The sequence below is a fragment of the Tribolium castaneum genome, chromosome 4 (genome assembly GCF_031307605.1).
Source record: "Tribolium castaneum strain GA2 chromosome 4, icTriCast1.1, whole genome shotgun sequence".
Lineage (NCBI taxonomy): Eukaryota > Metazoa > Arthropoda > Insecta > Coleoptera > Tenebrionidae > Tribolium > Tribolium castaneum.
Window position 1 is genome coordinate 20,397,801 of NC_087397.1, and position 133,538 is coordinate 20,531,338.

At 31.5% G+C, this 133,538-nt stretch overlaps 3 protein-coding genes, 2 long non-coding RNA genes and 1 other non-coding gene across 11 annotated transcripts in view; 5 read left to right on the top strand and 1 right to left on the bottom strand.

Moving 5' to 3' along the window:
- LOC107398934 (uncharacterized) overlaps nucleotides 1–6,930 on the top strand; it is a 7,649-nt gene extending 719 nt beyond the window's left edge. Inside the window, exon 2 of the mRNA XM_015984518.2 lies at nucleotides 4,732–6,930. Coding sequence (XP_015840004.2) covers nucleotides 4,732–6,895 — 2,164 coding nt within the window. The 3' untranslated portion in view covers nucleotides 6,896–6,930. The remainder of the gene's footprint in view (nucleotides 1–4,731) is intronic.
- A 25,125-nt stretch (nucleotides 6,931–32,055) lies between these two features.
- LOC103313431 (uncharacterized) lies at nucleotides 32,056–37,916 on the top strand. Of its 3 annotated transcripts, none has more exons than XR_010333751.1 (3): nucleotides 32,056–32,186; nucleotides 33,084–34,460; nucleotides 34,520–37,916. It is a non-coding gene; the product is annotated as an uncharacterized LOC103313431 (transcript). The 3 variants fall into 3 exon arrangements; XR_010333752.1 differs by lacking the exon at nucleotides 32,056–32,186 and having other exon boundaries at nucleotides 32,934–33,960; nucleotides 34,011–34,460; XR_010333750.1 differs by lacking the exon at nucleotides 32,056–32,186 and having other exon boundaries at nucleotides 32,921–34,460.
- A 3,374-nt stretch (nucleotides 37,917–41,290) lies between these two features.
- LOC135265893 (uncharacterized) lies at nucleotides 41,291–43,772 on the bottom strand. Of its 2 annotated transcripts, none has more exons than XR_010333753.1 (4): nucleotides 43,231–43,772; nucleotides 42,849–43,181; nucleotides 42,042–42,797; nucleotides 41,291–41,997 (listed from the first exon to the last, which is right to left on the bottom strand). It is a non-coding gene; the product is annotated as an uncharacterized LOC135265893 (long non-coding RNA). The 2 variants fall into 2 exon arrangements; XR_010333754.1 differs by having other exon boundaries at nucleotides 41,291–41,976; nucleotides 43,231–43,766.
- Nucleotides 43,773–52,024: 8,252 nt separating this feature from the next.
- Nucleotides 52,025–81,231, top strand: Brr2 (Brr2 U5 snRNP complex subunit). Its single transcript, XM_965461.4, has 11 exons — nucleotides 52,025–52,286; nucleotides 52,467–52,630; nucleotides 52,689–52,963; nucleotides 56,925–57,169; nucleotides 57,231–57,477; nucleotides 57,537–57,866; nucleotides 63,148–64,247; nucleotides 67,859–70,258; nucleotides 74,456–75,122; nucleotides 77,462–78,162; nucleotides 80,901–81,231. The coding sequence occupies exons 1-11, from the start codon at nucleotides 52,242–52,244 to the stop codon at nucleotides 81,138–81,140; spliced, it is 6,414 nt and encodes a 2,137-aa protein (XP_970554.1). The 5' UTR covers nucleotides 52,025–52,241; the 3' UTR covers nucleotides 81,141–81,231.
- Nucleotides 81,232–91,829: 10,598 nt separating this feature from the next.
- LOC659207 (transferrin) lies at nucleotides 91,830–113,980 on the top strand. Of its 2 annotated transcripts, none has more exons than XM_008201719.3 (12): nucleotides 91,830–91,977; nucleotides 104,422–104,509; nucleotides 104,568–104,695; nucleotides 104,750–105,031; nucleotides 105,673–105,937; nucleotides 105,987–106,183; nucleotides 106,233–106,482; nucleotides 106,531–106,679; nucleotides 112,304–112,501; nucleotides 112,553–112,660; nucleotides 112,714–112,970; nucleotides 113,678–113,980. In XM_008201719.3, exons 1-12 carry the CDS (start codon nucleotides 91,839–91,841, stop codon nucleotides 113,843–113,845), a joined length of 2,229 nt encoding a protein of 742 aa, XP_008199941.1. In that variant the 5' UTR covers nucleotides 91,830–91,838; the 3' UTR covers nucleotides 113,846–113,980. The 2 variants fall into 2 exon arrangements, with proteins under 2 accessions (XP_008199941.1, XP_008199942.1); XM_008201720.3 differs by lacking the exon at nucleotides 91,830–91,977 and adding an exon at nucleotides 98,710–98,868.
- A 7,491-nt stretch (nucleotides 113,981–121,471) lies between these two features.
- LOC135265956 (uncharacterized) lies at nucleotides 121,472–123,872 on the top strand. 2 transcript variants are annotated; one of them, XR_010333853.1, is made up of 3 exons: nucleotides 121,472–122,021; nucleotides 123,237–123,492; nucleotides 123,546–123,872. It is a non-coding gene; the product is annotated as an uncharacterized LOC135265956 (long non-coding RNA). The 2 variants fall into 2 exon arrangements; XR_010333852.1 differs by lacking the exon at nucleotides 121,472–122,021 and having other exon boundaries at nucleotides 123,103–123,492.
- Nucleotides 123,873–133,538: the final 9,666 nt, after the last annotated feature.

Consider the following 133,538-nt stretch of genomic DNA (forward strand, 5'->3'; position numbering starts at 1 on the left):
GGAAGGACAGGGAGCACGACGAGTCGTCAGGAGAAGAGGACGAAAACGAGGAAAGCGTTAAGGGCACCGAGGAAACAAAAGAGAAACAAGAGACGAAGAACGAAGAAAACGAAGTAATGGCCGACACGACCATCCGCCAGGCTCTGGCTACGGCCAAAACCCCGGCAACGCCAAAATTTTTGTCGCCACCTTCCTTCAATCCAGCCACGGTGGATCCAAATACCTTCATACAAACATACAATAGGGTAGCACTGGCGAACGCTTGGGACGACAACTTGAAAATTGCGTACCTTCCGATTTTCCTAGAAAAAGCGGCGTCGGTTTGGTACAATGAGTACACAGGAGAAGCACAAAACGCTACAAAAACGTGGAGGCAATTAGTGGCAGACTTCCTAGAGGAATTCGGACGAGGAAATTCCACGAAAAACGCAAGAATGAGGTTTGAAAGCCGCAAACAGGGAGTGAATGAAGATATAAAATCCTATTATTTCGAGTTATTGTCGCTTCAACAGGAATATGACCCTCAAATGTCGGATGCGACATTCAGGATGTTTTTCGAGGAGGGTTTGCTGCCACAGTTAGCGGAAACATTTTTGATGTTTAGCGACCCAGAGATGAGTAAGAGAGACATCAAAAATCTTGTCTTCAAAATTAGCGAAGTGAAGAAAAAGTCGCTGATCAACAACATTTCAGCGGACAGTGCGTTCGTAACAATGAACGACAGAACGCACCGTCAGCAAACGGAAGCGAACAGGTCACGGACCAGCCACGAGGAAAACCGGAAATGGGAAAATCGGCGACAACAATTCCCAAATACTAGGACCAAGGACGGGAGACCCATCTGTTTTTCTTGTGGTAAACCGGGACATTACGCATCGGTTTGCAGAAATCAAGAAAGAAAGAACTTCGAGAGGAACCCGGCTCCCCAGACGAAAAAATGCTTCGTTTGCGGAAAACCTGGACATTTTGCGGCCGTCTGCCGGAACAGGAAGAAGAACGAAGGTAGAAGCGACGGAAAAAATTATGCGGGAAAAGAGTAAGGACGGCGTCCGACGTGCGTCCGGATGTCGTCCAAGTCGACAGCATTTTCACAACCGGGACGCCGACAAATATATTATTAATAACGGGGTATCATAGAGGTAAGAACGTAGACGTCATAATAGACACGGGGTGTAGTAATAATCTTGTAAGTAGAGAGTTAGTAGAGAATAAGTTATCAGATAAGAATAGATTATTTTTAAGAACGGTAGGGAACCACAAAATTCCCACCTTAGGTAAGACAAATTTTGAACTGCATTTAGGTAATAGGAAATTCGAATTCGAGGCAATCGTAGTTGATAAATTGCCAAGTCCGGTAATTTTAGGAGATGCATTTTTAAAGCGCGAAGAGGTCATCATAAACTACGGGGAAAAAATGATCCATTTCCCGAGAGCAGGAGTGAAGATAAGAACGAAGTCGGAAAATAGGTCAAAGAGTGATGACACAAACACTACCGTACTACAAACGGAGACGAAAAACGCTGACGACATCAAGAAAATCAAAGTGATGACACAGACAGATGTTATTCTCAGACCTGGACGCCCGGTAAGAATTAAATTAGGGACAAGTGCCAAACAGGAAGACGGAAAAGATGGCAAATTCATAAAAAATGAACGATTTTTGGTACCTAGGGGACTGCTGATTGGTTTATTAGAAAAAACCAATAACAATCAACTTGAAACAGTACTCACTTCAAGAGCAAACAACTGCATTCGTGTTTATAAGGGAACAACACTGGGATGGTTACAAGAGGAGGTGGGCGATCTACTTGGCGAAAAATTTTTCTTGTACACGTCGATAAAGAAACACAGCGTGAAACCTGATGACCACAACATAAACAGCTGTTTACCGGAGTCAGATAAAAAGAAAATAAACAAACTATTACAGGAATTCTCGGACATTTTTGCGAACTCAACGTCAGAATTGGGTAAAACAAATTTAGTAGAACACGAAATAGATGTACAAGGAGCCAAACCCATCAAGTGTAAGCCATACAGAGTATCACACATAGAACGCGAAATTATTAACGACCAAATTAACGAAATGTTGGAAAACAAAATAATCGAGCCGAGCACGAGTCCGTGGGGATTTCCAGTGGTACTGACGAAAAAAAAAGACGGAAAAATGAGGTTTTGCGTCGACTATCGGAAGTTAAATGAAGTGACGAAGAAATGCAACTATCCCATTCCCAACATAGACGACGTAATGACCTACATCGGGCACGACAGTCAATACTACTCAACCCTGGACTTAACAAGCGGATATTGGCAGGTAGCCGTCAAAGAAGAGTGTAAAGAGTACACAGCATTTATCGCTCAGGGTCAAGGTCAGTATCAATTTAACGTCATGCCATTCGGTCTTTGTTGCGCACCAGGAACTTTCCAAGCTCTTATGGACAAACTTTTTTCGGATATGAAGTGGAAGGACATCCTAATCTATTTAGATGACATCATCATTTTTTCGAGGACCGTTGAGGAACACATCGAAAAATTAAAAAGGGTATTTCAGAGGCTTCGAGAAGCAGGACTGACGTTAAAACCAAGTAAGTGCCATTATCTGAAAAAGGAAATCGAAATACTAGGGTTTAAAGTGAACGCTGAGGGCATCAGCGTGGATCAGAATAAAATAAACGGCATTGCAAATATGCCGACGCCAAAATCAGTCAAGGAGGTTCAACGATTTTTAGGAATGTGCAACTACTACCGCAAATTTATTAAGAATTTCTCAGCCATTGCTCGCCCACTACATGAAGTAACAAAAAGAAAACTGAAATTCGAATGGAGTAAGGAACAGGAACAGGCGTTCAACATGCTAAAGGAGAAAATGACGACAACACCAGTTCTTCGAAGATTTGACCCGAACAAGGATTGCGAATTAAGAGTGGACGCCAGTCTGCAGGGGCTCGGAGCAGTTTTATTACAGGTGGGAGAAGACCAACAAAGCCACCCTATCGCTTTCGTTAGCCGCAGCCTAACAAAGAACGAGAGGAACTTGGGAATTACAGAATTAGAATGTTTGGGGTGCGTGTGGGCTCTATCATACCTAAGACATTTAGTACACGGTAGACACGTAAAAATTGTCACAGATCATAGCGCAATTCGCTGGTTAAAATCAATCAAAGATCCAACTGGAAAACTAGCAAGATGGGCCATAAAATTATCAGAATTTCAGTACACCGTGGTTCATCGAAGCGGGTCAAAACACAAGGATGCTGATTGCTTGTCAAGGAATCCGGTAGCCGAAGGGAACGAAGCCGATGAGGTCGATTGCGAAGAAATCCCAACTTACCTCGTGGAACCAGACGAGTTGAGACAACTTCAGCTAGAGGACGATGAACTAAAGGAATTAATAACCGCAGTGGAAAACGACAATGACACAAATATCCCAATAGGGACAAGAAGAAGGGCAAAAAATTTTTCTCTTATAGATGGGGTGCTATATAAGAAAAACACTCGCGAAGTCGGAAGAGATCACCTACTCGCAATTCCAAAATCTTTAATAGGGGAAATCTTATATAACCACCACAGTGATCCACTAAGCGGACATTTAGGGACAACTAAAACGTTGGAAAAAATTCGAGAAAGGTACTTCTGGACTGGACAACAAAAAGATGTGGAAAAATTTGTTAGGGGATGTCCGGATTGCCAGTCTCGAAAAGGTGAAGATTTCAAAAAAGGAGCAGGATTGCTACAACCAATTCCTGTGGGGACAATTTGGTCAATGCTTTCGGTAGATCTCTTAGGACCATTTCCCAAATCGCAGTCAGGAAATACAATGGTAATTGTCTGCACAGAATATGTTTCCAGATATGCAATTGCAGGAGCCATCAAGGACGGTTCAGCAAAGAGCGTCTCAAGATTCATATTCGAAAATGTAATTACCATTTATGGAGCACCGCGTTGTTTTTTGAGTGACAGGGGAACAGTGTTTCGGAGCCAAATGGTAACCGAATTATTGAAATTAATGGGCGTGGCGAAGGACTTATACACAACAGCGTACAGACCACAAACAAACGGACTCGTCGAAAAATACAACAAAACATTAGCGGGTATGTTAGCCATTTTTACCGGGACTGACCAGCGAGATTGGGACGAATACGTAAAACCCACAACGTTCGGGTACAATACAAGCGTGCAGGCAACTACGGGGTACCCACCCTATTTAGTATTGTTCGGAAGACTTCCCACATTGCCGACGGAGGCAAATTTATTGGCAATGCAAGTGGAGAACAAGGACATCATTGAAATTCGGGAAAAACTGCTCGCAATTCAAGCGCAAGCGGCGGCAAATATCACCAAACGGCAAGGATACGACAAGGACCGGTACGACTCCTTTCATCGACATGTAGACTTTTCAGTGGGAGAACAAGTAAAGATGTTCGTACCAAGGCGAAAAATAGGAAAAAGTCCCAAATTGATGTGCCGATGGTTTGGGCCGTACACAGTGGTGAAAAAAGTAAGTGATGTCAACTACGAATTGGAGCTTGGTACGAAAAAGAAGCCAAAACGCGAAGTTGTTCACGTCAGTCGGATTTTGAAATATCACGACCCATGGACTTCTCCGACTCAGGGCCCGTGAAAAAAAAAATCTGTGTAATTAATAGTGTGTAAGATAGGTTAAGAAACTAATTAAGGGATAAGGGTAGTTTTAGGAAAATAATGAAATAAAAATTAAAATGTATCTTCTTGCAGATTTTTTATTCTTCCCATGACCATGTCTCTAGCAGAGGAAGTCGAAATCAGTACAGGGGTGTACTGGAAAAAGTTACCAGGGACAATTAATTATGAAGCCACCATTCCCCTTACTTATTCGACGAGCTGGAGGTCAAACATGAAGACAGAAAGTGAAATTAACCCGATCAACTATTGTAGCAGAGGAGAAGGAAAAGTCGGATGTAAAATAATCGATGAGATGGGGAGACTTTCGACCATCTATGAGAGGGAACGTTCAATGTTGGGACAAATGGTGGACAGTCAGGTTAAAGCGGGCCACCAAACAAACAGAAGATTTCAAAGGGCGCTGGACTTCATAGCAAGTTCATTCGAATGGTGTTGCGGGTTTGCGACACAACAAAAATTTAATAAGTTGGCAATGACAGAAGGCGAATTAGCACAACACGTGGAAGAAATCCAACGAGGATTAAGCGAAACCTTGAAAAACATAGGTAAGGAGTCACACGAATTTGCAGCGTACCAAAAAGAAGCAGCGACCGCTTTTGAAAAGGTGGAGAAAAGGATGCACATAATCGAAAAACTGGCAATGGACATGACAAACAACAACAACATTCACATGGAGGAGGACGAAAAATTAATCACAGCGGCGGTCTACAACACCTATCTAAATTTAAAAAGGACCTTGAACAACTTAAGGACGATGGAAGAAAACGAAATTGCGACCGCCTGTAAACAACACTTGATACCTCAGACCATCTTACCACCAGCAATTTTGAGAAAAAACCTACAGAAATTAGCCCTACACATCCAGCAACACGATCAGGAACTGGCCATTCCTATGAGTAACATCTGGACGTTATACACGCTACCGATAAGTGATTGCACGCTGACTGGAGGAAACATAACCATACAGGCACGAATCCCAATTAGAAGAAAAGGTTACACCTGGACTCTGTATGAGTTAATCAGTGTACCTTTCGCCTGGTACAACCACACTTGCAGGATTCAACATGAGAGCACATATGTCGCAATTTCGAACGGGAAGAAAATAGAGACGAGAACAATCTCCGGTGTGAGCCTGCACCACTGTCGACCTTTTGAAAATAAATTGTGTTTCCTACCGAGGTTTTCGGCCGATTCGATTCATGGGCCGACGTGCGTAAGAAAATTAATCTCAGGGGGGTCAATCGAAGAATTAGGAAGCCATTGTCCTATGACATGCTACAGATCACAAGCACTGACTATCACAGAGATCGAAGACGAAATATTTATCATGACTCATATTGACGAAAAAGCCAGTATTCGCTGTGACGCACATGAAACCACAATCGGACCTACAAGCGACAAAATTCAACCGGGAGCAAGAAAAATTCACGTGCCCTGTCATTGCACACTTATTTCAAGGGAAGAAGTCTTAATTGAAAAAAGATACCCATGCATAGAGCAGGAAGTGAAGGAAGTATCCGTAGTCCACGTGATACCGGCAATATGGTCCTCGCTTGGTTCACTAGTATTAGGTGAATTTAGGCAGAAGGACCAATTAAGATTTACGAACGTAAGCCAATGTCTCAACTTGAACTGGACTCTCACCGTTCCCCATCTCAATCTGACATCAACAGCAAATCGAGTGGAAGAGATACGAGAACAGCTGAATAATCATAACATCGACCATGAGTTCAGCGCCACATACGCTTTGCACGGTGATACGATTTTACTGATTTGGAACACGGTCCTGTCAGTGTTCGTGGCATACTTGGTGTTAAAAAGGAATCCAGGAGGGATAATAATCGCTCCCACTCCAGGAGTGCACGCTTGGGGTGAGGAGAGCCAATTGGGTCACCAAGTGGTTCTCGTGCTCATGCACATAGCATTATTAACCTTTCTTATTTATGTATTAGCAAAAATTATTAAGTTGTGCTGCAGGAAAAGAAATTCAAAAGAAGCAAACTCTCGGCAAGGGTCAAAAATTCGAGAAGAAGAAGGTAGCGCGAGTTCGGAGGAAAATGAAGTACTTTCTCCAAGGCCAAGAGTGAACCACAGGGAAAAGAGTCGGTCGGAGGGACGACTCGAACTGGATGAAGCAAGCCTGCTGTCTTTGGCGAGAGGTCAAAAGACCAGAGTGACTTTGGAGCCACTCCCAACTAGGAGTGAAGTAATGATTCACAACGTAAGTGAAATCTAAAGAGAAAAAAAAAAACAAACACAAAATTAAGGGAGTCATGGGACATAGAGAAAGACAAACAAAAGGGGGAATAGATTTTATAAGGGTACCTAGCTAGTATTATGGGGTTACAAAAAAAAAAAGGAAGAAATTTTTGGAAAAAAAAAAAGCGAGAAATAGTTCATGGTCGGACTGTTGATAATAATATCTGGGTCACAGTCACGGCTAAGGATGAAAGAAGATACCTGACAAGGTCGAACTAACTCGACTTAGTTCGGACTTGTCAGCAAAATAGTAATAATATGTAGTATCTAGGTCAAGAATCATGTAATGTAGTAGAGTCAGTGACTCTGATAGATGTAAATAGGTTAAGGATTGTTTGTAATTGTTTTTTTTTCTTCTGCCCAACGCCCACGAGAAGAGCCTCACAAACCAAAGACAGAGCGGTCGGACAGGGAGAGCTGAAGGAGAGGCAGGTGGCCGTAGAACCGGGTGGATAGGAGAAAACGTCAGTCAAAAACTCAAAATAACATGAAGTGGAGGACTTCCTAAACCAAGCTACAAGCTGGAAGTCCCGACTCTGTGACGTATTGCCGTCGTACCCATTGGGAACAAACAAAGGCGTAGAAACAGTTACTGACTGTAACCTGAAAGGGTCGACACCGTAGAGGACGAGCCCCAAGTCATCATCAGGTCGTTCGTGAAGTACGCCCCAAAGAGATGGACCACCCACCACACATGAGGAACCCTGGTTCACCTACGCTGATCTGAAAGCCTTCCTGGTCCATTCTGGGAAGAAAGAAGACCCCTTCCAAAACATCAGGTGGCATAAGGGATGTTTCTTGAGAAGTGAGGATAACGTGGTTGTGGGTTGTTGGCAGAACTTAGAATTGTAACTGTTAGGTTAGAATAGGAAATAAATTGTCGAGACGACAATCTTGAAGGGCCGGGCATATGTCACCAACGGGAAGTTGAGCTTCCTCTTAGGTCGAACACCCTAGCGAGGTTGCAAGCTATTGCTGATATCGGAATTTGCGAATTCCGATGAGCAATAGCTAAGTCAGCCTTCCGGTAGTTCGAACTACGGGGTCGCCGTAGAGAAACGTAGAATTCATTCATTCGTTGATAGTCAGTGGAAAGTGACAAAGGGTGACATATGGTCGGTGCCATGAAGAGCTTTATAGCGACTAGAATGTAAGTAAATCTTTACATCACATTAGTGTTAGTTTGGTAGTTAAATATAGACTCTTATGAAAGAAAACTTCCGTTTTGATTATTGTCCCCTGTCCACCCCGTCACACACGTGACAATATAAACAATAATAATAATAGTAATAATAATAATAGTAGTAAATAATAATAATAATAATACTTATAATAATGAATTTCTTTCTAAATTAAAGCTTAGTTTTTCTAAGCAAAAATGAAGCTTATTTTGTGTTATCTGAGCTTTTTCTCATTTCTATGCAAGAGATCATCTGTGATCTGTGTTTTTAGGCAAGAAATTGTCTGAAATTAATAACTCATTTTAAAACTGGTATAAAAACATTTACTATACAAAAGTTATAATCGTTTTTTAATAATAATAATATTAATAATAATAATAATAATAATAATAATAGTAATAATAATAATAAAAATAATAGTAATAATAATAATAATAATAATAATAAAAATAATAATAATAGTAGTAATAAAAGTAAGCTTAGTTTTCTAAGCAAAAATGAAGCTTATTTTGTGTTATATGAGCGTTTTCTCATTTCTATGCAAGAGATCATCTGTGATCTGTGTTTTTAGGCAAGAAATTGTCTAAAATTAATAACTCATTTTAAAACTGGTATAAAAACATTTACTCTACAAAAGTTATAATCGGTTTTTAATAATAATAATATTAATAATAATAATAATAATAATAATAATAATAATAATAATAATAATAATAATAGTAATAATCATAAAAATAATAGTAATAATAATAATAATAAAAATAATAATAATAGTAGCAATAAAAGTAAGCTTAGTTTTCTAAGCAAAAATGAAGCTTATTTTGTGTTATATGAGCGTTTTCTCATTTCTATGCAAGAGATCATCTGTGATCTGTGTTTTTAGGCAAGAAATTGTCTAAAATTAATAACTCATTTTAAAACTGGTATAAAAACATTTACTATACAAAAGTTATAATCGGTTTTTAATAATAATAATATTAATAATAATAATAATAATAATAATAATAATAATAATAATAGTAATAATAATAATAATAAAAATAATAATAATAGTAGTAATAAAAGTGAGCTTAGTTTTCTAAGCAAAAATGAAGCTTATTTTGTGTTATATGAGCGTTTTCTCATTTCTATGCAAGAGATCATCTGTGATCTGTGTTTTAGGCAAGAAATTGTCTAAAATTAATAACTCATTTTAAAACTGGTATAAAAACATTTACTATACAAAAATTATAATCGGTTTTTAATAATAATAATATTAATAATAATAATAATAATAATAATAATAATAATAATAATAGTAATAATAGTAACAGTTTTTTGGTTTCTTGCTTATATCTCGAAAACAGTTACTCCTATCAATTTTTATCTTTTTACTAAAATTAAAGCTGATAAAATTTCCTACAAAATAGTAATTTGCATTTTTCATGTAGGACTAACCATAAGCGAAAAATAAGTTTGATAATAATTAATATTTAAAAAAAAAGTGCTTTAACAGAAAATGTCTTGTGATTTAAAATACACTTAATTTAATGGGTTCAATATTTTATTAGAAGAAAAAGGAGGTGACATAAAAGTCACTGAAGTCTTCAGAGTCGGTTTTAAATGCTGCATTTTCGTCTTCGTCTCAAACATTGAAAACTGAATTACATTTTTGTTCAGTAACAGATACAGTTTTCTTATTGGTTTTTCGCTTATATCTCGAAAACTGTTACTCCTATCCATTTTTATCTTTCTCTAAAAATTAAAGCAGTTAAAATTTTCTACAAAATAGTTATTTGCATTTTTCTTGTAGGACCAACCATAAGCGAGTTATAGAGTTGGATATAAATAATATTTAACAAAAACTTGCTTTAAAATAAAATGTTTGAAAAACTAAAATTAAACTAAATTAATTGTGTCTAACACTTTAGTTGAGGAAAAAGGAGAAGACATAAAAGTCACTAAAGGTTTCAGAGTCGTGTTTAGTCGTCATATTAATAACAATAACATTAATAATAATAATACTAATAGTACTAAATTTGCTTACATGCAAACGCTTAATTAAGGTAACAGTTTTTTGGTTTCTTGCTTATATCTCGAAAACAGTTACTTATATCAATTTTCATCTTTTCACTAAAATTAAAGCTGATAAAATTTCCTACAAAATAGTTATTTGCATTTTTCATGTAAGACTAACCATAAGCGAGATATAAGTTTAAAAATTATTAATATTTAAAAAAAAAGTGCTTTAACAGAAAATGTCTTGTGATTTAAAATACACTTAATTTATTGGGTCCAATAGTTTATTAGAAGAAAAAGGAGGTGACATAAAAGTCGCTGAAGTCTTCAGAGTCGTTTTTAAATGCTGCATTTTTGTCTTCGTCTCAAACATTGAAAACTGAATTACATTTTTGTTCAGTAACTGTAACAGTTTTCACTTTGGTTTTTTGCTTATATCTCGAAAACAATTACTCCTATCAATTTTTATCTTCCTTTCAAAATTAAAGCTGATAAAATTCTCTACAAAATAGTTATTTGCATTTCTTTTGTATGACCAACCATAAGCGAGTTATAGAGTTGGATATAAATAATCTTTAACAAAAATTAGCTTTAAAATAAAATGTTTGAAAAACCGAAATTAAACTAAATTAATTGAGTCTAACACTTTAGTATAGGAAAAAGGAGAAGACATAAAAGTCACCAAAGTCTTCAGAGTCGTTTTTAGTCGTCATATTAATAACAATAACATTAATAATAATAATACTAATAGTACTAAATTTGCTTATATGCAAACGCTTAATTAAGGTTACAGTTTTTTGGTTTCTTGCTTATATCTCGAAAACAGTTACTCCTATCAATTTTTATCTTTTTTTCAAAATTAAAGCTGATAAAATTTCCTACAAAATAGTTATTTGCATTTTTTTGTAGGACCAACCATAAGCGAGTTATACAGTTGGATATAAATAATCTTTAACAAAAAATTTTCTTAAAATAAAATGTTTGAAAAACCGATATTAAACTAAATTAATTGGGTCTAACACTTTAGTAGAGGAAAAAGGAGAAGACATAAAAGTCACCAAAGTCTTCAGAGTTGTTTTTAGCAAAAAACCAATAAGAAAACTGTAACTTTTACTGAACAAAAATGTAATTCAGTTTTCAATGTTTGAGACGAAGACGAAAATGCAGCATTTAAAATCGACTCTGAAGACTTCAGTGACTTTTATGTCACCTCCTTTTTCATCTAATAAAGTATTGGACCCAACAAATTAAGTGTATTTTAAATCACAAGACATTTTCTGTTAAAGCACTTTTTTTTTAAATATTAATTATTTTCAAACTTATATCTCGCTTATGGTTAGTCCTACATGAAAAATGCAAATAACTATTTTGTAGGAAATTTTATCAGCTTTAATTTTAGTAAAAATATAAAAATTGATAGAAGTAACTGTTTTCGAGATATAAGCAAGAAACCAAGAAACTGTTACCTTAATTAAGCGTTTGCATGTAAGCAAATTTAGTACTATTAGTATTATTATTATTAATGTTATTGTTATTAATATGACGACTAAAGACGACTCTGAAACCTTTAGTGACTTTTATGTCTTCTCCTTTTTCCTCTACTAAAGCGTTAGACACAATTAATTTAGTTTAATTTTAGTTTTTCAAACATTTTATTTTAAACCAAATTTTTGTTAAATATTATTTACATCCAACTCTATAACTCGCTTATAGTTGGTCCTACAAGAAAAATGCAAATAACTATTTTGTAGGAAATTTTGTCAGCTTTAATTTTGAAAAAAAGATAAAAATTGATAGGAGTAACTGTTTTCGAGATATAAGCAAGAAACTGTTACCTTAATTAAGCGCTTGCATATAAGCAAATTTAGTACTATTAGTATTATTATTATTAATGTTATTTTTATTAATATGTCGACTAAAAACGACTCTGAAGACTTTGGTGACTTTTATGTCTTCTCCTTTTTCCTATACTAAAGTGTTAGACTCAATTAATTTAGTTTAATTTCGGTTTTTCAAACATTTTATTTTAAAGCAAATTTTTGTTAAATATTATTTATGTCCAACTCTATAACGCGTTTATGCTTGGTCCTACAAGAAAAATGTAAATAACTATTTTGTTGGAAATTTTATCAGCTTTAATTTTGGATGAAAGATAAAATTTGATAGGAGTAACTGTTTTCGAGATATAAGCAAAAAACCAAAGTGAAAACTGTTACAGTTACTGAACAAAAATGTAATTCAGTTTTCAATATTTGAGACGAAGACGTAAATGCAGCATTAAAAACGACTCTGAAAACTTCAGCGACTTTTATGTCACCTCCTTTTTTTTCTAATAAAGTATTGAACCCAATAAATTAAGTGTATTTTAAATCACAAGACATTTTCTGTTAAAGCACTTTTTTTTAAATATTAATAATTTTTAAACTTATATCTCGCTTATGGTTAGTCCTACACGAAAAATGCAAATAACTATTTTGTAGGAAATTTTATCAGCTTTAATTTTAGTAAAAAGATAAAAATTGATAGAAGTAACTGTTTTCGAGACATAAGCAAGAAACCAAATAACTGTTACCTTAATTAAGCGCTTGCATATAAGCAAACTTAGTACTATTAGTATTATTATTATTAATGTTATTGTTATTAATATGACGACTAAAAACGACTCTCAGGACTTTGGTGACTATTATGTCTTCTCTTTTTTCCTCTACTAAAGTGTTAGTCTTAATTAATTTAGTTTAATTTCGGTTTTTCAAACATTTTATTTTAAAGTAAATTTTTGTTAGAGATTATTTATATCCAACTCTATAACTCGCTTATGGTTGGTCCTACAAGAAAAATGCAAATAACTATTTTGTAGGAAATTTTATCAGCTTTGGTGACTTTTACGTCTCCTCCTTTTTCCTCTACTAAAGCGTTAGACCCAATTAATTTATATAGAGTTGGATGAAAATAATCATTAACAAAAATTTGCTTTAAAATAAAATGTTTGAAAAACTGTAATTAAACTAAATTAATTGGGTCTAACATTTTAGTAGAGGATAAAGGAAGAGACATAAAAGTCACTAAAGTCTTAGAGTTGTCTTTAGTCGTCATATTAATAACAATAACATTTATAATAACAATACTAGTAGTACTAAATTTGCTTATATGCAAGCGCTTATTTAAGGTAACAGTTTTTTGGTTTATTGCTTATATCTCGAAAACATTTACTCCAAACAATTTTTTTTTTACTAAAATTAAAGCTGAAAAAATTTCCTACAAATCGTTATTTGCATTTTTCATGTAGGACTAACCATAGCGAAATATAAGTTTGAAAATAATTATTAATTAAAAAAATGTGCTTTAACAGAAAATGTCTTGTGATTTAAAATACACTTAATTTATTGGGTCCTACACTTTATTAGAAGAAAAAGGAGGAGACATAAAAGTCACTGAAGCCTTCAGAGTCGTTATTAAATTCTGCATTTTCGTCTTCGTCTCAAACATTGAAAACTGAATTACATTTTTGTTCAGTAACAGATATAGTTTTCTTATTGATTTTTTGCTTATATCTCGAAAACAATTACTCCTATCAATTTTTATCTTTCTTTCAAAATTAAAGCTGACAAAATTTCCTACAAAATAGTTATTTGCATTTTTCTTGTAGGACCAACCATAAGCGAGTTATAGAGTTGGATATAAATAATCTTTAACAAAAATTTGCTTTAAAATAAAATGTTTGAAAAACCGAAATTAAACTAAATTAATTAAGACTAACACTTTAGTGGAGGAAAAAGGGGAAGACATAAAAGTCACCAAAGTCTTGAGAGTCGTTTTTAGTCGTCATATTAATAACAATAACATTAATAATAATAATACTAATAGTACTAAATTTGCTTATATGCAAACGCTTAATTAAGGTAACAGTTTTTTGGTTTCTTGCTTATATCTCGAAAACAGTTCCTCCTATCAATTTTTATCTTTTTACTAAAATTAAAGCTGATAAAATTTCCTACAAAATAATTATTTGCATTTTTCATGTTGGGCTAACCATAAGCGAGATATAAGTTTGAAAATAATTAATATTTAAAACAAAAGTGCTTTAACAGAAAATGCCTTGTGATTTAAAATACACTTAATTTATTGGGTCCAATACTTTATTAGAAGAAAAAGGAGGTGACATAAAAGTCACTGAAGTCTTCAGAGTCGTTTTTAAATGCTGCATTTTTGACATCGTCTCAAACATTGAAAACTGAATTACATTTTTGTTCAGTAACAGTTACAGTTTTCTTATTGGTTTTTTGCTTATATCTCGAAAACAGTTACACCTATCAAATTTTATCTTTTTTTCAAAATTAAAGCTGATAAAATTTCCAACAAAGTAGTTATTTGCATTTTTCTTGTAGGACCAAGCATAAGCGAGTTATAGAGATGGATATAAATAATATCTAACAAAAATTTGCTTTAAAATAAAATGTTTGAAAAACTGAAATTAAACTAAATTAATTGTGTCTAACACTTTAGTGGAGGAAAAAGGAGAAGACATAAAAGTCTCTAAAGGTTTCAGAGTCGTCTTTAGTCGTCATATTAATAACAATAACATTAATAATAATAATACTAATAGTACTAAAGTTGCTTATATGCAAACGCTTAATTAAGGTAACAGTTTTTTGGTTTCTTGCTTATATCTCGAAAACAGTTACTCCTATCAATTTTTATTTTTTTACTAAAATTAAAACTGATAAAATTTCCTACAAAATAGTTATTTGCATTTTTCATGTAAGACTAACCATAAGCGAGATATAAGTGTAAAAATTATTAATATTTAAAAAAAAGTGCTTTAACAGAAAATGTCTTGTGATTTAAAATACACTTAATTTATTGGGTCCAATACTTTATTAGAAGAAAAAGGAGGTGACATAAAAGTCACTGAAGTCTTCAGAGTCGTTTTTAAATGCTGCATTTTTGTCTTCGTCTCAAACATTGAAAACTGAATTACATTTTTGTTCAGTAACTGTAACAGTTTTCACTTTGGTTTTTTGCTTATATCTCGAAAACATTTACTTCTATCAATTTTTATCTTTCTTTCAAAATTAAAGCTGATAAAATTTCCTACAAAATAGTTATTTGCATTTTTTTTCTAAGACCAACCATAAGCGAGTTATAGAGTTGGATATAAATAATCTTTAACAAAAATTTGCTTTAAAATAAAATGTTTGAAAAACCGAAATTAAACTAAATTAATTGAGTCTAACACTTTAGTATAGGAAAAAGGATAAGACATAAAAGTCACCAAAGTATTCAGAGTCGTTTTTAGTCGTCATATTAATAACAATAACATTAATAATAATAATACTAATATTACTAAATTTGCTTATATGCAAGCGCTTAATTAAGGTAACAGTTTCTTGCTTATATTTCGAAAACAGTTTCCCCTATCAATTTTTATCTTTTTACTAAAATTAAAGCTGATAAAATTTCCTACAAAATAGTTATTTGCATTTTTTATGTTGGGCTAACCATAAGCGAGATATAAGTTTGAAAATAATTAATATTTAAAACAAAAGTGCTTTAACAGACTATGCCTTGTGATTTAAAATACACTTAATTTATTGGGTCCAATACTTTATTAGAAGAAAAAGGAGGTGACATAAAAGTCACTGAAGTCTTCAGAGTCGTTTTTAAATGCTGCATTTTTGACATGGTCTCAAACATTGAAAACTGAATTACATTTTTGTTCAGTAACAGTTACAGTTTTCTTATTGGTTTTTTGCTTATATCTCGAAAACAGTTACACCTATCAAATTTTATCTTTTTTTCAAAATTAAAGCTGATAAAATTTCCAACAAAGTAGTTATTTGCATTTTTCTTGTAGGACCAAGCATAAGCGAGTTATAGAGATGGATATAAATAATATCTAACAAAAATTTGCTTTAAAATAAAATGTTTGAAAAACTGAAATTAAACTAAATTAATTGTGTCTAACACTTTAGTGGAGGAAAAAGGAGAAGACATAAAAGTCTCTAAAGGTTTCAGAGTCGTCTTTAGTCGTCATATTAATAACAATAACATTAATAATAATAATACTAATAGTACTAAAGTTGCTTATATGCAAACGCTTAATTAAGGTAACAGTTTTTTGGTTTCTTGCTTATATCTCGAAAACAGTTACTCCTATAAATTTTTATCTTTTTTTCAAAATTAAAGCTGATAAAATTTCCCACAAAATAGTTATTTGCATTTTTTTGTAGGACCAACCATAAGCGAGTTATACAGTTGGATATAAATAATCTTTAACAAAAAATTTTCTTAAAATAAAATGTTTGAAAAACCGATATTAAACCAAATTAATTGGGTCTAACACTTTAGTAGAGGAAAAAGGAGAAGACATAAAAGTCACCAAAGTCTTCAGAGTTGTTTTTAGTACTAAATTTGCTTATATGCAAGCGCTTAATTAAGGTAACAGTTTTTTGGTTTCTTGCTTATATCTCGAAAACAGTTACTCCTAATAATTTTTATCTTTTTACTAAAATTAAAGCTGATAAAATTTCCTACAAAATAGTAATTTGCATTTTTCATGTAGGACTAACCATAAGCGAGATGTAAGTTTGAAAATAATTAATATTTAAAAAAAAAGTGCTTTAACAGAAAATGTCTTGTGATTTAAAATACACTTAATTTAATGGGACCAATACATTATTAGAAGAAAAAGGAGGTGACATAAAAGTCACTGAAGTCTTCAGAGTCGATTTTAAATGCTGCATTTTCGTCTTTGTCTCAAACATTGAAAACTGAATTACATTTTTGTTCAGTAACAGTTACAGTTTTCTTATTGGTTTTTTGCTTATATCTCGAAAACAGTTACTTCTATCAATTTTTATCTTCTTTTCAAAATTCAAGCTGATAAAATTTCCTACAAAATAGTTATTTGCATTTTTCTTGTAGGACCAATCATAAGCGAGTTATAGAGTTGGATATAAATAATCTTTAACAAAAATTTGCTTTAAAATAAAATGTTTGAAAAACCGAAATTAAACTAAATTAATTAAGACTAACACTTTAGTAGAGGAAAAAGGAGAAGACATAAAAGTCACCAAAGTCTTGAGAGTCGTTTTAAGTCGTCATATTAATAACAATAACATTAATAATAATAATACTAATATTACTAAATTTGCTTATATGCAAGCGCTTAATTAAGGTAACAGTTTCTTGCTTATATTTCGAAAACAGTTTCTCCTATCAATTTTTATCTTTTTACTAAAATTAAAGCTGATAAAATTTCCTACAAAATAGTTATTTGCATTTTTTATGTAGGACTAACCATAAGCGAGATATAAGTTTGAAATAAATTAATATTTAAAAAAAAAGGGCTTTAACAGAAAATGTCTTGTGATTTAAAATACACTTAATTTATTGGGTCCAATACTTTATCAGAAGAAAAAGGAGGTAACATAAAAGTCACTGAAGTCTTCAAAGTCGTTTTTAAATGATGCATTTTCGTCTTCGTCTCAAACATTGAAAGCTGAATTACATTATTGTTCAGTAACTGTAACAGTTTTCACTTTGGTTTTTTGCTTATATCTCGAAAACAATTACTCCTATCAATTTTTATCTATCTATCAAAATTAAAGCTGATAAAATTTCCTACAAAATAGTTATTTGCATTTCTTTTGTAAGACCAACCATAAGCGAGTTATAGAGTTGAATATAAATAATCTTTAACAAAAATTTGCTTTAAATTAAAATGTTTGAAAAACCTAAATTAAACTAAATTAATTGAGTCTAACACTTTAGTATAGGAAAAAGTAGAAGACGTAATAGTCACCAAAGTCTTCAGAGTCGTTTTTGGTCGTCATATTAATAACAATAACATTAATAATAATAATACTAATAGTACAAAATTTGTTTATGTGCAAACGCTTTATTAAGGTAACAGTTTTTTGGTTTCTTGCTTATATCTCGAAAACAGTTACTCCTATCAATTTTTATCTTTTTACTAAAATTAAAGCTGATAAAATTTCCTACAAAATAGTTATTTGCATTTTTCTTGTAGGACCAAGTATAAGCGAGTTATAAAGATGGATATAAATAATATTTAACAAAAATTTGCTTTAAAATGAAATGTTTGAAATACTGAAATTAAACTAAATTAATTGTGTCTAACACTTTAGTAGAGGAAAAAGGAGAAGAAATAAAACTCACTAAAGGTTTCAGAGTCGTCTTTAATCGTCATACTAATAACAATAACATTAATAATAATAATACTAATAGTACTAAATTTGCTTGTATGCAAACGCTTAATTAAGGTGACAGTTTTTTGGTTTCTTGCTTATATCTCGAAAACAGTTACTCCTATCAATTTTTATCTTTTTACTAAAATTAAAGCTGATAAAATTTCCTACAAAATAGTTATTTGCATTTTTCTTGTAGGACCAAGTATAAGCGAGTTATAAAGATGGATATAAATAATATTTAACAAAAATTTGCTTTAAAATAAAATGTTTGAAATACTGAAATTAAACTAAATTAATTGTGTCTAACACTTTAGTAGAGGAAAAAGGAGAAGACATAAAAGTCACTAAAGGTTTCAGAGTCGTCTTTAATCGTCATACTAATAACAATAACCTTAATAATAATAATACTAATAGTACTAAATTTGCTTGTATGCAAACGCTTAATTAAGGTTACAGTTTTTTGGTTTCTTGCTTATATCTCGAAAACAGTTACTCTTATCAATTTTTATCTTTTTACTAAAATTAAAGCTGATAAAATTACCTACAAAATAGTTATTTGCATTTCTTTTGTAAGACCAACCATAAGCGAGTTATAGAGTTGGATATAAATAATCTTTAACAAAAATTTGCTTTAAAATAAAATGTTTGAAAAACCGAAATTAAACTAAATTAATTGGGTCTAACACTTTAGTAGAGGAAAAAGGAGTAGACGTAAAAGTCCCCAAAGTCTTCAGAGTCGTTTTTAATCGTCAAATTAATAACAATAACATTAATAATAATAATACTAATAGTACTAAATTTGCTTATATGCAAACGCTTAATTAAGGTAACAGTTTTTTGGTTTCTTGCTAATATCTCGAAAACAGTTACTCCTATCAAGTTTTATCTTTTTACTAAAATTAAAGCTGATAAAATTTCCTACAAAATAGTTATTTGCATTTTTCATGTAGGACTAACCATAAGCGAGATATAAGTTTGAAAATAATTAATATTTAAAAAAAAAGTGCTTTAACAGAAAATGTCTTGTGATTTAAATGCACTTAATTTATTGGGTCCAATACTTTACTAGAAGAAAAAGGAGGTAACATAAAAGTCACTGAAGTCTTCAGAGTCGTTTTTAAATGCTGCATTTTCGTCTTCGTCTCAAACATTGAAAACTGGATTACATTTTTGTTCAGTAACAGTTACAGTTTTCTTATTGGTTTTTTGCTTATATCTCGCAAACAGTTACTCCTATCAATTTTTATCTTTCTTTCAGGATTAAAGCTGATAAAATTTCCAACAAAATAGTTATTTACATTTTTCTTGTAGAACCAAGCATAAACGAGTTATAGAGTTGGATATAAATAATATTTAACAAAAATTTGCTTTAAAATAAAATGTTTGAAAAACCGAAATTAAACTAAATTAATTAAGACTAACACTTTAGTGGAGGAAAAAGGGGAAGACATAAAAGTCACCAAAGCCTTGAGAGTCGTTTTTAGTCGTCATATTAATAACAATAACATTAATAATAATAATACTAATAGTACTAAATTTGGTTATATGCAAACGTTTAATTAAGGTAACAGTTTTTTGGTTTCTTACTTATATCTCGAAAACAGTTACTCCTATCAATTTTTATCTTTTTACTAAAATTAAAGCTGATAAAATTTCCTACAAAATAGTAATTTGCATTTTTCATGTAGGACTAACCATAAGCGAAAAATAAGTTTGATAATAATTAATATTTAAAAAAAAAGTGCTTTAACAGAAAATGTCTTGTGATTTAAAATACACTTAATTTAATGGGTCCAATACTTTATTAGAAGAAAAAGGAGGTGACATAAAAGTCACTGAAGTCTTCAGAGTCGATTTTAAATGCTGCATTTTCGTCTTCGTCTCAAAAATTGAAAACTGAATTACATTTTTGTTCAGTAACAGTTACAGTTTTCTTATTGGTTTTTTGCTTATATCTCGAAAACAGTTACTCCTATCAATTTTTATCTTTCTTTCAGGATTAAAGCTGATAAAATTTCCTACAAAATAGTTACTTGCATTTTTCTTGTAGGACCAACCATAAGCGAGTTATAGAGTTGGATATAAATAATCTTTAACAAAAATTTGCTTTAAAATAAAATGTTTGAAAAACCGAAATTAAACTAAATTAATTAAGACTAACACTTTAGTGGAGGAAAAAGGGGAAGACATAAAAGTCACCAAAGCCTTGAGAGTCGTTTTTAGTCGTCATATTAACAACAATAACATTAATAATAATAATACTAATAGTACTAAATTTGCTTATATGCAAGCGCTTAATTAAGGTAACAGTTTCTTGCTTATATCTCGAAAACAGTTACTCCTATCAATTTTTATCTTTTAACTAAAATTAAAGCTGATAAAATTTCCTACAAAATAGTTATTTGCATTTTTCATGTAGGACTAACCATAAGCGAGATATAAGTTTGAAAATAATTAATATTTAAAAAAAAAGTGCTTTAACAGAAAATGTCTTGTGATTTAAAATACACTTAATTTAATGGGTTCAATACTTTATTAGAAAAAAAAGGAGGTGATATAAAAGTCACTGAAGTCTTCAAAGTCGGTTTTAAATGCTGCATTTTCGTCTTCGTCTCAAACATTGAAAACTGAATTACATTTTTGTTCAGTAACAGTTACAGTTTTCTTATTGGTTTTTTGCTTATATCTCGAAAACTGTTACTCCTATCCATTTTTATCTTTCTCTCAAAATTAAAGCAGATAAAATTTCCTACAAAATCGTTATTTGCATTTTTCTTGTAGGACCAACCATAAGCGAGTTATAGAGTTGGATATAAATAATATTTAACAAAAACTTGCTTTAAAATAAAATGTTTGAAAAACTAAAATTAAACTAAATTAATTGTGTCTAACACTTTAGTAGAGGAAAAAGGAGAAGACATAAAAGTCACTAAAGGTTTCAGAGTCGTCTTTAGTCGTCATATTAATAACAATAACATTAATAGTAATAATACTAATAGTACTAAATTTGCTTACATGCAAACGCTTAATTAAGGTAACAGTTTTTTGGTTTCTTGCTTATATCTCGAAAACAGTTACTTATATGAATTTTTATCTTTTCTCTAAAATTAAAGCTGATAAAATTTCCTACAAAATAGTTATTTGCATTTTTCATGTAAGACTAAACATAAGCGAGATATAAGTTTAAAAATTATTAATATTAAAAAAAAAGTGCTTTAACAAAAAATGTCTTGTGATTTAAAACACACTTAATTTATTGGGTCCAATACTTTATTAGAAGAAAAAGGAGGTGACATAAAAGTCACCAAAGTCTTCAGAGTCGTTTTTAGTCGTCATATTAATAACAATAACATTAATAATAATAATACTAATAGTACTAAATTTGCTTATATGCAAGCGCTTAATTAAGGTAACAGTTTTTTGGTTTCTTGCTTATATCTCGAAAACAGTTCCTCCTATCAATTTTTATCTTTTTACTAAAATTAAAGCTGATAAAATTTCCTACAAAATAGTTATTTGAATTTTTCATGTAGGGCTAACCATAAGCGAGATATAAGTTTGAAAATAATTAATATTTAAAACAAAAGTGCTTTAACAGAAAATGCCTTGTGATTTAAAATACACTTAATTTATTGGGTCCAATACTTTATTAGAAGAAAATGGAGGTGACATAAAAGTCACTGAAGTCTTCAGAGTCGTTTTTAAATGCTGCATTTTTGTCATCGTCTCAAACATTGAAAACTGAATTACATTTTTGTTCAGTAACAGTGACAGTTTTCTTATTGGTTTTTTGCTTATATCTCGAAAACAGTTACACCTATCAAATTTTATCTTTCTTTCAAAATTAAAGCTGATAAAATTTCCAACAAAGTAGTTATTTGCATTTTTCTTGTGGGACCAAGCATAAGCGAGTTATAGAGATGGATATAAATAATATCTAACAAAAATTTGCTTTAAAATAAAATGTTTGAAAACCTGAAACTAAACTAATTTAATTGTGTCGAACACTTTAGTAGAGGAAAAAGAAAAAGACATAGAAATCACTAAAGGTTTCAGAGTCGTTTTAGTCGTCATATTAATAACAATAACATTAATAATAATAATACTAATAGTACTAAATTTGCTTATATGCAAACGCTTAATTAAGGTAACAGTTTTTTGGTTTCTTGCTTATATCTCGAAAACAGTTACTCCTATCAATTTTTATCTTTTTACTAAAATTAAAGCTAATAAAATTTTCTACAAAATAGTTATTTGCATTTTTCATGTAGGACTAACCATAAGCGAGATATAAATTTGAAAATAATTAATATTTAAAAAAAAAGTGCTTTAACAGAAAATGTCTTGTTATTTAAAATACACTTAATTTATTAGGTCCAATACTTTATTAGAAGAAAAAGGAGATGACATAAAAGTCACTAAAGTCTTCAGAGTCGTTTTTAAATGCTGCATTTTCGTCTTCGTCTCAAACATTGAAAACTGAATTACATTTTTGTTCAGTAACAGTTACAGTTTTCTTATTGGTTTTTTGCTTATATGTCGAAAACAGTTACTCCTATCAATTTTTATCTTTCTTTCAAAATTCAAGCTGATAAAATTTTCTACAAAATAGTTATTTGCATTTTTCTTGAAGGACCAACCATAAGCGAGTTATAGAGTTGGATATAAATAATATTTAACAAAAATTTGCTTTAAAATAAAATGTTTGAAAAACTGAAACTAAACTAATTTAATTGTGTCGAACACTTTAGTAGAGGAAAAAGAAAAAGACATAGAAATCACTAAAGGTTTCAGAGTCGTTTTAGTCGTCATATTAATAACAATAACATTAATAATAATAATACTAATAGTACTAAATTTGCTTATATGCAAACGCTTAATTAAGGTAACAGTTTTTTGGTTTCTTGCTTATATCTCGAAAACAGTTACTCCTATCAATTTTTATCTTTTTACTAAAATTAAAGCTAATAAAATTTCCTACAAAATAGTTATTTGCATTTTTCATGTAGGACTAACCATAAGCGAGATATAAGTTTGAAAATAATTAATATTTAAAAAAAAGTGCTTTAACAGTAAATGTCTTGTGATTAAAATACACTTAATTTAATGGGTCCAATACTTTATTAAAAGAAAAAGGAGGTGACATAAAAGTCACCAAAGTCTTGAGAGTGGTTATTAGTCGTCATATTAATAACAATAAGATTAATAATAATAATAATAATAGTACTAATTTTGCATATATGCAAGCGCTTAATTAAGGTAACAGTTTCTTGCTTATATCTCGAAAACAGTTACTCCTATCAATTTTTATCTTTTTTTCAAAATTAAAGCTGATAAAATTTCCTCCAAAACAGTTATTTGCATTTTTCTTGTAGGACCAACCATAAGCGAGTTATAGAGTTGGATATAAATAATCTTTAACAAAAATTTGCTTTAAAATAAAATGTTTGAAAAACCGAAATTAAACTAAATTAATTAAGACTAACACTTAAGTGGAGGAAAAAGGAGAAGACATAAAAGTCACCAAAGTCTTGAAAATCGTTTTTAGTCGTCATATTAATAACAATAACATTAATAATAATAATACTAATAGTACTAAATTTGCTTATATGCAAGCGCTTAATTAAGGTAACAGTTTTTTGGTTTCTTGCTTATATCTCGAAAACAGTTACTCCTATCAATTTTTATCTTTTTACTAAAATTAAAGCTAATAAAATTTTCTACAAAATAGTTATTTGCATTTTTCATGTAGGACTAACCATAAGCGAGATATAAGTTTGAAAATAATTAATATTTAAAAAAAAAGTGCTTTAACAGAAAATGTCTTGTTATTTAAAATACACTTAATTTATTAGGTCCAATACTTTATTAGAAGAAAAAGGAGGTGACATAAAAGTCACTAAAGTCTTCAGAGTCGTTTTTAAATGCTGCATTTTCGTCTTCGTCTCAAACATTGAAAACTGAATTACATTTTTGTTCAGTAACAGTTACAGTTTTCTTATTGGTTTTTTGCTTATATCTCGAAAACAGTTACTCCTATCAATTTTTATCTTTCTTTCAAAATTAAAGCTGATAAAATTTCCTACAAAATAGTTATTTACATTTTTCTTGTAGGACCAACCATAAGCGAGTTTTAGAGTTGGATACAAATAATATTTAACAAAAATTTGCTTTAAAATAAAATGTTTGAAAAACTGAAATTAAACTAATTTAATTGTGTCTAACACTTTAGTAGAGGAAAAAGAAAAAGACATAAAAGTCACTAAAGGTTTCAGAGTCGTCTTTAGTCGTCATAATAATAACAATAACATTAATAATAATAATACTAATAGTACTAAATTTGCTTATATGCAAACGCTTAACTAAGGTAACAGTTTTTTGGTTTCTTGCTTATATCTCGAAAACAGTTACTCCTATCAATTTTTATGTTTTTACTAAAATTAAAGCTGATAAAATTTCCTACAAAATAGTTATTTGCATTTTTCATGTAGGACTAACCATAAGCGAGATGTAAGTTTGAAAATAATTAATATTTAAAAAAAAAGTGTTTTAACAGAAAATGTCTTGCGATTTAAAATACACATAATTTATTAGGTCCAATACATTATTAGAAGAAAAAGGAGGTGACATAAAAGTCACTGAAGTCTTCAGAGTCGATTTTAAATGCTGCATTTTCGTCTTCGTCTCAAACATTGAAAACTGAATTACATTTTTGTTCAGTAACAGTTAAAGTTTTCTTATTGGTTTTTTGCTTATATCTCTGAAACAGTTACTCCTATCAATTTTTATCTTTCTTTCAAAATTAAAGCTGATAAAATTTCCTACAAAATAATTATTTGCATTTTTCTTGTAGGACCAACCATAAGCGAGTTATAGAGTTGGGTAAATAATATTTATCAAAAACTTGCTTTAAAATAAAATGTTTGAAAAACTAAAATTAAACTAATTTAATTGTGTCTAACACTTTAGTAGAGGAAAAAGGAGAAGACATAAAAGTCACTAAAGGTTTCAGAGTCGTCTTTAGTCGTCATATTAATAACAATAACATTAATAATAATAATACTAATAGTACAAAATTTGCTTACATGCAAACGCTTAATTAAGGTAACAGTTTTTTGGTTTCTTGCTTATATCTCGAAAACAGTTACTCCGATCAATTTTTATGTTTTTACTAAAATTAAAGCTGATAAAATTTCCTACAAAATAGTTATTTGCATTTTTCATGTAGAACTAACCATAAGCGAGATATAAGTTTGAAAATAATTAATATTTAAAAAAAAAGTGCTTTAACAGAAAATGTCTTGCGATTTAAAATACACATAATTTATTAGGTCCAATACATTATTAGAAGAAAAAGGAGGTGATATAAAAGTCACTGAAGTCTTCAGAGTCGATTTTAAATGCTGCATTTTCGTCTTCGTCTCAAACATTGAAAACTGAATTACATTTTTGTTCAGTAACAGTTACTGTTTTCTTATTGGTTTTTTGCTTATATCTCTGAAACAGTTACTCCTATCAATTTTTATCTTTCTTTCAAAATTAAAGCTGATAAAATTTCCTGCAAAATAATTATTTGCATTTTTCTTGTAGGACCAACCATAAGCGAGTTATAGAGTTGGATATAAATAATATTTATCAAAAACTTGCTTTAAAATAAAATGTTTGAAAAACTAAAATTAAACTAATTTAATTGTGTCTATCACTTTAGTAGAGGAAAAAAGAGAAGACATAAAAGTCACTAAAGGTTTCAGAGTCGTCTTTAGTCATCATATTAATAACAATAACATTAATAATAATAATACTAATAGTACTAAATTTGCTTACATGCAAACGCTTAATTAAGGTAACAGTTTTTTGGTTTCTTGCTTATATCTCGAAAACAGTTACTCCTATCAATTTTTATCTTTTTACTAAAATTAAAGCTGATAAAATTTCCTACAAAATAGTTATTTGCATTTTCCATGTAGGACTAACCATAAGCGAGATATAAGTTTAAAAATTATTAATATTTAAAAAAAAAGTGCTTTAACAGAAAATGTCTTGTGATTTAAAATACACTTAATTTATTGGGTCCAATACTTTATTAGAAGAAAAAGGAGGTGACATAAAAGTCGCTGAAGTCTTCAGAGTCGTTTTTAAATGCTGCATTTTCGTCTTCGTCTCAAACATTGAAAAATGAATTACATTTTTGTTCAGTAACTGTAACAGTTTTCACTTTGGTTTTTTGTTTATATCTCGAAAACAATTACTCCTATCAATTTTTATCTTTCTTTCAAAATTAAAGCTGATAAAATTTCCTACAAAATAGTTAGTAGATAACGAATGGGGGGACAACACAACACAACCTTGACCTTGAGTTTGACCCCGCCCATTTTCCCTCTCTTTCTTTCAAGGCCACTCGTTCTCTCTCTTACTTTTCAAGGCCAACCCCTCCCACTTCCCCCACCACTTCAAGGCCAAGGCATTATTGGACCTTGATGTTTTCAAGGTCAAGGTTATTCATGCTACTCCCCACTTTTGCAAGGCCAACAACTTCCCTCTTTACTTATCATTCAAGGTCACTGCAGCTAATATATATAGAATTCAATACAAATTCAAAAACAGTATCTAATAAGTATTTCTCAATATTAAAGTAGTAAAAAAAAAAAAATGTGGTATCGTTTTACTTGTGAAGGTGTCATAATAGTGGAAGAAACGTGTTTCCACAACCAGTTAGGACACATATCTTTGGAAGGTGGTTGGGAACGTTTCTTTAATAGAGTGGTTGTGTGTGAACAGTGCAGCACTAAGGACATTTCTATTATTAATCCAGATGGGTGGAATAATTCTTTAAGTATTGACATTACGTGTAATGAAGAAGAATTTAAAGAGTTACTTAGAAAATATGGTTTCCTTTGTCATAAGTGTAAAACTCCGTGTTACACAGCTAGCCAAGTGGATCCGGAAAATGCCCAAAAAATTATAGCTATATACCACTAACTTAAATCAGCATAATGGAAGTTGACAATGGTATGTAATATGAGATTGTATGTACTTGTAGAAATTAAGTTTTAAATGTTTTCAGATCCTTACTGCTACATGCTCTTTTGCCTATCTCCAAAGGACTGTGGTAACAGAAAATTCTTTTGTTTGAGATGTGTGAAGCTTATGGCAGTGAGATTTCACATTTGTCATCTACATGTGACTTCAGTGTTAAACTACAAGTGTTTTTGGTGTAATACAGTAATAGGACAGAATTCTCAGTTGTGTGGAAATAATTTAATAAACAGAATGACTGTTAAAATGTGGTATTTTAGTAGAGAGCGACAAATGATGTTTTATGATTCTGATGACTATGATTCTGACGACTCATCAAGTAGCTGTGATAGTGGTATAGAATGTTAGTTAATAAGAGTAGAAATTAGATATAAACAACTTGTAACCTTAGATTAAATTAGTATCTAGATTATTCTTTTGCTGTATGGATAAAAGTAAATAAATGAAGTTATATAATAAACAGACTTGTGATTCTCAACATAGTATTGATTCAACTCTGACAAAGAGAGGTTGGGGTCTAATAAATAAATTAATAAATAAATTACCCATTGAATTACATATACCGGGTTATCAGTTTTGTGGTCCTGGAACCAAATTACAAAAACGAATTGCACTTGGACATAGTGGTAGAAATAAATTAGATCAGGCTTGTAAAGAACACGATATATCGTACGCCAACGAAACTAATTTGCAAAAACGACACGAAGCAGATAAGTTATTATTAAGTAAAGCAGTTGAACGTTTAAAAGCAAAAGACGCATCGTTTGGGGAAAAAGCAGCTGCATTAGCAATTGCTGGTATAATGAAAGGCAAAGTAAAATTCGGAATGGGACCTAAAAGTAAAAAGGGTAAAAAAAAGAAGACAAAAAAACAACGAGTTCTAGTTGCTCCTAAATATGGTGGTTTTTTACCATTCCTATTACCACTATTAGGTGCTCTAGGCGCTTTAGGAGGAGGAGCTGCAGGGATAGCGACTGCTGTAAATAAAGCTTCGGTAGATAAAAAAATGTTGGAGGAAACTATGCGACATAATAAAGCAATGGAAATGAGTAGCGGTAAAGGTGTAGGAAAAACTAAAGGGAAAGGTCTTTACATTGGTCCATATAAATGGTATCAGAAAAAAAACTCCCAGTAAAATTACCACGTCACGCCCTCACTAATATTGAAATAATAAAGTTTGCTCGACTATTACAAATTCCAAATTTTAGAGGTGTATATATGCGTAATAAATTACCGAAAATTATACATAAAAATGAAACAGGAATTATAAATTTAGATGAAGAAAAAAATAGTGGAACTCATTGGACAGCATATGTAAAAAATAAAAATAATATATTATACTTTGATAGTATGGGCAATTTAAAACCTCCAACAGAGATTATAAATTATTTCAAAAGTGATAATGATGGTAATAACATTACATACAATTATGATGGATATCAGAAAATGGGTTCATATAATTGTGGACAATTATGTTTAAAGTTTTTATATAGACACACATGCAAATTATAAGTTTAGTCGAATCAAAGATGCTGTTTGTATTAACAGGAAAATCAGCGATACTAAGTGCTGACTTTAATCCACCGATTGATGTTAGTGATGGTGTCTATGAACTGGGTGTTACAAATTTTGAAGTCTACAACAGTATACCGAATATTGATGAAGAAAATAATAAATTCTTTTTCGGGGATGTCGAATTTAAAATACCGACCGGTTGTTATCAATTAACCGATATAAACAACTATTTACAACATGTAATTGAAAAACAATTCAGTAATGACCTCTTATCTATTACTGCAAACAATAATACATTACATACACATATCAAAGCAACAAAAGATGTTGACTTTACCAAACCAAATACTATCGGACCAGTGTTGGGATTTAATAGTCAAATAGTTCCAAAAAATATTGGAAAAGATTCGGATAATATTGCAGACATAATGAAACTCAATTCGATTATGATTGAATGTAATATTACAATTGGAAGTTTTAAAAATGGAGAACCTGTACACATAATTTATCAATTTTTTCCAAACGTTCCACCTGGATTTAAAATAGTACAGTCACCAGATCATGTGATTTACCTACCCATTAGTGTTAAAACTATCAGAAATATTACACTTAAAATAATAGATCAAGATGAAAAGTTGGTCAATTTTCAACAAGAGACTGTAACAGTTGGATTACATTTGCAGAAGAAAGAAGAAAATGGGTATTAGTTTTAGAACTGACTCATATAAAAAGCAACAAAAGTGTAGAAAAACAGTTAGTACGAAACGAAACGTGCAACAATTAAGTAATAAAAATAAACTGTTTCTAAAATCATTAGGATTTGAATTATACACATAAAAAATGTTCGATATTGAGAAGGGTATTGAGTGGGATGAAGGTGTGGTAGGTTACAAATTTCAAAGTCATGAGGCATATACAGCCAGATATGAAAACACGGATGAAATTCGAATTCCTTTACAAGAAGATTTGTGTACACTACCATGTGATAGTTTAATTTTAATTGAGGGACAATTGGTTAAAACCGACGCTACAACCAATAAAACTGTACCAGCAACAGAAACCAAGTTTGTAAATAATGGTGTCGCTTTTTTGTTTAGTGAAATACGGTATGAAGTAAGTGGAGTAACTGTAGATACAAACACAAAGCCAGGTATTACAACAACTATGAAAAATCTGGCATCATTAAATCAAAGTGAAAGTCTGAAATTAACAATGTCTGGTTGGGATCTAAATGAAGAAGCCACTAAACCTATAGATGGATATTTTCAAGCATGTATCCCATTAAATCGACTATTAGGATTTGCAGAAGATTATAAAAATATAATGCTAAACATACCGCAAGAGTTAATATTAATTCGTAGTAATAGTGATGTCAATGCATTAATTTGTGCAACAAATGAGAAAGCACGAGTTGTAATTGATAAAATTGTATGGCTAGTTCCACATATTGTGCCCGGTTTAAAGGAAGAGGTTAAATTGACAAAAACCATTGAAAAAGATAAAGAAATTGCAGTACCGTACAGAAGCTGGGAACTTCATTCGCTGCCACTCTTTCCAAATACTACAAAGTGTAGTTGGCCTGTGAAAATCTCTACAAAATTTGAAACACCTCGTTATATTATCTTTGGCCTTCAAAGCAATAGAGAAGGACAACTTGATAAAAATATGAGTAAATTTGATAGAGGCGATATAACCAATATGAGAGTATTTCTAAATAATGAACGATATCCGTATGAAAATTTAAATATTTCATATAAAAAACACCATTTCGGTATATTATATGAAATGTTTACAAACTTTAGATCCCGATACTATTATACAGATAAAAAAGAAACACACATTACACCTACACAGTTTTTCGACAGTTATCCACTAATCATAATTGATTGTTCGATGCAAAAAACTGGTTTACAAACACAGTCTATTGCACTGAGAATTGAATTTGATACAGACACCGGTATAAGTGATGGAACCACCGCATATGCATTAGTCATTAGTGACCGAGCCTTTACATATACACCGTTGACAAAATCTGTAAAACAAGTCTAAATTTATATTAATAGTAATGGAGAACGAAGTGATTATAGACGTTCAAGGTTACAAAATTGGAAAAAAGTTTATAGTTAAAGAACTGGCTGCTTTAAGAGGAGACAAACTCGCACACTATGTTTTTCAACCCCCTTTCCCTTCACAACTTTTGAATCCTCAAGATGAAAAACAAGTAAAATGGTTAATGAAGAATTATCATTGTATTGACTGGAATATGGGACATATTCCATATTGGAAGCACGTACAAGTTATAAACAATGTGTTGAAGGATGTTGACAAAATTTACGTAAAAGGAAAAGAAAAAGTCGAATTTTTGAAAAAATATACACATAAACAAGTTATTGAATTTCCACAACAACCAACATTACACGCCGATAAAGTTAAATGCATGTACCATCTAAACGATAACGCATATTGCAGTCTACATAACGTATTTTTTTTAAAACAAACATTTCGTTAAAAGTGTACAAAACATTGTGTAAATAATCTCAACTCATCAGTCTATTAGTAATCATGGATCAAGAGAGTTGGATAACGTGTCGTAATAATCCAGGACATCGCCTGAAAGTAAAACATCTTCGACGACATTTACGAAGATGTCTTCCACATCGTGAATATTCTTGGAGGAGTTTTGATTGCGGAAATGGGAATTATTTTGATTCATCTTTATCCCATAATACTAATAATGATTATCAACAATCATCGAGAAGCAACTTTGAAAATACAAACTCTTCAAAAAATATTTTTTGTAATGAAATGGAATATTAATTGAATTAATTAATTAATTGTAGTATTTATAAATAAATGTTATAAATTTATAAACATTTGTATTTTTTTCATAATATTTACCACTCCCTTACACTTTCAATAATCCTTGTACACCACCCAAAAAATTCATTTCATTTATAAAAAAGAGTTGATTATTGCAGTGGATATGAGTGATTTTTCTCATTTGTTCAATAAATTAAACAGGTTAACGATGTCCTTGAAACAGGCGGTTACACTCCATCCTGTCTACATAGGTCTTCTTTTTACATTTTTTGTGTCTATATGTTAACCTTGATGGAATACACCAATGTAGTTGCAGTAAGAAGTTGACCTTGACGGGAGCTTTCAACAATTTATAAAATTGCAAGGAGTGCATGCAGAAATTCATTCTGTGTTGTACAGGTAGTCTGTGTACGAAATAATGTGTTCAAATTATTTTGCTCATTTTAAACCGTGTTCTCATGGTGACGAGTGTTCTCAGTGTCCCGGTCCCTCAACTAGGACAACTGTAAGTAACCAGTCATCCAAGTTATTATTTAAAGTATTGAAGGGAAAAGTTGCAAATCCCTATCAAAACCGTAGTGGTTTTAATAGGGATAAACCTAGAATCAATATCGTTTCTGATGTAATTATTAGACCTGCTAATTCAAAATTAATCAAAAATGATGAGACACAATTTGAACAATTTGCCAAGTCGTCTTTAAGTCAATCTTTGAGGGAAGATTGTCTTGAAGAGGATGTGATTGAATGTAGTCAGTTAAGTGTGAAAGAGAAGCAATTAGCTAATCACGCTGTTGCTAACATTGTTCAAATCGTTGATGAGGATGATGATTCTATGGTTACTCCTTCATCACAACCTGATAGTGAATTATCGTTTTCTTTACCATTCACGCAATACCTGGCTCAACATGGTATTGAAAATGATTATTCGGACGACATCTCGTTGACCTTAATAGACCAGTTTATTAACGAAGACGAGGCGGCGTCCAATCCGGTTGTGGATGAAGGAACTTGTCCCATCAATAATTCGGTTACCGATGAGTTAAATGTATTTGATAATGATATGGTGGTGGTGGAAGAACCCCCAATCTCTCCCAGTCCACCACAAAGCCCCTTCGTTGAGCCAGTGTTTACCCGCCCCGTTACACCAACATCTCCTGAAGCGGCACCCGCGGTATTAACTCAACCCCCTATGATAATATCGCAGGACATCATTGATGCTTTATCGGAGCCTTGGGTTGAGGTGGAAAACGTTATCAATGGTAACGTTGAACATCCCCCTCAACCCAATTCACCGATTATTGAGGAAAATGATGTTCTGCCAGAGAGATTGGTGGTGGTAGAGGCCGAAAATAACATCATTCGGTCACCATCACCACCACCGTCACCCATGATATTATCACAGGGCGTCAATGACATACAACAACCATCTGGATCCGAGGTTGATGTGGAACTTAACATCATCACACCACCACTCCCTCAGCCTCCTGCAACGTTCGATCCGATGAGTATTATTACTCAAAATGTCATTGACGCACTGGCAGAGCCGTGGGTTGAAGAGAGGAGGCAGGGTGAAGAGATGGATGTTGAAAATGACATCATTCAACCCTCTCAATTGTCACCCATTCTAGGGCAAATAAATAATAGAGTTGAGAATAGGGTGGAGGGTGGAGACGTTGATGTCGAAAACGAAGACAATGACGACGACGACAACATCATTCCACCCACTCCCCCTCACTCACGATCAAGGAGGAGTCGGCGCCCTAGAAAGCCTCGTAGACGTGTGCGAAAGTCCCCATTAATATTAATTACTAATAATTATAATATTAATATTAATATTAATGATGTTAATATTAATTTTTAATATTAATAAATCCTATTTCCGTCCTACACTCATATCAAGTACATTTAATTCGGACGCGATTTTCCAAATTTTAACATCATACTACCTACAACACGATGGCAAGCATGCTGCTCCTCCTCGAGGTCTTGCTGGATACCTATCTTTGAACACAAAAAAAATATATATTTATATAGTATAAATAAAAGTCTTTCAAAGATAGTAACAGAAGGCAGCAAATTTATTATTAAACTTTATTAGTAACCTGTTTAATTTATTATTTCATATTTTCATAAGAAAATGCATCACTGTGAAAACTGTAATAAACAATTTACAACCCGTCAATCACGACTACGCCACGAAAAGCTCTATTGTCAAGTGGTCAAAAAACAGGAAAATGGAGGACCGGCCGCCAAAAAACAGAAAATATGTCATTCAACTGGTAAGTTTTAACTAATAGGTACTCTATTTTCAATTATTTTTCTTTTCTAGCTAGCAACAATTATATGTGCGTTACATGTAATCAAGAAATTGCTCCAAAGCTTATTACGGCTCATGAGAGAAGTAGACAGCACAGAAATAATTGTCAAAGTACTCCCTTGGAGGATGGGGTGTTTGCACTCAGCAGTGCATTTAAATCACGCATCGCTTCATATAGGATTTGTGATGAGGGCGATTATATCGATTTAAATGAATTTATGGATAAAATTCACAATAAATTACTTGGACTTATTGTTTCACAAATTGAAAAATTTAGTACAATCAAAATTAATTTGGAATTATTTGGATTGTATACCATTGAGTCAAAAAATATATTTGATGTAAAATCTTTCAATACTACTAACAGAATTGTCACTTTAGGCACGAATATTAGGAATATGTTGCATGACTTTCAAGAAGTTATTAGTCAAAAAATGATGGATTTTTTGGAACGAGATTCAGGTAGTTATATATTGTAAAAATCTATATAATACAATTATTTTTTTGCTTCTGTGTTTTAGGCTGGACACTTGTGAAAATTTTACATTTAGAATTAAATGTAAACTATTACAATCCATTGAAAGCTTCATCGTATATCCCACTACCGCCAAGCGTAAAAATGAAGAGGGCAATAGTTAATGTTCAAAATCAGGATATTCATTGTTTTGGTTGGAGTGTCGTAGCAGCAGTGTGTCTACCTATGGGACCAGAACATTTACCCAGTTCATATCCACATTGGTCGACACTTTTTAATTTCCAAGGTATTGAATTTCCTGTAAAACTGGATAGTATTGCAAAATTTGAAAGTCAAAATAATGTCTCTCTTAATGTTTACGGACTTGAATTACTTTATGTAAACAATAAGGTAAAATTTGAAATTGTGGGACCATTATATTTTACAAACTTTAAGAAACCGGTACACATAAATTTATTATTGTTGAGTGATAACGATGGTAATCAACATTACTGTACAATAACTAATTTGCCACGTTTAGTATCTTCCCAACTCTCAAAACATCATCATTCAAAATTTTTCTGTGATGGATGTCTACAATATTTCACAACCCAAGCTTTATTAGATAGACATTCTTCGACTGATTGTGGAAAACTTTATGCTAGAATCCCAAATAATGAATTAATAACAAATAGATTTGGTTATAATGTTCCCGCTAATGTATTAGAATTTCAAAATTATCATCATAAAATGACTATCCCATTTATTGTTTATGCTGATTTCGAATGTTTATTGAAACCTATGAGTACAGTTGCACCAAATCCAAATCAATCATTTTCGATAAAAACTTTTCTCCATCAACCATATTCATGTGCATATTACATTAAATGTTCATATAATGATCAATTATCTAAATTCCAAAGTTTTCGAGGACAGTCATCTGTGGTTGACTTTATTACAGCATTAGAAATAGATTTGATAGAGATTTATAAAAAGTATTTAAGTATTGTACAACCAATGCTTCCATTAACTATTCAAGAAGAGTTTGATTATCTTACAGCAACGGAATGTCATATTTGTCAAAAACCTTTTCAACAGAATGATATTAAAGTAAAAGATCACTGTCATTTAACGGGTCGTTATAGGTCCGCCGCGCACAGTAATTGTAACTTGAATTTTCAAATTCCAAATTTTATTCCGATAGTATTTCATAATTTAACAAATTATGATAGTCACTTATTCATTAAAGAGTTGGCCCTTGAAGAAAGTGAAATTAATATCCTTGGTAAAACTAAAGAGAAATATATTACATTTTCGAAAAAAATTTGTGTAGGCGAATATCTAAATTCAAACAATCGAATAGTCAAGGAGCACTTACACTTGCGTTTTATAGATAGTTTTCAGTTTTTGGCATGTTCATTAGAAAAACTGGCAGCAGCCTTGGATGATGCTCAATGTATGGAAGTAAAACGATACTTTCCCGTTGACAGAGAATTTCAGTTAATTAGACAGAAAGGGGTTTTTCCATATTCATTTATCGATGATTTTTCTAAATTAGATCTCATGGAATTACCACAAAAAATTGATTTTTACGATAAACTTCGCGATGAGCATATTTCTGAAGATGATTATCAACGAGCTAATACCGTATGGAATACATTCCATTGTCAGACTCTAGGCGAATATTCTGATCTCTATTTAAAAAGTGATATTTTACTATTAGCTGATGTCTTTGAGAATTTTCGAAACATGTGCCTTAAGCATTATGAACTTGATCCAGCACATTACGTGACAGCACCATCTCTTAGTTGGAATGCTATGCTTAAATTTACCCATGTAAAATTAGAATTATTGACTGATATAGATATGTTGCATTTTTTCAAAAAAGGGATTCGTGGGGGAGTTAGTACATGTGTTAAACGAGCGGCTCAAGCAAATAATAAATTTCTTCCAAATTATGACCCTTCGAAACCGACATCATACATTTTATATCTCGATGCAACAAATCTCTATGGTTGGGCTATGAGTGAAGTACTCCCTTTAGGTGGATTTACTTGGTTAACGCAAGACGAAATTAATTCACTTAGTATTATGGATTTGACTGATACCACACCTGAAGGTTATGTCCTTGAAGTAGATATCTCTTATCCTTATCATTTACACAACTCTCATAATGATATGCCATTTCTACCTGAAAATTTAATTCCACCAAACGGAAAATGTGCGAAACTCATTCCAAATCTATGTGCTAAAACAAACTACATAATACACTATCGAAATTTAAAACAAGCTCTACAAAATGGACTAGAATTGACAAAAATTCATAGAGTACTAAAATTCAATCAATCGTCATGGCTCAAACCATATATTGATTTAAATACGAAATTACGAAATCAGACTAAAAATAAGTTTGAAAAAGATTTATTTAAACTCATGAATAATAGCGTGTATGGAAAAACCATGGAAAATGTCGATAATCGGGTAGATATTAAACTGGCTACACATTGGAAAAAAAACGGTCACAAGTATGGAGCAGAGACATGGATAGCCAAACCACAATTTAAAAATTGTTCTATTTTTACTGAAAATTTAGTTGCAATAGAAATGAATAAAGTTCAAGTAACGTATGATAAACCTATTTATGTAGGATTCAGTATATTGGAAATTTCAAAAACTTTAATGTATGACTTTTTTTATAATTTCCTTAAAGTTAAGTATGGAAATAATGTACAGCTTTTGTATACGGATACGGATTCATTAATTTTAGAAATTTATACGGAAAACGTATATAATGATATTAAACAGAATATCGATCGGTTTGATACTTCAAATTATCCCGAGAATAATATTCATGATATTCCTAAAACTGTGTCTATTATCGGTAAAATGAAAGATGAGTATGCTGGTGTACCAATTGTACTTCTTTATGGCACCGGTGCCAAAGCATATTGTGTGCAAACAGTGAATGATTTAATTAAAAAGGCTAAAGGTGTAAGTAAACATGTAATTGATAAATCTCTAACACTGTTACAATATCGGGCAATTGCAACAAATCCTTCATCTTCATCAGTTTTCTGTGTTATGAACGTTTTCAAATCTTATTTACATAATATGTATACCGAATTAAGGAATAAAATAGCACTGTCTAATTTCGATGATAAACGATACATTTTAGGTAATTCAATTGATACATTAGCCTGGGGACATTACGATATTGATAGAGATCGAAATTTAGATTCTCTAATTAGAGAATTGCAAAAATATGTGGAACCCACTGATTGAATTTTACCTTATTGTAGATATGTAACGATATGTAACCATTTATTTATACTACGTATTTATTATTATTATTATTATTATGTATTTATAATTGATGTAATGTGTAAAGTATTTTTATTTGTATTCTGTAAGTCAACAATGAAACTTGTGCAACAAAAAGATTTATTAAAAATTTCTAACCACGACTATTCAGTTTGTGTACCCTATCAACAGTTTCCTAAACATAATACTTTATTCAATAATAGTGTAAAAAGAGGACTAGTGGTTGGACGTTCTGGATGTGGAAAAACAAATGTGATATTAAGTCTCTTGCTGCATCCAAATGGATTACGCTTCACAGACATTTACTTATTTTCAAAAACCCTACAACAACCAAAATATCAATTTTTAAAATCGGTTCTGGCACCTCTCGATAAAGTCGGTTACTATGAATATGAAGATGGTGCCGAAATTCCTCCTCCTAAAGAAATCAAACCCTATTCCATAATAATATTTGATGATGTAGTCACTTGTAACCAAAATATAATACGTGATTATTTTTGCTTTGGTAGGCATTATAATATCGATTGTATATTTATTAGCCAAACGTATTCTTCCATTCAGAAACAATTAATTCGTGATAATGCTAATTTCATAATTATCTTTCCTCAGGATGTATTGAATTTAAAACATATTTTTAATGATCACGTTGGTACAGATATGTCATTTGAAACCTTTCAGAAAATGTGTTCACAGTGTTGGCAAAAACCGTATGGATTTGTTACTATTGATAAGGATGCTGAACAAGACAATGGGCGTTATCGTAACGGTTTTGATCAGTTCATTAAAATATAAATGTAAATGTTTGTCAAAGATTTATTTATTAGTCGACGATCGACATGGATAAACGTTTAGCTTTAGAGCTGGATAAGGCAAGACGACACGTTAAACAAAAAGTACGATCATTATCTTCACACATTGCAAGTTCGCAAAGACGTTTCGCAACCCATATTCAACCTCTAACTGATCCAATAAAAAGTTTAATTTCTGAAATTAAACATGAACGCGAAGTTGTCCCAAAACAGGAAAAAATATCAATTCATCATGAGATCAAGCAACCGGAGGCGAAGCGACTTTTTGAGTCAACGACTACAAGCCGTAGTACTACATCGCTCGATCCACGATTCAGTTTAATGCGACAACATGCGGCTGCTAGCACACCCAGAGAGGAGGGAGAATCACTCAGGAATGTGACCATTGGAAAGTTGCAAGAAACATTAATAAATTTGTCAAAAACCGATGCATTTCGCCATTTTCTTAAACAATGGACCGGTTTACCTCGACAGTACATTGAAGATATGATTATTGACACAGAAAACAAATTTGATCATCAATATGGTGTGAGACATGGAACCGAGGCAAATAAATTTTTTATTGGCAATTCTGAAATTGATTTCAAAGACGATCATGTAATCGTTCAAAATGTAGCTTATCCTGATACACCTGGATTGTATGAATTATTATTTAAAAAAAATCCAACTAATTATACTCAATCAGATTTAGAAACTTATCGAAATATTGTCATTCGAACCAATGCAGACAGAAAAAACTATAAACCAAATGCACAAATTCTGGGGAATGTAGGGAACAAATATAAAACAATTATTCGACATTTCTCGAGACAGCCACTACCGCTTCAGGAACACCGTGCATCTCAGTCGCCGCCATTTTACAGTGATACTGAAGAAAGCCTTGATGCAGATCAAGGTCAATCGACTCCTGTCCAGCAACGAAGCCGCAGTAGTAGTCTTTCAATTCTCGTACCACCAGCACGTAAACAGTATCCGCGACTTCGCAACATACCTGCAATACAACGATTGCAGACTCAAGGTCATGAACAATCAACTCCGACAAGTAGTATCCAACCAATATCAAAAAGAGTTAAGGGTGGTAGTATTCTTCGCACATTGGCTTTAACAGATAAAAATTTAGAATTTGTTCCCTACAAAAATCCCAACACACTCGTAAATAGACTACGTCTTTTATTATCATCGACAGTAGCTGGTAATAATAATCATATGAATGAAATCAATCGCATCATAACAGAATTGCGTGAATCGAAAATAATTCGTTAATAATTTAGAGACGACTTGTATATATTGCAAACACATTATATTTTATAGTTAGTATTTCTACATACTTTATTCATTCAATAGACAAGAATATGACATTAGATAAATTTGGTGAACACATTAGTGAACACAGAATTCGGACAACTTTACAACGTGTCAAATCTTTCTCATATACCACAATCTCACTCTTTGGGACACTGGATCCAGCTAAAAAACTTTTTGTATTATTTAATATTGGTACGAATTATATTTTCCCATTAAAAGAAGCAACGATTACGTCTGTAAATGGTAATCCATCGAGCGGGTGGATTGCATTAATTAATTCGAAACAAACTACGAATTTAATTGGTCAAATTTTACGTGAAGGTGACAAACTATCATTTAAATATGGACCCAAAACATCAGAAGCTAAACCGATATATATAGAAATAGTTTTAAAAGTACCAATCCACCATGAAGCGTAGTGATTTAAATATTAAGCGTCAAGTTGTTAATGAACTACATGCACCGGCGAGAGTGAACTTTAAAAGACGACGTGTGATAGTGAAAGGTTTAAATGATTTATTGCAACTCGATCTGGTTGAAATGATACCATATTCACGCGTCAATAAAGGCTTTAAGTATATCTTAATGGTTATCAATGTTTTTTCTAAATTTGTATGGGCTGTTCCATTAAAGAATAAGTCGGCTTTAAGTGTTGTAAATGCAATGAGTGAAATTTTAAAAACTCGACGTAACGTTCCTAAAAACATTCAAACAGATCTGGGAAAGGAGTTTTACAATAAACATTTTCAACAATTAATGAATAAATACAAAATTAATCACTACAGTTCTTATTCGAATTTAAAAAGTAGTGTTGTCGAGCGCGTGAATCGAACAATCAAGGGAATGATGTATAAAGAATTTTCGGTGCAAGGTCACTACAACTGGATAAACATTTTACCTGACATAATAAAAAAATACAATAATACCAGACATGGGACTACTGGTTTAAAACCGATTTCAATAAATAAGAAAAACGAACGCAAAGTTTTGGATCAAGTTTATAGTCATCTTAAAACAATGGACATTTATAAACCCAAATTTCAAGTTGGTGATTTTGTTCGAATTAGTAAACATCGACATCTTTTTAAGAAAGGGTACACCCCAAATTGGAGTAATGAAGTATTTACAGTTTCGAAGATTCAAAATACTAATCCTAGAACTTATTTGCTACAAGATGTTTCTGGAGAAACAATACGAGGAGGTTTCTACACTGAAGAATTACAAAAAGTTAAATATCCGAATGTATATCTCGTTGAGAAAGTTTTACGAAAGAAAGGTAACCGTTTATTCGTCAAGTGGAGTGGAATGGATAAAACTCATAACTCTTGGATTAATTCATCGGATATTACATAGATAATTATTATTATGAATTGTTTTTTTTTAATAAAATAAACTAAAAGGAATCAATTAAAACACTTTATTTCATCAATATTATAGGTAGTACATTAAATATCCTTAAATCTATTATAAATCCTCCATATTATTCTACCACTTATTTAATTATAAACTAATTAAATCAAGACGTCTCTTGAAACCTTTAGTTTACCTCACCTTTGGCGCGCGCCCGACACTGATCAAGGTTAACAAGTCTGCATCACATTACCTATGCATAAGAAGACGCCCATAAATAATACATGAATACAAATACTATAAAAAATAAAACTACAACAATGCTATTTTTAGTAACTAATTTGAATTTTTGAATTGTAGTTTTGTCTGTGGAAAGCAATTTCACATATCCACATTTTGGAGAATGTTTTTTATGCTCCATAAACGCATCATCACTTTTTTCCCATCGTGAAATTATTACTCCACAAACAAAACACTGGGTACAATCAGATATTTGAATATAAAACAATCCCGCTTTTGCTAAACTCCATGGAGATGGGTATGAATGTACCCAGTTCTTATATGATAACAGTCTTTTATCAAAACACTCGTATAAACATTTTTCATATTGTCCATCGTCTAGACACATGATTTTTATTCATTTATTTTAAGAAACTATCACTAGCACAAAACGCACACTACTTCACACACATAAGTCTTTTTCCGATAATTTCATCCTACTCTTCGGCACTCTCGTTAACTGTAAATGAAATATACATTTCTTTAATTTCTTTTCATCCTCCATTTTACAGTATGTTCACTCACCTAATATTTCATCATCAACACGTTGAAACTCAAAACAATGTGCAGATGTCGGGATTCTAGCATCTTCTTTTCCCAAATATATTAAATATAGTGGACGTGGATCTCGTAATAACTCATCAATTTTCTCCTCAGTCAAATAATCACTTATTCTTCTCGGCAGAAACACTGCATAATTGTCCAACTCAACAAGCACTGAATTTCCGAACAGAGACTTTGTGCGTCTAATATTATGTATGCGGAATCTTGTGTTCAACTCTAGCTCACCAGCTTTTAAAATGGGCTTCTGTCCGCATCGAGCGATTCGATTCAATACATCCATGACCCAGCAGCGAATACTCTTAGACATTAACACAGATATATGCACTTTTTTATATTATTATTTCTCGGAGGATTAAATCAGTACTGACTGCTATCAAACTTGTACTAAATTCTATATATTAACTATACCCCCACTTTTTAACCTTGAATGAAAATGCATCAATATTGTGGCCTTGAAAAAAGTGAGATAATGAGAAAAAGTGAGATGAAAACATCAAAGATAAAGAGGGAATGAGTGGTCTTGAAACAGTGAGCGACTCTCTGCTTGCAGGTCACACTTACTTGTATCAGTAGGTTGAAATAGGTGTACATAAAAACATGTAGCTTTTTTTTACAACTTTTATTTTTTTATACAATAATATAATATTTACAGTTTACTACGACTACTACTACTTTGCTAAACTTATTCTACACTATTTTTACGAAAAAACCCCGGCCCTAAAAAAATTCACAATAAATTACTGTTGAAAAAGATTCAATAAAACTTACTTCTTTAATTTAAGGCATTATGATTCCTTTTAGATTTTAAGAAGTCGAGGTAGCTGGGCTCATTGAAATGATCCCAGTTCTCCTCTTCTTCCTTCATCATCACTTCACATGAGGATCTTTGTTTTTTGACATTATGAATTTTTTTAGATTTCAGAAAGTCGAGGTAGCTGGGCTCATTGAAATGATCCCAGTTCTCCTCCTCTTCCTTCATCATCACTTCATGTAAGGCCCTTTGTTTTTCTTTATCGGCCCGATGGCACTTCCATATGTGCCTTTCGAGCCGAAACCAAAGAAGAATGTGGTTTTTGTCGTATGGACAAACTATGATATCCTCTGAAAAAAATTATTTCCAACTAAACTATTAAAAAAATATTAAACTTACCAGGAGTATTATAAATAGAACTTTTTCTGATGGGTTCCATTTTTAAAGAATTTCTTGTTATAGTAGATATACACAAGAACTGTGTTACACAACACAACACATTAACTTTTATACAGTTTGGGGTGGAAAATGAGTAAGGACAATTGCGCGATTCATCTTGAATGAGTGAGGAGTTGTTGGCCTTGCAAAAGTGGGGAGTAGCATGAATAACCTTGACCTTGAAAACATCAAGGTCCAATAATGCCTTGGCCTTGAAGTGGTGGGGGAAGTGGGAGGGGTTGGCCTTGAAAAGTAAGAGAGAGAACGAGTGGCCTTGAAAGAAAGAGAGGGAAAATGGGCGGGGTCAAACTCAAGGTCAAGGTTGTGTTGTGTTGTCCCCCCATTCGTTATCTACTATAGTTATTTGCATTTCTTTTGTAAGACCAACCATAAGCGAGTTATAGAGTTGGATATAAATAATCTTTAAGAAAAATTTGCTTTAAAATAAAATATTTGAAAAACCGAAATTAAACTAAATTAATTGAGTCTAACACTTTAGTATAGGAAAAAGAAGAAGACATAAAAGTCACCAAAGTCTTCAGAGTCGTTTTTAGTCGTCATATTAATAACAATAACATTAATAATAATAATACTAATAGTACTAAATTTGCTTATATGCAAGCGCTTAATTAAGGTAACAGTTTTTTGGTTTCTTGCTTATATCTCGAAAACAGTTACTCCAATCAATTTTTATCTTTTTACTAAAATTAAAGCTGATAAAATTTCCTACAAAATAGTTATTTGCATTTTTCATGTAGGACTAACCATAAGCGAGATATAACTTTGAAAATAATTAATATTTAAAACAAAAGTGCTTTAACAGAAAATGCCTTGTGATTTAAAATACACTTAATTTATTGGGTCCAATACTTTATTAGAAGAAAAAGGAGGTGACATAAAAGTCACTGAAGTCTTCAGAGTCGATTTTAAATGCTGCATTTTCGTCTTCGTCTCAAACATTGAAAACTGAATTACATTTTTGTTAAGTAACAGTTACAGTTTTCTTATTGGTTTTTTGCTTATATCTCGAAAACAGTTTCACCTATCAAATTTTATCTTTTTTTCAAAATTAAAGCTGATAAAATTTCCAATAAAATAGTTATTTGCATTTTTCTTGTTAGACCAAGCATAAGCGAGTTATAGAGATGGATATAAATAATATTTAACAAAAATTTGCTTTAAAATAAAATGTTTGAAAAACTGAGATTAAACTAAATTAATTGTGTCTAACACTTTAGTAGAGGAAAAAGGAGAAGACATAAAAGTCACTAAACGTTTCAGAGTCGTCTTTAGTCGTCATATTAATAACAATAACATTAATAATAATAATACTAATAGTACTAAATTTGCTTATATGCAAACGCTTAATTAAGGTAACAGTTTTTTGATTTCCTGCTTATATCTCGAAAACAGTTACTCCTATCAATTTTTATCTTTTTACTAAAATTAAAGCTGATAAAATTTCCTACGAAATAGTTATTTGCATTTTTCATGTAGGATTAACCATAAGCGAGATATAGGTTTGAACATAATTGATAATTAAAAAAAAATATGCTTTAACAGAAAATGTCTTGTGATTTAAAATACACTAAATTTACTGGATCTAACACATTATTAGAGGAATAAGGAGAAAATAAAAAAGTCACTGAAGTTTTCAGAGTCGTTTTTAAATGCTGCATTTTCGTCTTCGTCTCAAACAATGAAAACTGAATTACATTTTTGTTCAGTAACAGTTACAGTTTTCTTATTGGTTTTTTGCTTATATCTCCAAAACGGTTACTCCTATCAATTTTTATCTTTCTTTTAAAATTAAAGCAGATAAAATTTCCTACAAAATAGTTATTAGCATTTTTCTTGTAGGACCAACCATAAGCGAGTTATAGAGTTGAATGTAAATAATCTTTAACAAAAATTTGCTTTAAAATAAAATGTTTGAAAAACTGAAATTAAACTAAATTAATTGGGTCTAACACTTTAGTAGAGGAAAAAGGAGTAGACATAAAAGTCACTAAAGTTTTCAGAGTTGTCTTTAGTCGTCATATTAATAACAATAACATTAATAATAATAATACTAATAGTACTAAATTTGCTTATATGCAAGCGCTTAATTAAGGTAACAGTTTTATGGTTTTTTGCTTATATCCCGAAAACAGTTACTCCTATCAATTTTTATCTTTTTACTAAAATTAAAGCTGATAAAATTTCCTACAAAATAGTTATTTGCATTTTTCATGTAGGATTAACCATAAGCGAGATATAGGTTTGAACATAATTGATAATTAAAAAAAAATATGCTTTAACAGAAAATGTCTTGTGATTTAAAATACACTAAATTTACTGGATCTAACACATTATTAGAGGAATAAGGAGAAAATAAAAAAGTCACTGAAGTTTTCAGAGTCGTTTTTAAATGCTGCATTTTCGTCTTCGTCTCAAACAATGAAAACTGAATTACATTTTTGTTCAGTAACAGTTACAGTTTTCTTATTGGTTTTTTGCTTATATCTCCAAAACGGTTACTCCTATCAATTTTTATCTTTCTTTTAAAATTAAAGCAGATAAAATTTCCTACAAAATAGTTATTAGCATTTTTCTTGTAGGACCAACCATAAGCGAGTTATAGAGTTGAATGTAAATAATCTTTAACAAAAATTTGCTTTAAAATAAAATGTTTGAAAAACTGAAATTAAACTAAATTAATTGGGTCTAACACTTTAGTAGAGGAAAAAGGAGTAGACATAAAAGTCACTAAAGTTTTCAGAGTTGTCTTTAGTCGTCATATTAATAACAATAACATTAATAATAATAATACTAATAGTACTAAATTTGCTTATATGCAAGCGCTTAATTAAGGTAACAGTTTTATGGTTTTTTGCTTATATCCCGAAAACAGTTACTCCTATCAATTTTTATCTTTTTACTAAAATTAAAGCTGATAAAATTTCCTACAAAATAGTTATTTGCATTTTTCTTGTAGGACCAACCATAAGCGAGTTATAGAGTTGGATATAAATAATCTTCAACAAAAATTTGCTTTAAAATAAAATGTTTGAAAAACTGAAATTAAACTAAATTAATTGGGTCTAACACTTTAATAGAAGAGAAAAGGGGAGAAATAAAAGTCACTAAAACCTTCAGAGTCTTCTTTAGGTGCTGTATTTTCGTCGCCGTCTCAAACATTGAAAACTGAATTACATTTTTGTTCAGTCAAATATTAATATATAATTGATTTAATACAGGTTTTGAATAAATCTTTCAATAAACTGTATGCATTGAGTTTAACAGATCATCCTATCTTATTTTTAGGCTGATTTTCAAATGCTTCTTTTCTACCCTAATAAAGTGTTGGACCCAATTAATTTAGGTTTATTTTCAATTTTTCAAACATTTTCTTTTAATGCATTTTTTTTTTAAGATTATTTATATCTAACCCTAGAACTCGCTTATGGTTAGTCCTACAAAAAATACGTAAATAACTATTTGGTAAAAAATTTTATGAGCTTTAATTTTGATTAAAAGATAAAAATTGATAGAAGTAACGGTATTCGAGATATAAGCAAAAAACCAAAAAAAGACTGCTGCAACTTCTTCCTTTTTCCTTAAGCTTGCCTAAGCGTAACCAAGTTACTACCTTTTAAAGTTTAGTGTCTACATGACACTACATAATTAAACATTAGTATACTATAAATATTTATATGGCAATAGTGTGTGTAAAGCATCTCCCAACTAAACAATATGTGCAAAATAACAGTTGAAGACCAGAATTCAACATCTGAAGATGACTCAGAAGATATGATAGAATAAAATGTTAAACTCAATGCATACAGTTTATTAAAAAATGTATTCAAAATATGTATATTAAATTAATTATATATTGATATTTGACTGAACAATAATGTAATTCAGTTTTCAATGTTTGAGACGTCGACGAGAATGCAGCACCTAAAGACAGCTCTGAAGACTTTTGCGACTTCCATGTCCCCTCCTTTCTCCTCTACTAAAGTGTTAGACCCAATTAATTTAGTTTAAGTTCAGTTTTTCAAACATTTTATTTTCAAGCAAATTTTTTTAAAAGATTATTTATATCTAACCCTATAACTCGGTAATGGTTAATCCTACAAGAAAAACGTAAATAACTATTTTGTAGGAAATTTTATCAGCTTTAATTTTGGTCAAAAAATAAAAATTGATAGAAGTAACTGTTTTCGAGATATAAGCAAAAAAACAAAAAAAACTGTAACCTTAATTAAATCCTATAATATAATTTTGTCAATAATCTTTATTTTTATTTCCCAACCTTACTCAATCGGTTTAATCTTATTAATTTAAACATTATTAATTAGATTAATTAATTAATAATAATTAATTAAATTATTCTGATTTTTATATATTCTACCCAAATTAGTTTTGAGAGAAAATTTAATGCAGCATCTAAAGACGACTCTAAAGGATTCAGTGACTTTTGTGTCTCCTCCTTTCTCCTCTAATAAAGTGTTGGACCTAATAAATTTAGTGTATTGTCAGTTTTTTACATCACAAGACATTTTCTTTTATAGCACAATTTTTTAAATTCTTAATTATTTTCAAACTTATATCTCGCTTATGGTTAGTCCTACAAGAAAAATGCAAATAACTTTTTTGTAGAAAATTTTATGAGCTTTAATTTTGGTGAAAAGATAAAAATTGATAGGAGTAACAGTTTTCGAAATATAAGCAAAAAACCATGAAAAAAATTAATATGATTATTACCCCAGTAAATTTAGACAAATCGTTCAAAAAATTTCATAGAGTTGGAGTTTTTTTTTTAACATTTCTTTACACTTGGGTAGACATATCAAAATTTCCTGAGGCTGGAGGGCAAGCTCGAAGAAGGGGAATAGGGGAATGTGCTTTAACAGAAAATGTGTGTTTGTGCTGAATATGCAGCTCTAAGTCCACAGGAAAGCCCGGGCTTCCTGGTGTCTATACATCATACCGGGCTTGATAAAGATAACTGATGATTTTTATCCAAACTAATATTGGTCGATTCTGCAAATACCGTATCGATAACAATTTTTAGTGTAGATGAGAAGATAAAAAGTGCTTACTTAACACTGCAATTTCCTATTTTTAACAAGAAAGTAACGAAAATGCAAAATAATCATGTGAGACAGAAAAAAATTAAATGAAACGGAAGAATAAAAAAAAGCCAATTTTATTTTTAAACTAAGTCTAAAAAAGAATTTAGAACTTGCTCTAACTTCAAGCCCATTTCAGTTCAAATAAATTACAGAAAACTGATAGCCAATCTTCATAACATATAATTATTGATTCCTTCGGCAATTAAGTTTTATTGCAGTAGAAACGTCCTTTTTTATAAAAATTATTGTACGATAAGCTAATTTTTCTCCATAATATCATAATACAACATTATTTCTGTATCTATTAACAAGCATTGAATTTTATTTTCATAGACACAAAGTGGTAATAACTGTCTTCAGATGTTCGATAAAAACGCGTTCAACAAATAGAAATCTATCTAGAATCCGTGAAGTCTAAATTTTGTTAGATCTTCCAAATGGAAACATAATTAATTTAAAAAAAAAATTTTGGAGCAAAAACAATAAACAAAAACAATTTATGGCCCACAGAGACAATGAGCTGCTACCAATATTTTGTCTGTTAAATTTATTTAAATTTAATATTTTGTAATTTGTAATTGTTATGATTTTACGTTAACCATTTTAAAAAATTCCGCCATTACAATATTTTTGTTGGCGAACCCCTTTTGTACACATCGCGAACCTCTGGTTGGGAAACACTGTTCAATGCCTTTTGTAGTTGTCTTTCTCGTTATTTTATTTTGCTCTGTATGGTAATCTTCATTTTTAAATTTGAAGCAAACAAAGAACACGCAAGCGCAAATGACACTAATAATGATTGATGAGTTGATGACTGATGAAGTGATGACGATAACCATTAAGCGGCTTCTCATTGGCGTGCATATCGAACCAAGTGCAGTCAAACAAATTTTTACGTTAAAATGTGGAGGATAAACATAAATTTTTGCTATAAATTATTGTGGAGTATTTAAAAACGCCTGCTCAAAGAATTTTTCGTTTCAACACCCGGGAAAACATTAGAAAGACGAAAATTATGTGTTTTTTCAAAATAGGTAAGAGCTTTTAAATAAAACTTGTAAAGCAAAAAAAATTACATAACATGGCTCTTGAAATTTGTGGATATTATTCAAATTAACAGAGTTTATGGTGGTTAAATGTTAAGGAATGATGTGTACAATTTTTAAAAATGAGCTCAAACACTTGATTGCTATATGAAATTTTCTGCTGAATTTGAATTTGAAGGTAGTTGTTTGATTTGGAACTGCTTTCTTTTTAAAAAAGGCGTTTTAGCGAAAAATGTGTTAATAAAACATTCAGGAACTTCTGACACCACTTTATTTAAAAGAATAGACGTTAAACTAATAGTGAAAAGGAACTTTTATAATATTGCCTCATGGGCTGAACTGGAACATCCCTCGTTTGTCTTTCAGATATTTCATTGGATTTTGACTATGACGTGATTGGTTGGGATTTACCCTTAGATTTACGAATTACCATATGGTACCAAATGTAACCGTATGTTCTAAGTTATACAAAATAGTTAAACAATAGTTAAACAATAAGATTTTTAAATATTATTTCTAAAACTTAAAATAATATAGGAGATGAGGACAGTTGCTTGAAACTTATGCGAAGCGGGTGGCTTTTCGTACGTATAAATAAATATTCGATCGCACGCACACTTGTGGTACATAACAATGTACAAAAACCTAAAATTGGACAAATTGTGCGTTTAGATCTTTGTTTCTTCCCTCTGGATAAAGCTAAACACTTCATGTTTTTGTAACATATTCCTCAATTAATGCAATGTCTAACATATACACACAAGCTTTAGTTTTTGCAAAAGAAAACAGAAAATTTTAGTTTTCTTGTAACGTGTCATGTTTGTGTAGTGAAATTTTCAAGATGCGCGAACGTTTTTTACTTACTATTTTTTTGCCCGCGAAATGTTTGTGAGTGTGATAGAAAAATTAATTGCAAGTCCGGAAGCAAGCATCTCAAAAGTCGCTGATTTAAGAAGTTGGTCCGGACTCGATTGCACACGATTGCTTAAAACTGATTCTTACGAAGAATTTCCTGCTAAATCTGTAGGTCGCTTTTTGACTTGGAATTGCCTTCATTATGAAAAAGACGTTTTTCTGAAAATTTTTGAAAAACTAAAATTGCGCAAAATTTGTGTTTACATCGTCATATTTTCCTTCTAAATAAAGTAAGAAAATTCATTTTTTTGCGCTAGCTTCCCCAATATATGTAGATTCTAACGTATATATAGACAAGCTTTAGATTTTACAAAAAGCAAAGTAAGAAAATTACATTTTTTTTGTATTGTGTTATGGAATGTTCGAGATGCGAAAAAATTTTTTATTTTAAAAGATAGACCTCCACATATGCGAGATGAAATGATCCCATAGTTGAAATAAGTTTTTGGTGGAAGAATCATTTTGATATCTGTAATACTTACCAAGTTATTGTAATTTAAAGTTACTGCAATATGCGCGCGTGGTGGAGATCGGGGCATATCTACCTTTGTCACAGATTAAAGCAAGGCCTTCGACCATATGTCGTATAGACTCGCCATACAGCGAGTTTGTTGGCAGTTTGTTTGAACCCAACATCACGGCGAGGGGAGTGAGGGGTCAGAGGAAGCTAACTCCTTGTTCAATGGCAGCTTGTATTCAAGGGGCAAACAACTGAAAAAACATTCATTACAAGTTACTGAAACAATTTATGTATTCGAGTTTAAAAAAATGCCTTAGCTAAAATACTTCTAATTCTATCTTATGACATGCCGTCAGAGTTATAATATTCAAAAATATTCAGTATCAAAGCGGAAAATCAGAATACGTAACGACACCACTGGTATGTTTCCATATTTAGATCAACACGTGTATTTTCCAACTTACGCATGACATGATCGATGAATAAGCCCTTGTGGATACTTTCTCCTGTATATTTCGACACAAGAACCAAATTTTACCCATTCACAGGTAAATTTAAGCCCAAAATTCATAATTTTTCCCTTTAATCACAATCGAGATTGCACGAAGTTTGACGAATATTAACGAAACACTTGGAAATATTTTGAGTAAACCAATCAGAGAAGGGTTACTTAAGGGTCAAATTCGCGTACCATCGATCATTTCCCCCACTTGCATATGTTGGCTTCACAACAAATCTTAATTTGCCCAGTCTAAACGAAGGTCGAAGGGCAAGGCAGATGTGCCACTCGACTATTTATGAATGAAATTGCAGATGGCGTCGCAATGATCTCTAATCCACTTTTAATCTATGCCTCTAATCTGTACCTTTATAGTGACTACAGAACCGCTGGACCAAGCTCGCTAAGTCAAATGTCGCGAATTTTCTCCGTTTTAGTTTGCGAAAACTAAAGCTCGGGTGTACGTCCGAATTTACAGTCATTGAGGAATGTATTGCAAAAATATGTTGTTTCTAACTTTATCCGAGAGGTACGAGTGTAAGCACAACGTTCTCCAATTTTTGTAAAATGACAGGAAAGTGTAAACCCTGGAATAGTGTAAATCGTTAAATTTGATTTGAAAATGTGAAATTGTTTTATCATTTTTGCAGTTCCCTGTAAATGTTTCTTAAAATCGCCACAAGAGAGCTGTGACATACAGAATTTTGTGGAACTTTGGTTAAAAAACAGACATTTGACACATGCGACGTGCCGTGTAAGAGACGTAAGAAAGTCTTTTTTATCATTTATCAATCTAGGAGGCCGTGATGCACCCAAACAACCTTTTTTCTGCAAGCAACCTTCAAAGTGAACTAGAACTTTTGCTCACGCACAGTTGGTGACCTTGCGGCCAGTGTAGCCACAAGTGCATCACAAGTGGATAGTTTAACAACATGGCGGATGCTGCGGCAAGGCAGCTTCAATACGAATATAAAGCTGTAAGTAATAAAAAATGCATTGCTACTACCTCTACAATTAAGCAAACATATTATACAACACTAATTTAAATTTGTGATTAGTTAGAATTACTATTCGGGAGCAAAATGAGTTGATTTCATCAACGACGCGTCAACGTTTAGGTTACGTTCTGTTTATCACAACACGAAACTTTGTTGTAGAACTCAAATCTCGTGCTTCAAGCTGATGTTCGTCTGATTGAGAGAAGAAGTCGAGATGAGGCTACAGGTGAAGTTGTTTCCCTTGTTGGAAAACTATCGGGGACTAAAATGGGTGACAGGGCACAGAGGACTCGACCCGGCAAAGCAGAAGAACGGAAAGTTAAGTAAGTTGTTGCACTAACAATTATTGTATTAATATTTTATTTGAACTTGTTTTTTTAGGAGGCAAAAACGTGACGAAGCCCAATATGATTTCGCCCGAATGAAGGGGGCCACATTACTTTCAGAAGGTGTGGATGAAATGGTGGGAATAATATATCGACCTAAAACGCAAGAAACTAGACAAACGTATGAAGTGCTTTTGAGTTTTTTGCAAGAAGCATTGGGGGATCAACCAAGAGATATTCTTTGTGGTGCAGCAGATGAGGTCTTAACAGTATTAAAGAACGACAGGTTGAAGGAGAAAGAAAAGAAAAAGGAGACTGAAATGCTGTTAGGTTTGTAATTTAGATTTTTGCGGTAGTTTTTTATTTAAACGCAAATTTTTGTCAGCTCCAATTTTACATTTATTTTTATTCTTTTAGTTACTACCTCAAAGCGTTACTTACGTTAGTTATAATTTTTTTCACGTTATTTACTTTTATTTAACAAAAAAATAAGAAAATTGTCTTTTTCGACCACCAAATTGGATTAAAAATATTATTTTCTACTTTTCGATTGTTTAAGCGGATTTTTAAGATTAGAACTTTTGAGAATTACACATACAGGGCAAGAAGACACTAAATGAGGTTAATTTCTGTGTAATCTGGATGTTTTTTTCAAACGTGATGGCGTTAGTTTTTTTCATGTGGGATTAAGCATATTTCTGAGCTAAAAAATTGTGGCACTTTTACGTAATTTTCAATATTTATTGCGCGAAATTTGTTATAAATAAGTTGAGAAATCACAAAATTGAGTTTAAAATAGTTATTTTTTTTGTAGCCAGACATTTTACTATAACAAGAAGCTTACTAATAAAGTAGGTCCAAAAGTTTTAGTCGGAAACAATAATTAGTTTAAATAATTTTGCGAGAATATTTTCTATAACATCATGTAATATAAAAAAATATGTTATTGAGATTGTAAGCTTGTTTCTAATCTAAAACTGAACCGAAAAATTAACTAGTTTGAGAATGTTATTATTTGTGTGTTTTTTTTTTGCTGTAAAACTTAGATTTGCGAGCGAGCTTTCTGAACTTTTTTTTTGAAATATGTGTTTTATTTGCTTCATTTTGTCGAAAATTAGCCAAAAAATCATTGCATTTATTAAAAATTGGTATCTTTCGTGCTTTTTTTTCATGAGTGAACATGTTTTTTTAATAAAATACCTAAATTTAGTCAAATATGGCATTTTTGTTTCTCTTTTGGAACATATTTCTACTTTTCAAATACTAATGACAAAATGCTAATTCAGGAACTTACCAAATTCCAGCGTGTGGAAAATGGACTTTCCCGCACTGCGGTGTTTTTTACTTTGTAACAATGGCTAGGGATTTTTAATTGGCTACCGTTGAGACGGAAACGATTATTTTCTTTATGATACTTGACAGCTCATGTCTTTTTTTTGATTGTTTGACCTGCAACCCATTAACAAAAAAAACTAAATTATAAAAAAAAAATTTTTCAGAGATTCGTTACAAAAAATATTGTACCTAACTTGTTTGGAAAGCCATTCCCACATTCGCACTTCGCAAACAAAGTGCTCATGTGGGAAATTGCACTTTCCAAACTCGTTAGGTAAATAATTATTGTTTCTACTTTTTTTAAGCGTGTAAATGATGTTATGTTAGTGTTATTCGGATGTTTTTGTACATTTTTCGGTCAGGTCAGGTCAGGTCAGGTCAGGTAAGGTTGTTGGGGCCTTACAATTGGAGCAAAAAGTTAGGTCAAAAAAATATATCGTATATTATATAGTATCCACAGTAACCAATCCAAAAAAAAATACTGTGAACGTAAAGGAAGAATTATTAGGCTAAAACCTTCGATAAACGATAGAAAGCTATAGCGCTTTTATTGTAAACGCGTCCTATTTTCGAAATTTGACCGAAAAAATTTGTAATTACATCTTCTTGGTGGCTCCTGTGGCACGCTCACCTTGTAGGAACAGCGACTTTTAATACAGGGTGATTCAGATAAAATATGCAGCCTGACGATCTGACGATGCAACCCAAAAAAACGTATTTCATTTACGCCTTTGATCCAATTTAAATTATGATTTGTAAGTTGAATCCAAGTTATCTATCATCTTGTGTCACCCTGACATCAGCACAGAGAACGATCATTAGTGTCATTCGGTTCTCGCGGAATGATAGAAAAAGTAGAGAGGTCTTTTCGGTATAAACTCTTAACACAAAATGTGTGAAAGAATGAAACATTAAAGGTTGGTAGAGTTTTTCAAAATCATAAATTACAACAATAAACAGGGTGTTATAGTTTATAATTTATTACGTCAGGATTATAGGATAATTAAACGACGATTTTCTCAACAGGACCTTTTAATTTCACTTTACTCTACAAAAGCCAGTTACAGACTAACTTATTTTCTAAAAAATCCAGACATTCGGCATTCATCTTTAACACATGTTTCCCATCTTTCACACTCGCCCTAAAAGCCCTCACACACACCAACCATTCGGATCTCCCAAGCATCCCTTACAATTCTACGAATTCATATCAAGGGAAACAAAAAATGACTTCTACCAAAAAAGCGTTCTAAGTGCTTGTCTTCTGCTTGTTTTTCTTGGAAGAAAAAGGCTTGATTATGCGATTCACGACGTTGCGAGATGCCACACCAAACGTTCATCAAAACAATTCATTAAAAATATAAATAAAACAAAGTTTAAAAATCCCGACACACCAAACTTTTATTTGTTTTGTATTGCGTAGTGTTTCAAATGAAAGTTTGGTGTGTCAGGCTTTTTTAACTTTGTTTTATTTATTTTCCATGCCAAGAAAATCCAACAAGAAGTATTAAAAATGTGTTTCACTTATACACTTATCCACAGTGGATTTTTCTGAGCATGGTTATGGCAGTTGTGCATTATCATTGTTAGAAAATTGGGCTTCATTACTAAATAAAATTTTCTGAAGAAAGTTGTCAACTTATATTTGTATTCCGATAAAGAGACAAAACTCTAATCTGCGTTCAAATTCAGTTTTCCTAAGTTCTCGTACTAACTGCACATGATAGGGATGAAATTTATTTTCCCTCAGAATACAACAAACTGAAGTCTGGTTGATGCCTGTTGGTTCTGTGTTATGTTAGCTATTACACGAATTTTATTTTCTAAAGTCCAAGCAGTGTATTTTCTTCTTTCGCAAAGAGGACAATTTCTTTTAATTTCCCACTCAGGACGTTTAAAATCATGCCACTAGGATGTTGTCTATTCATTAAACGTTGTGCAAACAAATTCATTGCAGCCACAGGAATGCAGGATACAATGTGACAATAATGACCAGTACCGATGTCAAAGCTTGTCAAACACTGTCAGCAACATAAGATAACTTGGATTGCAAATGCAAATCGTAATTAAAATTAGATCAAGACTTAAATGAAATTTGTTTTTTTAGGTTGCATCGGCAGATCGTCAGGCTCTTTTCTTATCTGAATCACCCACTATGTTTACCTCCTAACTAGCTCTTAAGTCAAAAACTCTGTGTCGGGATATTCGTTTTTGTTTGTAAACATTTTTTGGGCGTAAAAATTACAAACTTAATTTGAAAATGATGTTATGTTAGTGTTATTCGGGTGTTTTTGTACATTTAATTTAAGTTCAAAATTCATGTTTAGCGGTTTAACAGATGCGCTGTGTTGCCAGTACTATTTTAGTGTATCCCTTTTACTACTCCACAGAGACAAATTTCTCATCGCTTATTAATTAATAACTCCAAAATTTGGACGGTGACCCCGAGTTTTTTCCTCTTAAAATACTTATTAGATGTTGCTGAATGTTAATTTAGTTTTTTAAAAAAATCCTAAGAATGGTTTGGTAGACCAAAAAACGTACAAAATAATTTCGATCCTCCACATACCGCAATGTAAAAGAGAGTCAAAAATTCAATATTTGCGAAACTAGACGGCCAATCTTTTTCATTTTTGCATTATCGATGCGGAATTCTTTGAACAATAATCTTTTAAAATTTAAAAGATATTTTATGAAAGTGAATTTAGGCATCAACTACCTTAAATTAGATCAAACGTGGTGTTACTTTTTCTCGAGCTTTTAGGCGCGCTTCTGAATGAATACCTATTTGTTTTATGAGATTTTTTCAATCTGGATATAGAATTACTAACTTTTTTTGGAAAATTTTGTGTTTTTCTCAGGCGGAAATTTTGTCAAAAATGTTGAAAAATTGTATACAAATGTATGCTCTGAATTGATGCAGCAAATTAGATTTTATTATTAATTTTTTGTTTAGGCTCTATTGCTGAGGAGAGATTTGCTTTACTCGTTAATCTGGGTAAAAAAATTACTGATTTTGGAAATGAAGAAAATAAAATATCTATGAATGAAGAAAACATTGATGAAACTTATGGAATTAATGTTCAGTTTGAAGAATCAGAGGAGGAAGATGATGAAGACATGTATGGAGAAGTTCGCGAGGATATGGATGATGAAGAAGGAGAAGAAGCTAAAGAGGATAGTGCTATACATGCAGAGAATGTAAGTTTGATTTATTATCTTTTTTGTTTTATTATTATAAATATTATTATTATTGCAACAGCTTGGTGGTGTTGAAGAAATGAAAAAGGAAAAAGCACTTCATCCTCTTGATATAGACGCTTATTGGCTGCAAAGGCGCCTTTCAAAAATTTATGACGATGCAATGGTTTCGCAGGCAAAAGCGGCGGAAGTGTTAAATGTTCTTCGCGATGCTGGAGATGATCGAGAGTGCGAAAATCAACTTGTTTTACTACTAGGTTACGATTGCTTTGACTTTATTAAACAGTTGAAAAAACATAGGCAGATGAGTAAGTTGTTGCCATTTCCTACAGCTAAATTTATAACCAATATCTATTTTTATTTGTAGTTTTATATTGCACATTATTGGCCAAATCACAGAGTGAATCAGAAAGACAGAAAATCAAAGATAAAATGTCTGAAGATCCCAGTCTTACTCGTATTTTGCGTCTTCTGGAAACCGGAAAAGGGGATGATGATGGTGAAGACGAAGAATCAACTTCAAGATCATCAAGCCGAAAAGATCAATCGGATGAGATGGATACAGGTAGTGGAGCACAAGTTGCTGGATCAAGACACCTACTTGACTTGGAAGATTTGGTGTTTACGCAGGGATCGCATTACATGGCAAATAAACGCTGTCAGTTACCGGATGGATCTTTCAGGAAGCAGAGGAAAGGTGAGTGTGATCGTTGATGTTTTTTCTGATTGTGATATTGTTAGAGCAGTTCGATGAACTAGAAAATAATCCTTTCTTTAAAATACGTGCGTTAAATATATATATACACAATGTCATAAAACACAAAAAACAAATTTCATTTACGTCTTGATCTAATTTTAGCTACGATTTGCATTTGCAGTCCAAGTTATCTTATGTTGCTGACAGTGAGTGCTTGACAAGTTTTGACATCAGTGCTGGTCATTATTGTCACATTGTACCCTACATTGCTGTTGCTGCTATTTGTTTGCCTAACGTTTCACGAATAGACAACATCCTAGTGGCGTGATTTTTACACGTTTTGAGTGGGAACTTAGAAGAAATTGGCCTTTTTATCAAAAAAGAAAACATACTGCTAGGTCTTTGGGAAATGAAGTTCGCGTATTAGCTTACATGACTCAGAACCAACAGGCATCAGCCGGATTTCAGTTTGTTGTATTCTGAGGGGAAATAAATTTCATCAGATTGGATTTTTGCCTGTTTATCAAAACACAAATGCGAGTTGACATAACTTTATTCAGAAAATTTTATTCAGTAATGAAGTCAAATTTTTTAACAATGGTAGTACACAACTGCCATGACTATGCTTAGAAAAATCCATTGTGGATAAGTGAAACACATTTCCAGTAAATTGGTTTGGTGAACATTTAGTGTGGCATCTCGCATCTTCGTGAATCGCATAATCGGGCCATTTTTCTTCCAAGAAAAACAAGTAAGAGACATGCATTGTGAACGCTTTTTTCGCTAAAAGTAATTTTTTGTCTCTCTGTTTATAACTTGGATCCAACTTGAAAATTATAATTTAAATTAGATTGAAGGCGTAAATCAAAGGTGTATTTTGGGTTGCATCGCTAGATCGTCAGGCTCTATATCTTATCTGAATCAACCTGTATTTGGATTTGTTTGTTACGGTGCTCTTTGATTTGAAGTCGATTTTATTTAAATAAAAAGTTCATTTGGTTTAAAAAAAACGGGAAATGAAATTTGACCTAATATAAACTGGAAATTTAATTAGTCAATTTATGTCTTTTTGGCAGTAGTATTTGTTAACAAATAAATTTTATAATATCCACATCTTAGTGAAACAGCTAGGACTAGCATAGTATAAATGCAAGAAAGATAGTAGATCTAGCGGCGGAATTTGTTATCGGCAAAAGTGATAGGAATTTAAAAAAATGTGAGAGCGAGGGAAGTGTTAAACGAAATGCCGGTTCTGGTCGAAAACGATGTACAAACGCTTTGCAAGATGAAGCATTAATTACATTTTTAAGAGAAAATCCAATGGCCGATTGTGTTAAAGCAATTAATGAAACAAACCATCTTTCTGGCATTCCGAGCTACCGCCTATCGTCGCATTGATCAATCGGAATTGGGTAACTATTATACAGTTAGAAAGCCATATTTTAAAAAATGGACCCAAGTAATAGAGATAGTGGAACTTGCAATGGAATTTCTCCTATAAAACAATATTTGGGACACTGTAGTCGTTTCAGATGAGAAGACACTTAAAAGTCGTGTTACGAAGGCAGAATCAGGGTTTACCTAGACGCCAATAAATACCCGATTTGAGGAACAATACACACAAAGCAGTGACCACCCATTTCTGACACATCAACATCAGTGCAGTTTTTTTAACCTAAAAGGCCGTTTCAAAATATAGAAATCACCGCCTTCTTAATGAAATGTATCAATATCCCACCAGGGCATTTCGAAAAAAATGCATTGAAACAGTGACTACATAATTACACGTGTTGTAATGTGTAGTGCGTCAATTTCTATCGTCAGCTGCTAAGAGTATCAAGTTATTAATGAGCAGTGACGAAACACGAACCATCTAAACCAATAAAGAAAAACGCAACTAACAAAAGCTCGACAGAAAAGATACAACAAAACACCATATGCTAGACATATTTTGAAGTTTTGAAAAACAATTTACCGTCAAGTGCAGGATGTGTCAAATATTCCGCGCAAACTGTAGCGCTGACGAGAATCACTTGAACTTTACAAGTGCCCAGGCAAGATATAGTGTCAGTCTATACAGATGACGATGATAAAACTTTAATAAAATTGACAGAATTTTTTCTGACAATTTCCGTTTTTTTTAAGACAACTGTAGGTGAGTACGAATATGTCGTTTTGAGTTGCAGTGGGACAGTTCAAAACCAACTTGGAATATGTTCCATTCCCTAGTCGCTAACCACCCTTACTTTAAAATTTGTAATAGCACCCTCAACATTTTGAAACATTTTATGTCGATGTTAAACTCGAAAACGTATCGAAAAAAATTTTGCATTTACGGTTAGATAGGCTTTTTATCCCCTTTCCAAAAATATTTCAAATAGTTGGGGGTGTCATTTAAAATTGTAAAGTAAGGGTGGTTAAAGACTGGGGGATGAAATCTAAAACGTTCTTGGCTTTCAATTCTTTCATCGCATCTCAAATCGACATTTTTTATTTAAATTAAATTGGCTTCAAATCAAAGGATTTAAGTTTAAAATATAAAACCACTCAACTAAAAAACGAAGCGATAAAAACATTTTTTGACAGTTAGATAAGTTCATTTTTTCTTTTCTAAAAATGTTTCAAAAAGAGAGGGTGTCATTTAAAATGTGAAAGTAGGGGTCAGAAGCTATTAGGGAATGAAACCTAAAATGTAACTTGTTTTAAACTTTCTCATTGCATCTCTAATCGACAATTTTTTTATTTAAATTAAATTGGTTTCAAATCAAAGCATACTAAGATTAAAAATTTCAAATTTAAAACTACTCTTATCTAAATAACGAATCACCAAAAAAATATATTTGGCAGTTAAATACGCTAATTTTTTACGAAAATGTTTAAAAAAGTAGGGGTTCTATTTAAAATTTTAAAGTAGGGGTTGATTAAGGTATGAAACCTAAAATGTAACTAATATTGGTTTTGAACTTTCCCCACGCAATCCCAAATAGATTTACTCAATTTTAAAAGTTATTGAGACTGACTTTTTTGAATGAAAGTCAAAAATTAATTTAAACATAAATTTGATTTAAGGTGTTACGTAATCTTTGCTGACCAAAAGTGTATTTGCAGAAAAACAGAATTGATTTTATACGAACCTTAATTCTTAAACTGAATTAGTAAAAAGCCTTTTTTTGATTTTGAGACTTTTTGCAAAACAAATTATTAATTAAAGGGCCCAACTTGGTAATACATAAATTATGAAAATTGTCAGAGAGGCTTTAGAAAAGTTCCGAGATTTATAACTGAATCACGAACTCACGAATAACTATACTCACGGTTGCGGTGGATGTAACTGACTTAGAACAAATATAAAAATCATAATTACGATCTACAGGCTGTTTCGTTTAAATGCCACATTAGAAGTATTGTAAGTTGTAATAAACAAATTTATCTGAAAGCTAGTTCTCAGCCATAATACATTTTTTGAGTTCTGCTCCTTGAAAACATTTTCAAGATGGCGACATTTTCGGTTTTACCGCTATCAACGCTATCAAATATTTTAAGGTTAAGTTTAGACAACTTCATGTACCCATTATTTTTTTCAAATGGGATGTTTCAATTTTTATTTTATTAGATGGAGGAGAATTTTTTTCTACATCGATCTGTATTAGTATTCCCTATAGCTATATGTGATAATTTTCAAATTGTTGTTTTTTTTGACATTGTAGGAAATTTATTACTAACGATAACTATTTTTGCTTAGTTTGCTATAGAAACATTTTTGATTAAACAAATGACAAATTGTTATTCGTTCGTGAAAACAAAATAAATTCATTGAATGTTGGTTTGAAAAACTTTAATTTCTCACATTTTTTCTCTTGTTTCTATGGCAACTTATAAGAAAAGACCTATGACTAACAAATTCTTCAATCCCAACAAAAAGTTATTGTAACTTGAAAACTATTAAACATAAGTATAGGGAATGTTAATATAGATCGATGCAGAATTAAATGATCTATCATTTAGGGTCGGTTTACAGAAAGCGAAATTAAGATTTAAATCAAAATTAAACTAATTCGAATTAAGTTGCCATTTAAAATCCACTGACAAATGTCAAGTTAATGGCGATTAAAATTTAATTGCAATTAAAATGTTCTGTAAACCGGCTCTAAGGACCGGTTTATAGAAAGCTTTATTAAATTTTAATACGTTGAATGAGTAGAACTCGGGGTTAAGTTCATACTGATTTTATTACAAAAATGATTCGAATATATACAAAATTTACTTACAAACTAAAACAGTGTATCTAAAACAATGTTAATTTAAATAATAATTTGCCCATTTAATTTTTAAAACTATTATTGTTATTGTTTAGTTGTCGCTGGTCAAGTGACCCACTTAAGTCATTTTGCTGACATTCGCTGATGCCGCGGAAATGCTCGCATGGGTTACTTAACCGTTGCGACAACTTTCATGAAAAATTCTTAAATTTAAAGAAAAACCCTGTTTAACCCCATGGTTAAACAACGTTGTTAATAGTTAACAACGCGAATAGACCAATCAAATTGATTCAGTTTGGTCACGTGATCAGTTAATCACGCATTTAATTGCAGTTTAAATTAATTACGCTTCTATAAACCGATCGTAAGTGAAATAAAATAAAAACTTTTTCTCAAAAACCATGCATTTTTGGCTTAATTGATACCATTTTAACGCTCCTGTGATGTGTTCGAGTTCAAAATGGCTCACTATGTACATAGATGTTGGTTTTCAGTCATATTTTTCTGTGATTCATGAGTATTTTACGTATTAAGTCCGGAAAGTGAGGTTTTACTGGACGAGTAAGCAAATACGCGCTTTCGAGTAGCAATAGAAGATCACTTTCCGGGCGTGAATCCTACAACATTTTTTTATTCGTCTCTAAGGAGCATCTAACGTCATTAACAATGCTAAAAAACACGACTGCAGTTGCAATACCTCATTCTTCAAGCAGCATTTCTGCACATAATTGTACATTTAATATTTATAATATAAATCCCTAAACTTACAACTTCACTGTCTCGTGACTCGGACTAGCCCCTGAAAAAAATTATCCAGCGGACTAGTAAAATGGTACTTTCCAGCATGAATACTGTGAGAGTAAAATGTTCATTACGGTACAGTTAAAAAAAATTTGTTTGTTTTGATTTAGATTTTTTCAAACAAAATTTGTACATATTGGAAAAAAAACTTTTTCAATTGAATTTCTATTATATTATATTGATATATTATTATATTTTAATTGAATTTATATTAATTTTAGGATACGAAGAGGTACACGTTCCTGCTCTAAAACCTAAACCGTTTGGAGATAACGAAAAGTTACAATCAATTGATCAGTTACCCAAATACGTTCAGCCTGTTTTTGAAGGCTTCAAAACACTAAATCGTATTCAGAGTCGCTTATATAAAACAGCACTCGAATCAGATGAGAATTTACTCTTGTGTGCACCTACAGGTGCCGGTAAAACCAACGTAGCACTATTGTGTATGATGCGTGAAATAGGCAAACACATCAACACAGATGGTACAATAAACGCCGATGACTTTAAGATCATATACGTTGCACCAATGCGTTCTCTCGTACAAGAAATGGTCGGTAATTTTGGGAAAAGATTATCGAGTTACAATATCACTGTATCAGAATTGACTGGTGATCATCAGTTAACTAGAGAACAGATCGCTGGGACACAAATCATCGTATGCACCCCTGAAAAGTGGGATATTATAACACGAAAAGGAGGCGAAAAAACATTCACTTCGTTGGTAAGACTAATTATTATCGACGAAATTCATTTGTTACACGATGAGAGAGGTCCGGTTCTGGAAGCTTTGGTTGCTCGAACAATTCGCATGATTGAATCGACTCAAGAAGACGTACGTCTGGTTGGTCTTTCGGCTACTTTACCTAATTACCAAGATGTTGCCGCGTTTCTTCGAGTCAAATCAGATACTGGTCTTTTTTATTTCGATAATAGTTTTCGACCAGTTGCTTTGGAACAACAATATATCGGAGTGACGGAGAAAAAGGCTTTGAAACGGTACCAAGTAATGAATGAGATTGTTTATGAAAAAACCATGGAACATGCAGGACGCAACCAAGTGTTAATTTTCGTTCATTCGAGAAAGGAGACGGGAAAAACAGCGCGTGCGATACGTGATATGTGTTTGGAGAAGGATACTTTAGGACAGTTTTTGAAAGAGGGATCGGCTTCAATGGAAGTTTTGCGAACCGAAGCGGAACAAGTGAAAAATCATGAATTGAAGGATTTGTTACCGTATGGATTTGCGATACATCATGCCGGAATGACGAGGGTTGACAGGACATTGGTGGAAGATTTGTTTGCAGATAGGCATATACAGGTAATTTGAAATTACTATTTCTCTCTTTTCTTTGTATAAGTAAATTTACTAGCAAGAAAAATTAATTACTTTAGACGAATTTAGGTTTTAATAGAGGAGTACTTCTTAAATTTCACTCCTACTCTTATTGGGTTATGCGATTATAGTTATTTATTTAACGAGTTTGAGTTTAAATCGGACATTTTATTTCACGAGCGGATTATCAAACCATGAGAGAAAATAAGTTGAATACAACATTTTTATTTTTTGAATTAGACGCAACGAGGCTTAAAATTGTTTTAAATCTATTAAAAATAATCAGACGTTTCGTATTGAGAAATGTCAAACAGTTGGCAAAACTGTCTTACACAGGAGTAAGTTAATCCCACGGCTGTAGTGATCTTCAACTAAGGGATTAACGAAGGTTTATTTCCAAGATGCATACAAAGCTTTCTTCCCAAGCGGCAGAAGTGAAAGAAACGTGGCTTCAAGCAGCAACACGATCGTGGGTGTAACAAGTACTAGTGCAACCAGCGGTGTTGTAATCGACGGCACCAAATCAAATAATGAATTTGTTGTTAGTGTTAATACAGGCTGACCCAGGGGTGCGTAATCGGTCTATAACTTTTTTGCTATTGAAAATACTGCGATGCCGTTTTTATTATCCGATAAATCAACTTAAAGTCCACAAACTAAAAATATTTATATTTTACACAGGATGTTGTTATACCGGGTGATCAACCAAAGTTATGTTTTTTTTAATGGAACAGCCCATATATTTTTGCATAATTAGATTCTACGTAAAAAAACAAAGGTACTTTGTATATACTATTATAGGCCTATCTTTTTTTGTTTCGGAATTATTCAACTTTTTGTGCTAAAAACAACTAACATTTAAAAAATCACTGTGAAGCCGCCAATGAGTATTTTCCGACAAATTTTCGACAGAAAAACTTAGAATATCTTGTAGTTTTAGCATATAGTCAACTTTTCGTTATAACGCACAGATAATGTACAGGATGTGCCAAAACGCAAAAAGTTGAATAACTCATTTTTTTTCAAATGGAACAGCCTGTATTTGCTTACACCTATCAATAGCAATTTTGATAAGCTTTCTAATGATGTACGGTTTGTAAACCAAATTTAAAAGATTTCTCGAGATTTTCAAAAAAATGGAAAAAGTGCATTGTGCTTTCAGAACGTCAATTGAGCAAATTGAAATGTATTTCCAAAATTTTCTGGTTGTAAAAATTGTTACTTCTGAAATTCATTGATTTGAGTTGCAAAAAAAGCAAAATTGTAACTAAGTATCTGTGGACAAAATAAAATGGAACAATTTTTATTTCGCTGATTTACATGATTTAATTATAATTTAAATACTCGTGGAAATTCATGTTGTTCTTGATTAGAAACTTTGCTTCATCCAGACCCAGGATTTCTACTTATTGTTTCTTGTTTCCATTTTTTTAGCTTCACTATATGTTAGGTAGAAATACATACTCGAAAAGGGTTCTCATGTAGCAAAACATTTATACACAGAGAATTAGTGATACCAGAATGCAAAAGATTTATTATCAGGAAAATTATTAAAGATGTTGACAGCTATAATTGATTAGAGCTCGGAAACTCTGTAAACGACCACGATAGGCGGAGCCAATGCGTACTTCATCGAGTGGGGAGATCGAGCAGTGGCGTAGCAAAAAAATATTCTGTGATCAAGAAGGGTTTGAGATTTATAATTTGTAGTTGTTACGATTTTCTCTATTCAATAATAGCAAGATGAAATAATAAAAATACACGTTGATTTCCTAGAAATACAAAGCAGAGAGGTCGAATAAATAAAAATACACAATGAGTAACGAGTAAAAACGCGTTTATTGCAAAAAATGTTTCTACTGGTATCTTTACTATAACTAGTAATATTGAAATGTTAAACTTTAAGACGAATTCCATACACATGTAAATACACGCCACGCTACTGTTTTCTGCCAACACCCCTAATTTATAGATTGGACTCGTCCGTGACGAGTTTTCGTCTCTGCGCACTCCTACCACCGTGGACGATCTGTCATTTTGCGGACTCTACTCTATCGATTTAAGCAATAAATAAGTAACGTCAAGACCGTCACAAAAAAATATGAGTCGGAAAAGCAGCAACTGGAAATTTTGTAGATTATCCCGTTTTCGTAATAATTAAATGACTCTTAGGCAATTCTACAATCAAATTTTATTTTATCAATTGGTTTCGAAAATATGGTTCAAAAACGAAGTTTCACACCCTATTTGAGTCGTGTAGATGCAAAACCAAGTGTATGCTCTAGCGTTTTTCACTTTTCTAATTTGATACTATCGCCTAACGAGCAGACTGACTTATCAGCTGATTTAGATTTAGAAGGTAGCTAACATCTATTAAAACATTTCATCTAAAGCCGTTAAACCTTTTCCGGATCTATTATAACAAGATCACCACTTCACATTACAACAAATTCCGATTTTTGCAACTACAGCTCTGTATGTTATTGCTTTGCATTACCATTTGACATTTCATTGGCAGTTAGCAGATGTTGGACTTTTTTATCAAAGATGTTTAAAAATTTTGTTACCTTCAATTAGTTTGCTGTTACTTGTTCGAGATTTGATTTTCAGTACCATTTTGTTAATTATTAAATTCATTGAAGAGACTATATTTTTACTTTCCCTATTTTGTAATCTTACCAATAATTATTTAGTCCTGGCTAAGACGTAAGCTAAGGGAGCAAATTCTGAGAATATTGTGTAAGAATTTCGTTATAAACATACTGAGAATTAGGGCTAGCTGTCAATTCAATAAACATTTATTTCAAAAACACAGTTCTCTAAAAACTACCTCAATTTTTTCGACAGAAATGCCTTCCTTAAATTACTCTTAATTTGTTTTATTTAGGTAGTCTCAGACAAAGTATCTTTAGATAGTATAAATAAGATATAGTAAGTAAGTAAAGTAGTAAGTAAGTAAATAAGATAGTATATTTAGATAGTATAAATGTACATACAGCGTGCTCAAAAACTGGCGCACCAACTCAATGGTGTGTGATAGACTGGTTACATATAAAGGTAAAAATAGTAAAAAAATTCTTTGCATTAAAGTTATTGATAAATAACTAATTTTAAATAAATGATATGTGGCAACGTTGTCTAACAGTCATAATCGCAATAGAATTTGATCAACAATAAAAATAAATTATTTTTGAAACGGTTTCCTAGGAAATAATTCCCAGTGTTGGCACATTTACAAACTGTGATTTTTTTTATGAATTTTAATTTTTTTAAATTAAAAAAACTGCTAAAGTCTGATGGAAAATTTAAAAATAGTTGTTCATCATTGTGTTAGGGAACGATTACTTAGTGTGAAACATAAAAACATTAAAAAATAATGAAAACTGAAGAAGTTAACAAAATAAGTTTGTAGCTCCAGATTTTTTAAAATATGACTTTAGGAATTTTTTCAAGATTTTTCCCGTGATCCACACATGCTTCTCAACAAAGTACCACTGAGTTGGTGCGCCAGTTTTTGAGCAGCCTGTATAAATAATCAGTTTTCATAAAACGTGTGGAATAACAAAAAAACATTCTAATTTTATAATTTCTTCTAGGTGCTGGTGTCAACTGCAACACTTGCCTGGGGCGTAAACTTACCAGCCCACACAGTCATAATAAAAGGAACCCAAATTTACAATCCAGAAAAAGGCAGATGGGTTGAATTGGGTGCTTTGGACGTTCTTCAAATGTTAGGTCGTGCCGGCCGACCTCAATACGATACCAGAGGTGAAGGCATATTGATAACCAATCACAGCGAACTGCAATACTATCTATCACTATTGAACCAACAATTACCCATCGAATCTCAAATGATATCAAAATTATCAGACATGTTAAACGCTGAGATTGTTTTGGGAACCGTACAAAATGTACGAGATGCCGTCACATGGTTAGGTTACACGTATTTATACATTCGAATGCTTCGACAACCAACTTTGTACGGTGTTTCACATGATCATTTCAAACAAGATCCGTTATTGGAACAACATCGAGCTGATTTAATACATACAGCTGCATTGTATCTCGATCGTAGTGGTTTGGTTAAATATGACAGAAAAACCGGTCAGTTTCAAGTAACCGAACTGGGACGCATTTCCTCGCATTATTATTGCACCCACGAAACGATGCAAACTTACAATCAATTGCTCAAACCAATGTTGAGCGAAATTGAATTGTTCCGCGTTTTTTCCCTATCGTCTGAGTTCAGGAATATAACAGTCCGTGAGGAAGAGAAACTTGAGTTGCAAAAATTGATGGAACGTGTTCCAATCCCGATCAAAGAAAGTATCGAAGAACCAAGTGCCAAAGTAAACGTACTGTTACAAGCGTACATTTCTCAACTAAAACTGGAAGGTTTCGCACTTATGTCCGACATGGTTTACGTAACACAATCAGCTTCGCGTTTAATGCGTGCTATTTTTGAGATTGTTTTACACAGAGGTTGGGCACAATTGGCCGATAAATCGTTAGCTTTGTGTAAAATGATTGATAAAAGAATGTGGCAGTCGATGTCACCGTTGCGCCAATTTCGCAAAATGCCGGAAGAGATTGTGAAGAAAATTGAAAAGAAAAATTTCCCATGGGAACGTTTATACGATTTGGGACCGAACGAAATCGGCGAATTGATTCGGGTCCCAAAGTTGGGCAAGACTATCCATAAATACGTTCATCAGTTCCCCAAACTTGAATTATCAACGCATATTCAACCAATTACCAGGTCAATGTTGAAGGTTGAATTGACCATAACGCCTGACTTTCAGTGGGATGAGAAACTTCATGGAGCGTCTGAAGCGTTTTGGATTTTGGTGGAAGATGTGGATTCAGAGGTTATTCTCCACCATGAGTATTTTTTGCTCAAAGCGAAGTATTCACAAGACGAGCATTTGGTTAAATTTTTTGTCCCGATTTTCGAACCTTTGCCACCTCAGTACTTCTTACGTATTGTGTCAGATCGATGGATCGGAGCCGAGACACAATTACCAGTTTCTTTCCGACATTTGATACTACCAGAGAAGAATTTCCCACCAACTGAACTACTTGACTTGCAACCTTTACCAGTCACTGCCTTACGGAACGATAAATTCGAGTCGTTGTATAACGACAAGTTCCCGCAGTTTAATCCAATTCAGACGCAAGTCTTCAATTCGGTTTACAACGGTGATGATAATATTTTTATTGGTGCCCCGACCGGTTCTGGAAAAACTACAATCGCTGAATTTGCGATACTTCGCCTTTTTGATAAAAACCCGGAAGGTCGGTGCGTTTATCTCGTTCCGAAAGATGCATTAGCTGAGTTAACGTTTGCCGATTGGCACAATAAATTTGGGCAAATTTTGGGCAAGAAAGTAGTGCTCCTAACTGGTGAAACCGGGACTGATTTGAAGTTACTGGCAAAAGGTCAGATTGTTATAAGCACGGCCGAAAAATGGGATGTATTGTCGCGAAGATGGAAACAAAGAAAGAATGTCCAAAATGTGAATTTGTTTATCGTTGATGAGTTGCATTTGATTGGTGGGGAGGATGGGCCTGTTATTGAAGTTGTGTGTTCCCGCATGCGATATATTTCCTCACAGATTGAGAAACCGATCAGGATTATAGCATTAAGTGCGTCGCTTATGGATTATCGAGATGTGTCTCAATGGTTGGGTTGTAATGCCAATGCAACGTTTAATTTTCATCCGAGTGTGAGGCCTGTACCGTTGGAATTGCATGTACAGGGGATTAATATTACACATAATGCGTCGAGACTTATCGCAATGGCGAAGCCGGTTTATAATGCTGTGGTGAGGTATAGTCCACATAAGCCGGTTATTGTTTTCGTACCGACGAGGAAACAATCACGTTTGACTGCAATTGATTTACTTACGTATGCTGCGTCTGAGGGACAGTCTAATAAGTTTTTCCATGCGGAGGAAGAGGATATTAAACCGTTCTTGGATCGGATGACTGATAAAGTAAGTATGAGTTACATACAAGGTTTTATGCGCAAGTTTTGTAAATTACTCAATTGATTCAAAAACGGGTTTTAATTGTGGATCCAGTTTCCTTTTTTTTTTCTTATCGAGGTAGAACTACAAATATGTCTCTCCACTCTGCGAATTTTCAGTAAATACCCAAATACGATTTCCAAACTCAAGTCTGATTCAATAGAGGGTTACTTCTGACATGTCCTAAGATGCAACCAAAAATACCAATTGCTCTTCGGAAATAACCCACTGTTAGCTCACCCCATGGACTCACCCTGTATTTACTACAATTGGCCGAATTATCAATCTTTGAAAAGGCAGGTGGAAATTTGAGTTTTCTCTACTCTAAATATTTTGAAAACAGCTAAGCTATCTTATTAGAATAACTCGAATAATTGAAAAAGGTAATGAAGATCATAGATTTTTATTTTAAATACCAAAAAAATATCAGAAACTGATAAAACAAAAAATTGCACAACTAGGAACCGGAAGAAAAACTATTCGCATTCGCTAACTCGTTTTATTTTTACTTACATCATTTTTCAACAAAGTATCGACTTTTGTCATAGACAGAAGCACAGGTAGGTCAGAGTTTTGATTATATCCAAAAATGGCTATTTAAGTGACTTTTTGCGTTTTTATTGAATTTCCACTAATAAAAGTGAAAATCTATCATATTTCGTTCATAAGAAATAAAAAATAATTTGACTTAATTTAGATTTCAGTTAATACATTTTAGAGCCTAATATCAAAATGGAGAAACAAATCATCTCAAAATTTTTTCTAGAGGAAGTTTGCTTGAAGATTTCCAATCTATTTTTACCTCTTATCCACAACACTAGAAACAGTTTTTGAGATATTGGTGAAAGTTTGGTTTCTCAACATACATTAGTTGTTGTAAAAGAGTACTTTTAGTTTTTATATTAAAATTAACTAGATCAGACAATTGAATCTGTGATCTATATTCATTTTTTGTCTACGAACGATAATTTTTAAGCCATCAGTCAAAGTTTGAGGGGCTGATTAAAATTTAGTTAATCAAAAACCAAAAAATATACAGGGTGTCTCAGCTAAGACTTTCGAGCCTGATATGTCAGATATTTGTTAACGGATTTTTGTGAAATTTAAAATGCAGATATTTTAGAAGGTAAAGATTAAAATTCAATTAATGCAACAACTCAAGTCTTAAAAACGTAATTTTTACATGCCTTTTTAAAATGTTAAGCCTTTTAAGATTTTTATTAAAAAATTAATCATCAATGAAAAATGATGTAAGAAAAAACTCGTTTGTGAAAGAAGTTTGTTCTGCAAGAAAAATGAGAAACAAACTGTTAAACGTGGATACAAATTCAAAAGGTCCCTATAAAACATATGCGCGCTACCACTAAATTTTGGTTACTCCTACTCGCACAAACGTGTCACGCAAATGACATTTCACATTTATCTCTCATCCTTACAAAGTTAACAAACAGTATTTTTAACTTCCTTCTTGTACTGGATGCTTTAATTCGTTCAAAAAGGACAAAAAGACTGAACAACTGAAAAATTTTAGGCACTTGAACGTTCAGGAGTTTGGAAATGTTTATCGTACACTGCTGATTAAATTCCCTTCAAAAGCTGATGTTACAGCCCCAGCTATTGCTTCGCTTCCAGTGACGACTTTTCATTTTATCCTCATTCGATTTAGTTCACGTACGCTTCCTGTGTCTTCAAATTATTGAAGATTCTTTGAACTTTAAACTTCATGAATAACATTTCACAAGAAGTTCAACGAAACTTTTTATGGAGGAATATTGTTTCCTTTTTCAACAACACTGAAATTTCTGTGTTTTACTTTTCTGATAGCGCACACACTTTTGACAGATTTTTTCAATGGTACACAAAATGCCGCATAGAAATGCTTCATCAATTGTTTCAAAAGGTGACTGCCCAAATACTTTCCAAAATTTGGATTAAGTTTTTAACAACAAAACCTAATTTTTTTTCTTGGATCAGCAGAGCGATTTGGTGAATTTTTGTGTGGCCATCTATATTTCCTAGTTTGACTTAATCTTAAATAAAAGAAATGTGTTTTAAAATTACATTTTTTAACTTGAGGTCATTTTTTTGACCCTAATTGAAAGACCACCTCCTAAAATATGTACATTCTAAATTTCATAACAATCCGTTGGCAAATAACTGAGATATTAAGCTCTATATACTATATTGTTTTTGTCTGGGATTTCTAAACTGTCTTTATTTCTCATCTACAACTAATAAGAGTTTTTAAAAACGAAGATCACATAATGTGACCACGTAAAAGGAAAATTACTGTTTTTGGCAAAAATATATTAGCTCAATTTGTTATAGCATCATTTAGGCTTGGTGTTCTAGTACGATTAAACTTCAATTTATTCTTATCTCTCTGTTATTTGGTAAGTATTTGACTGACGTTGCTATGTTTTAACTGGGTTTTAAATTCATTTTTATAAATGTTTCCAGAAACTGGGCTTTAAACATTTACATATTTTATTAACTTTTTATTACTGATAAAAATAAAAGGATAAAACTTCTGTAATATTATACTATTAACAAACTTTTTTCAACAAGCTTTTCAAAACTATAGAAATGCCAACGTTGCATTTTAAATAAGGTTGATAAAATGTAAAATAGTTATTAATGATTAGATCTCTCATTGAAAGTATAAATTACATTAGCGCGTATTCTGTAACTTCTTAACGGGTGGTTAAAATTTAACACTGGTTAAAATCGAAAATTAGAAATTTTATTGGTTATTACTATAGGAACAACGATTAACGGTCTTTAAATTTTAACGGTTTCGTTACAGAATACGGGTTATAAGCGCGTATTCTGTAACTTTTTTAACGGCTTGTTAAAATTTAACGCTGGTTAAAATCGCAAATTTAGCTATTTTATTGGTTATTGCTACACCAACAACGATAACGGTCTTTAAATTTTTACAGAATATTAGCTGTTAATGTTTTTGAAGTGCATGAACTACTATAAATGTTAGAGAAAATGCGACGTTGGTATTTCTATAGTTTTGAAACAGATAATAATATGCTATTTGGTTCGTTAACAAAAATTGGTTGGAGTAATAGGTGAGTACGCGCTTTTAATTTTTTTAATGAAGTTGAACAGTTTTGACACAATACTGCAGCTTTTCAAATGTAAAAATATTTAAGGATTTTGAATTTGTTTTCATTATTTGTCTACGAGGGATAATATGTATTTAAGATATTTGCCAAAGTTTGAGGAGCTGTTTACAATGTAATTTGTCATAAACCAAGATTTTTTCAAAATTCGTTTTGGTAAAGTAGAAAATAAAACCAACTCATACGTACGTTATTTTCCTTGCAGAATATTGTTTGGGGATTCTGCAGCTGTCTTTATTTTTCATCATCAGTTTAAACATATTGATTAAAGTTTGATTCCCCAAGATAAAAATTTGTTTGAGTCAAGGTTGTTTTACGAGGGTGGATAAAAAAATATTGTTTGAAGAAAGTACTCTGTATTTTTTCACATGTTTTTCTTTCCAAAAATAAAAATCGATTCGAATCGTATCAATATTGCTCTTTTCTTATTTGAAAAAAAACTACTTAATGGATTAGGCTGAAATTTGGTATGGTGTTCTCTGAAATATGGTAGTATACGGTGATTATGTTAACACTTCCTTGCCAAGTCTACTTTTTTCAAATAAACTTAGAATTGCACGGCATTCCTGCTTCGGAATTTACAATGATTTGACTTATCAAAAGCTGTTTTGCTTTACTTTTACTTAAATAACTTAAGTAAGTAAATTTTGTTAAACTTGTCTGTCTTCAGACAAATTTGCAAAGACAGCTTGGCTTTTGAGGAATAATTGATATAAATATTTTATACAAAAAACGACGCAAAATTGGAAATTGAAAAAGCAGGAGATAAATAATTTTGTTAAAACGTACAAATAATTTTTTGAATTTTGTAATGGTTAATAATAATTACTTCGAATAACGAGTACAAATTGTGCAATGAAACGTAAAAAAGGGAGCTGGAGACCCAACTAATAGAAAAACATGCCGTAAAATGGATTTTTAAAGGCCAAGTACGCTGAAACAGCAATTACACAACACTTTAGAGATACATTTGGTGGCATATTTACATTCTCAAAAAAATCGTTTTAAAGAGCGAATAATTTTTTTTCAGACTTTGAAGGAAACGCTTTCCCAAGGCGTTGCATACATGCATGAAGGTTTGACAGCAAGTGATTTACGCCTAGTTGAACAGTTGTTTGACTCGGGGGCGGTACAAATTGCTGTTGTTAGTAAGGATTTGTGTTGGACCGTGAACATTTATTCTTACTTGGTTATCATAATGGACACACAATTTTACAATGGAAAAGTTCATTCCTACGAAGATTATCCCATTACCGATGTGTTACAAATGGTGGGACGTGCTAATCGTCCATTGGAGGATGATGATGCGAAATGTGTACTAATGTGTCAAAGTACCAAGAAGGATTTCTTCAAGAAATTCCTAAGTGAGCCGTTACCGGTTGAAAGTCATTTGGATCATAGATTACATGACCATTTCAATGCCGAAATCGTAACAAAAACTATCGAAAATAAACAGGACGCTGTTGATTATTTGACTTGGACATTTCTGTATCGAAGACTTACACAAAATCCAAACTATTACAATTTGCAAGGAGTTACGCACAGACATCTTTCTGACCATTTGTCAGAGTTGGTGGAAAATACTTTGTCCGATTTGGAACAGTCAAAATGTATCAGCGTGGAAGAGGACATGGATTGTGTGCCACTTAATTTGGGAATGATTGCGGCATATTATTACATCAATTACACAACTATTGGTATGTATACTACTTTTTAAGTGATTTTGGATAAAAGCGTGGTTATGGTTGTTTTTTGTCAGGTTTGTCAAATTTTTTGTACAAAGTTTCATTTCTTATTACTGTTTCAAAATTTCGATCTCTTTCCCTTACACCTCAGAGTTTCGCGACATTTCTCTAAACCTGGATAACTTTTTTGCGGAAGTTTATTAGGCATATGATCAACCTTAAAAAATCAGGATTTTGCTAAATCAGGTTAAAAAAATCACTCTCGAGTGTTGTAGCACGTTCTTTTGACTGTTGTAGCACGTCTAGTGTTCGAAAACGCAAATTTGATAATTTTTTTCTTTTTAGGCGTTTATTAAGCACATTTTTAAGCTAAAAAAAGTTTTTCGCAAAATATCGCTAAACTAAACTAAACTAGGCTAAGACATCACTCTTTCGAGCATTGTAGAACTATTTCAAAATCCACTCTAAATGGTTAACTTTTTCTTTTTTCGAACATTTATTAATCACATCTTGGAAATGTCGCTAAATCAAATAAAAAAATCACTATTTTGTGAGCGTTGTAACACGTTTTTCGTTTGAAAACAAGATTATCCACCAAAAAAAAGTGGTACAATTTTATCTTTTTTAGAGCATTTATTAAGAACGAAATTATTATGACAAATTTCGTCAAAAATCGGTTTAATGGTTTAATTTTTTTTCAGCTTTTATTAGTAGGCACATGTTCAAGCTAATAAAAATTTTGGGAGATGTCGCTAAACCAGGCTACTATTTCAAGCGCTGCAGCACATTTTTCGTTCGAGAACGCTATACTTACGAGAAATTACTTAAAAAATTAGCCAAATGAGTAACTTCTCCCTTTTTCGAGCGTTTCATTAAGCACATGTTTAATAATCTTTAAAAACTTTTTTTTCTCGGGAAATGTAGTTTTGGATTATTGTTTATTATGCACGTGTGAGCTAAATCGGGCTGAAAAATAACCAAATCTGATCAAAAATAACATTTTTTTTTTGGTTCGGAGCATTTCAACACTTTTTTCATACAAAATCTAAGTTGAAGACCTCGGTCGCAAGAAGGCGACAATTTATCACATGGCAACAACAAAAATGTTTCAGGCTCAAAATCTGCTATTTCCGAAATATTTTGTCTAGTTAAACACAAAAATCATCATATAAAAAGTGATTAGTTCTTATTTTCAAGATAGTATCTATATCTATGTATGGTTATCTACTATAAAAGTTTTGTGATTTCTTCTACATACAATGTATTATTGTCTATATTTATATTATATATTCGTATTATTGTCTATATATATATATATTCGTATGACAGAAAAAAAGACAATAATACATTGTATGTAGAAGAAATCACAAAACTTTTATAGTAGATAACCAAGTTTTAGCTTCTGGCGACAGTTGATAGATTTCATTGAAGGCTCCTTGAAAACTGGTAATTAAATCTTAGTGTAGCTGGTTTGTGGAGAATTTCATCTCAGCTTGATTCTTTGTTTGACCTTTTAAATTTTTAAAAGTTTCAGACATTTATAGCAGGTTTACAGAACATTTTAACTGTAATCAAATCTTAATTCGAGATTAACTTGACATTTGTCAATGCATTTTAAATGATAACTTAATTTGAATTAGTTGAATTAAATCTTAATTTCGTTGTTTACCGGTTCTTAATTTATAAAAAAATATTACTAGCACTTGCAATTTTTATTTTTAGATTAGAATGCCACGGAAATGTGTTAATGCCGTCGACAACTTTATTGTTATTTGAAATTATTTCCTTTAATTACTTTTTTAAGTTCTTCATTTATAAACAAATATTGCAGGAATTATTGTCTTCTTAAATTTAACTTAATTCAGTAATCTTTATAGGCTGTTGCGTATTTTGAGAACAAGAGTTAATGAAAAATGTTCTTGACCCAAAATTAGTGAATTTAGCTGTTAACATTGTGTAATAAAATTGGGAGTAACTTTAATTATTCTCCACCGCCTTAAGTATTTTGTTAAATTCTGTTTTTTTTTGCGTATGATCATTACTCTAATTTGGCTAAAGCTGGCGTTTGAAACAATCATTTAATTTAAAAATGTATTTTAGGGAAACAACGAGAGAATTTATTTTGTTACTTTCCTCTTTTTGCAACGAGATGTCTTCAATTACTTTGAGGAATTTTGTTAGAAATAAACCAAAAAATCAGATTAGATCGAAATAGAATTGCTTTTATGGTATTTTGTGAATCTATTTTTTTTAAATTCGATTTTTGCATCATATTTCCATAACAAAGCCTTATCCAAATACATTGCGTGGATTTTGATTTTTTCTTTTTATCAAATTGTTGAAATTTTCAGAACTATTCAGTTTGTCACTGAACAGCAAGACCAAAATTCGTGGTTTATTAGAAATCATATCGTCGGCAGCCGAATATGAAGATCTTTCCGTACGTCATCGCGAGGATAACATTCTTCGCCAATTGGCAACAAAATTACCAAATAAACTGACATCTTCCAGTGGAAGTCAACCGAAATATAACGACCCACACGTCAAAACAAATCTTCTCATTCAAGCACATTTGTGTCGACTTCAGCTTGGTGCTGAGCTTCAAGGCGATACAGAAATTGTACTAAGCAAAGCAATTCGACTTATTCAAGCTTGTGTTGATGTACTTAGTTCAAATGGATGGCTTTCGCCAGCTGTGGCCGCTATGGAATTGGCTCAAATGGTGACACAAGCAATGTGGAGTAAAGATTCGTATTTGAAGCAATTGCCTCACTTTACGACAGAAATTATTAAGAGGTGTACGGATAAAGGAGTCGAAACCGTGTTTGATATAATGGAATTGGAAGATGAAGACAGGTCAAAGCTGTTGCAGTTGAGCGATAGTCAAATGGCTGATGTTGCCAGATTTTGTAATCGGTATCCAAATATTGAATTAAGTTACGAAGTTTTGGATAAAGATAAGATACATTCCGGGTCTTCAGTGCATGTAGCTGTGCAACTTGAGAGGGAGGATGAAGTGAATGGGCCTGTCATTGCGCCCTTTTTCCCACAGGTAAGTTGATGTCTAGTTTGCACCTAAAAATGATTAGAAATTATGGTCGGTTTCATAAACACTTTAATTCTCCATTCAAATTTAATCTCGACTTAAACTATTTCACAATCACCTTAATTGTACATTGAAAAATTAATGCCCCTTTAATTCTAACCACAATTTTTGGCCATTAACGTATTTAATTCTCCATTTAAATTATATAAAAAATTTGCAAATCAACATAAATGAACGAAACATAATCGAAAGTAGCAATTCGTGTACTAAGAATCAAGTAATCAAGTTTATGATGTGTGATGTTGCAAAGAAGAAAAAATTAAATTTTGAAAAAAAAGATTTACAATGAAATGGATGATTTAGAGGATGAAAAAAAAAATTAAGAAAACGAATATGCTAATGTTAAAAACATAAATCACAAAGCACTTTGCTGAGTTATAACAAAATAAATACTAATTGTTCTTTAACTTTTGTTATTTAATATTGTTGTTTTAATTCCAGAAGTATCTTTTTTTATGGTCTCAATATCCCACATTTTTTATGTAAGATGAGACTGCTTTAACTTATTTTTTTAGTTTCTCCTCCGTTTTTTCTTGTATTATTTTTCTAATTTTTAGACAGCCTAAACTCTGCTTCCAAATCTCTGCTTTCAAATTGTTCTCCCCTCGTGCCCCGTACAATATTTATAATTCGCTGCAGCTATTTTTCTGTCGTAGTTTACAAATAGTCGAAATTGGTTTTAATCTGCTCCAAATTTCAGTGGCTTGCTTTTATTAAATTATTTTATTTTCTAATTTACCGTCTTACTTTACAGATGAATGAATTTTATCAATCATTTTACGGTAGAAAATATTTTTTAAAACAATAAAACAAACGACACACCAAACGTTTAATAATTACATAAAAGTTTACGTTTTCTTTAAACTGTATTTTGTTAGTCGTTTCCACCCCAAGAAAATTCAATAAGTTTTAGATTTACTCAATTGTAACATCATTATTTTGCTGCATTTTGCAAACTTGTTTAAGGGTATGTGGTAGACTGGTAGAAAACAGCTGTTGACATTTGACAGTACTTCCTAACCTCTTTTAAGATAAATGAGTTTAAAAAATTAACGGCATTTATTTCTAACAAAACGTAATGAAAATGATTAGGTATTAGTTATACGTATTTCTATATATGAGTGTATAGTGCATTTTTTGCTCACATACGTGATGTCATAATGCCTAACATACTGTGTATGTTGGTACAAATGGGGTATGTACGTACAGGATGCTGCATTTTTTAACTTTTTTTACATTTTTTTACTTAGAATTTAATAAGGTTATCAGTGGCTTTTTTATTCATTCGTTTAGCTGTAATAACATAAAGTTGTATTTTTAAATGGGAATCATAATTTACTATGACACTTTCGAAAAGTTTATTTCTACTGAACTAAAAACACTATAAATACAGTTTGATATTTGTATATATTTTGATTATAAATATATTTAAATTATTTGATAGTAGTTGGCTATGAACAAATTGTTTCACATAACAGGTGTGAATAATTTAGAAATTTTGTGAACAGTTATTAAAGTAAAAAATGTGAAATTATCAAAATAAGCTGTGTTAAAGTTATTTTCAATTGAACAGTTTTGATAGGACCCGAGTTATAATCTCAATTGGCATTATTTTATAGGTCCTTTTTGAGGTTCATTTATTGTCTCATAAATATGACTAACCCTGTATAATTAATACATTTTTTCCAACATTTCATGTTTAATTAGAAAATAAAATGACAATGTAAGCTTGCCATTTTAAATCTAAAAACAAATAATTTTTATTAATTGTAAAAATTTGATGTAATAATAATTTATTCTGCTGTTTTTGAATTAATTAGTGTTTAAAAAATCATTTAATTATAAATACTTGTTGGGTAATGTTTTCATTCATGTCTCATTGAAAATCCAATTTTTTTTTTTATGGCCTACTATAAAGAAAGAGCGAAATGTCATGTTTTTTTTAATATTTAAAAATAATGTGTTACACAAATAAACATATCAAATCAGAAAAAAATAAGCTTTTCAAAAATTTCTCAGCCGTCTATGATTCCTATTTAAAAAAAATAAATCTTGACGTTATTACAGCTGAACGAATGGTTAAAAAAATCGCTGATAACATTATTAAATTCTCTGTAAAAAAGTGCCTTTGTTTCAAATGTGTATCTTTTATAATAAGGAAGATATGAATTTTTTAAGATTTCGCAAAAATGAATACTTTTGTTTATAAGTCGAAAACAAAAGACGATAGCGGGATGTGGTTTTGACCAAAATCAAACGGACCCGAGAATGTGTCACTCGTTTTTCTCTAAACCTTTTAGATTCGGGGATCCCCTATTCGGACATCCAAAATGCACCTTGTACAAATCGAAACTACCTTATTAACCTAACCTAAAATTTCAGCGTCCTATTTAAGCCCTTTAGGGGCTGAATAACTAAATAGTATTATGGAGATTATGATAGGAAGGACATTTTGTTGACGATAGATGAAAAACGGCTCTCACCCTCATGACACATTCAGTTTTTATGTGACTGATGACTGGCATTTCGCTATTTTAATTTTGCACGATTTCAATAACATACAGTTTTACCTTGAAATTTTTTGATGCTGCTACGTCCCCGAATTAATTATGTTGTTTATGTTAAGTTACCCTTTTAATTAATTATTAATTAATATTAATTATTTTATTTTTTGCAATTTTTAGAAACGTGAAGAAGGATGGTGGGTTGTTATTGGTGATCCGAAAACCAATTCCTTGCTCTCCATTAAACGCCTTACTCTTCAACAAAAAGCTAGAGTCAAGTTGGATTTTGTTGCCCCTAGTCCAGGACACCATAATTACACTTTATATTTTATGAGTGATGCGTATTTGGGTTGCGATCAAGAATATAAATTTTCAATAGATGTTGGTGATTTTGAAAGCAGTGAAAGTGAGTCAGAGTGAACGAGAAATATTTAGTTGAGAATAGGTAAACTTATTTTGTTATTTAAGATTCGTACAATAAAAAGTATGTTTTTCTGAAATTTTATGTAAACACCGATTGCGTTCATTTTCTGATTACCATTTAACATCCATAAACTCCTTAAAATTATACATACCAACCTTTTCACTAAATCCCATCAAAATGTCCAACTTATTAGTTGGTTATTGAAAGTTATGGTATCGTTATCAGGGAACATCTAACAGCTAATGCTTGGAGGAATGAAAAAAACTGGAAAATGCTTCAAAATTAACTAAAACAGTCCTTTTTCCGTTGTACCTACTCTGCATAGTGTTTTTTCTGAAAGGCATTCTTTAGGAAACTCATTCGACAATTGATAGGAAGTTATAGGAAATAGGAGGTAGGAAGGATGGAACTACGATCGATCCAGGAAATTCTGTTCAAAAATATAATCTTTGACCTTTTTATAAAGTGTGGCCTATATTTTATTGAACGTCACAACCCTTTTCTTAATTTGGAGACGCTCCAACATTGAAGCTAGAAAATTATTGTTAAATATAATGTTTTTTTTCTTGTTCTTTGTTACATACGGTTCTTTTTTTTACAATATTTTGCGCCACTACCGCTTGTGATGAAACATCGGCAGTTTACAATAACACTGAAATGCAAATAACTACAATAAAAAAAGGTTTTGATACATGCTCCCTAAAATCGTTATTTGGGAAATGCTTTGACTCCCCAAAATATCATTTTAAAGGACAAGTGGTCATAGCAACACTTTGCGGACTCTAATTTATTTATTATTTGGCAAAATAATTATTGATGTTTCAATAAATCAGTAGTTGCTATGAGTATCGATCGACTGCACTTATGATGAAGGTGCATTGGAAATCTAAAGAATTTTACAATTTTGTTGTTTTAGAGTTGTTTAAAGTTTGTTCGTCGCCTGGTCCTTAATCCGATTCGTTCGCTAAAACTATTTTGCGGACTTGTTACATAAATAACTATTATTTTAAAAAAGAACTTAATTTGACTAGATGTAATTCCTAATTTAATAATTTTTGTAGGAACGGCTTCACTCAATGACCTACCAATCAATTTCAAGGGCTAAAACATGTGTATAAGAAAAGATAGGTACTTTTAAAGTTAAATCCTTTGTGATAAAGTGTTATATTTAATAGAAAGTGTTGTAGCAAATTTGAGTTAGTATAAAGTAGTTGAAAAAAATAAAAAAGGCAACAAATAAAATAATTAAAAATAAATAAATAAAAAGTCTGGCACTACGACATGATAATGGAAAATTCTAGTAAACAGTGTTAATTTTCTATTTATTAAAAGTGACACAACATACAATGTTTTCCGTCTAAACCCCACATTAGAAGTATTGAAAGTTCTAATAAAGATATTTATCTGAAAGTTGGTACTTACTCATAATACGTTATACGTTTTTATTGAGTTCAATATGTCAGCACTTCCGGGTATGCCGGAAGTCGCTAATAACTTTTTTATATTAAATAGAAAGCTATGTTTTCCACTGCGTTTTTGGATTAGTTGAGTTATTTTTTTAAAGGAGTTTTATTAGCTTTTCTTATACCTAAGTTTAACCATTTTCGAGATATTTAGGAATTTTTGAAAATTTTTAGATTTGCACATGTCACTCGGAAAATCGGTAATTCGCTTAGTTTTAGACATTTCGAAATCATATTTGGATAATTAAAGAAGAGGGCTTATAATAATATAATAAAGTTAACAAGCCCCAAAATTAAGTTTGAGCAATTTCAGGTACCCATAACTTTTTTTTCAAACAGGAGGTCCCAATTTTTATTCTATTAGATGAGGGAGAATCTTGTTCTACATCGATCTGTATTTCGTAGTCCCTATACCGGGTGAATCAAGTTTTACACTCAGGCACGTTATACCTCTTTATAATGTATCTAAAATTCTAAAAAAAATCTTATATGATTTTATTGTATAGAAGAACGTTTTGACCAATTTTTTAATGTTTACTTGTATGGTGTGTTTTTTCACTTTCGCTTAGCTAACTATAGTCTAATGTCAACGATTTTTTGTCTATAGGTGTATTTTGAGGTAGTGCATCAATGTCCCTAATTAAATTTTCGAAAAAATATGTTGTTGATTTTTAATTTAAGTTTTGACATTGGGGCAGCTTTTTTCCCATGAATTTTGGTAGAATTGTAAATCACTTCCACAAAAGGTCTCTATCAGGATGGTGGTTTTCAAAAATTTATTGCATTTGTCGTAAAATTTGCACGCGATCATTGTTGGGTCTGAAGATTGAGGCAGCTGGTAGGAATTTTTCAGGCCTGGATTCCCATTTATTTTACCTGTTTATTGCAAATGGAATGTTAATCTTTAAATCCTGCGGCAAGGGTTCATGCGAATTGTAAACGAAGAATTCGTTTGTGCTTAAACCAAAATAGTCATCAATTTAAACATCTGATGTAATATTTTAATAAAAACATTTTTAACACGTTAGTGTGCTTATTCCGGTCCTGGCTTTAAAACCGCCCGATGAGACCGTGCTGCTAGTTGTAAATTTTCTGCAGTCATTACTGTTATTGGAGTAGGTAGTGGGTCCTTTTGTAGCGGAGATTTATTACTACTCAATCTTGTCTCTCATAAATTACACTGAAATTTCCGATAAACAGTGACTCGTCTGGGACGGCAGGGCCGGTCCGGCCGTACCAAATAATGAAGAAGTAGGTACGGAAAATATTTTTTAGTTAATATTTTTGAAGGAAAATATTTTTTTCTGAAGCACTATAGGTGAATACATTTTGTATTTAATACAATTTAAAATGTTTCACTCGTTCTGTCAATCCAGTATAATCTATTAAATGAAGCGATTGGTGTACGAAATAATCCACGCGCCACGGTCCCTGCTTTCGGATTCGACGGCCGAGTTCGCTCCGGCCGAGCCACCACATGGGTTCGCTTTCGAATTGATTGCGCTCCTTTTTGATGATGTCGTTTTTGGGTTTTTTACATTTTAATTTCAGACAAAACATTGTGTACCTTCTATATCTATTTGTGACTGTCTTTAAACAGGTAAATTTCTGTCAACATAACGAATTTTATTCAAAGTAATGAATTTTTTAAATAAATCTTTTGCGTTCAAGAAATTAATGGCTTCTGAAATTTTAACTAATTTATTACTTGGTTCGAGAGCTAAACTGAAAGTTTGTGTTTCTAAAAGGAAAAAACTATAAGGCGTGACATTCCAATTTTTCCTTTTTTAAATATGTACAGTTATGGTGTTTTTTTCAAATATATTTAAAATATAGTGCACCTAATACCTTACCGCTAAAAGAAAAAATAATTGAATATTAAATTCTAGTGTCTAGTCTGTTAATAATTTTTATGGTGCACTGTCTTAATGACTTCGTTCTTTATCAATAAAATTAAAAAACGCGGTTGACATCAGCATATATCGGCCAGCCATCCCAGACGTCCGGTGGGGGAGATAGGAGGTAACCAATGTACGAAGACTGCAATACTCGAGTTGACTCGGGAATTGTTTTGACTATCAAAAAATGTTTAGGTTTAATTTTTAACGATTTTTCTTAGTGCATGATTGCTTGTGCATGTGTGTAGTTTTTGAGTGGTACCTGGTAGGCACTTTTTTTTAATTTATTCACTTTTGCTCTTTTAAAATGGAATACCAAGAAAGGTTTAGTACAAATGATCTAGTTGTTCACATATTAACTAATAAATTTAGTACATTATCTTACGATGACAAAGTTTTTATAAAAAATTTGCCCATTCCACGACCGGCCATGAAGGATATTATTCAAAGAAATATGACAAATACCTTTGGTTGACAGGAAGCGAAAATAGGAATAAATTGTTTTGCTTGTATTGCTTACTTTTTTCGGAAACTGAAACTCCATATAATTCAAGCGGTTATGACAATTTAAAAGAAGTTCATCGCGCATTATTGAAACACGAAATTTCTAAGGACCATACCCATTCGGCCTTAAAATTTAAACTATTCGGAAAACAAAATATCGTAAATGCTTTGGATAGTGCACTACGAGAATTCATAAATAAACATAACGAAACAGTAAAAAAATCGAAAAATGGTCAAACATTTAATAAATATGATTATATTTTTGTCGACACAAGAACTGGCGTTTCGAGGTAATGACGAAACAATAAATTCGGATAACCAAGGAAAGGCGACTTTAGATGAAAATTTTTCTAAGTTTATAGATCCGTCTTCTGTTTTTACGGGATTATCCAAAATCATACAAAATGAATTAATTGATTCTGTAGCCAAAATTGTACTTCAAACAATACACAAAGAAATAAATAGTGCAACGTGTTTTTCGTGGGAAATAGATGAAACAACGGATATTCGTTGTTTTTCACAAATGTCTGTTATTTTTCGGTTTGTTCACGATGGCAGATTATTAGAGCGGTTTCTCGGTTTTTTTAATGTTAGTGAAGGTCGAGCTGCCAATGACATTTTTAATGTATTAATTCATAATTTTTTAAATTTTATTACTGAAAAAAAATCAATTGGCCAAACATACGATGTTATGTTAGGAGAACTTAACGGAATTCAAAGAAAAGTTTACACATTGTTATGCACATAAAATGAATTTAGTATTGCAAGATTCCTGTAAAAGTATTAAAGAATGTAGAATTTTAATTATTTCTAATGTATCGGGATTTTTGGCTTTTTTCACAAAATCGACGAAACGCACCAATCTTCTTGACCAAATTTGTAAAAAAAGATTACCTAGTAACTCGGACACTCGCTGGAATTTTAAATCGCGCATTGTAAAAACTTTGTTTGACCATAGAATCCCGTTAATTGAAGTTTTTGATAACATTATGGAAAATTTAAACGAATGGGATGATATTTCTGTAAGAGAATCTGTGGGATTTAAAAAATTTTTAACCGATTTTGACTTCATGTTTTTGCTTTACATTTTCAATTTCATATTTGCTTATATTGATCCTGTTTTTGTGATAATTCAAACTAAATTATCCGATATAAAGTATTGTAATGAAAGAATCAATTCGCTTTTGTCTTCTTTAAGAAAATTTCGACATCAAGATAATTATTTTTTAAACATATATTTTGATGTTGAAAAAATTTCAGATGTACTTCCCCCACGTTCAAAACGGCGTAAATCTGAGCTAAATGATGACAACGATATTTTGATAAATAAAAAACGTCTTTGTTTTAATTTCAGATTTGCTCATAAACCAAATTGAAACTCGATTTAAAGATATGTCTTCCCTTGCTTTTTTGGGATTAATTGATCACAATAAGTTCTCTGAATTTGATAAAAGATTTCCAGAAAGACAATTTAACAAATTAATTAGTATTTACAAAAACATTTTTAATAACGAAAAATTAAAAAGAGAATTGCAAGTTTTATATTCCGATATAACAATTTTTGGCAACTCATCAAACGTAAAAGATACGGTAGAATTCATTTTAAAAAATGATATTATTAATGAAGTTTCGGAATCATATGAACTTTTTGTTTAATATTTTGTCCCTTCCCCCAACATCAGCTTCGGTAGAGAGAAGTTTTTTGGCATTAAAACGTATTAAACATACAACAGAAATACCATGTCGCAAACGCGTTTGAATAATTTATCAGTGTTAGGGATTAAAAGAATTAAAAAAGACGACAGTTTTTATAATAAAATTATAAATATTTATTTAGGGTTGGTTTATAGAAGCGTCATTAATTTAAACTGTAATTAAATGCGTGATTAACTGATTACATGACCAGAATGAAGCAATCTGGTTGGTCCATTCGCGTTGTTAACTTTTACACTTTGTTAACAGCGCAATTAACATGTGTTTTATCTGCTTAATTAAACGCGAGAACTTCGTTTTCGCATTTAAACGGATAAAACACACTGGCCCGAATTCTTATCTCATCATTAAGGATGTGATTAGCTAAATACGCTAAGCGTCACCAAACCGACCCTTTTGCCTGCGAATCAGGAAATGCTTTCTTTATCTCAATAGGTCCCAAATCTTATTGCGCCCACCACGGCGTTAAGCTTATTACGCTTACAACTAGCTTTGATGATTTAAGGACTCCCAAACATTCCATGCCGAATACGACCCTGGAATCTTGTCCCATTGCACGCGCCGGTAGTTTACAATACACTTACAATTGAGGGGCTGGGGTTTCTTTACAGCCTAAAAAGTTAATTACCTCTATTGCACCATAAAATTCAGCGAAAGATAGACGGACTATACCACCCAATTTTTCTCATATCGCACTCTTACCAATGCAATTTGCATTTGCCGTTTTTAATTTTTCAATCTTCAATTCCGCCTTTATTTCAAAAGTTACAGAGTTGGCACAATGATACGAATTATTCCTTATTATGAGAGCTATCAGTTGATACCAAAAAATCTGAATTTGAGTGGTTATTAGATTCCCATAAGATGAGAACCTTCTTTGTCTTGCGACAAATTTACAAAATGGGGATTTTAGGCCGCACTCACCCATTTTTTTTCCACACTGAGTTTTTCATCCTTCTCCCGCAACCATATTTGGAACATGTATTTTGAACCCCCCACGATCGGATTCCTAATAGACAAATAAGATAAAAAAATACTTTGGGAGTTCCCACAGAACCCATTAAGGTTAAATTTAAAATAAGTGGGAATTAGTTATATCATTTATAAAATATTGCTTAATCTTACACTATCCCTGTTTAGATAATATCACAAAATACAAATTAGAGGAAATTCAAAATAGATGTTGTAGGTTTTTTTTTTGGTCTTAACAATTGCGATTATGTCTCGCGCAAAATACTCGAGCTGTGTGGTTTAAAGTTAAAAATATGTATCCACACCAATTAGGTACATTTACGTAAAACAAATCTATTGAAAATAAAAGGCATCTGTTCGTTTGAACAGAAACGGCTATTAATTAAACCGTTTTTTTTAGTTGCTTACAGCGTCACAGCCAGCGGCAAAAAATGTCATTATTTTTATCTGTCTTTAACTAAATATAAAAGCACATAAAATAGTATATTAAAAACAAGTTTCATAAGACTTGCTTTAAAACACGAACAGTTTTTTTGAAAGAATCGGTGCTTCAAGGTTTTATGAAACGAGTTTTGTTATACAATTTTTTGTAATTTGCCCCCTTTTTGCTGTTTTCAAACAAAAATTGTAATTTTAGTCGACTTAGGGATTTTTGTAACGATTGGTATTATCTCAATTTTGAATGTGAAAAATTGATTTCAAATTTTTTTCTTAACTAAATTTTGACAAAACAACAAGAGTATGGATGATAATGAAGTTAATCTTGCATAAACGCCCCCTGAAATTTATGAAATAGACAAAAATTTTCGTAGAATATTCCGTCAAATAATAACTATTAAGATATCGCACTTGATTACGTTGCGTGCTTTAAGATGCCTTTTAAAGCATCAAACTGGCGGCAAATTACAAAAAGTAGTTTATTATACAGGGTTAGTCAAGTTTAACACTCAGGCACTTTACACCTTTTTATATATATATATATATATATATATATATATATATATATATATATATATATATATATATATATATATATATCATATTGGGGCAGCATTTTTCCCATGAATTTTGGTAGAATTGTAAATCACTTCCACAAAAGGTCTCCATCAGAGTGGTGGTTTTCAAAAATTTATTGCATTTGTCGTAAAATTAGCACGCGATCATTGTTGGGTCTGAAGGTTGAGGCAGCTGGTAAAAATTGTTCAGGCCCGGATTCCCATTTTTTTAGCTGTTTACTGCAAATAGAAAACCGTGCGGCAATGGTTCATGGGAATTTTAAACGCGAAGAATTCGTTTGGTCTTAGACCAAAATGGTCATTAATTTGAACATCTGATGTAATTTTTTTATAAAAACAGGTTACTGTGCTTATTCCGGTCCTGGCTTTAAAACCGCCCGATGGGACTGTGCCGCTATAGTTGTAAAATTTCTGCAGTCATTACTGTTATTGGGGTAAGTTAGTGACTCCTTTTGTGGTGGAGATGTATTACTACTCAATCTTGTCCCTCATAAATTAGACTGAAATTCCCGTTGAATAATATCAAAATGGCTTTTAATCAAATTCTAACCATTTTTTTCAAGTCAAATTTTTGCAGAAGAATTTTGTTTCGCCTTTTCGATCCATTGATGTAAAAAACAGCCAATGTGACTTTATGGTCAAACGGATTTTTTCTTTTTTATTGGACAAATAAATTAATAGGAAAAAATTTCCCCTAGCGAAATTGAATATACAGTGCAGCGGAATACAGGGTGTCTCAGCTAAGACTTTCGAGCCTGATATCTCAGATATTTCTCAACGGATTTTTATGAAATTTAAAATGCAACTATTTTAGAAGATAAAGATTAAAATCCAATTAATGCAAAAACTCAAGTTTGAAAAACGTAATTTTTACATGCCTTTTCAAAATGTTAAGCCTTTTAAGACTTATAATAAAAAAATTATCGTCAGTGAAAAATGCTGTCAGAAAAAACTCGTTCCTGGAAGACGTCTGTTTCGCGAGAAAAATTAGAAACAAACTGTTAAACGTGGGTACAAATGCAAAAGCGTGGATCTCTATGAGACAAATGAGCACTACCATTAAATTTTGGTCAATCCTACTCGCAGAAACGTAACTGTCAGGTAAGGGACATTTTACAATTATCTCTCACCCATACAAAGTTAAAAAACAATATTGACTTACTTTTGGTACTGGATGCTTTAATTCTTTCAAAAAGGACTAAAAGACTGAACAACTGAAAAATTCTAGACACTTGACACTCAGGACTTTGGAAATGTTTTGTACACTGCTGATGGGATTTTCTTCAAAAGCTTGAATTGCAGCCCCAACTATTGCTTCAATATTGTCCTCACGCGATTTAGTTCAGGTACTTTTCCTGTGCCTTCAAATTATTAACGATTCTTTGAACTTTAAATTTCATAAATAATATTTCACAAAAAGTCCAACGACACTTCCCATAGTCGAATATTGATTCCTTTTTCAACAACACAGAAATTTCAGCCACTGTTGGTTTTTAAAGTAATTTCACCAAATTAAAATAATTTTACTTTTCTGACAGCGCGCACATTTTTGACAGTTTTTTTCAGTATTACACAAAATGCCGCATAGAAATGCTTCATCAATTGTTTCAAAAGTGATTGCCCAAATACTATCAAAATTTGGATTAAGTTTTTAACAACAAAATTTAATTTTTTTCTTGGATCAGCCGAGCGATTTGGTTAATTTTATTTTTCGGGGTTTAATGATCCAACGGTAATTTGGCTTAATTTTAAATAAAAGAAATGTGTTTTAAAATATCATTTTTTAACTTGAGATAATTTTTTTGAAAATATGTGCGTTCTAAATTTCATAACAATCCGTTGACAAATAACTGAAATATTAAGCCCGAAAGTCTTAGCTGAGACACCCTGTATTTTTATTTCATATTTTTTCTCTCTCTTCTAAGAGGTATAAAGTGCCTGAGTAAAACTTGACGAACGCTGTAAATAAGTAAAGAAAAGTTGTGTATTATCTGTGAGTGATGTTTCAGAATGAATACACGAACATATAATGCCAACTTTTTTTTTACGTGTATAATACAACGTTTTCTCTTATAGGTGCATTGAGAAGTTTTTGTTAAATTTTTTCACCAAAAAATAAATAATAAATAAAACAAAATAAAATAAACTAATTGGCCACTTTACTCTATTAGTAAAATAAAAAAATAACTAAATCAAATAATATGCCATAGTAACCACTTGTAGAATAAAGCTGCACTACCACAACATTTTGAGTATCTATAAGAGCAAAGTTATTTTCGTGTCCCAGTCCAATTCAGAATATTTTTTTTAATTTGAAACTTAATAATGTAGCGCCATCTGTCCGGATTATCATGTAACTGTACCAACAAGGAAAGTTCGCACCGACTGTTACTTCAAAAGTTTTTGTTTTCGAAAAGTTTGTGACGTATTTGAACCAAATACGTCCCTTTTTGAGGAAGATTTGCAAAAAATGATTTGTTTCTGGTTTACAAAACGGTTTTAATGAAATAGATGAAAATAACTTTCACTTCCGACAACATAATTGCAAATTTTTTGGCTAAATAGGAAAAAAGGAAATAGGAAAATAGTTTTTATATCAAGATAAGGTAATTTTCAACGTAATATTAATTAGTGAACTTTTTGGTCTGATTTTTCGAAATCTGACTCGTGTTTATGAATTCTCTTAAAGCAGCGATATCAAATATTAGAATTTTTACAAAAGTTTGTTTAAAATAGCTGTCTTAATTTCTGAAGATTACTTTATTTATTTAAAGTTTTCTGTGAGCCTTTTACAATACTAAAATTAGGGCACCAGAAAACAGCCTCCAGCTCGGCGAACGCTTCACTTCAGCGATGACGAAAACGTCGGATTTTTGCAGCCACCAAGGACTTTATTGTTCCTGTCATGATAATTTAAAAAAAATGTAACCATCGATGTAAATCATTGCTTTGTTACAAAAAATAGTAGTTATAGCCAAATTCATGATGATGATGATGATGATGATGATTTTGTTTCGCTTAATGTCTACGATTACGAGAATTTAGATCAAAAGGAAGTGACGGCAATAAAGATATTGAAGAGAGCACAGCGGAAGAAACGAAGTCGAAGGAAACATTATCTAAAGCAGATGAAGATGACGGCAACAGCGGAGCAAGTCCACGATTTTACTGATGAGCTGTCGGAAATGGTGAAGATAACCATTGTGTTAACTGTCTTCTTGTTGCTGTTGATGTGCTTGCTATTGGTGGGAATTACACTCAGCATAGGTAAAGATCTAGTTACTATAACTGGGAGAATCAGTTCCAGAAGTATGGTGAGTCCCAGTTTTTTAACAGATTCACCCTTTGTACTACGGATATCTAAAGGTTAGGACATAAAACGACGTGATCAATCGTATGCGTTTTTGATAGCGAAGTTGTTCCATTATCGTCAAAGATTTTAGAGCAATGAATTTGAAAAAATTGTTGTAGTATTTGTATAACGATTATTACATCATAACAAAGAGAATAATACAGGCAGATAGAGCATTACTATTGCTAATGAAATAAGCACTGTTACCTGGTGTGACAAACAGACGTATAATTTGTCTTTATAACAGAATAATGTCAATGGGAGGTTTCATCCTCTGGGCCATCTCTACCGGAATTGTCTTAAATAAATATTTTTTTATTATTAATAATTTTTAAATATTTCAAACTATATCAAACATTGTCAGTGATTAAGAACAATTTTCTCATAAGCGTCATTAGCAAAACTGTAAATTTTAGTTTTTATTTGATTATGTATCGGGTGATTCAAAAATAGAACCCGATATAATAGAATTGAATTTTTATTCAGCTAATTTTTTGTCCGTTTGAAATTTACTTACTAAAAACAACTGATTTCTGTATATTTTTAATGTTTAACTTGTTTCTACCATTTAAAATTTAGAACAATTTTTTAGTCGTTTTATTGATCGCATGTATTTTTATGCGACTAACGTCCAAACTGGTTAAAACTTGGTTGGAATAACCTATTTCATAAATAGGCTGTTTTGTCGCTAAGCTATTTTGTCGGGGCTATTTTATTGCGGGCTCTTTTGTCCGGAGTTTGTAAATTTCTCCGATGGTCAACTTACGTACCGACAAAACGTGCTAAATTTCTCCGATGGTCAGATTAGCCCCTAATAAAATAAGGTAAATTTCTTCGCCAAATTAAGAAAGGGTCGTCATAAAATTGTTTCCTGTTTACCGGCACATAATCCGATGATGGTTAGAAAAACCCATCCCCATCCTCAACGTTAATGGGCAACTGGTCCTTTATTTTTCAAATTTGCGATCACTTGTTGTTGAACATATTAGCTTTCAACATGTCTCTAAAAGAAATAGTTAGTGAAAAAGGCAACGTTATGCTTGTTTTTGATAATTTTAAATTTTTCAAAAAAGACTGTTTGAAATCAGGTGAAATAAAGTGGTGTTGTGGCTCCAGAAAGTGTAATGCAAAGTTATACACCTTTGGAGAAGGAAGTGACAGAATTATAGTCGGAAACAACTTGATCACAATCACAAACCTAATGTTGCACAAATTCAAAGGCAAATTATAAATGTGGCAGCAAAACGCAAAGCAACCGAAGAAATTTCATCTCGGCCTTCCAAGGTATGTATCTATAATAATAAACAATATGGACAATAATTTATACTAGCTATTAAAAATAACCGAATTTTATTGCTATTTATTATTAATTAATATTATTATTAATTTTTATTTTGTGAACTATTTGAGATTACTGTACCCTCTAATATATGTTTTAATTTTTTCAAGGTATTTCACGGTGTTTTGAAGAATCTAAAAGAAACAGAGGAATTGAAATTTGAATCCATCAGATAGAAATTGCATTAGACGAAACCTTTACAACGCCAGGAGAAAAACGTATCCTCCCCTACCCCTGTCAATTGAAGACGTTCATTGTGCAATAAACAGTTTGAGTCTCAAAACTATTGAAAACAAAAACTTTGTTCTGGTGAATAATAGTGAGGAAAATATAATAATTTTTTAATAATAATAATAATAATTTTATAATAATTTTTTCGTGTGAAAAAAATTTTCGTTTTTTAACAAATTGTGAAAATATCTACGTGGATGGTACTTTTTCGTATTGCACTAAATTTTTTGTGCAATTATTTTCTATTCATGGGTTTATGAACGGACATTATGTGCCGTTAGTTTTTTGTCTTGTTAACGACAAAACGACTGAGACGTATGAAAAATGTTTCAAGCTAATAAAAAGTGAATGCCAACAATTAAAACTAAATTTCCAACCCAAAAGTGTGACAGTCGATTTTGAGCTTGCCATTCACAACGCTATTAATCGAATTTGGCGTGAAATAGTTATTATTGGATGCAGATTCCATTTATCACAAGCTTGGTGGCGAAAAATTCAAGAGTTGGGTCTTTCAGTGGACTATAAGTCAAATAATCCTACTGGAAAATGGCTGAAATATACTTTCGGACTTCAATATTTACCTCCGAACGAAGTTTTTGACTGTTTTGTTTCGGAACTTGTTGAATTAGCTCCACCGGAGTACAACGATAAAGTTGTAAAATATAATCGACATTTTAATAGAAACTTACATTTCACCAATTTCATCAATTTGGGCAAGTGCTTCTGCGAGTTCTACCCGCACCACAAATAACTGCGAATCGTTTCATGCCCATTTTAATTCAAGTTTTTATACATGTAAGCCTTCTTTGTATATATTTATTGAATCTCTTTTAGAACATCAAGTAGATACGTATCTTAAAATAAATAGTGTTCAGATAAAAAAAAAGACTGGGTCTAATACTTTACAGAAGTACAATCGTTTGGATTTTGTTAAACAAGTGTATCATAATTTTGCATATACATACCATGTTGTAATGTGAAATACTATGCTATTGTAATATATAAGTGTGTAATAAAAAACTATAGATAGCTACTACGTTTTTCTGTTTCCTTTAGTTTTACTTTAAAGAATGAAATTCTCGCGTTACTATGGAACTTGCGGCGCAACCTTAATCTTTGCAGGTAGTACTACTTTGACAAATCTTATCAGGTACTAAATAGGCCACCGGAGCAACTTACCACTATCGAAAAGGGTAAAATTAATCCTTCGGAGTAATGTACATGTTTGGAGCTAGAAATCGGAGAAATTTACATGTGCCCCTTTTGTCGGGTCACGGTTAAATCAGTACATTAACAAACAAGTTTCATAAGACTAGTCTTGAATCACGGATTGAATTATGAAAAGAGTTGTTTACACTATTTTTTGTAATTTGCGCCATTTTTAAACGGTTAGTAATCTCGCAATATTGAAAGTGAAAAATTAATTAAAATTTTTTGTTTTACCAAATTTTGTCAATAAACAAAAGTATAAGTGATAATGAAGGTAATCTTGCACGAACACCCCCTGAAATTTGTGAAATTAGCAAAAATGCGAACATACGGTCCCGAATTTGCTTCTTGTCAACCTAAGAGTTTTCGTAAAATGTTTCGTCAAATAATGACTAAGTATTATGATATCGCACTTGATGACGTTGCGTGCTTTAAGATGCATCAAGGCATCAAAATAGCGACAAATTACAAAAAAGTTTATTAATGCTGGGAGAATATTATGCTCTCATATACAAGTGTCCGGAAAGTTGCGCACCGCCGTGACACTACATCATCGGCCGATGCCCTAGATAACTAGAGAAATGTTAAAAAAAGTCTTTTATTGATGAAGATATGATGAAGTAAAGATTAAAAATTCGTTGCTAAAAATGAAGGTGTTTGCACTACCATTTCGAATCTAAATTCATTTGTGGTATAAATGACATTACATAAAAGGACGTAGTAACATAAGAATTGAAGAAACCTTCCCAGATTCTTTAAGAAATGTTAACAAAATTTTTGAGTCAACAATGATAATAAATCTGGCAACACTTGGCACGAACCATTCTTGTTCAGATGAAACCATGCTTACGGTGATTGCTTATAATGTCATTAAAATTTTCGTTTCGTCTGTCAGCGGTAATTTTTCAGTTTCAAACAGTGTCAGTGAAGGATTAAAATGTTTTCCTACTATGAATATTGTGACTTGTGTTTGCTGTTTGGTGAATACGCTGAAAATACAAGCCGCTCGTCAGGATGCCGATCCAGACGAAAACTCGAATTTCCATTGACTGGACCAAAGAATGCGATCAACTGGTCGTTTGGATCTTTTACCAAGGGAACTTGGTCCGCCCAGAGGTACGAAAACCGTTACTGCGGAAGAAGCAATTTTAGAAGAACTCGTGAGGAGTTGGTGAAACGAAATCATGTCGCTAGTGCTACGATCACTCCAGAAACATTACAAACGGTGCAAGCCAAACCTTTGAGCATTTGTTATAATTTTTTAGTGCATTGTTTGTTCGGTTTTTAAGTTGTTTAAAATATTATTACAATAAATAAAGCTGTTCTCCGCTCAGTTGCATTCAATAACATAATTAAAAATTACGATAATGCGCAAACTAATCTGACTAACAACAATGGCGTAACCATGGTTATAAAGACTAGAAATTAAATATGTTCAACACCTTTTAATGGTATCCAAGACTTTAATTATAATTTTTAATTTCAGTTTTCACGTGTATCTTTGTGCAATGTTGCCTTTTTCCATAATTTGTTTAGGCTTTGATATAAAAACAGAGCATGTGGAATTTTTTTAAACATTTTTTCGGTACCCTGGAGGATTATCCAATTACTCCCCTTCAATGAGGTGCGCGACTTTCCGGAGACCGGAAAAAATATGTTCAAAAATAAGCGCAATTTATTTTTTTCTGCTAAATTCTAATCAACGCCATTACGTGATGAAATTAGTGAACGCATAGATCCGTCATCAGTTCATCAGTGGGCATCATCACCTGTTAACAAGTCGAAATTACAGCGTTCAGTCTTATTAAAACATTTAAAACCTTCAACTTTGTTTCGGGTTTCGATATTCACGCTATAAAATTACACCTACCTCTCCTATAATGTAAATAACTATTGTTTTAATGAAAAGGATAACATAATTTTGATCAGCTAGAACTTGTTTATAGAATGAGAAATGTTTCTTTGGCAAACTGCAAAAATAGCTAGTAAAGAATTTTCCAGAATTTCCTGTTGCAAAGATCGATGGAGAATTAAATTCTCTTTCATCTAATGTAATAAAACTGGCACATTCTATTTGAAAAAAATGAGTTATTAGGTATTTGAAGTTATCGAAACTTTACCTTAAAATGTTAGAATGTCGACTTTTTTTTGAAAACACTGCTGGAAAGATTTTGAGCGTCCTATGTAAAATGTCCGAAAAATGATTTCACAATCTTTAAAACTGGCAGTTACTGATTTTTTAAGTGAATGGTGTAAATCCACAAATTAAAAAAAAAGATGACGTTATTATTCGTACAGAGGAAACTTAGGTAACCTTACATGTAATAATAAACCAAATATCTCACCCATGGCCTCCTTGATGTATGGAGACAACTTCGTTGTTCAGGCCAGGCGCATCGTTAAGTTCGGCTGATTCTCCACTGGCGCTGCAATTAGCGGACTGACGTTTATTTGACAAATACCATCTTTGAGGTTAAAGACTAATACATTTTAAATATTATGTAAGCCTGCATACGTGAAATACGTTGTAAATGTGACGATAACTCTAAAGTTATGCCCTGAATGAACGTTTCGATAGTGTAACTCTTGCAGGAAATCATTTTACGATCATTAGGATTTTTTATTTTTGCATCATATTGTGAATAACGTGTTCGTGAAGTTGATAATAAGAAAGATGAAAGAGATAGACTATTGCACAACAATTTCTATTACTTATTATTTTCCTAGTAAACAAATTTTACAAAAGAGCATTACAATCTTAAACAGGCTCGATTTCAGCTTCAGGAGATATACAAATTATTTCAAGGTGAATTAATGGCTCGTCATAGTTCATAAGTATTTTAAGCATAACCTGCGGCACTAGTACGCAGACACAGAGGCAGAGAAAACGACGTTTTCGAAGTACCTTTCATTTATTATGTATACTCTATGGTTTTACCAATGGTTTAGGTAGAATGCGTCGCCAATCTATGTTTTTTTTAAGACATGGCTTGTGTTTTCTGAAAGGTATTTGCAACCTTTTAGTCAGCAGATATTTGCAATACATTGTTTAGGCAAATGAAACGATTTTGTATTTACGTATTTTCAAAACATGCTATTGTTAATTTAGTTTTAGTAAAATGTAAAAAGAAACTCGTTTTTTTCAAATGGAATGGTTTAAAAAAAGCTCGATCTAGCGTTCCTCTGCTGCGTTTCTCCCTGCTGGAGTGTCTCTGGACCGTCCGTTCCAAAGTCCCTGCCTGGATCTCTGCGCACTCTCATGCAAACTCCCGAAAAAATCTGCAACTTTATTAATTCTTTGAGTTGTTGTATTTAGAAATTATCATTAACATTGTGAGCCCTTTTTTACTCTCTCTTCTGATTGTAGTTGTCAGATTCAATTTTTTTCGGATTTAACCTCACAAATGCTATTTGTCAGATAAACGTCTTTGCGCTAAATAGGGCTTCATCTACGGTTTCGAAAAAAGCGCTGAAGCTTATCGATGCGCCAGGCCTGAACAACGAAGTGGTCTCCATACATCAAGGAGGTCATGATCACACCGAAGGTATATTAAAAAATAAAAATTGACGTGTTCAGAATTTTTGTCCAAAATTACTAATTTACAAAATGCTTTCAGTCACCATACAGGTATACTTTTACGAAGCGTATAAATCGTCTTAACGATTGTTATACCTATTGCCCTACAAACAAACATTTTCCCTGGCTTTAATTAATCAATTAATCTATAATTTTTATGAATCATAAACACAAAACAATGAGCGTCCTTGAATGAAAAAAAAAACATGCGGATATTAAAACTCTCAGCCACAATTTCCTTATTCACATATGCACTACTCCCCTTTTGCGTTAAAAATTGTGCCAAATGTGATAATATGAATGATAAGATAACAAGCAACGTTCTATAACGTTTTAAGATAAATGCTCATCAGGTGTGTGCAACAATGTGGTGCTGCAATATTTTCAGTATATTTGTCTCGATATCCCTTTTTGGAACCTCGTGTTCCAGTCAAGACATTATTGATTACTGTGAGTAAAAGTTATATTCTGTTGACAGTTTACTAGTTTAAAGAATAGTGTTCACGTGATCTTACTTTGCAGTCGAAATTGCACTGTTGTAAAATGTCAATAAGACGGGGTCGGATGAGTAATGAGTAATGACTAATGAGTATACAGGCTGATTCAAAAAGTCTCGCACCGTCTCTTGGTTAGTGATAAAAGACATCCAAGTGAGTTAAAAGTTCCTTTGACAAAAAATTATTTGAGCTATTTTTCATGGTTATAGCTCTTCTTAGTTACATTTTGTGGTTAAGTTTTTAGCACTTCTGATCATGTTTTCATGACTTTTTTAATTAGCGGAAATGGTTGACCTGCCAACATCACCAATTTGTGTTCGATTTAATCTATTCTCGAAGTTGGAGGTTTGTTAGATGTCTTTTATCACTAGAAATGGCCGAGTCATTGGAATCATCCTGTATAATCCGTTGGTTACAAATTCATGAATCCATGGCTCATGAGTTGTTGAGTATTTAGAAAGAACGTTGGGAGATAAGTTTATTCCCATTTTTTTTAAATCTATTCCTCTAGTTTAGCCGTATAGGCCTATTGATCTCTAAACTATTTTATTATACAAGATGAATTAGTAAGTACGGAACCAAGCGTTTTTTGCTTAAACCAATTGCTTTAGGAAAGCAATTCTTAAAAATAGTAGTTTATTATACAAGTAAAAAAAGTTGGTAATTCTCTGTGAGTGATGTGTTTCTGAAACGAGTCCGGAGACTAAAATTTAATTACTCCCTGCCCTTAACAACCAAAAACAATTTCTTTCGTCAAAAAGTTTTTCAAGGGCACAAATGTCATTTCATAAAGGAATCACGAGCAGAAAATGCCAACTTTTCTTTACGTGTATAATACGTTTTCTCTTGTGGGACATCGAGAAATTTTTGTTAAATTTTTTCACCGATAGAATAAAAAACACTAATAGAATAAAAAAAATCACCAAATGACTACTCTCTCGAATTTTTGTTGTATGGATTTAATTGAAGAAATTTATTAACTAGGTGTATTGCTCACCCCAAATCCGGATACGTAATGTAAATTTAATTTCTCAATATTCCATCTTAAGGCGATATGAACTATTTACTTTTATAGTTTATACTTTTATGGGAAATGAAAATAAAACAAAATGGATTTTTGTATACGGATTTACTTTTAATCTCGACAACGTCTTACAGAGAACTGTTAAAAATCATGTCTTTGTCCCTGTGTGAATTTGTTGTCCATGATATGGTACTTGAGTTTATGAGAAATATCTAGACCAAAAAGGGGACAGGGGGCGACTTGATAAGAGAACAGCGATCACCATATTTTACTATTTTATGACCGTATCATTTTTGTTAATAGAATTCAAAAATTTATAAAAAACAGACCATAACTAAATGTAATAATGTACTCCCATGGTATCCATTTGTAGAATAAAGGTGTACTACCTCTACTCGTATCTAAGGAATAAGCAACAACATTATTAATACCTATAAGAGAAATAATATTTTTCGAAATTTTAATTTTATGGTTGTTGAGTTTTGCAATTTTTTTCTAATTTTTTATTAAAAGTAAAAATACAACTATTTAAATAAGATTATTTGTAAAAGCATACAGTTGTTTAAGTTAAGTCTAAGTTACATTTAGAACTTTCAACTTAGATTTTTAAACTTGAAGAAGTCGTTTAGATGCTGTTCCTAAATTATCTCACGGGTTAAAAGTAGTTCTTTATGAAAACACTTAATCTTCAAATCGCATAAAAATACGGTTACTACATGAAAGTATGTCATTAGTCATTAGAGTACACAAATCAAAAATATACTTAGTGAGTACTATTAATTATTAATAAAAAAAATTAATATTGTGGTTCAAAATAGAATTGTTTTTATTTTATTTTTAAACGACACATTTTTTCGAATTAACCTACATAGCGATCAAAAAGTCCTTCTATCAAGTAGACATATTACTTGATAAACGTGTGTCCAGTGTCGTGTATTAGTTCAGCCTGCTGTCAAGATTTAAACTGAAATCACCACAAACGTAAACTGTTAGATAACGTGAATTCGTGACACAAATAACACCCGAACGCTACTCGACCCGTAAATGGTGTCTGTGAGGCAAAACTGGATTCCAACAATAATTTAATTTGTTTAATTTTTTTGACATTTTCTCTTTGACATTAGGCTTGAATTCCGCAGACATAGGTCCTTTAATTTTTATGCTTACTTGATAGAAGCACTTTTTTATCGCTTTGTATACAGGGTGTATCAGAAATGCGTGTGTTAATTTAAACACGTAATAAAACTCATCAAATGTAACAACTTTTCCATATAACGTTTTGCAAAATTCTTATTTATAATTTTGTAAGAATTACTAAACTATATAAAATAAAAGCCGAAGGCTAAATTATCAGTTTATTCGGAATAATAATTAACAGCTTGTTTCGTTAAATGTAACAACCCGACTGAACTTTATGGTTTTTTCCCAAGACGGTCCAGCCGCACTCAAGTATTTCCCAACCCCTCAGGTCCTGTCTACTCCCTTACCTGTCCGGGGTCACACGTCGGGTACCGTTACGGATGGATTTATGATTATGCTTGGGTTGGCGGAGTTGGGTGTCGCCAACAATTTTCACAGTTTTCCTCCTTCCTTTTGTGCAAACGAGCTGGTCAGTGTTTAATAATTAGTTTGTATTCATACCAACAATTTTCATTGTTGTTTTAATTGTCCGTTTCTATCACAACGAAAATAGTTTGGCTCTTTTATTTTTGTACCCATAGCCGGGTATACGTTTCAGTATGTTATCGTTTTCCTTTTAAGTAAATTGAGCTCTGTTACCTGTTACGTATATATGATACATTCTGTATTATTGCAAACTTCATCACACAGTTAGGATGCTTTTTCCTATGGAAAAATATAGTAGTTTATTACAAAAGTAAAGAAAAGTTGTTCATTATGTGTGACTGATAGGAATCACGAGCAGATAATGCCAACATTTCTTTATGTGTATAATACAACGTTTTCTATTATAGGTAAATTGAGATATTTTTGTTTAATTTTTTACCGATAGAATAAAAAATCACCCAACGGCCACTTTATTCTATTAGTAAGATAAAAAATAACTAAATCAAATAATGTATGTACCTTAGTAACCATTGTATAATACTACAACTCACTACTTCTACTCGTTTCTATGGAATCAGGAACAGCATTATTAATACCTATATGAGAAAAGCTATTATTATATTTTTCAACTGTAAATTGTGTTCATATTTTTAAAATGAGATTAGAACTGGCCTCTGAAGTAACGGTATAAGTTAAAAACAACATCCATTTGTAAAGACGAGTGTCTATTTTGCTAATCTTTTGCCCAAAAATTCAATTTTAGATTTTTTCATCAAAATATTCGTGTGAACAGTTAAAACATATTTGACAAAACTAACTACAAATAACAACGTATAAGTTTTGTTGTCTTACCTATAGCATACAGGGTGGGTCTGATGCTGAAAGTACTTTCGGTTCACTTTGATAAAAACCATTGTGGTGGAATTGACTAACCTGTTACCATGGCAACTCATATAAAAGTTAATGCCAAGAGACCCAATTTCCACCACATTGGTTTTTATGAAAGTGAACCGAATGTATATTTTTACTAACTCCAAAAATAAATAATCATACAGAATCACTATGAAATGCTTAATTTTAAATAAATCACATATTTTATGAATCTGAATTTTTTCAGAATTTTTATACAATTCCTTATAATTAAATTAACTAATACCGTCGTCTGCGTTGATTGACAGTAAGAAAGCCAGTAATATAAAGTCTTTCCACTAGCCCAAAATCATAAACTTGTCAAAATGAAAAATTCCAGTAGATGACGCGCTCGTCACGCTGTAAAGGAAACTGTAATCATTAAATCATTAAATTTGAAAATTTACGTAAAGTTAATGTCACAATTTTTGACATAATTGACAAAATATTGATCTGAAGCACAAATAATACGTTTTTTCAGCTTAATAAACGTAATATCATTGGTTCAGACTTTATATTGAATTACTAAAATAAGTATCTGTAATTGTTGTGTTCCAAACTTGGGAAGACGAAGTTACCTGCTTTAAATCAATTTTCGAAAATTTAAAGTTAGAAGAAAGAATGACCTATTCAGGATATATTCTGCAATTTGAGAAAACATTTTAAAACATGTGTAAAAAATTGGTGGTAAATGCAGTTCCATTTTTGTTGCTGAAATTCTAAAACGATTACTCGTTTCAGATCATTTTTATCTCTTCAATTTATTGGGAAAGTAAGCCGTTAGAAAAGCCTGCACTATGCCCATGTGTTCAAAATCATTTGATACAAACTACGCTCATTTTATTTGGAAATGCAGTTTCGTTTTAGCCGCTGAATTCTTAAACAATTGTTTGTTTTTTCTTTTTGGATTAATTCGGAAAGTAAACGCTTGGAAAGCCAAATCTTCAGAGTGATTTGTTAAGATCTATGTGATTCCAAGCCTATTTCGTTTGGATTTTAATCTACAAAACAATTTAAATGTAGGTGGTACTCATAATTCTGACATAATAAAGTGTTTAAATGCAATTAATTGTGAATTGTAAATGAATTGTGAAGGACTAAGACCCAAGGACTCGAAATATTAAAGAAATAATAAACAGTTACTGTGATGATAATCGTTATAAAATTCAATTCGTGATTAATTGAGTTTTGCAAAGCAAATTTTGTGATAATTAAGTAAATTTACCTAATTGAACATAAAGAATTTATTGCGCTATACACCTGAAAACAAAACCCTCACCTAAAAAATAAATTATTGTACAAATATTTTGAAAATAATTCAGATGCAAAGAGTGTGATTATTGATTTTTAGGATATGTATATGTTAAACATCTACCTTAAACAGACTCATCCTGTATAATACAACAGTTCTTGCATAAGATTGACAGATGAAGTTGTGGTAAAATCTCTGGTGGCGGTTTTGACTAAGATTGTTTTCTCAAAAAAAAAAAAACGGTCAAAAATGCGAAACGTATTTAATGCGAAATTGTATTTAAGAAAGTGTTAAGAGTAGTACCTAACTGGGATTATGCATCTATTTTATCTTGTTTTAATACAATCAAAAATACTAAATAAAATTTTCTCAAATTATTCCTTTTTTGTCATAAAAACTCTAACTAAAGTTGATCTTTTTTTTAATAGTAACTATTACTAATTCAGGTTATCTGGAATATAGTTGAAAAGCTTTTAATCCATGTTTTAATAGTACAGTAGGATAACTAATTTCAGGTGCTAGACACAAAGTCCAATAATTATTATTTTAGTCATAAAATAGAATTAGATAATAAAATAGATTAGAATCATCATAAATAGGTTCTACACGTATAATAAAGTTGTTATAGTGTGTATAATCGCCATTTATTCTGACCTTTATCCATATTATATTTTATTTTATATCGAGGAACATACATATATTTATTCTTTTTTGTACGTGTTGCGACAATTGTTAACCTATTTATGATTTTTAAGCAAAAATATGTTCAACATCGCCTGGTAGTGCTAGTTGCCAACTAATAGGCAGAAGTCAAGAAGTAGCATGTAATGGCAATCAACATGGGTAAGTACTTTGTGACAATTGAAGACTAAGAACGTAAGAACTACAAATTTTATCATAGCGTCGACTGTCTTTTAAATATTCAAAAGAACGAAACTCACCTTGGTAAAATCACAGGTGATGAAGCTTTGTTAGCTGCAGGAGTTGATTTATCCGAAGATGTAGTTGTTTTGGGAAAAATTACTAGTCGTAAGTTAATAATTTATATTTTAGCAAATTAAAAAAAAGATTTTTATTAAATAGATCATCCCCCCTCCGAAACTGTAGTTATTGTTAACAACGACATTGCTTGGAATTTTGTGAGTTTGGAAGGCAAAACTCTATGTCATCCAGGTTATAACCACGATTCGACTTTCTCCTACTTTATGTTACAAGAGCTGGAAAACAAAATAATTGAATCAAAATCTCCCAACTGTGACAATATCACTTTGCTGGAAAGACACATAAAACAACTCAGTGAATTTTTTGGTCCTTCGTGCAGACCAGGACCTTGGACTCAGAACGACAAATTTGATAAAACGCTAAGTAATAAATTAAAATTTTCAATATACAGGGTATCCGAGCGAGTCGAAAAAGGCCATTGTTGACCTCTAAATAATTGAAAAATTATTTTTTTCCTAAAGCCGTACATAGTAACACCCTGCATAACCTAAATTTTATTGCATCTTTGGAAGTAGTTTTCAAAACTGATAATTTTCATTGGTCGATTCTGCTTAGTTTTAAAAATAAGTTGAACACGCTTATGAATTGTGGTAAAGCAGAAAGTTCAAACTTTAAGGATATATATTTTTTAGCTCACTACTATAAAGAAGATAAAAAAATAAGAAGTTCGTTGCAATTTGAATAACTTAACGATTTAAATGGAACACACAAATTTTTACTTTCGCATCTAAAAGTTTGTAAAATTGTCTCTCTAAAAACATTAACAGTTAAGCTACATCCAAAAATGCAAAAACATACAAGATGTTTCATTTAAAAAGATATAAGTTTGTAGTGTAGCTACTTTCTGAAACTTTCTGTAAACTTGAAAATAATTTTAGGTGACTCAGTTAGTACGGCTACGGTTTTTGTAAAAAAATATTAATTTTCTAAATTTAAAGACCAATAATTTACTTTTTCAACTCACTGGAACACCTGTAGAAAAAAACTAAGTTTATGAATTGTAGAGACGAAATATTCTTCGTTATGCAAGCTTTGTACCAACGAACATTGCAACGAGAATTATCCACAACCATTCAACGACTCACTCAAGTGCTTACTCAGAAAAAATGCAGATGTGGCCGTTACAACGTTGCAAGAGGCACAATTATTTTTCCAAAATGTTGCTAATAGCAATAGATATAAATATATGTGCAAAGATGGCAGTGTTAAGTCGTCCTCAACTCCTTGTTCTTGGACCAAAACACTTCCAGACCTTGTAGTTGCACACAGGTGAGAAGTACAATATTGACGTAAAAATTTGAAATTTTTTACTTGTCAGGAGTGTGGTTGGACAAATGAAAAACTTTCTACAGAAGAATTTAGGCTCTCACATAAATTACAACTTAACGCTAACGAGAGACACGTCGAATAATAAATACGAAGAACCTTTAGTCGATTTGTTGGAGCTACAGCAGCGAAAAATAACATTCTTAGAAAATAATGGCGATTTTTTAAGTTTGAAAAAATTTGTTAATGGTATTAAAGATTTAATTCAAATGGTAGGTCTTCACTTCATTTTTTATAGACTATACCACAGTTCCAAACCCAGAAACGTCCAAACAATGTGATCGCACTTTAAGGTGGTGCACTTATTCCGACTTGGAAACAAAAAAATGCAAATGGTTGAGGCAAGCTGCTGTCAACTGGGGAATTCAACCAGTTGTTGAATGTGTTCAGAGTGAAGGCGATGACGAATTGTCGTGTTTGGATGACCTTAAAAAAGGAAGTGCTGATATCGTTGTGGCTTCCTCTAACTATGCTTACATATCGTTGAAGTATGTCGTTTTGTGATTGTTTCAAAAAATTTTATTTTTTATTTTTAGGAAAGAACTGACAAGTATAGCGTTCCCAGAAACAGACACGAGATATTTATCGCAAATTTTTGTCGTTAAAAGAGCTGATGACAGTTCAATCAAATCGTTTAGTGACTTGAAGGGCAAATCGGCTTGCATACCTCAGTTTGGAGGAAAAGGTATGAAAAAAATGTGTTCGTACATTTAAGCTTCTGATTAATGTGAGCTATGTTTTTGACAATAAGTTGGCAATATTGTGTAATAATGAGACAAAAGTCCATCTTGCCAATTTAACTTCAAATTCACATTTTTTATTAGTTTTTTTGTAAAAACTTATAAGCATCGTTTATTTTATATTGTCATCTTATACAGGGGTGCTCAAAAACTGGCGCACCAACTCACTGGTACGTTGTTGAAAAGCATGTGTTGATTACGAGAAAAATCTTGAAAAAATTCCTAAAGTCATATTTAAAAAAATATGAAAGTACAAACTTATTTTGTTAACTTCTTCAGTTCTCATTATTTGTTAATGTTTTTATGTTTCACACTAAGTATTCGATCCCTAACACAATAATGAATAGTGATTTTTAAATTTACTATAATATCAGACTTTAGCAGTTTTTTGAATTAAAAAAAAATTAAAATTCATCAAAAAATCACAGTTTGTAGATGTGTCAACACTGGGAATTATTTCCTAGGAAACCGTTTCAATAATAATTTATTTTTATTGTTGATCAAATTCTATTGCGATCAAGACTGTTCGACAACGTTGCCACATATCATTTATTTAAAATTCGTTATTGATCAATAACTTTAATAAAAAGATTTTTTCTACTATTTTTGCCTTCATATAAAAGCAATTCTCTACCACACACCATTGAATTGGTGCGCCGGTTTTTGAGCACCCGATAGAAATAAAAAAATAGCGATTTGATATTAATTAATACTTATGCTAAAGAATTGCAGAAAAAAATCTGAAAAATATAAACAAATGCGGGTTTCTGTGTGTTTATTAGTTTTTAAGATAAGAAAAAAACACCTTTAGCAGACTCGGTCTGTAATTTTCTATTAAAACGCAATTACGACAGCCAAGTGCATATAAAAATATAAAATATTAATATCAAATAAAAATATACTTTTAATAGAATAGAACAGAGCCTTTTAGCACGGTTTTGGCTAAAAACTCACTTGTTTCATATAAAATGAAGTTATTTTATCTGTTTTTCTTTTGGCCTCAATAAAAAATTTATCTTGTCTAAAATTTAAGTTGAAAGATATTTCATTTTGTTTTTTGAGAGAGAAACTTAACACTAATTTTCCTAAAACAGTTTAAAAAACTTATATACTTCAAAATTATTATTTTGCTCGTTGAAACAGATGATTAAGAATTGAACTATGAAAGTCGAAAACTACGTTACTTTTGCTTAGAACAAGCGAAAAAATTAAAAATTAAAATCAAAAATGATGTTTTTTTACCCTTTGTGTTAAATGTCTTGTCTTATTTATTGTGCAAAATTTCGTTAATAACTACCACACTACATTGAAATTTGTATTCATTTGACCAGTGGCGGCTCGTGATCATTTAAAGTACATAGGCAAGCAAAAAATATTTACTCGTACAATTTTAAATTTAAATACCTCTCATTTTTATTCAAACTAATAAACTGTTTGTTTATTTGTTTGTTTTCTTGAAAATTAAATATTAATAAAAACAGGCATTCCATTTTACACTTTCGACTATAGTACCATCGTAGGCTTGCATATGCCACTGCAGTATGACATCCTTAGTGTTATTGTAACTGAAGGTATTTTCTATTTGATATTATTTCATTAATTTTTTTCGAAATGTAAAATAAATATTGGTATCTAAAATGTTTTTAAAAGCACCCAAATTTTGTATCAACAGTGAACGTAAAACATATTTGTAGGGATAGATAGAGCAAAATACTTATTATTGTAAGACAAATTTTCTTTAAAAAATGTGTTTTGGATGCTGTGATTAACCAACACGGGCTGGCGTCTTTAAAATAACTTCTAACGACGATTCTGTGCACGAAAAGGAGGTGGGAAGCAAGAGGAGTATCGTTAATTCAGGATAGCCTGCTTGTGCTAGCCCGAGCTGCGCCAGTGAAACGAACGCGCATCCTGGTTGACCTTTAGCGACTGGAGAATTATTATTTTTAGAAACAATCCCGCAGCGAAGGAGTTGTATAAAACTTCATTATTGTAAACCGCTTGAAATAGAACTACGTATTAATATTAAACTTTGGGACTGATTTTCAATAGACATATCAATTTGTTTTTCTTTTAGTGTGTGTATTTAATATTCAATTTCTTATTGCGCTTTTGTCGCATAGGCACTGCCCATGTTGCCCCCACTGACGAGCCGCCACTGCTTTTGACATATTTAGAGTGATTTACGAGTAGCGCCAAAAATTAAAAAAACAATTCTTTTTAGAAGTAAAATAATGTTGATGGAAAATGTCTAACAGGCTCACAATCACACAATTCGTTCAAAATAATCATTTTTGCACTATTGAGCTCTATCTCATTGTTTACCATGCCTGTTTCCAAGACAGTAGTTGGTAATTTTCATTTTGACATTATTTAATAAATCTTTAACAAAATGTAAGTATCGTACTTTAAAAAACTCCATAAGCATCACGAACGTTAAGGATTACCGATCTTAGACAATGGTCTTCGATCGGTGAAATCCCACCGCTCTTGATACTTCACATACTATTTTGCATGTGAGAACATTTTTAACTTAAAAGCTAAAAGCGCTTTGGACGTTTTTCAGTATATACAGAATGTATCAGAAATACGTGTCTTAATTTTAACAGGTAACAGAGCTCAACAAATAAAACATCTTTTCTATTTGTAATGTTTTAATAAAAAATTCGCAAATTTAATTAAAATTTAGAAAAACATAACATACTGAAACGTGTACAAAAATAAGAGAGCCGAACTATTTTCGTTGTGATAGAAATGGGCAATTTAAACAGTTTAAAACGACAATGAAAATTAAACACTGACTGGCTCGTTTGCACAAAAGAAAGGAGCAAAACAGTGAAAATTATAAATACGAATTTTGCAAAATGTTATATAGAAAAGTTGTTGTATTTGATGAGTTTTATTACGTGTTAAAATTAACACGTATTTCTGATACTTTGTATGTATCGCATGACTTGTTTGCTGGAAATGACAAAAGATCAGAAATAAAAGTAATAAAGCGATCAGTAATAAATTCGATTTTGGTCAGTAAAAAATAATAAATGATCAGTATTTAATTCATTTTTGCACAGTAAAATATTTAAATGACAAGTAAACCACGCACAGTATTTTATTAAAGTTTGCCCAGTAAAAAAATCGTATATGCACAGTATCTAGTTTCAGTTTGCACAGTTTAAATAATAAACGTTCAGTAGCTAGCTTGCAGGATGGTGCTTCGCCCCAGCGACCTACATGGAATCATACCACTTGAACGATTAAACTCGTAAATGTAAAACTCGAAACGTGGAATAATGGTTTTTATGGAGTTACAATGACGTAGAATTGGTAGCCTGCAGGCTGGGGCTTCGCCCCAGCAACCTAAAAGGAAACAAACCCTTTGAACGATTAAACTCGAAAACGTAAAACTCGAAATGTGGAATTCTACACTTTCTAGTTTTGAGATGCTATTATTTACTGTGCATTTATTATTTTTACTGAGCATTTATTATTTTTACTGTGCATTTATTATTTTTACTGTGCATTTATTATTTTTACTGATCAAATATACTTATCGTTTAAATAATATACTGTGCATTTAATTGTACCCAAAAGAAAATAAGTTAAATTTCTGATTAAAGTGGGAAGTGATGTTAAGATTAAGTTGGGAATATTACGAATTTATAGAAGAAAGTCACCGCATCACTAAATTTGGAAAATCTGGTGAAATTAGATAATAGATTTAAAGTTTCATTTGTTTTGAATTTTAGAAGTTGGGACAAAAAGCACCTATTTAGTTCATTTGAAGTGACAAAATTAAGAAATAGTATAGTACCCTCAATAGTACATATTACAATCAAATTGGAAAATATGTCATTACCCCGGATTCTCCCCGGGACCTCCCAGCAATTTTGTTAAAGTTTTCAATGAGTTTGAAGAAAAGTGTTCTATTTCAGATAAATTTGTCTAACAAAGATTCAGATTCAGATCTACACAGAATACAGATGAGAGCATTACTAATGAGGTAAATAACGAAGAACTTCCTGTATTACAAAATTATTTAGATACGCGTTTGCAATTAAATACTTATTTGTTTTCTTTTTTCTCTATGGATGTCAATTTTTTTAAATGCCTATAATTCCTTATCATTAAAATGAATTAATTAAGTAATGTACAATATTAAGTCGCTACTACGAAGGACTATAACTTAGGAGACGAAACAAGATACAAAATGGCACCCAAAAAAAAATTAATACGGCAGAGCAAAATGAGAGCGCTTCGAGCGTTATACCGTCTCGGTGCCAAATCGTTTTAAATTAATTTAAATTCAACCAATTCACTAATTACTTGGAAAAAAAATCAGAAATATTTAGTTTTGCATTCTCAACAGATTGAGAAAAACTGCCGACTAAAATTTTCATGAGAAACATGAGACAAAAATTATTTAAAACTTAAAATTTGCGCTTTGTCCCGTATTTTTCAAAACGCTGCGAATACGGTTAAAGATACAAGAAAAACATTTTCAGAAGAAAGTTGTAGAGAATTAAATTTCCTTTAAAAAAGTCAAAAAACTATATTTATATCTTAAAGGGTTTAGGCTCTAAAGACGTTCAAAGACGCTCAAGCGGCGGATTTCCTTTATTTTGTCGGTGGTCAAGTATTGAAAAGTGATTTCATACCTAAACCGTTATAGATAGAATTATGGTGTCGCGGACTTTTTTGTAGAAAATAATGTTCTCTACAACCTCGTTCTTTACACTCTTTTGTATTTCCAGCGCTTTGATAAATAGACGACGGTGCCCAAAATATTATGGCTTAGAATTATCAATTTGTGTTCTCGACACCATATTTCTAACTTCAACGGTTTAGGTATAAATTCACTTTCCAATACTTGACCACTAGCAAAACGTCCCATTTTCTCTCAAAATTAGCTGTTATAAATTCGCGGGTGCGCGTGTAAAAGGTGATAAGTCAGTTTTTAGTAACATGAGTTTAAGTCGCCCCTTCTTAGCACAATAGTTCTTCGTGTTTTTTTATATAACGAGATAAGTCAGCACGCTATTTTGAAGAATATATGCGAGTGTGTTAAAGGAGCTATGTCAGCTTTAGATGCTGTGTGCAATAATCTCGAACGCATGCAAAATGACTTGATCGCTTTTACTCGCGCACCCGCCAATTATTCATGCACTTCAAACAATAAATATCTAATGTAATTTATAATTTCAATGAGAGATCTAATCATTAATAACTATTTTATTAGCTGTTTCAATAGTATAAAAACGCCAACGTCGCCTTTTACAGAATAATTTTTTAAATAAGATTGATAAAATTGTAAAATAGTTATTAATGAATAGGTATATCTCCCGTTGAAAGTATAAATTACATTAGCTAATATTTTTTGAAGTGCATTAATAATTTATAACAGCTAATTTTGAGAGAAAATGCGACGTTGGCGTTTTTATAATTTTGAGAGAGCTAATTTAATAACTTACTGTATTTTTCAATTTACAATTTATTTTTAATTTTTTTTATTACTAAATAGCCGCCACCTGATACAATCCAAAATCAATATAGCCAACCAATTTTTTCGCAGAACACTTGTCATTGATTGATACAACACGAAGACTTGGAATTACTGACGATACACAGTGTGATTACGGAAAACTATTGAATGATTTTATTGGTGACTCGTGTGTCCCTGGCGTACGATCGTCACTCATAAAGGACTCAACAGATCTCGTTGATAAGGATAAAATGTGTAGGCGTTGCAAAGCCATAAACCAAACCAAAAGTAAAATTTGTATATTGTTATTACTTTGATTATTAAATACTAAAATTTTAGCTGCTGAATATTGCAATGCTGACGTGATTAATGCATATTTTGCCAGCCAAGGTGCCGTCAATTGTCTCTTGAATAATGATGGAGATTTTGCAGTTGTTTCGAAAAAAGGTAAATTATTTACTTCATTTATTCTATATTTATTTTATTTATTTACTTTACAGATGTATTGAATGATACAAGTCTCACAGCTTTGTGTAAAAATGACTCTTTGGCATCAATGAATGGTTTATTAAACGTCAACACTGACTGCGCATTGTTCGTACTTGCGAGCAGTGAAGTTGTTTTAAAAAACGATAGCAGTAAAAAAAGTGACATACAATTGGCCCTCTACGAATTTGAAAAATGGTTTGGTCAAAAATTAAGGAAGCCGTTCCATTTGTTCGACAAATTTGATAATGAACCAGACCTATTGTTTCTGGTAAGTGTAATTCTGAAATCTACTCTGATTGGAATTTTTATTTTTTTACGAATCCCGTTAAGAAATGTCAAATTTTACGTCTAATTTTGACGTGATATACTGTAACTTACTACATTAAAGGCATTGGCAACTTACTTGTATTTTACTTGTTTTATGTTTTAACGGAAATTGAATATATCGTTCATTCCATACCAGTAGGTTTTTTTCAAAATTTATATACAGTGAGAAATAAGCGAGTTTAGCATTTCTAAAGGAAGAAATCGTGACGTCACAACAGCCTCTTATCACAGAATCCTCTTATCACTGAACCCTGTCAATCACCAAAAACCTGACAGATATTTGAACATTTTTCACACATTTTCCACATAATCAAAAATTAACCACTTTTTAAACTTTTTTGATTTTGATAAACTCTATCACTGTCACTTAAAAGTCAAAAACCATTTGAAATTAATATTGGACCAAATGCTCGATAGGCGGTTAGGACGTCATAATTTCAGCTTTAAATCGAAATAACTTGAGTTAGAGAGAAGATACAGAGAAACGGTTTTCACTACTGTAATAAGCGTTTTGTTTTTTAAGTTGCCAATGCCTTTAACTTGCATAATTTGCAAAACTTTTTCGCTGGGCTCACACGTTTTGGCAAACATTATACGCGTTAAACAAAATCGACCTTTCCAAATTTATTATGTAAATAACTATTTTAGGATTCCACTCCTGGATTAAACTTTGAGGGAAATTTGCCATATATGGAAGAATACCAAAGGTTACTAAATAACGTGCTTGATTGTAATACAAGTGGCTCAGCAAGCGTGATATCATCAATGTCTTTTATTATTAGTTTCGTTTTATTGACTTTGTGTTTCACTTTTTAGTTAGAAGAAAATGTATAACGACTCTGCTTCGAAATTCTGTGCTTAATAACTATATTTTGCATGAACTGACATAACGTTGTTAAAGTCGTTTTTAATTTTCATACTTTTTAATAAAATTACGATATTTTGCTATAATTTGAACTTTTACTTTGAATGTATGTCTAGTTACTAAAAAGAGATTTTTACCTCATTTAATTTTTTTGTTCCAATAGTCCCATACCATTGAACAAAAACCTGACAAAACGTTATTACCCATTTTTCATCCTTTATTACCTATAAGCTGTTTCAAAACTATAAAGTATCTGTTATAAATTATTCATGCACTTCAAAACAAATAATAGCTAATGTAATTTATATTTTTAATAAGAGATCTAAGCATTAATAATTGTTTTACAATTTTATCAATCTTATTAAAAAAAATAATTTGGTAAAATTTGGCGGCGTTTTTATAGTTTCGAAATAGCTAATACATATCTCAAAATCGACAACAATTTTCAACCGGAAACCATTGCGAGGCCTCCAACTGGCATTTTCTTCCATCTAAATTTTGAAAGCGGTGGTTTTAAAAAATATTCATTTTCAAAAAGATTTTTCTAAAAGCTGTTTTTTCCTTGATATTGCTAGAATTGGGTTCAATTTTTGCATGCATATTTACTATGATGTTGTGCATGAATGGTATATATTTTTTCTTTCCGATCTGTGTAGTATCTTGCGTTTGGCACCCAAGTCTCAACTTTATCAGATCAGCTGACAAAAAAGCAGATTGAATACTAAATAAAAATGTGTAGTTTTGTGGGGAATTGATTCATTTCGTTTGGTTATTGATCATTTTGCTTTTTGTTTGTTACTGCTCTGTTGTCTATTTTTTGAGATATATATAGAAGTATGAACACATGTTTTTTGGTCATTTTGTTCTCAGGAGCCGCCTAAATGAATAAGAATTAAAAAATTACGAATAAATAATAATTTAGTATTTTTTTATATTATTATTATTTTTTTTATTGTCGAATTATTAACGTATATTCAAATAATTTTAACGTTGGCAAATTCATTCGAAGTAGTTTTTGTTATGCATTAGTAAAAAAAACATCAGTATGGAAGACTAACTTCCAAAAATTTCGATGGAAAAAGTCAAAAAACGAATTGGGACTAAATTTCATAAATTCAACCAATTTTAAGCGATTTATAATAAGTTATTTTTTGTATTATTTAGTCTCTTGATTATCTACCACTGTTTGACCTTCGAAATGTTTGTAATAATCATTTCGAGGGTCAAACAGTGCAAACGAAACTGCAAACGAAAAGCTCATTTGAACGACGCTTGACGTGCTATGACGCGTTTTGAAATAATTAATTCCTTGATGATAATTCCCCAAATAGTAATTTATATCATTTTTTCAGCAATTATTTCGCAAAATCTGGTTAAAAACAAACCAAAATGGTATGTGTTTTAAATTCGATAAAATCAAAAGTTTATTGCGAGGAATAAACCGCAACTCCAATTTTGTACACCAGATATCCCTTTTTGCTTTGATTTCCCCTGATTTCCCTTGTATTTCCCCGTATTTCGCCTGATTTCCTCAAGATTTCCCCCAATTTCCCTTGAATTCCTCTAGATGTCTTCCAGATTTCTACAAATTTTTCAAAATTATTTCCCGTGAATTAAATATGTATTATCTGTCCACTGTTCAATAAATAGTTATTTATTATCAAAGGAATAAACCGCCATGTTAATCCCGCGGCTGTAGTAATACCAGAGCGACCGCAGGGAGCGAGGGCATCTTCAGCTAAGGGATTAACGAAGATTTATTCCCAAGATGCATACAAAGCTTTCTTCCCAAGCGACAGAAGTGATAGAAACGTGGCTTCAAGCAGCAACACGATCGTGGGTGTAACCAGTACTAGTGCAACCAGCGGTGTTGTAATCGACGGCACTAAATCAAATAATGAATTTGTTGTTAATGTTAATATAAACCTCAATATTAATAAATACAGAAACTTCAATATTAATAAATAAAAAAAATCGAATTCCCTAGGGAATAAAGTACCTTATTTTTGATCAAAAACGAGGGAATAAACCTTCACTTTATTCCAGCTTGGGAAGAAACAAAAATATTGGTTCATGTAAATTATATTAACTGTTTCAAAACTAGAAAAACACCAACGTTGCATTTTACCAAATAATTTTCTTAAATAAAAGTGATAAAATTGTAAAACAGTTATTAATGATTAGATTTCTCCTTGAAGCTATAAATAACATCGGCTATTATGTCCTTGAAGTGCGTGAATCATTTATAACAGCTAATTTTGAGAGAAAATGCGACGTTGGCGTTTTTATTATTTTGATACAGCTAATACATACAAATCATATGATTCTGAGAAAACTTCACGATTTATTGTGTTTTAGGTTTATTATACAGACATTGCCAGGTATACTAAATTCATTGTGAATAAACATTGGTTTAAATAATAAACGCGCAGTAGCTAGCTTACAGGCTGGGGCTTCGCCTCAGCGAACTAAAAGGAAACATACCCGTCGAACGATTAAGCTCTAAAACGTAAAACTCGAAATATGGAATTCTAAACTCTCTAGTTTTGCATTTATTATTTTACTGTGCATTTATTATTTTTACTGTGCAATTATAATTTTTACTATGCATTTATTATTTTCACTGAGCAATTATTATTATTACTGTGAATTTATTATTTTTACTGTGCATTTACTATTTTTACTGTGCATTAAATTTGTAGCCATTGTAAACGAATGAATAAATTATGTCGGTTTTTAATTTTTTTAATTTTAGTTTTTAATTTTAGGCGCATTATAAAACGCCTAACCAGTTTTCGCCTTATAGTAATATACCTTCTTTCTTTTACAATACAATGCGACTGAAACGAACCTAAATTATTTAGGCGTATTATAATGCGCAAGTCAGTACCATTGAAATTTATGCTTTGAACATTAAATTTATATTATAAATTTACGATTTAAAATGCTGGAAGACACAGAAAGCAATACCATCCATAAATACAACCAGCAATACAACCATAAAGGGTTGTATCATCAAGAAATACAAAAACTTCCGGTAATAACTAGTAGATATAGAAAAAAAAATAACCTCACAATCAAAATACTACAGGGTAAATTGATAGTTGTGAAAATAGGTATTTCAAAGGGTGATAGCAGTGATAGCCTGATAGCAGTGACAGCCTGATAGCAGTGATAGTAGAACTCAAAATAAGTGAAAACAACAACTTGCCTTATCAGAGTGTTTACAGTTCTTGAGATATCAAGGGTTTTTCGATCGAAAAACTACAACCTATACAGGCTGTTCCGTCTTTATTGTTACAAATTGAAACAAGTGCTACAACATTTAATTTTAAGACAAAATTTTAAGACACCCCCTGCAAGGGGTGCTTCTTTTAGCGGGTTTTTCTCAATATTTCAGAAACCATTCCAGATAAAATTACAAAATTTGGTACAGTCGATAATACTCATACGCCTAATCGAATTCGAGGATCAAATGTAGAAATTTTTAATCAGGGGCGTCCCAAATTGGGGAGTGTGGGGTAAAAACTAACTATTTTGGTTTTAGTTTTTTGACACATTCATTTACAAAATCATAAATTCCATAGTTTTATACACAAAATTGATCCCTTGTGTTGTTTCGATACAACTCACCGTTTTTGAGTAAAATCGATTTAAAATTTGAAAGACAGTCCATAAACAGCATAAAAATCAGGAAGGATGACCAGAACCAAATTTAAATCTGGGTTTTTTGGGGTTAGACCACATCAGTTTGTAAGAAAATGTCGCCGATTCGCAAATTCTTGTAAAGGGCATCTTCAGAACAGGTTCTAACCGCGAAAGCCTTTGTTCATCCCTGATTTTTATGATGTTTAAGATCTGTTAGATATCGGTTAAATTAATATTACTCAAAAACGGTGGGTTGTATCGAAACAACACAAGAAACCATTTTTTTGTAAAAAACTATGCAAGTTATGATTTTGTAACTGAAAGTGTCAACAAACTAAAATCAAAATAGTTAGGGTATGAAGATTATCGACTGTACCAAATTTTGCAATTTTATTCAGAATGATTTTTGATATATTGAGAAAAACTCGCTAAAAAAACACCCCTTTCAGGGAGTTTAGCTCCCTTACGCAGTATTTTTTGATACATGTTTATAGGAAACTTTTGGCTTAAAATTGAATTTCTGTCACCTGTTTGAATTTGTAACAATAAAAACGGAACAACCTGTATAAAAAAAAATTGAAAAAAAATCATAACAAGATAATAACCCACCACATCTAGACAAAATTTGTGTATTTTTTATCGTTTTACACCCGGAAAGGCATTATTTTGGAAAATTTAATTAAAAACAAGCTGAGAATGTATCAATTTCTGCAAATGGTGTTATTTAAACATTGTTCTCTGGTATTTGAGCACGTAAGGTAAAATCAAGTTTTTTTTTCAAAAGTTTGGTAAAACCGATTACTTATACTCCACGATACCAATTACACGATACCAATTATTTTGTGAGCAGTTTTTGTTTATTTAAATACATTCTTCAAAAATTCTACTATTTTAAGCAAAATAAAAAATTGCGAAATCCTGTGGAAATTTATGCCTTTTTGGAAATTTTATTAACTATAAAAACAAGTCGAAAAACGATTAAATTCACATAAAATCGTGTTAATTCAACTTTTGGCGACAAAGAGGATTGAAAAATTATTAAATTATATTATTATTCCCAATTTTGCTCGTTTATTGAGAAAATTTTTTTTCTGTTTTTAACTTTTCTCAAACAGACCAATAAACCACCAAATCTAGGTCTAGCCGTTTCACAGTTAGAAACGCAATTATTTTAATTATTTTAGAAAATTTAATTAAAACCAAGGAGAGATATCATCAAATAAACCAAAATGGTGTTATTTCAGCTTTATTCTGGTGTTTATGCACACATAGTTTAGATAAAATTCATAGTTATTTATTTAATGAGTTTGAGTGTAAATAGGACGCTTTATTTCACGAGTGGATTTTTAAACCACGAGTGAAAACGAGTGGTTTATCATCCACGAGGCGAAATAAATGAACCGATTTACACAAAAACGAGTTGAATACAACATTTTATTCTTCGAAATAGACTCAGCAAGGCTTAAAAATGCTTTAAATTTGTTAAAAATAATTTGCCGTTTCGTACTGAGAAATGCCAAACAGTTGTCAAAACTTCCTTACACAGGAGAAAAACCGTAAATTCTGACAGTGTCAAAGAATAAAGATTTTTTAATAATAAAACTGGTTGGAAAACGCTTGAATTTGTTGCTTGATTTGGTTCGTTTTTGAGCAAACTTTAATTTCTTCAACAAAATTCTTATTTTTTAAAAAGACTAAAAAATTACATAGCTCTTATTTATTTATTTTACAAAATGATAAAGAGATTGTTTATCTATGAGTGAAAAGGTTAAGTTCATGAGAAGTCAGACATTCTTTATCGTCGTCTATAATATTAATAGTTTATTATACAAGTAAAGAAAAGTTGTTCGTCATTTGTGAGGGATTTCAGAAAGGAATCACCAGCAGATAATGTCTTTTTCTTTACGTGTATAATACTACGTTTTCTCTTATAGGTGCATTGAGAAATTTTTGTTAAATTTTTTTACCGTTAAAATAAAAAAAAAATCATCAAAAGTCACTAAATAGCCTCTTTACTCTATTGAGTAAGATAAACAAAATAACTACATCAAATAATGTACCATAGTATTCTCTTCCAAGCAAAATAATGAAGATTGACTAAAGTAATATTTCATGACAACAATCCAGTTGGGGACAGAAAGTGATTAGTCTGCAGTAAAACGCAAATTAGGGTTTCTTCGGGCTTGCTTTGGCTTAGGCCCCATATCTGTTCATGACAACATTTGTTTTGTAAAGTGTGACGAAGTGAGCAATAAACTTCTATACCTGAAGAAACCCTAATTTGCATTTTAGTGCAGACTAATTATTTTCTGTTCCAAACCTTATTGTTATCATGAAATATTACTTTAGTCAATCTTTACTATTACGCTTGGAAGGATATAGCCAATTGAAGAATAAACGTGTACTACTTCTACTCGTATCTATGGACTAAGCAACATAATTAATACCTATCAGAGAGAAGCTATTTTATAATCCATAAATCCCAATTTATTTGTGCGTAATATTGTCAATTGCGTCGGAGCTATCTAGTGCATTTTACGTCTAAAAATTACCAAAGAAAACCAAATTTTTGTTTCATTGCTAGAACCAATTGAAGCTAAGGTTATTTTAGTATTATGTATAGTTCGTTTTTAAATTCATTTGTTTTACAAAATGTTATAAAAACGCACGTCATTGTTGATTTTGATTAACAAATCTAGAGCCGGTTTATAGAAAGCTCTGTTAAAATTTAATTCGTTGTTAAAAGTTAACAACGCGAATGGTCCAACGAAATTGCTTCTATTTGGTCACGTGGTCAGTTAATCACGGATTTAATTATGAATTAAATTAATAATCCTTCTATAAAACGGTCCTTAGTGTTATTGAAGCTGCCAACCTGGAAACTAGTCAGGAAATACCTATTATACGAGTATATTTTTAGTTTCACCAGAAAGCAAAAAAAGTAAAGGAATTATTTAGCTACCTATATCTATAAAAATATATATAAAAATTTGTTAAATTAAAAATTATGCACATTATAATGCTAATCTAGCACCAAATATTCCAAGATTCTAGGAACATTTTGTGCTAAAGTTAGCATATAAGGTGCTCGCATCACATCACTTTGTGTTTGCTGCAATGAGTGAACGTTCCACAGAGCATATTTTATTATCAAATTTCGTGTTCGTGTTATCACACATTTTTGGTAATTGTTTGCAGTAAGTGGCGGCATTTTTTGACGCCGTTTCGAGACAAAAGTTAAATGAAATTGAAGTACACGTCACTAGCAAGTTTTCTAGTTTGAATTTTATTGAAAGTAACAAACGTCAAACTCCACTATATTAATAATAACACAAAACTCCAAAATTGTAAATTATTTAATAAAGTCGACGTTTCAGTACATGAATTACGGTGCTGCGACACTTTTAATTAATAAGGGAGCTGATTTATATAAAATAAATTCTGATAAGACCACAGCTGTAACTTTTGCTCACAACGCTTCGTACATATTGCACTATTATTTAACGAAAGCTATTTCTAACGAAAAATTGGACGCAGTTAAACAATTGTTGGAAAAATTTCTACATATTATTGTACTTTGTCAGTGCAAGCAAACTGTACTTTTGGCAGCTGTTGAAAAAGAGAATTTCGAAGCCATTCGACTTTTATTCGAATCTGGAGCCGATGTTACACTGCAGAATGCTTTCTTAGTTGCTCTGACTGTTGGCAATGTCGAGATAATCATTTTTTTTTGTTTTTATTAATTTTAAATACAGTAACGGAGGCACACCCTTGATACGAGTCATAGAAAATGGGAAATTTTGATGTAATAAAAATTTTGATGGAACATGGCGCAAAAATTATAACTTTGAAGGCGCAGATATGAATCCGTATTCACTTAACCGAGTTATTATACCTTTATTAAAAGCAATAAGTGTGAGTAAGTACGATCTGGCCAAGTTTTTAATAGAAAATAGAACCAAAGTTAATTTTACATTTAAAAAAAGCGAAAGTACGAAAAATTTTGATATGGTGAAATTATTAGTGGAAAATGGAGCCGATGTTAACTTTAGGGATGATTAGGACTCGTATTTATTGTTTCAATGTTTGCAAATCAATCGCGACATGACTGAATATTTAATAAGTAAAGGGGCCAAAATGGAGTGGCAATGTCTAGAAAAAAACACTGAACATTTCTTCAGCAAATGTTTAGAAAATGTAGAACAGTGGAAAATCGTTCTTAAAGATATTCTGTTGGATCAGTTTGGGCCGGAAACAATGGCAAAGGTAGTGAAAACATAATTTCTTGCTTGTGAAATACTTCATGGAGCAAGGACTTGATGTATATAATGATCAGAGAAAAATCTTCTTGGAATAGTTGCAAGTAGATGCAATTTTCCTATTGTCCAACTTTTGGTTGATGCTGGCCTTGATATTGAAATGGCCAAAGAAGAAATGCAATATTTTGCCTGTCGCAACGTTTGATGCTTAAACTCAAAGGTAAGATTGTTTTTGATTTTCTTCATTTGGTGATATTTCAGTTTCTTTTACATTTGATGTTACACTTAAAAAACAATTAAAAATTAATTCATTAATTAAAATAATAAAGAATAAAAAAAGAGTCAGGTTTGAATATGCCGCCCTTAAAAAAACAGATGGCGCATCCAGTGCTTCACCATGGTTATCTGAAATAATCTACTAAGCCAAGCCCGCTTAATAATTAGTGTTAGGGATAATCAGTACATTTCAATAATTGAATGAATCGAAATATGATATTAACGAAGGAAATTATGAATTAAATCAAATAAGTACTGAGTTAATGATCAATAAATGGAATGAAAATATTGAAAAAATACCTATTGCAAATAAAATGTCACAACGTGATGAACCATTAAAATAGCAAAAAATCACTGTCGAGTTCGATTACTCCCCAATTCCCCGCTTGTTCAATCGATCATTTGAGAAACAAAATATCATTTCTCAGTCAAACAGTTGTCAAAACTTCCTTACTCAGGAGAAAAATCGTATATTTTGTCAGTGTCGAAGAATGAATATTGTTTAATAAACCGAAACAATAATAAGTGAATTATTATCATTATACTCTTTTAAGTTTATTTTAATACAATAACGTACATGTTGATGTCATGAACCTCCACACATTATTGTTTTTGTTTAAGTTTATTTGTTTATCACAAGTTTAACTCAAATTGAACTAAAACTAAAAAAAACAACTCTTAGTGTGGTGTCAATGAAAGGAATCAGTTAATTATTTTGTAAATTGGTTTTTTCTTTGTGCGTAAAATTGCTACTTCGGTTTCTTTTATTTATCTGTTAACAATTTTAATAAAATTATAACATTAAAATTATAAAATTTTAATAAAATTATAATGTTAATATTAATGTTCATATTTTAACTTCGTTTCGGGTTTCAATAATAAAACGCCACGCTGCAAAATTATACCTACCGCACCTATAGGTGGTAGGCTTGCAAATAAAAAATGCACTGTGTGGAAAATTTTGCTACTTACAAACGTAATTTATATGATGTAATCAACAAGTTATTTGCAATATTACTGAAGTAAATACAGTATTTGAAATACCTTGATTTCGAAATTATTTGCTTACTGATAAGTTGCACAAATTGCAATAACATTAGTGTTAAAAAATATCAATTTATTTACGTTGCTTAGTCATTGGAATTCACTTTATTTTTAGCTCGATTCTTTACGACAATGAATGGTAGGGTCGGAAAAACTGTCGCCACAGGTAAGATATCTCTAGCCAGAATTACTGAAAAAACGGCAAAATGTATTCATGGAAAACCATCACCGGATGAACTCAAGAAAAACATTAACCAAAGTAATACAGAACGGGAAACAATAAATTCATAAGTCAGCAACAAATTGCGAAAAAAACAACTATAAGGTGTGAAGAGAAAAATATTAGAACACAAAATTCTGAAAATAAACCAGTAAGTAATTTAAGACAAGGAGTGGATTGCTTTAAATAAATATCTCTCAACAGGAATTGCAGGGAAAATAGGAACCAAAAAATTAGAAGGCTGTACTTAGTTATTTATACAGGCTGTTCCGTCTAAACCCCACATTAGAAGTTTGGGAGTTCTAATAATGATAGTCATCTGAAAATTTGTGTACAACAATGATATTTTAGGTCCTGCTCAATGAAAATATTTTCAAGATGGCAGCACTTTTGGTTATACCGGAAGTCGCTAACAACTTTCTTATTTTAAATGAAAAGCTATATTTTTTAACGCGTTTTTGAATTACTAGAGTTATTTAAGGTAGTTTTCATAAGCTTTCCCTTTACCTGAATTTAGCCGTTTACGAAATATTTATGTTTTTTTTTGGATGTGCACCTTCCAGTTCAAAAATTGGTAACTTTGCCATTTTTTAAAATTTGGATATATTTTTCAGCTCATTTGAAAGAGGAAGCCTAGATCTTTCCTTTGGAGCTTAAAAAGAATAAAAAACTCCATATTTTTAAAGTTAAGTTTGCAGAACTTTTTAAGCACCCAGAACTCATTTTTTTCAAATGAAAGGCCGAAACTTTTATTTTACTAAGTGGTAGATAATTCAATTCTGCATCGATTTGTATTAACATTCCCTATACTAATGTTTAATAGCTTTCAAGTTACAATAATTTTTTGTTGGAAGTGAGAAATTCTTTAGTCATAGGTCTATTCTCATACTTTGCCATGAAAACGAAGGAAAAAATGTGAGAAATGAAAGTTTTTTAAACCAGCATTTAATGAATTTAATTTGTTTTTGGGTGATGGATAACACAATTTTGAACAGGGTTTATAGTTTAAGTTTATAGAATAGAATTTGATCAACAACAAAAATAAATTATTTTTGAAACGATTTCCTTGGAAATAATTCCCAGTGCTGGAATTACAAATTGTAATTTTTTTGATGAATTTAATTTTTTTTAATGAAAAAGCTGCTAAGGTCTGATAGTAAATTTAAAAATAATTATTTGTCGTTTTCGGGGGAACGATTACTTAGCGTAAAACATAAAAATATTAAAAAATAATGAAAACTGAAGAAGCTAGCCAAATAAATTTGTAGCTCCAGATTTTTTAAAGTATGATTTTAGGATTTTTTCCGTAATCTACACATGTTTCTCAACGTACCAGTGAGTTGGTGTGCCATTTTTTGAGCAGCCTGTATGTGACTTACAGTATAGTTCTACATAATTTGCTAAGTTTACCATACACTAATAAAAACTTTACAAAAACCGCAGTGATTGTTCTTTTATACATAGCGCGAAAAAGCCGCCGAACGGACGGCCTTTTTATTATAAACTAAGGGTACTGCCCTTATAAACAATCCTTTAGCTAATGGCTTTTTGTAATGACAAACAAATGTTTCTTAATTTGTTTCAACATTTAACGATATGTATCTAAGTCACTTATTTACAGACAATCAGATTTCGTATGTCCATAATCTTTGTCTTATAATAAATGTTATAATCATAAAAATATGTATAGAAATTCTAGAAATATTCATACATTCATATTTTTTCATACATAACTATTTTTATAATAAATACTAATAAATACCACGACTGCATACACATTTTTTAAACAATTTCATGTACCTAGTACTCTATTCCACCATTACCAATTTGTTCTATGTAACTTAATTTGTAATTAACAGGCAGTGCAGCGAGGAAATATAGTATTTATGGGAAACATACTATTTATTTGATAGGTAATCTCTCCGTTGAGAAACCGTTAAGAAAAAAAAATATCCACCAATAAACTTAGCTAACAGAGAATTGAATTTTTCGGCTTTCGGTATTATCTTTTGCATCTCTACAAGTATAATAATTAGACGTTTGCCTTTATGTCTGCACCTAATCGTAAACTCAAGAAAGCTTTCAGAATTACTCTGATAGGTAAAAATTAAAATCGATCATACATAAGAGCTCAATCACCTTTACTTTAATTAAGTTAACAAGAATAAAAAAGAATGTGTAATAGCAAAATTATTGTAACAGAGAAATAATTGAAATTGTCATAAATCACTTAAAAATGCTAAGTAGATACAGCGTGGTCCACAGCGGAAATGTGCTAGTGGAAACAGCAATGGAGATGGCAAAAATGCAAGTAGGTCTTATATTCTTCGTTTCCGAGATACAGAGGTTTCAAAGTGACCAATCCTAGAAGCTCTCTCCCAGGTGTAGTACATATAGTAGATGCAAGTGGTTTACTTTATTAGCAAAAATTTCCATATTTACCCAAGGGTACAGTCCGATACCTGTTACACAGTTAGAAAAGGATAACTACTGTAAAGGACAGATAATAATAATAGTAATACAGTGCTCGCATTAAAATTTTGAAGATTTTTTAAACTATTTGACAAAAATTAAATTAATAATTTTTTATTCCTTGACACTCAAAATTTCCGGTTTTTCTCCTGTGTAAGGCAATTTTGACAACTGTTTGACACTTCTCAATACGAAACGTCAGATTAATTTTAACAGATTTAAAGCAATTTTAAGCCTTGATTTACACTCAAACTCGTTAAATAATATTACATTATTATACGAGTTTTATAAGACGTTCTATAGAGGCAGGAATGGTTTTGGAGCACGACGAAGGAGTGATACATAATGCCAAAAACTGGCGTTGAACTTGGTGACAATTTACTTAAAATTTGGAAATAATAACGTCTGGAAACGTGTTCCCGCCAATGGGTACAAATATAATAGTACCGAACTATTTTCCTTGTATTAGAAACGGACAATTTGGACAATTTGAACAATTTAAAACAAAAATGAAAATTGTTGCTCTGAATACAAACTAATTATTAAACACTAACCGGCTCGTTTACAGAAAAGATGGTATGAAAACAATGAAAATAATAAAAAAGAATATTGCAAAATGTTATACAGAAAAGTTGTTGTACTTGATGAGTTTTATTACGTGGTAAAATTAACACACGTATTTTTAATACAACCAGTATAAACGAAACGTTGCAACTCGCCGTTTTATTTAAAACCTGTTAAGGTGCAGTAAGATGTCGTTCCTTTTTCACGGTTTTACTCATACGGTTTTGTGCGCAGGGGTAAGAACGAACATCGCGAACATGTTTACACGACACGTTTAAAAAGGACGGTTTTTTCAGTTTTGACGTCGACAGTGAATTTCTACAAGATGTCATATGCTCTATGATAAATTGTTAACGTTTTTTTTTGTAAATACAGGCATAGTTAGTTCCAACTAAATTCATTGGGCACTGTCTTTGATTCTCCGTCACTGGAAAAAGTGCGTGTTACTTGAAAACCCACAGACTTTTGGGACAGTTTTTCCTTTACACAGACATTTTTACCCGGGCGGGTAAAACCGTGGAAAAAGAACGACGTCTAACTACATATTTTACAAGGAAGTTGGTTCTGTCATCGTTAAAGTTTACCTAGATGTTTACTTAATACATTTAATAAATATATCTTTTTCCCCATATTTGTACTTTTTTTATAAGTATTCTCCTACATATAGGTACATGCGATTCACCTCGTGGATGGTAAACCTCTCGTTATCACTCGAGGTTTAAAAAACCACTCGTGAAATAAAACGTCCGATTTACACTCAAACTCGTCGAATAAATAACTGTTTTTAAATTTTACTTACGAGTACCTTGCTGTTTAGATAATTATTTATTTGAAGCACCCTTTTTTCTTGATAACATTTCTCACAGTAAATAAGTAGTTAAATACAAGTAAATGTAGGAAAATTTAATGACCTCAAGAGGTTTCTGTTTTGAGCGATGTGCTCATTGGCACTACAGTTTTAGTTTTGGGTACTTTTTTTGATAAATCTAGTTTTTAAAGTATATCTTGTTTTGTTGTACCTTGATGCCTTCCCAGTTTTTATTAGCGGCGTTTTAATCATTTATTAATTAATAAGGCATACAGTAACGTCCAAAACTCGGAATCGTTACAATTCAATACATGCTCAGACAGAATACTGATACATTTTATTAGGCCATGCCTTGAACATAGTCCCTATGTTTAACTTAAAAAAATACAGATCAAAAGATTGATCTAATTTCAGTCAAAATAAATATTTGATGTCAAGTTATTTAAATCAGTTTAAAACCATTTCGAATACTTATTTACATTAGTTTTTTATGATATACTTGTAGTATTTCCAGCGAAAGTATTTTTTATTCTGAAAACAGTGTTTAGTGCGTGCTGTTTTGTGGTCAAATTTTAACTCAACACGTCTTGTCATTGGCAGATCAATTTTATTGCAAGACTTTTACTTTACATTTAATAATACGAGTATAAATAAATAAATAAATAAATAAATAAATAAATAACTACTTAATAAGTCAATAATTATAAAATTGCTTGTCCCAACTGGGGATAGAAACTTGAAATTCACAGAGTTGATAGCCTTTATAACGTAGACCTCCAGTAAGAAAGGATTTTTGGAAATGAGGTATTAAATGAGATACCTATTACTTTTTTTTGAGTTACTTCTAACAAAGATATGAATTTTATAGGCATGATCAGTGTTCAAATGAACTCCAATTGATTTAAACAACCTAGCTTAAATAAATATTATCGCAATTTATGCGACAAAAATTGATACTTATCAAGTATATTTACTTAAGATATTGGAAAACACTTATTGATCTACTGATAAATTGCGTATAGCAAATTTTTCCCTAAGGAAATTTAATAACACCTACAAAATTTCAATACAAAATGTAAATTACATCGTCGGATAACTTTATCCTGGGGATAAATTTTGATAAATACATTATTGTAACAATTGTAACCATAGTAATTATACTAGAAATAACTTATCCGGGGTTTATCTGACGATTGTAAAATTCACCCTTAGTAAATAAAAATGGTAATCAAAAACGATTGTGTGATTGCGATTAATAATAACTGAAACTATTAAGAGTATGGATTTTTACTTGAAATGAGCGGTCTAAATACAAAACTCACTTTTTGAATACAAAACTCAGTTAGTTTTGAAATATTTGCGAAATACTATTTTGAAAAATTGTAATGATGACTGAAGAACGATTTTCTGTAAGTGGCTTAATTTTTAGTGTAAAAATCGAATGTCCTAAGCTGTACAAATCTTAGCTCCCTAATAAATTAGAAATTTAGCTTTACAAAAAGAAAAGAGTGAATTTTGCCTATTACCTACTTAATTAAAGCAAACGGAAATAAATTAAAACATTAAAAAAATCATTAGCTGCAGGTTATGTTGAAATAAAAATTCTTTTTAAATTTTCAACTCAGTAATAACTGTAAGAAAATTCAATCACATGATGCCATTCTCAGTTTCAATTGGTTCCAAATGCAAAGAGTTCGTTTTGTAACCGAAATCTCAAACAGTGAGTTTTACGTCAAACTCGAAAGTTTTTTTACACTAAAGAATGAATTGTGTAAAAAAGCAATAGAATCTGAAATAGCTTTTATAATTATAAATATGGTAGTGCCGGAAAATCATTTTTCAAATTTTTAACAAAAAGTGAGTTTTGCATTTAGGCGGCTCAAATATGGAATACAATTGGATTACTACCGTTTTTGTTTTATTTTGTTTTATGCACAAATATTTGTTCAATTCAATAATAACGTATAAGAACGATCACATTTTTGGTTACAATTTGTGGCATTAAAATTTTAAAAATTATAACTATATTTCGAATTTGTTTTCTTCTTAATAATGTTGGTACTTATTCCATAGTTATGAGTAGAGGTAGTACACTTTTATTCTATACCTCATTCTTCTTTTAAATCAATTGTCAATGTCAAAAATTTTGAAAATATGTTGGAATCCTGCGACATTACCGATACTTGGAGGACTAATTTTAAATGGAGTTGCTAACGTTGAAATAATTTGACAATTGAATTTAATTCTGGATGGACTTTACAAGTGATTACAATACTATACTTCAACACTGTCAAAATTTCCGGTTTTTCTCCTGTGTAAGAAAGATTTGACAACTGTTTGGCAATTCTCAATACGAAACGTCATATTCTTTCTAACGAATTTAAAGCAATTTGAAGTCTAATTCAGAGAATAAAATGTTGTATTTACCTCGTTTTCGTGTAAATCGGTTAATTTATTTCACCTCATGGATGATAATCCTCTCGCTATACATCGACGGTTAAAAATCCACTCGGCATAAAACGTTCGATTTACACTCAAACTCAGTAAATGAATAACTATTATCTTACTCGATAGAATAGAGTGCCCATTTGGTGATTTTTTATTCTATTTGGATTTTTTTTTATTCAGTTGGTGACTTTTTTATTCTATCGGTGAAAATATTAACAAAAAATTCTCAATAGACCTATAAGAGAAAACATTATATATACACGTAAAGAAAAGTTTGCATTATCTGCCTGTGGTTCTTTTTTGAAACTCGTGCGCTCGCATCACTCACAGATAAGGAACAACTTTTCTCTACTTGTATAATAATTAATAAACTACTATTTGAGCAACCGATAGCAAAGTGATTATTTCACGGTCTAAAAGTCCTTCATGAAAATACTACACCGACAACAATAAGAATTGATAGTTTTTGGAAAATATTTCTACGTTAAAAAACAAACGTGGCAAAAGTTAATTAAATAAAAGTAATTCTTTCTTAATTGCCACTTTATTTTAATTTGCAGGAAAGCTTTATACGTTAAAAAAAGGTTATTAAACAGCACTCCCATCATATAAAAATTTTGTTCATTAAGGCGGCCCCAGAGAACTGTCAAATATGTGTTTTTACACTTTTTTTACTTTTATAGATATCTCAAAACTGACAACAATTTTCAACCGGAACCCATTGCGGCGCCTCCAACTGGCAAATGATTTTGTAATTTAAAAAAAGTCTCGCTCTCAAAGCAATTTTGGGTTGATTTTTCATTGTTATTGCTAGTATCGGGTTCAATTTTTGCATGCATATTTACAATGGTGTTGTGCACGAATGGTGTATTTTTTTCGATCTGTGCAATATCTTCCGTTTGGCACCCAAGTCTCAGATCAGCAGATCAAGAAAACGGATTCATTACTAAATAAAAAATGTGTAGTTTTGTGGGGATTTAATTTCTAATCATTTTGCTTTTTGTTTGGTACTGCTCAGTGGTCTATTTTTTGAGATATGTATAAAAGTATGAACACATTATTTTGACAATTCTCGGGGGGCGCCTGAATTCGCAAATATAATTTAAATAAAATGAAATGAGAATTAAGTGTTTTATTATATTTGTTTTTCAGCAAATCTTAGAAGCGTGTTAGAACGTGTTTACCACATTTTATTTTTCCAATTAGACTCAAAAAAGCTTAAAATAGCTTTAATCTGTTAAAAATAATTTGACGTTTCGTATTGAGAAATGCCAAACAGTTGTCAAAGCTTCCTTATACTGGAGAAAAGACGTAAATTTTGAGTGTCGAAGAATTAACTTTATTTTGGAACGTTAAATATATGAAAGTCTAAATTTTTCATTTATTACCATTTTTTATTTTTAACATATAGATACATAGTTTTTAGGTTTTTGTAAATAGCTAGTATGTTGTAAATATAGAAATTTCTGTTAATTAAAAAAAATTATTTTGATTTTTTATTGAAAATATATGGATCTTTTTTTACGCATGTTTCATTGCATAACACCTATGTTCCTAACTACAGTCAAATCTTTTAATTTGACTATACGGGTTCGTCAAGTTTTACACTCAGGCACTTTTCACCTCTTTGTAATTTATCAAAAATTCTAAAAAAAAATCGTATATGATTTTATTGTATAGAAGAACGATTTGACCAATTTTTAAAATGATTACTTGTATGGTGTTTTTTTTTTCACTTTTGCTTAGTTAACTAATGTCAACGATCTTTGGTCCATAGATGTATTTTGAGGTAGTGCATCGAAGTGCCTAATTAATTTTTTGAGAAAATGTGTCGTTGATTTTTAATGTCTGTTTTGATATTGGGGCAGTTTTTTTCCCATGAATTTTGGTAAAATTGTAAATCACTTCCACAAAAGGTCTCCATCAGGGTGGTGGTTTTCAAAAATTTATTGCATTTGTCGTAAAATTGGCACGCGATCATTGTTGGGTCTGAAGGTTGAGGCAGCTGGTAAGAATTTTTCAGGCCGGGATTACCATTTATTTTATCTGTTTACTGCAAATGGAATGTTAATCTTTAAATCTTACGGCAAGGGTTCTTGCGAATTGTAAACGAAGAATTCATTTGTACTTAGACCAAAATAGTCATCAACTTGAACTTCTGATGTAATTTTTTAATAAAAACATTTTTAGTTAGTGTGCTTATTCCGGTCCTGGCTTTAAAACCTCCCGATGGGACCGTGCCGCTAGTTGTAAAATTTCTGCAGTCATTACTGTTATTGGGGTAGGTAGTGGATCCTTTTGTTGCGGAGATTTGTTACTACTCAATCTTGTCCCTCATAAAGTATACTGAAATTTCCGATGAATAATATCAAAATGGCTTTTAATCCAATTTTAACGATTTTTTTCAAGTCAGATTTTTGCAGAATAATTTTATTTCGTATTTCCGATCCATTGATGTAAAAAACAGCTAATGTGATTTCTTGGTCAAATAGTTTTTTCTTTTTTATTGGACAAATGAATCAATAGAAAAAAATATTTTTTTCCTAGCGAGATTGGATATCAGAGCAGTGGAATATATTTATTTCATAATTTTTTCTTTCTTCTAAGAGATGTAAAGTGCCTGAGTGTAAAACTTGACGAACCCGTATGTTAATCGAATCTTAAATTAAAATTAAAATTTAATTTATTAAACTAATTCAGTATTCCGAAAAATTGACAATCCAGAGAACGCCTTGAATTAGTTTCTTTTTATCGTGATTTACTTGTATTTTAGAACTTCTTCACACAAATATCAAGTAAGACCAATCTAGCTAATGTTGTAAATCACAAATACATTCTTTGTTGTAACATGAGCTTAACCACAGAATTTTAAGCCGGTCGGGCCGACAGTTTTATGATCGACACCCCGAGAGCGAGTTCGAGATTCCTTTTAGCATTGCCTTAAGGCTTCAGGGTACCGAAGCGATTGTTGAGAATTGGTGTACTACAAGTTGCATACTTTTTTTAGACCTGTTTTCAGTGACAGCTGTCAATCATCGGATAGGCATCCGACCTTCGCCTCGGGGTGTCTTGTCCCTTCTCATAAAATGCAAATAATGTAAACAAACTGAATTCCACTATCGCCCACGATAGTTTCTCTTATTTCAGAGATTCAAGCAACATACAGTGAAAAATACGTTTTTTATTTTGTTAAAAAAATTTGATACTAAAGAATAATAAAATACTAGCATAGTTTTGTAAAAAATAATACACCATTACACCATTTATTTATTGGGTTTTATGTTTTAATTAACCGAATTCTGTTCGCTATATTATGTGTCATGTGCATTTCTAATTGGATCACTTGCATTGAAAAAATATAAAATAAAAAAATTAATTGGTGAAACATTATTGTTCTTTCAGAAAACAGTTTAAATTTAAAAAAGTTACTAGGAATATCTCATTAAAATGATGAAAACTTCTTTAAACCCGCTTTTTCGTCTGATAATTTTATCCAGGTAATAAATTCTGAAAAATACATTGTTGTAAAAATTTATTGTAACTATACCCAGTAATAATTATAGTACAAATAACGTATCGAGAGATTGTAAGATCCAGTCTTAGGTATAATAATTTGTTTACGTTACGCCTAGTAAAATAAATGATACTTTTATAATTATGTATTATTTTAGAATTTAGGAATTATTTCTCGTTTTTTTATTAAATTTATACAATTTTTCTGTAACTAGCTTGCGAAGATATAGCTGCGTTACTCTTACATTATATAAATTTTGTGTATTTCTTTAAAATATAAGTAAACATTGCTAAAGATCGGGTACCTGAAACTGAAATCACATGTAAACAGACTTGTATTTAGTGGAGGGTTTAGGGTGGTGGTTGGTACTTATATATAATCAAAACATATA

Coding starts and splice junctions, on each gene's coding strand:
- Brr2 (XM_965461.4), top strand. CDS start 52,242: ATGGCGGATGCTGCGGCAAGGCAGCTTCAATACGAATATAAAGCT. Junction 52,631..52,688: donor GCAGAAGAACGGAAAGTTAA/GTAAGTTGTTGC, acceptor TTGTTTTTTTAG/GAGGCAAAAACGTGACGAAG. Junction 57,170..57,230: donor GTGCTATACATGCAGAGAAT/GTAAGTTTGATT, acceptor TTATTGCAACAG/CTTGGTGGTGTTGAAGAAAT.
- LOC659207 (XM_008201719.3), top strand. CDS start 91,839: ATGAAGATGACGGCAACAGCGGAGCAAGTCCACGATTTTACTGATGAG. Junction 104,510..104,567: donor TGTAATGGCAATCAACATGG/GTAAGTACTTTG, acceptor ATTTTATCATAG/CGTCGACTGTCTTTTAAATA. Junction 104,696..104,749: donor TTTGGGAAAAATTACTAGTC/GTAAGTTAATAA, acceptor TTTATTAAATAG/ATCATCCCCCCTCCGAAACT.